Source organism: Alosa pseudoharengus, unplaced genomic scaffold (assembly GCF_046254945.1).
Source record: "Alosa pseudoharengus isolate Yale_2024_CS ecotype anadromous, Long Island Sound unplaced genomic scaffold, YU_APseudo_1.1 YU_APseudo_1.1_scf_4, whole genome shotgun sequence".
Taxonomy (NCBI): domain Eukaryota; kingdom Metazoa; phylum Chordata; class Actinopteri; order Clupeiformes; family Clupeidae; genus Alosa; species Alosa pseudoharengus.
Genome location: NW_027468774.1, coordinates 39,041,749 through 39,183,899, shown reverse-complemented (window position 1 = coordinate 39,183,899; position 142,151 = coordinate 39,041,749). Strand labels below are relative to the sequence as shown.

The following is a 142,151-nucleotide window of genomic DNA, read 5'->3' as shown; positions in this document are numbered from 1 at the left end:
CTTAAACAAAAACTAACCAATTTGGAAAAGTCTGGAATTTTTGTATGGGAAAAGCACAAGCACCCTACAACCATTTTATTGAATAGTCCTCCTTCCTCCAAGTGAGAGTGTAAATGCTAAAGAGGCACTTAGTGGAATCAAGAGAAGAGGCCTGAAAACGAGGGAGCGCTGTGGCGCAACTGGTTACAGCTCCAGTACCATATTCGGATCCATGGAGACACGGGTCCCGGCCCGGGTCATTTCCTGATCTCACCCCAACTCTCTCTCCCACTTGCTTCCTGTCTCTCTCTACGCTGTCCTATCATTAAGCATTAAAGCCCCAAATATATATAAAGAAAGGGTTAAGCGGAGTAATCAAGGATCTTTTATATATATCGGAACTCCCCCTATTACCGTCGGCCCCGTATTTCCGCCGGCATGCGTGCATGTGTCACTTAATATCCATTTCTATACAAACCAAGACGGCGGATTCCTAAAGAAACGCAAGCACCCACACCATAGGTGTATCTAAATTAGCCATATACCAAAAAATGACATTTTACCATGACCATTTTTCGAACAAAAGTGGTGATAATTGGGAGTGTTACGATAAATGACCAATCGACAACCAAGCCTATTTAGCACTACACAACATGACGTGGGTTATTACAACAATGCACAATTGGCAGCAGTCTCAACACGCGGCGTGTTGTACCTGGGATCCCTAAAGGCCCTGCTAAACGTTAAGTGCATTACCAGCAGCGGTGGGCAGCATTTATGATACATGTATTTAAAATACAAATTTCAAATACAAATGTATTGGGTTGAAGAAAATGTCTCCGTATTTTTTATTAAAATATTTTATAGGTATGTATTTTTGTATTTTAAAAATACTGCCAAATATTTTTGGTAAAAACAATACTTTTGGTGATGTGATGACATCATACAGTGCAAAACAATGAACGTGGCCTCTGACTGGGGCTGACTTAGTAATTTGCCCAGGCTTGTTGTGATCAGAATATTGTGATTCAGAAAGATTATCCAGTGCAAGATGAGTAACATGTAGCTTACTCACACACACACACACACAATACACTCCCTCTCTCACACAAACCCACTCACTCAACCTTACCTTACGTTCTCACCCACACGTATAAGTTTGCCTGTTTTTGGTAGATCTTTGGAACAACTTTGACTGTGATGTGTATGTGTCCTCTGATGATACACAAAGCTGATGATACACATCAGCAGTCTTCCTGAGTTGCTGTTCTGGCATGGTCACTTTGATATTGGCCAACTTATTTTTCTTGAGAACTTTAATCAGTAGGCAAATTAACATGATCATCCGATCAGAAGACATGCCCTGCTCATGAAGTTGCCTCATGTATCACCTAAAGCAGTATTAAGCATCCTGGGCATGCACTGACAATGTCAGAGACTTCATTCTCCATATTATATGTCAGTGTACCATGAGCTTGATGTTGTTATTTTAAGGTAATAGAACTACATTGGGTTATATTCATTCATACATTCTGTGGCTCTCAATAGGTTCAGTGGTTAGTTTTTGGGCTCTCAATAGGTTTAGTGCTTAGTTTGTAAGTTCAGCTGTGACTTTTAAAAAAATATTTTTTGGGCTTTTATGCCTTTAATGCAACAGGATAGTGGAGAGTGACAGGAAGTGAGAGGGAGAAAGAGTCGTGGAGGGATCCTTAAGGACCACGGGGCGGGAATCGAACCCGGGTCGCCGGCGTACAGTGCAGGTGCCCCAGCCAGTTGCGCCATGGCTGGGGCCCAGCTGTGACTTTTTGAGTACATCTCTGATACAGTATTTAGGCTATGATGTAACAGGCAGGTCAGCTGTTGATCTGTTGATTGTTTGCAGATGGCATGTCTTGTAGGCAGAGAAAAGCTGTTGCTCTCAAACACTGTCCACTTAATCAACACTTGAGTCCGTGTACTGACGAAGGAATAGATTAAATGGACAGATATGGAAAGTTTGCAAACTGATTTCATGCTCCTTTTAAGAAGTATTTTTAGTATATTGAAAATACAAAAATACAGTATTTTATTTTGATACATGGTGTGGCTACTCTATTTTGTAGTTTATTTTCATGCACTTAAAATTAGGGTATTTGATACTTTAAAATACATTTTGATGTATTTTTGCCCAGCCCTGATCACCGGTAGCCTGAATGCCCAACAAAAGAACCAAAACAGCATGCACCAAAACTCTTGACCCTAGATTTGACCATCAGTGAAAATGTTTTTAGGTTTTTGGACACCAGAGGGCAGTGGGGTATGAATGTGCCTGGTCTAAGAAGCACAGAAGTTGTACCAGTACAGTTGTACTACCGTGGCTAATTTGACTCTTTAACTTGGGCGTAGGCTGATGAAGGCATAAATTCCATGCAGATTGGTTGGCCATACGTTTGTGCCCCACAGCGTTCAACAGCATGTTTGTAACCGTGTGGGACTGAACGTTGGTAGTTGAAACTCCTTGAACTGAGCTGTGGTATAAAAATGCCTGATCTGGATTGTCAGATGGGCTTTCAGTTGAGACATGCCTAAGCTCCTGACATCAGAGTGAATCTGAGGGGGGAAAGTGTGCCATGTTTACACACCGCCTGCAGGAGGAGAGGGAGCACAGAGCGTGGGTGGTCACTCTGATAACACACGTGTAACCTGATCTGCACACTGGTGCCCACGCAAGCTGGCCAGCTGGAGTAGTGGTCTCTCATGTAGGACTTATCTATGTCTCTCTCTCTCTCTCTCTCTGCCTTGGTCTCTCTCTCCTCCTTTCCCACTCTTTCCTACCATCTTCCTCTCCCTCCCTCACTTTTCTCGCTCCAGTTCCCATGACCTAATCTGTATGTCATCTGAAGGGATAGTCGCCGGGCCGGCCGTTAGGACTCTCTTGTGGGATTCAATCTCAACGGCGGCTCCTGGCCCGTGGCTCCTCCCGACTCACTCCAAAGAGAGCCACCACTGGCCCCCCCACACACACACACACATTTATACTGCACGTACGCACAGTCATTAAAAGCAAAATCTGCCATTTTGGCAAAATGTTGTTGATATTTGAGATTTCAAACTGCAACTGTCGCTTCCGAGACAATGCTGATTGGCCACTTGGTCTCCCATTCACAATGCCAGGACTGTGTGAATACCAGCGTTTTTGTGAGAGTACACGATGAATGGACAGCTTGAGAATTGTCCAGAGGAATTAATTTGACAAAAAGTATGGGATTAGAATCGCAGACTGTCGCCTTGAACATCACAGCACATTGCACGTCGCTCATTCGCAACTTATATTATATTACACACACTCAACACTGGCCACTTCATTCATTCACTCCAACGTGTCCACTCTTTCCCCTGTGTCTAACTGTCTCTGTCTGTGTGTGTTTCTCTCTCCCTCCCGCTCGCTTACACACTTACACACACACACACATTGTGGAGGCCGCTCTGGGTAGTTTGGCACTGGAGGGGCTGTTCATCCGTCCCGTTACAGAGAAGGAGAGAAAAGGGGAGGGTGAGGGAGAGAGGGAGAGGGTGAGTGGGAGAGAAACTGATGCAATCGCTGTGTAACAGCGCAGCAACGCAGCAACTTTGGCAGTTTATATTATTTGTTCAGTATACTGTGTGTGTTTGGTAATAGGATAGCAGTTCAATAAATACTACAAAGTCAAAACAAAACTTTGTGAAGCTCTTGTTACAGGTTGTGGGTGAACAGAAATAGCAAACAGATATTTAGAAGAAATCTCTGGTTAGATTATATATCTCGGTTTCGGTTTCACGTAGACTTATTCAAGACACAGAGAGCACTGACTTGGCACTGGTGCGCTTGAAACTCAAATCAAGGGACTGTTCTGCTGCCTCTCTGTCCATGGAATAATCCCTTTTTTCATAACAGAGAGAAACAAGAAAACAGCCCTGAGGTTTAAAAAAGCCCTTGCTGCTGTACTTGCTTAGCAGTAACCAGATAGTGAGGTCCTGGACCCGTATCCTCAAAGCAATTACACACAACAGCCATGACCTACCGTCCGCGAGTGGTGATTTGTTGAGAGTGAGCAACTCAGTCAGCATTTCCTGGTGGGCCAGCTTCCTCTTCCACTGAACGGCCACGAAAACATCTTTCCACTGTGCGGTACAGAATATCTGAAGTGTATCTTACATGAAGCTCTCTAGCCCAGGGCCGTAGTCACCATAGACATTGAGGGGGACGTTTCCCCACAATATTCAAATATGACCAAAATGTCCCCCCCCCCCCCCCCCCCCCAATATTCGGACATAGAAAAATAAAGAAAGAATAAAGCGCTATACTAGGCCTACAGGAAACCAACACGTATCTGAAATGTAATCAAACGTAAATAACGCACAAATTAGTGACCTATGGTTCCAGAGTAGCCTACACCCCTGAGTGGTTTGTCCTGGTGATTTTCCGTTTTTCGTTAGTGGCGTGCGCTATCAAAAGCTTCCATTTACTGCACCCTACTGCGGTGAGGTAGGGCTGTCAACAATATCGCAAAAGCTACCGGTAAAATTTTCACAAAACTTCTTGGAAAGGTGTAGCACAGGCTAAGGAAATCCCATACATGTTTGGAGCCGATCAGACTGAAAGGGAACATTTTCCATATTGTAGCCTATTCTCGCAATGATAGCGAAAGTGAAACGTTTTGTTTTAAATGATGAATTTGTGCAAGCCTGTGTCATTTCTTTCACATCTTTCAACATAAATAATGCATTCATATGCTAGTAGTAATGCCAGAAATTACCATGTATAGGCCTCTTAGAAATGATTGTTGCATCTTGCATATTATTTAGATGCGCACTCAATCGCGCATCCATGCAGGCAAAACGTGATCAAATGTGGTGACGTTTACAATACGTGATAGCCTACAGTTAGTGAATCGCGGACAATAACCAAAGAAAGGAATTTGCACCTCCATTCACCAATTAAAGGCTGTAGTAGGCCTAGTGTTTCTACATGTTGGCACAAAACGTCATTTCTGTCAGAAGCCAGTCTATAATGCATACAGGGGTAACATGAGGTGAGTCAGACAGAAGAGGGGCCTGTCTTAGTAGCCTATTCCTGAATCCTGTCCCTTTCAAACTACGTTAAAATTGTGTGATTAGCCGCCAGCATAATAAAATCTAAATTAAAAGACAAAATCTTATTAGGCTCCAAACCTATGAGTCTAAGGCTTCAGGTGTAAGTAATAAGTCAAAGAACCACATTCTGTGTAATATAGAGGTTATCATAAGATATTTAGGATGGACCAGTGAAGTTGCTTCTTCTCCACCCTTCTCTTTTCACAAAACTCACGGGGGGGGGGCATAGGCTAGTGTCCGTCAAATGTTTGGAATAACCTAATTGACTGACCTAACTAACGACTTGTTTGTGATTTTTAATAATATTTTTGCATGGTAGGAAATGTATTGAAATTCTGTTTGGGGGTCCCTCAGACCCCACCACAGATTTGGTCCCCCCCAATGTTGACATCATGACTACGGCCTTGCTCTAGCCAGTCGGTCAAGCTTAGCTGTTGTGGAGCAGGGTCACGGTCGGAAAGTATGCTTTTTTTTTAGGAGAACGCATGGGAGTGTGGTGTGTGTTATGTGTGAGACCTCAGTGACTCAAGTGTTTGAGAGTCATGGGATGTGAGTGGAACCAAGCGTGTCTGGAAGAGCTGGAAAGCCACTTATGCTCCACAAGCATCCCAAACACACACACACACACACACACCTTCAGGCTTATGTTCACAAAGAGAGAGAGAGAGAGAGAGAGAGAGAGAGACACACACACACACATACCCACACACACACACACACACACACATACATGTACACACACACACCCTCAGGCTCATGTTGACAACGAGACACACAGCACATGCTGGGGCACCCAAGGGGAAAATGTTGAGATCCTCTTTTTGTAAACTTTACACACGCACACACAGACTGAAGCCTTGGGAAGTGTGATACTGATATTTATTTTTAAGGTGGGGGTGGGTTAGGGGGGGTTGAGTGTGAATGAGATTGAGCTGTGTTTGGCAGGACAAAAATAGACCTGCTGTGATAAATAGAGGGTGTGAGGGTCAAAGAAACACTACTGCAAATCTCCTTTAGAATTTATTTCTCTCTGTCTCTCTCCTTCTGCGTGTTTTCCTTTTCTTTTGCCATTGCTTAAAGTAAACACTGTTTTCCGATGCTGTAAATACAGTGACCGCATGAGAATATACCACGTAACCATGAGAAGGAGAGCATACACACTGATGTAGGTCATGCTGTTTTGAGTGTGCCCATTTCTCCAGTTGCTTGTTGGGGGTCAACAGGTTTATGCGACAGAAGGCCAGGTGGCTGTGTTTGCGTGTTTGGTCTTCTTCTTGCGTTTGACACCTGCGTCCATCCAGCCGAGATTGTTTGTTTTGAAAACCTTAGTGTGTGTGTGTGTGTGTGTGTGTGGTGTGGGTGTTTGTATGGGCGTCTTCCTGTCCAGCTCTTTATTTGAAGGAGCGGGCGGTTTGGCTGTCCTGCTGTGACACCTCTTCTCCCAGCTGTCCGTCTGTGGTCTTTGCATGAGCTTACATCCACTGTTTGCTTACATGCAAATCCTAAAGATGGAAGGCTGTAATCTTTCCTTCTAAAGAAACTTGTCTGTCTAGCTTAGTCCTCGTCTGTCACCTTTTTTGTCCTCTTTTAGTCCTCGTCTGTCAGCTTTTTTTTTTTGTCTTTTGGAAGAGTTATTCTGGCTGCTCATTCTGCCCGTGGGGGCTGGATGAAAACACAAAAGACTTCAGTGTCCAGTGCAGTGGTCTGCTGGTCAGTGTACACTAGCCCAGAGAATAGAGGCCCTGGTCAGGCTGGAGTTTGGACGGCTTTGCGTTGGAGGAGGGTCAGAGAGGGACATTCTCCGCAGTCGTGCGTGAAGGCACAGGGTGGGTGCAGGTCAACAGAAGCACAGAGTTGTTACTGTGGAAGCAGACTTCTCTCTCTCTTTCTCTCTCTGTTTGTGTGTGTGTGTGTGTATGTGTGTGTGTGTGTGTGTGTGTGTGTGTGTGTGTGTGTGTCGGTGAATACATGTCTGTTTTCGTGAGACGGAATGTGTTACACCCTCGATGAGAGGCTCAATAAGCACATGTTAAGTTTTATAGGGTCAACGCCTTTACTGATGTCATGGGCTGCACTGTAATTGCTTCTCTGAGCTTTTTCCAGGGTTGGCCCCAGATGCTCCTTTACCTCAGCCGGTCAGCTTGTCGTGTAGGTACACCTCTGTGGGATCCATGAGCCTGCCAGCTGTTTTACTGGACACTATTTCTGGACACATGGCCTTTGACCATTGGAGGGGGGTGCACTGGCTTGACCTGCTGATCCAGCTGATCGATAGTGTGTTGAGTAGTTGATCAATCTGGGCAGCTGTGGCCTGAGCTAATTATGCCTGAGGGGAAGATGCCTCTGGACACCAGAAGTTAGGTCACTCGGATATGCATGACCACCAGAAACACAGACAGTGATTGTGTTTGGGAATGACTGAGGCCAAAGAGGAAGTCACTGCTCCGTCTGTGTATGTGCATTGTGTAATATATGGATGGGTGTTAGTGAGCACTTCTCAGTGTAAAGGCATCCGTGTGCTTGTCCGTGAGTGGCTCGACTGGGCTGTCTGTGTCTGTGCGTGCGTGTGTGTATCTCTTTAAGACGAGAGGGAGGGGGTGGAGGGAGGAGGACGGAGTTTAGTCTCGGAGTTCTGCTCTCTTTTTTTAAAACTCAAATTCCTCTCTCAAGAGTTTGGCATTTCCTCCGAGCACAGTCAGAAAGCCGCTCTCTCGCTCTCTCTCTATCTCTCTCTCTCTCTCTCACACACACAGACTCTCTCCCTCCCTCTCTCTATCTCAGTCGTGTGTTCTCAAAGGGCCCGCCACTCCAAAGGGGGGGATTTTCAAACATCCCGACGCGTCTCTGGACTTCTAGTTGGACTGCATCACCCAGCTGTGGAGAGACTACAGCGCGAACTTTCACCTCACCCCCCCCTCCGACACGAGGAAAGGACAACTGGAAAAGAGGGAAGCAAAGACAAACAGAGGAGGAAGAAAAAGAAGAGGAGGAAGAAAAAAAGAGAGAAAATTTAAAAGAACTGCTTCAACACTGGGCACTTATCAACACGGAGTGGACAGAGGAGAAGAGAAACAGTCTGGCTTGTTCACCGCTGGCAGCTCTTGGTCATAGTCAGGATGGGCTAGCCTGCTCGGACTACTCACCATACTCCCACTCACAGCCTGGTTGGAAGGACCTGCGTGTCTGTGTGTGAGTGTGTGTGTGTGTGTGTGTGTGTGTGTGTGTGTGTGTGTGTGTGTGTGTGTGTGTGTGTAGGGGAGGATGAGTGTTTACACGCTGAACCTTCGTGTGTTCTGGCCTCTGCTCAGCTGCGTGTTGGTGGTCCTACTGCTGCTTCATCACCTCACCCTCCGGAACGTACCGGACACCTCAGTGGGCGATGGCTGCCAGGACCCCCAGGCCCTCCTCCTCGGGCCCTTGTCGCTGCTCAAGTACGTGCTGGCGTTGGCCCTCTGCTACTTCTTCTTCCGGCACTGCGCCCGCGGGCCCGAGGGCGGCGGGGGGAGGAGGGGTCTGGGCCGGACGCTGCTCCTGGAGGGCCACGGACGTGCCCGGCGCGAGCTGCTGGAGGAGTACTACGAGCGCGAGGTGCGCCTCTCGCCCCACGTCCTGGGCCACAGCAAGGCGCACGTGGCCAAGCTGGTCAGCGAGCTGGTGAGGGTGGGCCGCAGCGACGGGCCCCCGGAATCTTCCCTGGCATTTCGCGGCGATCACGTGCAGATCGGGAGCTCGTACGAGGAGCACAAGGTGGGCTCGCCGGACTGCTTCGACATCCTTGTGCCGCTGCGGCTTCCTCGCGGGCTCACTCTGGACCCGGTGGTGTTCGCCGAGCGCCCCGACGGGCCGCCGATGGTCGCTCTGGAGACGCCGCGGCGCTCGGACTGGACGCGGCGGCACCGGGCGTTCGCTGAGGGCTTCCTGCGCGTGCACGCGCCAGCTGGCGTCCAGCGCCTCAGCCCGGATTGCGTGCTGCGCTGGTTCTACCCGGCCGCCCAGCGCTGCCTGGCCACGGTGCGCTACCCTTTCGAGCAGCGCTGCGCCCTGAGCCTGTCGCTTGGCGAGGACCAGCGCGTGCAGCTCCGCCTGACGCCGCGCTCCGACTACGTCTGCTGCCACATCTCCATGGGCGTGCGGCTCATCCCCGCGCTCCCCCTGGGCGACTCGGCCTTCCTGGTCCCCACGTCGGACCCGCGCCACCCGGGCAAGGACCTGTGGGCCGTCTACTTCCCCAAGCAGGAGCAGCGTCTGCTGGGTCTCCTGAAGGGACGTCTCCCCGCCGGCTCCTGCCACCTCAAGGTCCTCCAGCTGGCCAAGGAGGTGCGGGATTTAGGGGGTCAGACGCTGGACAACCAGGCCCGCGCCGAGTGGAAAGGGGCGCTGTCCTCCTACGCCCTAAAAACCGCCTGGCTGCGGCTGCTCTTCAGCACGCCCGCCGAGGCCTGGGAAGACCGCCACCTGGTGGACCGTCTAGAGGACCTGCTGAGGAGCCTGAGGGAGAGCCTGCAGAACTGCACCCTGAGGCACCTGTTCCTCGGGGGCGACGTGGGCCTGCTCCCCGAGTCCGTGGCAATGCCCAAGCTGCTGAAGGATACGCCGCTGGCCAACCTGTGGGAGGGGGTAAGCGCGGCCTCCCTGGAGCTGGTGGCGGCGCGGCTGTCCTACACCTGGGCGCACCTGCACCGGCTTATCCGACTGGGGCGGCCCCAGAGAAGCAGTCTAGGCAGGGGTCTGCACTGCAAACACATAGAGGCCGAGTGAGGAGCCTCTACAACACCACTCCCAATGAATCTAACAGCAATATCTATTACCCAGGGTCCAGGGACTGGCTCCTTACTTCAGGGCAATTATTCTATGTTCAGACTTATGTTTGCAGACATTTATAATGCCAAACAATGATCTCATTAAGTGATAATGTTGATTTTGTTTTTTGCACTGGTAGATACAACCATTATGTTTTATGGAATATTTATCAGCAAACACAGGTGCCTTATATATCATTAAAGAAACAGTCCATTTGGAAAAAGTCTGTAAAATTCATATGATGAAAGTGTTTTAGCATAGACATATTGCTGTGTTTTTATACAGTTACATAGAAAAAAAAATATTTTAGTTGTTTATTTTTATATACCTACCTTGCATGTTAAAGGGCATTATGCCATTTAAATGTGCAAGTTCTTTACCACCGATTTACCACAGATTTAACATGCAAGTACATGACAAGTGTGATTCTTGTGTGTTTTCTACAGACCTTTTCCATTTGGGAGGGAACAGCCCTATATTTCTTTTGGGGTTCCAAACCAAAGGTTCAAAAATGATGATCGTTCTGCTGATCAAAGATTGTCTTGAATGTATAGATGCACAAAGTAAGCTTCCCAGGTACAGCAGAGGAGTCAGTACCTGCCACTTTTTCTTATGTCGCAATATGCATGTTGTTACAGTATGTAGCAGTTGTTTTTGTACTGTACCTTATTTATCTTGGTGATCAGGGCAAACTAATTACAGGATACATTCCAGCTTTGTTGATATAATTGCTGTTTGCATTTGGGAAACATGAAGGAATACACAAAAGCCATGCTCTTTTTAATCAGCTGTTTCAGGCACAAGATAATACATTTCAGCGGAAGTAGCCTGAATGGTACTGTTAAAGCAGAATGATTTAGTTGGTAATTAGTGGTAGCTGCTTAGGGCCTTTCTGTTAAACAAGGGGTCCCTATGCAGCTGGAAGACTGGGGTTCAAAGGTCAGCATAGTGTTTCTATATGTGCAAGAATGTGTTTCTCTCTCTCTCTTTCCCATACACACACACACACACACACACACACACCTGAAGACAGATTTACTCACAGTCTCACAGTCCCCATGATGTCATGGTTCCTGCCCATTATGTGTGTATTGTTCGTGGGCAGAGAGACACAGGAAAACAACTCCCCTTGGTCTAAACACCACCATGACTCAGATGGTCCCAACTCACCTCTGAGTCTGCCATGGTGTAGGGGCGATGATAGCCTATGAATTGTGAGTGTGTGTGTGTGTGTGTGTGTGTGTGTGTGTGTGTGTGTAGAGGAAAGGCTCTCACTAGGTTAGCTCCTTTATACTGTAGAGAAATTGTGGAAGATTAGTAGTGTAATCAAATGAGAAATGAAGCCATGGCCTTTGTGTGAATATTGTGTCTACTTGAATATGCTGTGTACTTGTGTAACATTTAAATAGGCTTCAGCAACTGTCTTATTTTCTGCTCTCATGCAGTCACACAAACCCCCTTATAGTTTTTGAGGTGAGGGTGAAACTTCCTTTCACAACCTGTGTGTGTGTGTGTGTGTGTGTGTGTGTGTGTGTGTGTGTGTGTGTGTGTGTGTGTGTGTGTGTGTGTGTGTGTGTGTGTGTGTGTGTGTGTGTGTGTGTGTGTGTGTGTGTGTGGGCACAGCAGCCCAGAGAGACATGGTAAGCACATTCATGGTTAACCGTTTACTGGCATGGTTGTGAAAGCTAGACCCGTATCACTTCAGATGCGTTCAGATTGATATATGTGGTGACTTCTGTCCCTTCGGTCCATGCAGCAGTGTGGCTCAGTGTGGTATTGTGCTTTATGTAATCCTAACATCTGTGTGCACGTGTGTGTCTGTCACTCCACCAAGACGCACCTCACGCAGCAGGCGCTCAAGTTTCCATGACAACCGCAGACCTCGTCCCGGAGTCATTTGCCCCTTGTGATTGGTCGGGTGGCTGGTTTGTTGGACGGAGAGGGGAGGTTGATTGCATTGCTGTTCCCACTGGCTTCGCCAGGCAAACACAGGCTTATAGATCTGTCGCTGCTGCTCCTATGTGTGTGTGTGTGTGTGTGTGTGTGTGTGTGTGTGTGTGTATGTGTGTGTGTGTGTGAGAGAGAGAGAATACTGGGTGATTCTGGTGATTGTGCAGTCAGTTTGTGGCTGTGTGTATTTCTGTATGATATCTGTATTCTTTGTGGCATCTGTTTCACATTACCACCACCACCACCAGTGCATGTGTGTGTGTGTGTGTGTGTGTGTGTGTGTGTGTGTGTGTGTGTGTGTGTGTGTGTGTGTGTGTGTGTGTGTGTGTGTGTAATTTATTGCATTATATATCCCTGTGTCTATGGAGTGTTTCTGTTTATGTGTGTTGTATGTGCACCAGCATGTTTGGGGGATGTGTCATTTCTAGTGAATGCCAGACCTTCCCATATGTGACACACACACACACACACAATCTACCCATGCCTGTCTGAACCTGTAGATTTAGATCCAGACAATAAGCACATTTCCAGATAACCTCCAACTATGGGGCAAATTTGTTTGAAGGGCTTTTGCTCTTTAGGGAATAGATTGTTTCCCAGTTGTTGGCACCACTGTTTGACCATACTGCCACATTGTTCGGAACTGCATGGTTGCATGGTCTAAAAGCAGAAGAGAAAATCAAATGCGGAACCCCAGAATGTTACATCCTGTGCAAAAGAAGATGCTTTAGATTTATAAAACAGTCACGATCATATGGGTTTGAATGTATATTTATATTATTACAGGTAAAAAAGCCTTAAGTAAACTACATACTGTACTTGATGTACAGAGAATCAGAAGAGGACCTATGTATATATATAATTGTGTACTTTTCTGCCCATATGTGACTTGAAATAAATTGATTGTATTTTTAATTAGTGTTTGGTGCATCCTTTATATATCTTATTTCATGAAATAGTTTAGTTGCTTTGGACAAAAGTAACTACTGAATACCTTAGGTCTGACTGTATATACATTATACAACTGTATCAATCAATACTGTTTACCCTATCAGGAAAAGTGTAAATTGCAAAAGATCTATCCAAAGAGAAGGTGAATCAGTCACAGGCACGAAACTAGTTCAAAATAAATAAAGAATGTAAACAAACATGATCAACATTTCTACAGTTGCACCAGTGATCCCGAACTGCTTTTCATCAGTGCATGAAGTGCGTTCAGAGATGGGATGTTTTGAGTTATGTGGCAATAGCACTCTACTGAGGCCTGAAACATCTACTGCTGCAGCTCAGAGCATCTGCGGCAGTCTTTCAAATACGGAACAGGAAGTGTACCATATGGTAAGTCAGCCACATGGCAGGAAGTAAGCCTGTTCTGCTCTCTCTGTCTCTCTCTCTCTCTTCTTCTCCTCTTTACATGACATTCTCCTCTGACATATAACTCTATACACAATGTCTCGTCCAGCTATGTGGAGTTCATTTGTATTGTGGTATAAACCATGGTGTATTTATAACTGTACAGACGTGCTGTTTTCTTGCTAAGGATCTGTCTAAGCAGTGGCCAAACCCTGGGCTGTCTTGTATTTGTGTAGATGCGTTTGTGTGGATCACAGTGCCTCAGGTCAAGACTACACTCACAGAAACTACTGTCGTGTTCTTCACAAGCACCACTTTTTTCACCCACATGCTTGGCAGAGCCCTCAGTGGTTTTAGAGCCATGCACAAATGAGAATTTCATAGCCACACAGCAATGAGATTACCACCAGGGGGCGATATTAGACCTTCACTGGAATCTCATTTGCACATTTGCCTTCAGAATGTTATCCATCACACCTTATTACGGCTTATTACCATTGTTATCACTGTTCTCCAGATTACATTATATTTTAAATTCAATTTGTTTTTCCAAATATGGTCTATTTTGAGGTCATTGCAACTTTCAAAAGATGCAATACTCTTATTTATTCTTCCAGGTGACCTGCTGTGTGTGCTGTACATCCAGTAATACTGATGGGGAATAGTAATGGGGGCCGAGGTGCAAAGAGTGGCCCATGTCAACATTTGGACTGGTGGTGTAGGGGGTGATGAAGGCAACAACAGAATGTGTGTGCTGACACCACTTCAGGTCATGGACTCCTTTACATGGAAACTTACTTTTACGTTTCTTGTCCTCCTCCCACAGCGATTGTGTAGCCCCTTGATGATTAGCTAGTGTGCTCTCTCTCTCTCTCTCTCTCTCTCTCTTTCTTTTTCTTAAACCCTATCTCTCTCCTCTACCTCCTACACACACACTCTCTCTTTCCACTTCTCTTCTCTTTCTCATTGATTCTTCTACTACCCCATTTGTCCTTCCCTATGTGCACCATAGCATGTGTGTGAGAGAGAAAGTGTCTGCACTTGTCGCTGACTGTGTGTTTCTATCAATGCCACAATGTGCCCTCCTTCTCTGTATGAGTGCCTGCCTCTCTCTCCATCCCTGTCCCTTCCCTCCCCCACTTCTCTCTCTCTCTCTCTCTCTCTCTCTGTTCCCTCTCTTCCCTGAGTACTCCAGGCACACAGGTGGCCTCGTGGACCCTGACTCAGCTCGTAGACGCCCTGCATAACATGTTGCCGTGGCAGCAATTACTCTCCCCACCTGCCGCCAAGCCGCCATACCCACCCACCTCTCCTCCTCCTCCTCTTCCAGCATGCACCCACCCACCCCCACCTGCCCATCCCCCCACTGCTGCCCGTCTCTGCCTCCATCTCGGAGAGCGATGGAACAACAAGTGGCCGTATGGTCGCCAGTCAGGTGTCTGCTGCTTCTGCTGCTGTTGTGAAGCGACTGACTGACTGCGGAGCGGGGAGACTAGGGAAGCGGAGAAGAGGAAGAGAGAGGAAAGAGAGAGGAAAGAGAGAGGAAGAGAGAGGCACGCATGACAGATCTGATACCCATCAGTGTTTCATTGAAACCTGGATGACTCACCAGGCTCTGATAGGAACACAGGACACAAGGCGGGGTGGTGGGGGGGGGAGGAGAGAGATAGAGAGGAGGAGAGGGTTGTCATATACTCAGGGGGAAAAGAGCGTGCATCTTGCGTGTCATTTGTGGATAGTGGGCCAGACAGAAGAGAGAGAGAGAGAGAGAGAGGGAGAGAGAGAGAGAGAGAGACTAAGCTTTTGGGTGGGTGGGGTTGAAGATGGAGGGAAGGAGGGAGATTAACAGATAGAGAGGAAGGGAGTGAGAGAGAGAGAGTAAGTGAGTGAGGGAGTGAGGGAGGAAGTGAGTGAGTGAGAGAGGTTTGTTGTATTGTTGTTGTTGAATGTGGCTGTTTTAATTTGGGAGAGGAAGTCAGTCTTCCCCTTTGGAATGGATTTTCCTCGGAGGGTTGGGACGAAGAGCAGCCTGGGGAACAGCTAAACCACTCACTCCCGTCACGTCTGAGAGGCATCCTCTTCCTCTCTCTTTCTTCCCATCCCTCTTTCTCTCTTTCTCTCTGTTCCCTCATTTTCTCCCCTTCTCCTGTTGTTCTGGATGAGACTGAAGTGGTGGCTGTAGAAGAGGTGGCATGAAGCTCTGCATGGACGCTGAGAGGATGGGAAGAAACTAAGGAAGGATGGCTTACACACAGGTAAGCCCCGCTCACTGTTTTTACACTAGAACCTGCCTAGCACACACACAGACACACACACAGTCTGTAAAACAACACAGACAAAATGTGTCAGTGCGAGTGGATATTGGGGTACTGAGGACCTATTTTAGTGTTTGCAATTCTGACCTAGCTCATATTCCTTTTTCCTTGCTAACATTGTTGTTCCATAGTTCAAGGCCATAGATGGAAAAATGTTTGTTTTATTAGGTCTCTTAATGAGCTGTCACTGCTTTCAAAAGCAATGGATATTCATCTCAGTCATCTCAGTTCCAAACTGATGTCTATTCTATTCCAACGTCCATACTATTCAGAGGTTTATTAAATGATTTCTTTTTAGCACATCTTTTCAACCATCTGTTGCATTGTATGCAAATAACTGACAACCAGACTATGCACTGACTGAAAACCATTCAATTGGTAAATCCTATAGTATATAGGCTACCACGCATTAAATTGCTCACTGCTCGCGGCGCTATCCACTGCTCTCTCGTGCCATATATTAGAGTGTGCTTTGATGAAACCTGTTCCTGTGACTACTCACAGGGCTATTCAACAGGTGTAGGATTACAAACAAACCTTTGTGACTGAAGGAGAAAGAGATCATTAGCTAATAGAGAATAATTCAATTCTGGATGTTTTTCTTATCAGATTTGTATTGGCGTTATGAATAAGAAAGCTTTCAGAGCTTGTCTCTGAACCTGCACAGAAAACCTCAGGACCATTTTCATTTATTTTATCAAGGATTGTGTATCCTACTTCTATTTTCCAACGGTGTAAAGTGGGTACATTCCCTAAGAATAGACACAATCTAATAAGGATAATGTGTTTGAGGTGTTCGAGTTATTTGAGGTATATACACTGAGTTTTTGACTTATAAGTGTGTGTTTCTTGGAAAGGCTTGAAAGCAGATATAAATTATGAATGCAAGTCAGTGCATGTGTGTGTGTATGCCTTTTGTGCCAGCCTGTGTATTTGTACGAGATTTTAACAGTGTATATACACATGTTTGAGTGTGAGTAGTGTGCATATGTGTGTGTATAATTGTTTATATGAGTATGTTAGACAGCAATTGTTAAATGTGTGTGTGTGTGTGTGTGTGTGTGTGTGTGTGTGTGTGTGGACTATAAATGTGGTTGCGTTGGCCATGTGCTCTGCTGGGCTTTGGTTGGTGACCCTGGTGCGTCATCGTGCCACACAGCCCAGACACAGTAGAGCTACTGGAGGGTGGTGGTGGTGGGGGGACCGGAGGGCGGCGCTCATATCACTGTTGCCGTGGATACAGCCACAGCTAATTGCAAAGAAAACATCGAGACTGGTGATGAGATGAGGAGCACAGAGGCCAGAGCTTGTGTAGCACACACACACACATACACACACACACACACACACACACACACACACACATACAGAGACACACTTCTATCTTTCTATCTCTCTGTCTCTCTTTCACATACAGAAACAGTTTCTCTTTCTCTCAATCTCTCTCTCTCTTCAACACACAAGCAGACTCATTGCGTTTTTGTCGCTTTTGTGTATACCTCGTCTCTGTCCCTCATACACAGACAGAAATGCATCCACATTTAAGGCTCACATCAGCACACAACATTAACTGGTGAAACACAACATGGGTGTTAGATGGTGCTGTTTTTCAATTCACACACATTGGATGGAGGGGGGCATGATACAGTAAAAGACCTGACAGGATATGGCTGCAGAAGAAACAGCTCACATATAATGTCACTGACTTTTGTCAACACAGGATCAGACTCTAGGTAGATTGGGTTTATGGGGTCAGTTTTGCGTGTGTCTTCTTTTAATATCAACATTTTATACATGCGCACGTGTGTGTGTGTGTGTGTGTGTGTGTGTGGTGTGTGTGTGTGGTGTGTGTGTGTGTGTGTATTTACCATGATCAACAACATTCCGATGTCAGCCTGTAGAGGTGAGAACATAGCCCAATGGGAGTTCACCTGTCACACCAGAGATCATCTCATTAAAAAAAAACAGGATGGAATACAAAGGCAAGGCAAAAAGCCATAACTACCACAAAATACCATAACTGTAAAAGTGCATTATGTCTTGGATATTATGCACAGGCAAGGCAAAAAGCCATAACTACCACAAAATACCATAACTGTAAAAGTGCATTATGTCTTGGATATTTCAGTCAAAGCAATACCAAATGATGTTGATCTATTAGCTATATACCACACACACTTCACCACTTTGTGAATTGTTGCTCTAACAAGACACAATGTATTTATATTAAACAAGACTTATAGGCTACTGTTGAAGTTTTTCACCATTGCTTCACAGGAAATGACATTTTCCAGCACTAAGATGAACATTTTGTAGCCTATGTGGTAGGCTACCACAAATAAATGATTTGATAAACGTATGCTTTTACTAGCTGTATGATTGTAGGCTACTCTGGCCTTTCTGTGTGTTTTCCTCAAACTAAACTTGAATGGTTTCTGTTGCCCTCCTATTGCCTACCCGTGATCCTTTGCTGCTATGCACCGGTGAAAAGGGCAGTTGGAACCCATCAATGAGGTATGTGACTTTTTTAGTAATTTTTGTGCATAATGCAGATTTCATGGATAGTTTACTATCATATTCATCTGCAGAATGACGTTTATGCTGGCACACATGCCATGGTCCAAAATAGTATAGGCCTATTCAGCGCAGACAAATTGCTAAATATCCACCTCTGTTTGCTTCAATCAAAATATTGGTGTTCATACTTTGGCCTGTTTGTCAAGTTGTTCAGTCTTATTTGTCATATTCTACCCACACACAGTCTGAAACGATCATCTCCACTGCATGAGTCCACCAATCCGTGGCAACACATTTTTCTCTCTTCCCGTTCCGAGCGTCTTTCACCTCTTGCCTCCTCTCCTCCTGTGTCCTCAACCCATTATTGGGACGGACCAGTTTATAAAGTCCGAACCACGCTGATATTTTCATCAGGGGGCAGGAAGGTTTGTGTGGTTTTGAGGGCAACCACGTCACCTCTCGCCGTGTCCCCCCTCCCCTTGTCTGATTGAAGTCTCTCAGGCGTAAAAACAAGTTTATGTACATGGCTGTAAGGTTCTCGCGGATTCCGTCAGGCTCATCGTCACGACCATCCATTCTGCATCCGAAAATGTGTTTGTCGTTTGAATTATTTATGTTCCCTAATCAGCAGGGTATACAATTGCCTCAGAATAAGTTTAGTTTTCCTTTTTGTGATGGCCTCTAAAAATGCAAAGGCTCGGTTAAATATTTGAATGAATATCCGTGAGATGTTTGGACGTGTGCCTCAGCGAGCAGTGTCGTGTATGAAGGGATAGGCCTATGTAGGCACAGTTGGTGGTGTTGACGCACAGCAGATGAGTCACACAGTTTACTACTCGCTCACTCTGGAGGCCATGGTCCGGGTCTGCCATTTCTTCTGCATCAGTTGAGCCTAATGCATTTTTAAACACGCTGAAGGTATTGTTGGAGATCGTTCTTGCTTTCATAAGGTCATTTACAGAAATACTTTCATGTGCAAGGAATGCTGAACGATCTCATATATTGAAACCGGTCATAGTCCCTTACGAGAAAGAATTTTGTTCTGCTAGTAGTAGGCTAATAGCCTACTAAAATATTTCTATAATAGCCTAATTCTATAGTAGCCTAGTGTATAATAATTCTATGATATACTGTTGTACTGCCGCTATAATAGACCTGTCCTTGCCCTCTGTAGTGCTTCTAATCTAGTATGTCCAAAACATACTGTAATAAATGTGGGTTTTCTTTGTCTTGCAATTAAATTGCCTTAAATACCAGAGCCTGCAAATGAACACAACCAGTTGTTTGGGCAAATATAACAATCTTTATTAATTCATATCACATTCATTCTAATTTAAAATGTGCAGGGGGTTCACGGAAGCAGAGGCAGTAAATAGCAGCTGAGTAACCAGCTTCATTAAATGAGCTCACTCATTAAAGGTGTACGCTAAATCACACACTGAGTTCCACACGCCACTGGCACACACATCACCCAGGCACTGCAGACTATTTGATCACTCCACTCTGAGAATTACACACGCACCCGCAACCGCTTAAGAGAAGTTACGATCATTCTGCATACACAGCTACCCCACTAACCCCGTTATCATCCCCCCCAATGCACTCCTAAGAACACACACACACACACACACACAAGCGCGCGCGCACACACACACACACACACACACAAGCGCGTGCGCGCGCACACACACACACACACACACACACACACACACCGGCGACACCCCCTCCTGGGGTCTGTGTTTGTGCGCTGAATTTCCGAGTCCAAATGGGGAGCTGGACAGCGCAGACGTGGAGGACGTATCGGCTCACCCCACGCCGCGGAACACCAGGCAGCAGACAGACGCGGCTCCCCACTCTACTAAGGCCCCGGTCCTGGCTACATACAGGAGGCAGCAAACCTCCCCTCTTAACTCAGGAAGCGAATAACCCGGCTAGGCTACCTGTCTTCGTCGCCGGCAATCCTAAATGACTGCGAACGACACCCTCCCGCACCCAAGAGTGTCGAACCGCAACCGTCAGGTGATCTCCCCTCTCGCTTCCCCCCTTCCTCTTTTGTCAGTTCCGTTTCAGGTAACCCCCATCAGCCTCACCTGTTGCAGTTCATTCAATTAGTCCAAATTCAGTCCCAGCTGATTAACAATCCCCACAGTCCCACAATTCAATCACATCACAATACTATAACATTGCTATAACACAAACTGACCGTGGTAAAGTTGGTTTTATATTGGACGTTGGATATTCGACAGATTCGAAAAATCTATTTAGCACTGACTATGAGGGTCGAGTTTGTGTCAAACCAACTTCAATGTGTTTGAACAAGGCCTGCCTATATTACACAAAGCTTCTTTTGTCCAAAAACCCATGTTTTGATTTTATGAATTTTTTATGCTGATAAAAGATTTCAATCTATTATGCGGCTTCACCTTTTGACTTACCCATACTAAAACACATCTCCTGAACTCGGCTTACTGCCCTTTCTAGTACACAAAGCTCCTTTTTCCCTAAAACCTACTCTTTGATTTCATACAATTTTTAATGTTAAATGTTTCAAATCTATTATGCGGCTTGCCCTTTTGACCTACCCATGTCAAAACTCATCTGGTGAACTCGGATTACTGCTCTATATACACAAAGCTTCTTTTTCCCAAAAACCCATTCTTTGATTTTTATAAATATTTTTAATGTAAAAAAAATGCTTTAAATGCTTTAAATCTATTATGCGGCTTGACCTTTTCACCTACCCATGTCAAAACACATCTGTTGCACTCAGCTAACTGCCCTTCATAGTGCACAAAGCTTATTTTTTCTAAAAACTCACTCTTTGATTTTATATTAATATTTTACTATTCAAAAATGCTATAAATCTATTATGCGGCTTGACCTTTTGACCTACCCATGTCAAAACACATCTATTGCACTCAGGTAACTGCCCTACATATTACACAAAGCTTTTTTTTTTTTTAAACTCATTCTTTGATTTTATATACATTTTTTACTATTCAAAACTTCTATAAATCTACTATGCAGCTTGACCTTTTTACCTACCCATGTTAAAACACATCTGTTACACTCAGCTAACTGCCCTTCATAATACACAAAGCTTCTTTTTTCTAAAAACTCCCTCTTTGATTTTATATAATTTTTTTACTGTAAAATGCTATACATTTATTATGTGCCTTCCCCTTTCGACCTACTCATGTCAAAAAACATCTGCTGCACTCAGCTAACTGCCCTTCATAGAACACAAAGCTTCTTTTTTCCAAAAACTCCCTCTTTGATTTTATATTAATATTTTACTATTCAAAAATGCTATAAATCTATTATGCGGCTTGACCTTTTGACCTACTGTGATGGACACGGCCACACATGGTAACACAAGCCCTCACTTTACAAATGCACATTATTAGTTTCTTTTGGTAAATCATGAATTTGCTGCACATTTTATTGTTTGCAGTCACATGTGCTATTCTATTCAAATAACTCACTCAACACTTTGTTTCATTTATTTACTTTATTAGTTTTGCACTTTAGCCTTACATTGTTTAATATGGGTGCACACATTTTAACACTGTAAGGTTATATAAGTTGTTTGTTACTAATCATATATGTTTCTTTTGTCTTGAGTTACCTGGGCTGAGCGTTGGGGGCGTTTCCTTCCTGGTTGGGCAAAGGCGTGGCTGAGGGCTGAGAGGACCTAAGTCTGGGTGCCGACCTATTAGACCGTACCACGTCTGCCATGTGCCCGAGGGGGGAATTTGGCCTTAGTTACTTTGCTCTGTGTTATGATTTAAGTCTATGTGTTTAGTGTATCCCCTGTTTGTGTTCTTTGGTTTGGCCAAGCCGATATATATGTTCCCTTTTGTTTCATTGTGTCAGGTTAGTTTTTTGTTTAGTCTACGTCATGTCAGTTGTGTCTTTAGTGCCATTATACCTTTGGTTGACCTCTTTTATAGGCCTAATTATCAGTTTGTGGACTTTGTCAGTTTTGATCATTTTTTGGGTAATAAAACCCTCCATTTTGAACTAAACCTCCTTGTGTCCTCATGCCTCACTGATCGGTCCCCTTACAATTGGTGGCAGCGGTGGGATCTTCCAGTGACGGACACATGTTTTTTTTCTTTAAAACTCCCCCAACACAAGAAAGATGAATCGTGGTGGAAGGACAAGAACAAAAGAACAAGAAACAAGTACAAGCCAAGCGGCCCAGGAAAAGTCAGCAGATGGCGATGTGGGAAGACCTGGAGAACCGGGACTGGATGAGACCGACGATGGAGGAAGTGAGCCAACCCTTGCAGACCTGGCAGCCATTCTCCGTGCGCACATGGGGCAGCAGGAGGCCCGAGACGAGAAGCAGAGGGAAACCGCTGCAAGGCAAGAGCAAAGGTTTAAAGCACTTCAACACCAGTTTCAGATGCTGCAGTTAGAGGTACAAGCTCGAACATCTCCATTGCCAGATCCTCTAACAACAGACTTTGATCCAGACCTTGAGGCTCCTCCCAGCAGACCTCACTCACAAGCTCAGGTGGAGCCCATGGTCATCACTGATGCAAGTAAGACTGCAGCAGGTCAGGTTCATCCACGTCATGGGCCTAAACTGGAAAAATTAACTGAAAATGATGATATTGAACATTTTCTTATTACATTCGAACGTATTGCTGTAGCTTGCCGTTGGCCAAAAGTAGATTGGGTTTTTCACCTGATGCCTTTATTAACGGGGAAAGCTAGAAGTGCTTATGTGCATATGGACATTGATGACTCCCTTGAATATGACAAAGTTAAGACTGCTATTCTCTCCAAATATGACATTAACCCTGAGACCTATAGGCAGAGATTCCGCTCCCTAGAGGTGAATCCTGATGAAAGCCCCAAGGAGCTGTACGTGAGGCTTAAGGAGCTCTATGGAAAGTGGATACAGCCAAAAGGTAAAACGATTCATGATGTTGGTGAAGTGATCATATTGGAGCAATATTTGAGAATGGTGTCCCCTGAGCTTCAGGTCTGGATCAAAGAGCACGACCCTGCTTCAGCAATGGAGGCTGCTAAGCTGGCGGATGTCTTTGTGGCAGCGCGAAAGAAGGGGCAGCCATGGAGCCACAATTCATGGAAGACAACAAGAGACAGCCGTAAAACCATCCCGCAGCACTACCTGAAGCCAGAGGCCAGTGGGGGTAAGCCGGTCATTGGGGAGAGTCGATTCATGCCCAAGCCACAAAAGCCAGCCGGTAAGATACCCATCTGTTATTTATGCGGAGTAGAAGGCCACACCAAGCCTATGTGTCCTAAAAACACAGCAAAGTCCAACAATATGTGTGTTGTGCCACGACCTGGTGTGGATTCAGTTCACATTAACGATCAAGATGCCAAGATGATCTATGTTGAAGTAAATGGGACTGCTCTTAGAGCCTTAATTGATACTGGGAGTGGACAGACGCTTGTACACAGGAAATTTGTGCCGCCTTATATTGTCAGTACCAAAGATGCTGTGCCCATTTGTTGTGTGCATGGAGACGAGAAGTGTTATTCCACAGCCGAGATGTACATTAAAGTTGAAGATCAAACCTATCTGTTGAATGTTGTGGTTGCTGATAATTTGCCCTACCCTGTCGTACTAGGCCGTGACCTCCCAGTGTTGCTGGATCTGTTGGAGCCAGACAAGAACCTGAAATGTTGTGCTGCCGTCACTAGAGGACAAGCTAAGAAGTCGAACGAGCACCAGGAGATTCACAGCACCCTGCCATTTTACAACTATGAGTTGGAGACAAAACCCGGGAAGTCTCGTAAGACTCGTAGGCAGAGAAGACGGGAAAAATTTCTTCATACTGTTGTGAAAGTTCCAACTAATGCTGAACCTGAGTCACCTCTAGGATTTCAGATGCCAGTCGATATCATTGACATGCAGAAAGCTGATAATTCTTTAGCCCCTCTGTTTCAGAATGCCAGGGAGAAGGAACAAGGAGCTGATCTGGATGGGAACAAGGCGTACATACTCCAGAAGGGTATCCTCTATCGCCAGCAGGGGTCAGTGTTGCAGCTTGTGGTCCCCCAAGCAGCTAGAGACATCGTATTGCAGCTGGGGCATGCAGTTCCCTGGGCAGGCCACCTAGGTAGACACAAGACCACAGCTCGCATTAAGCGTCATTTTCACTGGCCCAGTCTGTACAGAGATGTTGCCCAGTTCTGCAAAAGTTGTCCAGAATGTCAAATAACATCTGCTAACCTACCATCCAGAGCCCCGCTCCAACCACTCCCCATTATTAGTACACCATTTGAACGCCTAGGAATGGATATCGTCGGTCCCGTAGAGAAAAGCAAAGCCGGGAACCGTTACATGCTAGTCATAACAGACTATGCGACCAAATACCCAGAAGTTTACCCATTGAAGTCTATAAAAGCAAGATCGGTTGCCTTTTGTCTGGTACAGTTCTTCTCTAGAATGGGTTTTCCACAAGAAATTCTCACTGACCAGGGAACTAACTTCATGTCAACTCTCTTAAAGCAGGTCTATCAATTGCTGGGAATCAGAAGCCTGAGAACAACGCCATACCACCCACAAACCGACGGGCTGACAGAACGCTTCAATAAGACCCTGAAGCAGATGCTGAGGAAGTTCGTCAGCAGCAGTGGTACAGATTGGGACCTCTGGTTGCCATATCTCTTGTTCGCATACCGTGAAGTCCCCCAGGCCTCAACGGGTTTCTCTCCGTTCGAACTCCTCTATGGACATGAAGTCCGAGGGCCTTTGTCTTTGTTAAGGGAGATCTGGGAGGGTGACCAGGGGAGAGAGAAGGCTGTTAATGTTGTGTCCTATGTTGTACAGATGCGGGAGCGTTTGCAGAAGATGAGTGAGCTTGCCCAAGCACATATGGCGGCGGCCCAGCAGCAACAGAAGGGTTGGTATGACCAGAAGGCCCGCCAAAGATCCTTCAGCCCTGGCCAGAAGGTGTTGGTGCTTCTTCCAAGCAGTGACAGCAAGCTGCTAGCGAGATGGCAAGGCCCATTCGAAGTGCAGAAGAAACTTGGGCCAGCTACATATCAGATCTCGACTCCAGGTCAGTCACGCCATAGTAGGGTGTTGCACGTAAACCTCCTAAAGGAGTGGGTGCAGCGACCTGAAAAGAGCCCAGATGTAATGCTGGTTAGAAGTATACTGGAAGAAGAGGAGGTAGATGAACAGTACTTACCCCCTGCTGGTGATCCGGTGAACTTCAATCTTAGCCACCTCTCAGAGGGTCAACAGCTCCAGGTGAGGGCGATCTGCAGTCCTGAGGTGTTCCGGGAGAGTCCAGGGAGGACTGATCTTGTTGTCCATGATATCGTTCTTAAAGAAGGTGCTTCTCCAAAACGTCTCAGTTACAGGATCCCAGAACGCCTGCTGACGGCACTGAAGGGGGAGGTGGATGTCATGCTCTCCCAGGGCGTCATAGAGCCTTCCAGAAGTGAATGGTGCAACCCTGTAGTCCTTGTGCCGAAAAAAGACGGCAGCATAAGATTCTGCATCGACTTCAGGTATCTCAACTCTGTTTCCCAATTCGATTCTTATCCGACACCAAGGATTGATGACCTGTTAGAACGTTTAGGAAAAGCAAAATTCTTAACTACCATTGATCTCTGTAAGGGTTACTGGCAGGTCCCTCTGACTCAGCGGTCCCGGGACCTAACAGCTTTCCGGACTCCGTTGGGGCTGTTTCAGTTCACTGTACTACCATTTGGGCTCCATGGGGCCGCAGCCAGTTTTCAGAGGCTAATGGACCAGGTGCTCTGGGATTTTTCTGATTTCGCAGCGGCATATTTGGATGATATAGTCCTTCACAGTGATAGCTGGGACCAGCACCTGGAACATCTGAGCCTTGTCCTGGGTCGTCTCCGCTCTGCTGGGCTGACTGTCAATCCATCCAAGTGCGTCTTTGCGGCATCCGAGACGGAGTACCTGGGCCATACAGTGGGGAATGGAGCAATACGACCACAGGTCAGCAAGGTCCAAGCCATAGGGTCATGTCCTTTACCACAGACAAGGAAGCAGCTCCGCTCTTTTCTTGGTATGGCTGGCTTCTACCACCGCTTCATCCCTCAGTTCTCCACCAGGGCAGCGCTCCTCACCGACATGACTGGGACCCGGAACCCAAATCAGATCCAATGGACGGAGGAAGCGGTGGCAGCGTTTCATGATCTCCGCCAGTCACTGAGTGAGCAGCCAGTTTTGTTTAGTCCTGACTTCAATGATGCATTTATCTTGCAGACTGATGCTTCCGACAGGGGCTTGGGAGCCGTGCTTCTCCAGGGGCCCCCGGAGGACCGCCATCCAATCGCTTACATAAGTAGGAAGTTGTTTCCCCGCGAAGTCCGGTACTCAACAATAGAAAAGGAGGCGCTGGCTATTAAGTGGGCCCTTGATTCTTTCCGCTATTATCTCCTGGGTAGAGAGTTCACGTTGGAGACAGATCATAAGGCGCTCCAGTGGATGGAGAAGATGAAGGATGCCAATGGAAGAATCACCCGATGGTACCTGGCTCTCCAACCGTTCCGCTTCAGCGTCCAGTACATCCCAGGCAAAGAGAACCTGACAGCTGACTACCTCTCTCGCAGTACCAGCGAGAGTCCTGAAGGGGGGGGGTGTGTGATGGACACGGCCACACATGGTAACACAAGCCCTCACTTTACAAATGCACATTATTAGTTTCTTTTGGTAAATCATGAATTTGCTGCACATTTTATTGTTTGCAGTCACATGTGCTATTCTATTCAAATAACTCACTCAACACTTTGTTTCATTTATTTACTTTATTAGTTTTGCACTTTAGCCTTACATTGTTTAATATGGGTGCACACATTTTAACACTGTAAGGTTATATAAGTTGTTTGTTACTAATCATATATGTTTCTTTTGTCTTGAGTTACCTGGGCTGAGCGTTGGGGGCGTTTCCTTCCTGGTTGGGCAAAGGCGTGGCTGAGGGCTGAGAGGACCTAAGTCTGGGTGCCGACCTATTAGACCGTACCACGTCTGCCATGTGCCCGAGGGGGGAATTTGGCCTTAGTTACTTTGCTCTGTGTTATGATTTAAGTCTATGTGTTTAGTGTATCCCCTGTTTGTGTTCTTTGGTTTGGCCAAGCCGATATATATGTTCCCTTTTGTTTCATTGTGTCAGGTTAGTTTTTTGTTTAGTCTACGTCATGTCAGTTGTGTCTTTAGTGCCATTATACCTTTGGTTGACCTCTTTTATAGGCCTAATTATCAGTTTGTGGACTTTGTCAGTTTTGATCATTTTTTGGGTAATAAAACCCTCCATTTTGAACTAAACCTCCTTGTGTCCTCATGCCTCACTGATCGGTCCCCTTACACCTACCCATGTCAAAACACATCGATTGCACTCAGGTTACTGCCCTACATAGTACAGAAAGCTTATTTTTTTAAAAACTCATTCTTTGATTTTATATAAATTTTTTAATATTCAAAAATGCTATAAATCTATTATGCGACTTCCACTTTCGACCTAGCCATGTTAAAACACATCTCTTGCACTCAGCTAACTGTCCTTCATAGTACAAAAAGCTTATTTTTTCCAAAAACTCCCTCTTTGATTTTATATTAATATTTTACTATTCAAAAATGCTATAAATCTATTTTGCGGCTTGACCTTTTGACCTACCCATGTCAAAACACATCTATTGCACTCAGGTTACTGCCCTACATAGTACAGAAAGCTTATTTTTTTAAAAACTCCCTCTTTGATTTTATATACATTTTTTAATATTCAAAAATGCTATAAATCTATTATGCGACTTCCAATTTCGACCTAGCCATGTTAAAACACATCTCTTGCACTCAGCTAACTGTCCTTCATAGTACACAAAACTTCTTTTTTCCAAAAACTCCCTCTTTGATTTTATATAATTTTTTTTACTGTAAAAAAGTTTTTGGAAAAAAGAAGCTTTGTGTACTTTGAAGGGCAGTTAGCTGAGTTAGATGAGTGCAGCAGATGTGTTTTGAGATGGGTGGGTCAAAAGGGGATGGCACATAATAGATTTATAAAAAAAAATTACAGTAAAAAAAATTATATAAAATCAAAGAGGGAGTTTTTGGAAAAAATAAGCTTTGTGTACTGTGTAGGGCAGTTACCTCAGTGCAATAGATGTGTTTTGACATGGGTCGGTCAAAAGGTTAAGCCGCATAATACATTTATAGCGTTTTTTGACAGTAAAACATTTATATAAAATCAAAGAGGGAGTTTTTGGAAAAAAGAAGGTTTGTGTACTATGTTGGGCAGTTAGATGAGTGCAGCAGATGTGTTTTGAGATGGGTGGGTCAAAAGGGGAAGGCACATAATACATTTATAACATTTTTTTATAGTAAAAAAAGTTATATAAAATCAAAGAGGGAGTTTTTGGAAAAAAGAAGCTTTGTGTACTATGAAGGGCAGTTAGCTGAGTGTAACAGATGTGTTTTAAAGGAATTATCCGGAGTAAAATGCACTTTAGATCGATTTACGGATGATTGGGGGTACACACGTTGAGTTGACATCAAAATCATGTCATTCGGATGTGTTTTGAGAAAGTTCATTGTACCGTTTTCAGTCACACAACTCGTAGCCTGGAAGTGAGCAGGGCATTTCAATTTCGCCCCTACAAAACGCTATGAGTAGAGGGTCCCTAAAGCCAAACCGAAGTATCCCGAGGTCTTTATGTGGTCGAATAGAGAGTCCAGAATGAATTTCATCAAGCCAGTACCTTTCCGGAAATGTTGCCATCTTTGCTGTAGGAGTCTTATTGCTGAGTGTGTTGTAACACGCTCTGGAAATTCACAATTTCGTCGCCGTTTAAAAAAAAAAAAAAACATAGTCCAGTCCATACAACTTAATTTCAATTTTGAAAGAAATACTGGACTATGTTTTTTTTTTTTTTTAAACGGCGACGAAATTGTGAATTTCCAGAGCATGTTACAACACACCCAGCAATAATACTCCTACAGCAAAGATGGCAACATTTCCGGAAAGGTACTGGCTTGATGAAATTCATTCTGGACTCTCTATTCGACCACATAAAGACCTCGGGATACTTCGGTTTGGCTTTAGGGACCCTCTACTCACTACCACGTAAGTGTTATGTTGTTTGGAACTGTAGAAGAGGTATAAAAATAGCGTTTTGTAGCGGCGAAATTGAAATGCCCTGCTCACTTCCAGGCTACGAGTTGTGTGGCTGAAAACGGTACAATCGAACTTTCTCAAAACACATCCGAATGACATGATTTTGATGTCAACTCAACGTATGTACCCCCAATCATCCGTAAATCGATCTAAAGTGCATTTTACTCCGGATAATTCCTTTAACATGGGTAGGTCGAAAGTGGAAGTCGCAAAATAGATTTATAGCATTTTTGAATAGTAAAATATTAATATAAAATCAAAGAATGAGTTTTTGAAAAACAGAAGCTTTGTGTACTATGTAGATATTTATGCATTATAGATTTAAAGCATTTAAAGCATTTTTTTACATTAAAAAATATTTATAAAATCAAAGAATGGGTTTTGGGGAAAAATAAGCTTTGTGTACTATATAGAGCAGTAATCCAAGTTCACCAGATGTGTTTTGACATGGGTAGCTTATTACGTTGGATATTCGACACATTCGAAAAATCTATTTAGCACTGACTACGATGGTCGAGTTTGTGTCAAACCAACTTTAATGTGTTTAAACAAGGTCTGCCTACACAAAGCTTCTTTTGTCCAAAAACCCATGTTTTGATTTTATGAATTTTTTATGCTGATAAAAGATTTCAATCTATTGTGCGGCTTCACCTTTTGACTTACCCATACTAAAACACATCTCCTGAACTCGGCTTACTGCCCTTTCTAGGACACAAAGCTTCTTTTTCCCTAAAACCTGCTCTTTGATTTTATACAATTTTTAATGTTAAATGTTTCAAATCTATTATGCGGCTTGCCTTTTTGACCTACCCATGTCAAAACACATCTGGTGAACTTGGATTACTGCTCTATATAGTACACAAAGCTTATTTTTCCCCAAAACCCATTCTTTGATTTTATAAATATTTTTTAATGTAAAAAAATGCTTTAAATGCTTTAAATCTATAATGCGGCTTGACCTTTTGACCTACCCATGTCAAAACACATCTGTTGCACTCAGCTAACTGCCCTACATAGTACACAAAGCTTCTGTTTTCAAAATCAAAAAATCAAAACATGGGTTTTTGGACAAAAGAAGCTTTGTGTAGGTAGACCTTGTTTAAACACATTAAAGTTGGTTTGACACAAACTCGACCATCGTAGTCAGTGCTAAATAGATTTTTCCAATGTGTCGAATATCCAACGTCCAATATAAAACCAACTTTACCACGGTCACAAACCGTGTGGTCCCTATCTGGACATAGATAGAGATGTAAAACAACGCGAGTCGAGTTGTTTTCTACGGAGCCCAGGAGGTGTCATTGCAAGATATTTTTGTGTAGGCCTATCGAGAGAATGTGCGCTCATTTAACAATTAATGAGAGTCCCAAAGTACTATAAAATTCCTATCTATAGTTCTATGTTACGGGTGTTCTTATGGTCCTCACTAACTGTAACTCTGCACCCCTCTCTCCTTGTGTTGTTTTAGGGGGTCCTGTCCAGGCTGACTGACCTGCTGCTCTGCCGCTGGTCCTGCCAGTCATGTTGGCAGTGGTGCTGGGAGTGCAGCTGCTGCCAGTCCAGTGATGAGGAAGTGGAGATCCTTGGACCCTTCCCAGCACAGACCCCCTCCTGGCTGTGAGTATCCTGTCCTCACTGGGAGATGACGATCATGTAGCCTACATAAAGTATTCCTTCAAAGAAATTACTGCCATAATTATGTTATTTATCACTTTTACACATACTTGTGGAGATTCTGCTTAGCAATATAGACCAGTCCACTAAATTTAATTTCTCAAAGCGTGTAAGGGTTCTTGACAGTTTAGTTAAAATTCTGCCAAAAGTCACAGGCAATTGTTAAGTTATGTCTACATTAAGAATTTATCAGGTACTTATTGACATATAACATCTTATGGTATATCGTTTCAAGTTATAACATTCATGACCTACTCTAAAGTTAGTGAAAACCAAATTTTTTTTTTACTTAAACATCTCTTCTTTTAACAGCTTACTTTTTACTGAAATACAACATTGCACCACATGTAACGGTCCAGTGGTACTGGTAACTCTACCATTACTAGTCTAGTTGGGTCTTGAAAATATTATTTCAAAATGACACAGAAACAATTATTATTATATTAAATTATATTATTATTAACAATTATTTGTGTGAATATAATGTATGTAACAAATACATATGCTACTAAAGATAAAACTAAATGTTTTAGATCCACTAGTAGAACCTGTCGCTCTTTAGATCCACTAGTATAGAACCTGTCGCTCTTCATTCAAAAGGAGTCAGAGTCAATATTATCGTCAGTCAGGAAAATGGTTCATACTCTGAAGTTACTGCCTGTACAAAATCGGTAAGATATATACAGTTTTCAACATATGCAAAAGTACACATTTTACTTCTACTATGCATTCCAATTAATGTCCTTGTACAAGTATCAAATTATCACTTGATGGTCTTTTGGGCCCCCACGTCACCTTCCAGCCAACGCTGCCTTGAAATCCATGGTGGGGACCCTAAAGAGTAAAGACCATATAGATCCAAATTATCCTAGGTGTGTAAGCAGCTCCCTCTGTTGGTTGCTCAGTTACACCTGCTGGGGAGAATAGAATTTCTATTGTCTGTTTGAAATCCAGATGACACAAATCTATGGTATGTGGCCATTGTGATATGGCATATGAGTGTGTCAACGTCTGTGTGTGTGTGTGTGTGTGTGGTGGGGCAGGCACAGAAGGGGAGTATTTGAGAATACACACACACATAGAGTATGAGTATGTGTTGGTACTTTCTTGTGAATCATTCACATATATGTCAACGTGTCAATGTGTGTGTGTGTGTGTGTGCTTATACCTTGTGCATATGAATGTGTGTGTGTGTGTGTGTGTGTGTGTGTGTCTACTCTGAATGTGAGTCTTTAATCACTACCATCAGGCTTCAGCTGCGCATACTCAAGAGTCTAATGAGACACTTTTCACACTGAGCTGACCGCTGCCAAGAACTTGCCATGATGATGGAACCACTAAGTTTGTTTGTTTGTTTCTTTGTGTGTGTTTGTGAGAGAGAGAGAGAGACAGCAATTTAGACAGCAATGCCCGTTCTGATGACGACTGCTGTAGCGTAACCTCAAACAGTTTGTTCAAAACCTCCCTATTTAATGTTACTTCCTCATGAACCTTTGTTCTGGTTTAACACGTTGAGTTTTTAAAAAGCGGTGGGGAGTTGAGCTTGTTTAGCTGCAGTCAAGGCCATCTATTTGAAGAGAGTACACTGGCAAAATCAAAAGGAAGACAGCGAGACAGAGAGGAGAGGATAATGTGTTTGATATGCTGGCTGGAGGGGAAGATCTGAAAGGATCTCACCTCATTACAGCTGTGCTGCCTGGGCTATGAATATCATGCCCAGCCTTTAATGACATCACCCCCGAAACAAAGCAGGTTGGCTGCAAGGGTCAGCCCAAGCACAGAGGCAGGGGGAGATGACCTTATTCCAGCACCACCCACCACACAAACACGGCAGAAAAAAGAGAGGAAAGCAACCTGCGTTGTGGGACAGAATGTCAATCATTTCCCTGCTGTTGCTTATGAACTCTCTCGTGTGGTCATTGAGTTTCGGAATCAGAGAGATGACACGCTACTGGGTCTCTGAGGAGAGTGTGTGGGATTATGTCACGGGGTTTGGCAAACTGAGGTCAGCGATCATGTTCGTCACTGTGTGGTGCATCCAGAGGTTCAGCGGGAGCTGTGGTCAGTCCATGAAGGTCATGTTGTATGTTTAATGGGCAGGGTCAGGGGGCTGCTGAGGACAGAACGGAATTGCAACGGCTTCAATTCGGGGTTGGCGGTGTAACGTGCAGCGGTGGGCACTGTCATCACACCACACCCAACAGGATATTACACAGCTGTGCCACACCAACTTAACACAGACACAACCATAGCTACAGTGTCAACACATACACACACACACACACACACACACACACACACACACACACACACACACACACACACGCACATGCACACGCACACACACACACACACACACACACACACACGGCATCATCATCAAGTCATACTCACGCAGCAGATGCACAGGCACACCCCTCACATAGACACAGACACACACACACACACACACACATACACACACACACACACACACACACACACACACACACACACACACACACACACTCTGACGTAACAGTTATTTCTGAAATCCTTCTGGAATATCCCATTCATGGTCATGCTGAGTTCAAAATGAATGATCAAATAGTTTTTCCACAGTGATTATTTTTCTCTGTGTCCACGCCGTTGGTAATGTGTGCTCTGGTCTATCAGCCCTTGGCATCGGGTCCCTTTCTCTCTCTGTGCCAGTCCTGTCCACCTCCCAAGCCCTCCACTGCTCCCCTGCCTGCACTGGCCATGTGTTTTAGATTCCGAGGTTGCCGTAGCAACTATCTCCCTGTGAGCTGTAGCCATGGACACAAGGGGTCCTTGATGATTCCCAAGGGATGACTGGGAATTAGGCTTCCAGCAAGAAACCCTGGGCAGGCTTCTACCCCATGCTGAGAGAGAAGCAAATAGCTAGAAATAATAAAAAAAGAGCATGAAATAAGATGGCTGAGTTGTACCAGATATTGCGTAATATCAGGCATTAAAGTTAATCAGAATTTAATAAACCCTCCAATTCCCTAGGAATTATTCACGCCCCCTAGAAGTTTTGAGCCAACAGTTTTCATAAGTACTGAAGCTATGTATTTTTATGCATTACATCACAATGTGGACTTTCTCCTCATTTGATGTAGTTGCAACACTTTGTCCTTCTCAAGCTGTTTGTGAAAGTCATTTGTTAGAGCTATTTTAGACAACAACCATCCCCGATATTGATTTGGCTGCTGTAGTTGCAGATAGAGTCATCACATGGAATTAGATTGCCTCACTTGATTATGGGATTGTGAATTTACAGCAACATAAACATGCCCTGTCACTTCTCGAGACTCAAGAGATGTTTTATGGTGGGGAGTGGCTAATCCCCAAATCTAGATTCAGGACATTTCAGCGCCTTTTACATCCACTACACACAGCAAATGTCATTTACTCTGTCTCAAAGTATTTATTCAACAAGTTCATGCCTCACATTCAACCACACATACACGCTGACGGTGGTAGCTTTTGATGAGGCACAATAGAAACAACTGCCATTTCTGTGTAAGGTAGTGGTGTTTGAATGTGTATTAGAATAGACAATAATGCGTAATATATTTTTTATTCCCAATCGATGCTCTTTCCCCTTTCTCTTTATTTTATCGATACATTTATTCATACTTAATCTCAATATAACAAAATGTCTCTTGCTGTTTTTAGTGTCAACGACTGTCATGATGATAAAGATGGGAACAATCACAGCATCATCCAGCGGTCCACTGGCAGCACCATCCACAATAATGGCCACAGTAGCCCCAGTCAGAGGCGATCTAGCACAGAGATCACTCGCTCCACCCTGAGCTTGGCCCGTCAGCTATCAAGTAAGTAAACCCACCCCACCTCAGATCCCCTTCAGAAAACCACGCAGGCTTATCATATCTTTTGTACTTTAAGGCAACATGCTTTTCAGACAACAAAACAAACTGTTAAAGCTGTTCATATCAGTAGGGATGGTTTTATTGCCGTGGTACTTTTTGCACATTTTTGTAAATATTCTGCTGTGAAAAAGCTATTCCATTTCATTCTGTTCTATTTCATACTTAAGTTATGTTGTCTTGTATCCTAGTTAGCACCAGCTTATCTCATTTTGCCAAAGGTTCATCTGGGTATTCCCAGGCTAGTTGTCTTGGCCAAACTGCATTTTAATTGACCTTAAATCATTACTCTCATGAATAGGTTTGGATGCTCGTAGACCCAGCTCTCCCTTGGTGGACGTAAAGCCAATTGAATTCTGGGCCATGGGCCCGAGGAAGGAGGTGGTGCAGCCTCTGCGGAAGCCCCCTCCGCCCGCAGACGACTACTTTCGAAAGCTTGAGCCACGGCTGTACTCCTCCGACTCGTGTGGCGGCGACGATGTGGACTCGCTGACAGACGACGAGATTCTCTTGCGCTACCAACTGGGCATGCTCCACTTCAGCACGCAGTTCGACCTCATCAACGGACACCTGAGTGTGCGCATCATCGAGGCCCGCGACCTCCCGCCGCCGGTCACGTGCGACGGCGCGCGACAGGACATGGCGCACTCCAACCCCTATGTGAAGATGAGCCTGCTGCCCGACCACAAGAACTCTCGGCAGACGGGGGTCAAGCGCAAGACACAGAACCCCGTGTTCGAGGAGCGCTTCACCTTCGAGCTGCCCTTCCTGGAGGCGCAGAGACGCACGCTGTTGCTGTCCGTCGTGGACTTCGACAAATTCTCACGCCACTGCGTCATAGGGAAGGTGGCGCTGCCACTGAACGAGGTGGACCTGGTCAAAGGGGGACACTGGTGGAAGGCACTGGTGCCCAGCTCACAGGTACAGCCACTCCGCTCTTATCAATTCATTTCAATTCATTCCTATTTTATATTCAATTCTATTTATTTTCTATAGTGCCAATAGCAGAGTCCAAATCCCTTTTAAATAACAGGATACCTTGACCAGAACCCAAGTCTTATGGAGGGGGGGGATTCATCTTTCTGAGATTAGTACCATAGAGTACATAGAGTACAATGTCTAAAAGATGAGATGTGATGTGCTGTTTGATGCTGCAGTATGGACAATACCTGTTGATACTGCAATTGTAGTAGAAAGAATGGATCCAGGGTGTGCCCCACTGTTATGCTGATGTTTACAGAGCTTTGCTTGAGCACTATCGTGTAAGCCCCACATCTGTTGTGACAAGTGTGGTTAAAGCTTTGGGGGAAAGAGGCATGTCCCCAATCAAATTTGTTGTAAAGTTCCAACAGCTGTTCACCCATGGGTTTTCAAGGCAGATCTTCTATAGGCTCCCTCCCCATTTGGTAAGGATTTAATGAGATTGTTAGATGAAATCAAGCACCTGTCCTCTAAATCCATTCAATTAGCTCAAAAGCTGAGACGTTTTACTGGGGGTTGACCTCTATGCTCTTAATTGGGTGTTTTTGTCCATCAGCACTGGTGAGAGGATTGATTCAAATAGGGGGAGGCAGTTCTTGTAAAGGCATTGAGTTCACGGAGAGCCAAGTGGTCCAAGCCAAATTCATGCTACTCGATTCCATATGGAGGATTTTTCTTAGCAATACATTTGTTTGTGAATTCCGTAATTATGCCTTTAGGCAAGTTCTATATAGCCAAGTAAACAACTACATCATGGTCTCCCACCAAGCCATGTATGCTTGAAAACAGACCTTCCTGGGAGTCATTTTAAGATGCTGCTTTTCTCCTGCTTTCCTGCTGCTTCTCTCCTGAACAGCTACTTCTTTGTGTAAGATATAGAGAACCCTCTTTGGAACCGTTGAATAGTCTGCACAGAATAATACATGCTGCAACCCAATAATGCAAAATGGAATGGAATAATCTCTTACCACTTAGCCTGAGTCATAGCGCCAGAAGAGACTCTGGCACTCTCTCCTTAGTTGAACTATGCACAGATTAGATTATTTGTTGTGCCACGTGAGAATGAAACAAATGAGAAGTATTCTCCTTTTGTTCTCCAACTGCTCCCTCCGTGCTCAGAATGAGGTGGAGCTGGGTGAGCTGCTGCTGTCTCTGAACTACTTGCCCAGTGCCGGTCGCCTCAATGTTGACATCATTCGTGCCAAGCAGCTACTTCAGACGGACATGTGCCAAGGCTCAGGTAACATCTTCCCATCCCAACAGACCACTGACCTGTGCAGTACACTGCACAATGGTCAATGCAGTCACCATGGTCTTCAATGGGTTTGGACTTATTCTGGTTCTTGTTTTGGTTCTTTTACTTAAAGTTTGGCCCGATCCCATTTCTCATTCTTACCCCTTCCCAAGACATAGGGGTGAGAATATTCCCCATGGAAATGAGACACCACTTTAGTCACATTGAGTGAACATACACTATACACTACATTGTATGTATAAATATATATATATATATATATGCAGTTATTCCACTGCTTGGTTGAATTTCCCATTGTCCTGCGTAATTTAGAACATGCATTATGTGTTCAATATGTTATTTGAACACCTATGAAGTAGATCCATTGTTTTGGCCATATCTCACTTGTATATTAATTTGCCAAACTTGTAAAGTTTAAATGAACTGTCACGTTGGCGTTGCATCCAAGCCTTTAAATACAGACGTTCAGAACATAGCAACATTTAGCATTTAACAGAGGCAGCTTTTATCTAGTTGGATGGCGGTAGGCTAAATAAAATAGCGATATTTCAAAGATAAGGTTAATCAGGGGTAGGCCTACAACGAGGTAGCACCTCGACCGTGCATTATTTTCTGTTAACAGTGTCGTCCATTATCCCTTACATAAATACCAGTAGATGCAAATGTTTATTTCAATTCATTTTTATCTTGGCACCCCAAGCCCAGATATGAATGTTAGTGGCAGGTCTGCCAGTTTAGAACAGTAGAAAATTAGAAAATTAAATTCCTGTGCAGTAGAGGGGGCATTCCTGACCCTGTGGATTTTCTGTGTGCTCTGAGGGTGGAACATTTTGCATTCAAAGGATATCACTCTCATCACACAATTTCAACGCCCAATTTCATCACCCATAATTCTTTAGCTGTCCAGAGTTATGGCCATGCTTTCAAAAGTATTTAACTGATGTTAGGCAATTCAGAATTTGTATTTGTCCAAAGAGTGACATGATGAGACTGATGTTATGAATTTCACAGCAATAAGATTCAAACTAGAGAAACGACAAATCACTTTTGTTAGATCTACCAAACCAGTCTTTTTAAATGTATTATTTTCATATACAGTAGTTCATGATATCCATTATTATTACAAAAAATATAGAAAAGTATATAATTATACAAAAAAATGTTCATATGTATTTTTGGCCATTTATAATAATTGTCCACTGCCCCTCTTCCAGATCCCTTTGTTAAAGTGCAGTTGGTCACTGGCTTGAAGCTGGTGAAAACCAAGAAGACCTCATGCATGAGGGGCACCATCGACCCCTTCTACAATGAGTCCTTCAGCTTCCGAGTTCTCCAAGAGGACCTGAACGAGGTCAGCCTAGTGTTCACAGGTAAGTGATGTCAAGTTTGCATTTGCATTAAAGCTATTTGGTTAAATTATCCCAAAAGGTTCTATTGTACAGAACTACTCTACTGTATTAGTCCTCTTTTTCAGGGGATTTACTGTTGACAAACAATTTTGACTTGTGATTGACTAATATGCACAAAGGTCAAAATCCATCACCAAACTTGTACCCCAAGGATTAGTGACCCACCAAATTCCGACAAACCTGGACTAGCACAGAGGATCGAGGTCTCTGAGGACAGACTCCCTTTACCCAGGCCCTCTGCCTCAGCCAACACATCGCCCTGCCATTAGTTAATTGGACCCCACAAGTGAGAACCATATTTCCATAACAGTTTAAGCCGTCCTGAGGCCCTGGGAAAGCAATACTGAGCCAGGTCGGGATGTTTAGTGACAGAGCCTTTGCGGGGAGACACATTTCTGAAGTCCTCGCAATTAGAGCAATCTCTGTGGCGACCCCAGGGCTGCCACTGCGGTCCTCATTAAGGCTCATTTAAATGCTAGCAGCATTTACTTGATTAGCAGCGCTGCCAGTCAGGCCTGAACAGTGGCCGAGATCAAACTGAGTTACCCAATGCGCCGGCACACGCTGGCATTTAGCGTGTTTGGGGGAAAGGCGAGAGGAGACGCCACATCGCTCTCGCTTGTCACCTGGACGAGCGTGGCTCCTCGGTAATTGCATGGGACCTTATGGTGACCTGAGTTCTTAACCTCACTTGACCTGACCTAAGGTAACCTCACCGCATGCATCTCAGCCACTGACACAGATGCCGTGTGAAACCTCTGCTCAACAGGCAACACAGCTACAAAGCACTGGTGCTGTGTCTTAATGGAAATACCAAGGAGCATGTTTGTGGACGTTTGTAAGGACCATTCATAATTGATTGTTGTAGGAGAAGGTTGAAGGTTGGATGTAAGTAAGCATTTTTGTGGTAAAAATGCAAGAATTTGAGCTAATGTTTGTCACCCCCTGTATGGCTTTAAGTAGCATTTGATATTCCTTAAAATAAGTAGCAATTGATATTCCTTAAAATTCCACTCACCAATTGTAAGTCATCTGTCACAAGCTACAAGAATACTTCAATATTGCTATCCATTTGCATGGGTATATCTGGTATAACCATGGAAGCTGATTTCACTCACTGGGCCTACTGGTCAACTCAGTGTTCTAATTAGTACAGCCAGGCAAGCCACCCAGATTCTCCAGCTTTCTCCCTGAAATGCCTGGTCTCCTCCATAGTCTGTTGCCTCTCTTCACTCCTCTCTCTCTGGACGGCGGACATTCGGGGCCTTCTGCCCACATTTCCTTTCTGAAGTGTCAGACTACAAAGGGCTTCAATCAGAGTGCTGCGCCCTCTCCACAACCCTGCTAGCCCTCAGCAGCTATATTTGTCTCTGTCTGTCTGTCTGTCTCTCTCTCTCTCTCTCTCTCTCTCTCTCTGTCTGTCTGTCTCTCTCCTCACTCAAACCTTTGGATCTCCCTGTTGGTTGCAATTATTCTCACTTCCCCATCACTACATCATTGCTATTTTTCTCTCTGTCTGTTCTTTTACTGCATATCCACCATGCGCCGGCCTCCCACCTTATACTCCCCTTGGTCCTCTGGCTGTTTAACCCTGACACGAGTCTGCCTTATGGGATCCATTATCTGTTAAATCACCCAGCCGGCCCTTTATCTCTCTCTCTCTCTCTCTCTCTCTCTCTCTGTCTCTCTCTCTCTCTCTCTCTCTCTCTCTCTCTCTCTTTCCCCCCATATGTCTCTCTTTGCTCTCTTTCCATTCTGTGTTCCAACAGTAGCTGTGCACCTGTAAAGGTAATGGGGTTTATTAGTGCCATTTTTGGGCTCATCACGCCCTGTCTAGTTCTGAATGGAAACAGACCTCCTCCTGACTGCCCCCCCCCCCCCCCCCACTGAAACCTGGCTCTCATCAGAGCACCCTCACCGTTTGGGTCACGCTCCATTCCTGTCAAGGCTATTTCAGATCAGCAACGAGACAGGAGAGGATGTGACCCAGCACAGACAGGATGCGATCAACAGCGATACTTCATCATCCACAAACGGGGGGTTGTTTGGGGGGAGGATGGGAGGTGTAGTTGTGGAAGTGAGGATGCTGGGCCTATTCAGCTGGCACGAACAAAGACAGTCAAGTCGAGTCGAGGTTGACTCATAGAGGCTCAAAAAGGCCTGGTTTGTCTCAGTTCCCATGAGTGAGGCCTTCATATTTGCTATCCTCCTCATCCCTGTTTTGACCATACTTTATATGGGCAAGTATAAAACCGTGTCCCAGTACACATCTGTGCCTCTGTGAGGATACATAAACTATGAATGAGCTAACTGCTGGGCAAAGACAGAAAGTGGACCCAGCCGGAAGACAACAGCAGAGCCGGCCGGATGATATCAAGGGTTCACTGAACTGTAAGGGTTTTAGCTGAGGCAAGCATGAATTATGAAGAGGCTGCAAACTGCAAGCACAATTTCAGCTTCTGCCTCATACAACATATTTTATACCCGTCAGAATTTGCCCTGAACATCAGATATATTTGGCATACATACCTTTAGCCTTGATTCAGAAAAAATGGGCACAGCAAAAAAGGGTGCTAGAGAACAGAGTCCCAATGTGCTGTGGGTTAGTCAAGTCAAAGCTCATTCGTTTTTTGTTTCACATGAGCATTACCTTTTGGCAGAGCATACCCAGTTCAACACCTGTTTTGTATTGATCGAAATACAAAAAGCCAAATCTTGTGAAGCACACCAATACCTGTGTCACACCGCACTGGTGCTTGGAGCTGCTGGGTGATCTTTTTAACACCACCCCCACCCCCCTCTCTCAGGGAGGCCCAAGGTGAAGCAGTCCTCAGTGCGTCACAGCGGGATAAACCTACGGGTTTGAGTGCCCTAGTTGCCAGGCGACGGCATGATGGCAGCAGTGATGCCAAAGTTGTGAGGTCACCTACTAGAGGTGATGGGGCTTTGCTGGGTTTAGGAGGGATGGGGGTGGATGGTGGAAGACACTTAAAAGGCCTCCCACTCTTGTTGGAGGGATAGAAACAGTCCCCCACCTGCAGGATTTTCCCCATCACACTGCCGCCAGAGTGAATAGAGGAGGGCGGAGGAGGTAAGGTGTCATGAAGGTTAGCAAATCCCCATCCTTATTTACAGGCAACTTGATGAAATTAACAAGGCCTTTATCATCTGACCTTCATCCATTAGCTAAATTGGATTGGGGGAAAGACACAACAAACGGAAAGAACAAAAAATAGACAGTTGGGCTTCTTTTACGGCTTTCTATTTCTCCCGCTATCACTTTCTTTTACTCTCACTCTCTGTTTTAAAGGTCTTGAGCAATTATGGGAATAATAATTTGTGCTGTACTGAAAGAGGGGTGTTCATGGATGGCTTGGCGTGAGACTGGGTCATGTTTGTGGAATTTTTGCTAAGGTCTGCTGAGGACGCTGACTTGATGTCAGCCTCTTCACACTTGCTCCCTCAGCCTTAGTTTTTATTTAGTCCTGTCTGTAACGTATTACTGCAACTTCTTTATGTAGTATTATGTTTAGTTTAGTTCATTTTTTTCCTGAATAACATTGATACGTTTCAGATACTTCATCAAGCTTTTTAATCAACCTTCAATGTCTATAGCTGTTGTCAGTCTGCTGATGATCAGTGGAGCATTGCCTATTTACTTTGGGTCATGCCAGCCCAGTTTTCTGCTGAAGCCAGTTTAAACTCTGTTAAACGCTGTACTTTCAGCATCTTGTACAGATACTGTAAGCTTGGTGTTCCTCTACAACTTCAGAATGCAGCTGGTTGGGACTGTAATTGTCTTTTTTACCTGCTAGTTTTCTCCTAGTTTTGTTAGCACCTCTCCCAATAGCCCTTAAGAAGATTATGTTAAAATTAGTCATTTGTCATTTTCTATCAATCATTTCTCATTCTCTTGCTCTCACCATTACGAAACATTGTTCTCAGACATCTAATGATCATAGTTTGTGTAGTCAAAGTGACTCAGACCATACAACAAGGCAGAATGAAATTGCTTTCCTCCAAGCTCAGTGTCCAAACATAAAAGACAAAAAAGTATGGCTCTCTTTAGTGCCAAAGTTGTGAGGACAGGAGGGGGAAGGTTTGCTCTCGTCATCCACGGCAGGAAGCGAAGATGCTTCTTTGCCCTCTTGACAATGGTGGTGGTGTTTGTCGTCCATGTCAGGTCATCTGTGATGTGCACCTGTAACCTATGTTGTGTTGACTGCGTGGCTCAGCCCTGCACTCGCCCGGACTCAAACCTGCAAACAGCAGCACCTCGGATCGGGAATCGAGCATGCTAGCAATTGAGCTAAAAGCCCAGGCTGCTAGCTCTCTCACTAGCACGGCTCTTAAGGTGTCGAGAGGGAAGGTTTACATAATGTACATGCATGCACAGCTATGTACTAGCTGGCTACCGTTGCACACCCCCAGGTGCTTGGGGCTTGTCACTTACTTCACAGCGCTGGCATGGTTTATAAGGCTTCCTCCTCAAGTCAACAGTGATCTCCTTCATAGCAACGTAACATAGAGAAATACATCTTTAACCTTCCGCTTCTTCCTTCTCCTGTGTCTCTTCTGTCCACCCATCCAGTTTATGGCCACAATGTGAAGAGCAGCAATGACTTTGTGGGCCGCATCGTGATTGGTCAGTTCTCCACGGGTCCTCCAGAGTCCGCACACTGGCGCCGGCTGTTGGAGTCCCAACGCACCCCCGTGGAGCAGTGGCACAGCCTCCGCTCGCGCGCTGAGTGTGACCGCGTCTCTCCCGCCTCGCTCGAGGTCACATGATGATGGTCTGGTCTCGGGATTTGTGGAGAAAGTGTGAAGGAGCAAAGTAATGTCATGTCGAGATAAAATTGTAGATCTTAAATGCCTAAATTCTGAGTGAGTAAGTTTTGAGGATACTGACGTTTACATCCAGAAACCCAGTAGGGAGATGGTGAGACAAGCCCAGCTTGTGAAGAGATAGATGTTTTTAAAAAATTATTTGATTATTTATCTCTTTAAAATGCTTGGATCGCTGCGTCTCACCCAGATGAGCTGCTCTTGTAGGCTTCCATGTCCTCAAGCAATACAATTGGGTATAAATCTGTCAGAAAATGATAGCTAGAGGCCTTCGAATGTTTCCTCTCGGATGATACAGTGTCAGATGCTGCCTGTCCGCATTTTCCTTTTATCACATTGATACAAACAGACATGCACATGTCACACATAACTGCTTAATAATCATTTTATTTTTTTAAAGGTAGATTAAGGACAGCAATGCAAATGTTTCTAAGTATAAAACACAAATGTGGTTTATTTTTTACTGGTGTTCCATCTCATTTAATTTGCGCCAAAGGTTATTTGTTTTGTCTCGACCTAAACTGTTAACGTTGCCGCCTTTTGTTTCTCTGTGATTACAGCCCTGAGCTGAACTTTGTGTTATACATGTGTGTGTACTTTATGTCTGTATATACTGTACGTGTGTGTGTGTGTGTGTGTGTGTGTGTGCGCGTGTGCGTGTGCGTGTGCGTGTGCGTGTGCGCGTGTGCGTGTTCCTCCTTAAAATGTTAGCACTTTCGAATGGTTTGAACACCATATTCAGTATGTATTTAGTGAAAAGTAAAGATTGAAACCCTTTGAGTTAGATCCCCTTTCACATGAAGGAGGGGACATAGTGCTCACATAGTGTTTGAAATGGGCTACTTGCTAGCAAAAGTACTAAAAAGCAATCACTCCCCCCTTTGGCCTATGTCACAAAAGTAGTTGTCTATCCAGAAAACCAGTGTAGTTTGCTTGTGTTTTTCGACTCAAAGTCGCAGCGTCTTGTTTAACTTCTCCTTTCCTCTGGACACACATGTCCATCTTTGGGGGAAAGAGTCTGTTGTGTTTTTATGGGAGCACTGTCAGTTCTGTGTCAGTGTCCATCAGTGTGTTTTAGAAGCATCACGGTCTGTGTTTACCTAAAAGGCTTTTCCCATGTAATCTGTACCATGTGACCTGTACGTGCCTAGTTGTGAATTGTCTCTGATGCAGAATCAATTATATGATTCTGCCAAACTTCAATATTAGTTTAGATGACTAAACAGTGAAACTAAATATATATATAACACAGTGAGAGAAGAAAAATGAAAATGAAAACTGTGCCAGTGAAGATATTTATTTATTTATTTATTTAGATAGATGGTACATATGCATATATACTTATAGAATACTTGCTTAACTACTTACCTCTACAAATATAAAGAATATATATGACTTTTATTGTGTGCAATGGATATAAATTGAACAAATTAATGTTGTTTCAGTTAGATCTTGTAAAGAAATATACTTTATGGACAACCTAAATGAAAAAAGACTAGAGAGAAGCTGATGGAACTTCCTCATTGACTATCATTGACTGTATAAATAGGGGGACAAGTGGAACATGGCAACAACAGCAAGTGGAACATGTCAGTGCAACACTGTAGAGGCAAAACACAAAAGGAGATCATTCCATCCGGAATGCTCTGTCAGAATATATCTTGCTGTCTCACCATACATTAAATGCTGCTGTGCTCTTTGCCATAGTTTTGCTATACATAACATGTGCACAGTTAATTCATTAGCCTCTTTGACTGAGATAGGGACCTACGCTCTTGCATATATAAACTGCAACCCCCATCAACCCTGTCTTCAGAATCAGCAGTATCCCTTTAAATCTATACCAATAGTGTAATGTGTCCACTCCACCAAATCTCTGCTCCAGGAGAGCATATGGACTTTTATTTTTATATACCTTACGGCCATGTCAGATGTGTTGAAGTGGTCCTTGTTAATGCGCTTACATTTTTTTGTCTCTTTGTGTATGTTTATGTGTCTATGTGCGCACACTCTGTGGATATGTTTGATCTGGTTTTTAAATGTATAAATTAAGATTATGGTGGTTGTCCTGATTTGATTTATTTCAGAGCAGTCTTTATTAAAAGATGTATTAACAGATTCAAGGGTGTGATTCATTCCATAAAACATTTTGAAATGTATTATTGTCCTTTTATAATGAAAACAAGATTCTACAATTACTTTCGGTGATGCGTCTGATTTAAAATACTGTTTTATCAAAGAGTTTTGCAACAATGTGTGCTAACAGTTATTTTATGGACAAACATCAGGCTGTCAACAACAAATTGGTCCAAAAATAGCAGTGGGTTGCTTAAGGTAAAATGTAATGAATGTAGCACTGTCTTCTAGCACACTATGACATTAACAATCTCCATTCATCACAGGTCAGCACAGAATTATTCCACATAAACCAGTCAAGATGTTTCCAAATTCAAGTCATGCCAGTTTCGAAAGAACACAATAATTAATTGCACAAACTTTTTGGACCAGAAGAACTGTCTCTCTCCAGCAGTGCTTGTTGGTGGACTAATGTTCTGCACCCACCCACCCCCAAAGGCAGCCCCAGTCACTGATTAGTCACTTAATTGCTTTCTTCAGTGGCACAGGAACAGCTTAACATCGCTGCAGGGGGCAGCACGTCCAGGTCAGGCAGAGCCATGGTACAGAGGCTTGTTTATGTGTGTGTAAGTGGCTAGAAGTGGATGTGTGAGTGAGTGTGTGTGTGTGTGTGTGAACATATGCATTTGTGCCTGTTCACATATGTGTGTGTGCTTCAACCTGTGTGTGTGTGAACCTACAGTATGTAATTTTGTCTGTTTCGTGTATGTGTATGTTTGAACTGCACAAACACAAGTATGAAAGAGTGAGTGAGCGCATGCACACATCAGGCCCGTGCTGAGTTCAGCCCCCATCCTGGAACATCGCTGTTGACATTTCAGAGCTGGCCGTTTCATCACAAAGGAATGCCCATGCAGACGCGTCCACCACCGGGCTCACAGCCATCCTCATCACAGGGTGGAATTCTCTCCTGAGGAGGCTCCGTTAAAGCGTCCCAGCTGAGGGAGGCCGAGCAGGCACGCGGCCCCGTGCCACCACCCAGAGACGAGAAGTCTCTTGCCGTGTGTGGTCACTGGAGCATCCCAGCCCGGGAGAACAGAAAAATGGCTGCCAAGCGCCACAGCCCAGAGCGAAAGTGGTCCCCTGCCACTCTTAAGGTCTGAGCTTCAGCTGGGACATTACCCATCGATATCTCACTTTGTCTCTCTGCCACCAACCAAAACTACTGGGGACAAAACAGGGATTTATAGTATGTGTAGAGGAGAAAAAAAAATGTTTTTTTTTCTTCTGCTTTTAATTTGCATGGTCTCTGAGCCCCCAAAGGTCAAGTGTCAGGCTGTGGCTTAAGGCTGCTTCTGGGGTTTCAGAAGCCTGGCAGTAAAACGCAGACACAAATCCCTGCTGGCTTTGCCTCTCACCTTCCAGGTCAGCGACTGATCAATTTGTGCAGATGGACATAGACAAATAGGCACCCCTCGAAGCTGAAGTTAAATCCACGCCATCCTAAGACAGAGAGTGGATGCGGTTTGCATGTCTTGTATGTGGGGAGTTATAAATGAAAAAAAGTCACAGCCATGACAAGAGTTTATCACATGATTTATGCAAAACTGTGGTAGGTCAGCCTTACACACACACACACACAAACATTTATACATTCATACACAAAAACACAAGCATTTGTATTCATGTCAAACCCACACACACACAAACACAACCTCATAGAAAGTGTCCTCCTTTTCCGAATGGGCCACAGGGGAAGGGGTGGAAACCTCACAGCCGTTCTGCTTCAGCTGCACATGGAGAATGACTTACCTCTTCGTGCATCTCTGTGGTTCCGTTTGTTTTGACTGACAAAATGGGTGGATGAAAGAGGCTGGACGCACTCACACACACACACATGCACACAGACACTCGAAAAAGAGCAGTGACGCCTCCAAGGAATTAGTAAAAACAAAGCAAAAATGGCAACAGTCTTTGTAGCGTAGGGTCAGTGGATAGCAGTTTGCTGGTAGCCCCACATGGGGATTATCTTCCAGCTGAGGGAAGGCAGACTGGGATGACTCAGGAGTCTAAATGCACCCCAGATGGACACGCAGCATGTACGACGGTGTCATTTTCTGGCCCTATGTCCTATGGGGCGCGGTTGGATAGGAGAAGAAGGGCTGGGGGGGGGGGGTAGCAGAGAAGAGATAGATGAGCTGTGAAAGAAAAGGCAGAGACAAAAGCTGCTGTGCCCACAAAGAGAGAGGGGGAGAGCCATAGGGGTAAAGGAGATACCAACAGACAAAGCTAAAGTAAGGTAGTGTGTAGAAAGGAGAGCATGGAGGTTTGTTACAATGAAGAGAAGGAAAAGAAAAGTCTTGTGAGGTCCCAGTGAGGAGCTAGGGTTGGAAGGGAGCCCATAAACAGAAGAGTCCACGTGGAGGGCCTCTCTCAAGTCGGGAGATGCTGAATGAAGAGTTGGACGCTGCAGGAGAGCTGGAGGCCACGGGGGGTAGTCGGGGTTTAGTTATCCAGTGTAGGGATCTTACACACGAAGGGAAAAGCCTTGTCACAGCTGTTGTCATTCCAGGACCTCAGAGCTGACAGAAAATGACAAACAACATGGCAGCGATCATCATTCATACACTGTTGCACAGACTCTGCAGTTGCACTGAAAATAATAATGAAAAACATCTGGCCCTACTTCATATAATGGACAATTACTACATCGAACTCAATTGTGTAAATGGGAAAAGGGAATGGGAAAAGCTATGTTTGATACCCATAAATACATCTTGTAACATCTTGTATTAATATTTCTATTAGTATCTATATCATCTTATTCATCTTATTTTGTTATTTCAATCTAATCATCATTGACCAATATTCTTCTTATTTCATCTGTCTAGTCTATTTCATTCATATTCTTTTCCATTATGTTGGCAAGGTTTACATGTCACTGCTAGCTATACTATTATGGGAGGCTTAATGTACTCATCACCCAACAAAAAAAATCAAAGGCCAGCTATTGTTGTTATGTCTATAAGAGTTCAATATAGCTCGTAGATTTCCCCTCTTGTACAATGACAAAATCTGTAAAACAGTCTAATGTATCTTTAATTCTCTGGCAGTACAATTTCTGTACATTTCTACAGACAATTCCTTTACTCGTATAATGGAAAGCTTCTTAAAGTAACAGGACATGTTGATATTTCCTGAGATTTTAAGGAACTTTCCATTAAAGGAGTGAAGAAATTGTCTGTAAAAATACAAAATGTCGCAAAAATGTAATGGCAGAAAACGGAGGTCATTCTACGCACCACTGTTTTGTCGGTACCAGATCTCCACACAGTCCTCCTCTAGTGGGATCCGGTGGATCCCATCATCCGGTTGGTTCCCATCCCAGTAGCTGTACTCATAGGCTGAACCATCGGTCCACTCCAGGGTGCCCTCCTATGGAAGCAGCCAGCAAGAACAGAGTTATCTCACATATTCTCTGTACACCCACCTCCCGAACACGTCCACCCCACCCCACCACCACCACCACATCCCACCATGACCAATGTAGGGGTCACATGTGCAACATATAATGAGGGGTGAAATCTTCTACCGCGGCTTGTGTTTCTCATTAACTTGACTGTCAAAGAAAAAAACTCAGAGCAGAGCAAAGGAGGATGGAGGCGCAAGAATGCTGACACACTCAGTGGCATTACAGGCTAGTTAGAGCTCGGCCATAAAACAACTTCAAAGCCTTCACTGTCCTTGCCGCTCTCACAGGTAAGGTAGGCATGTGCAATGACAGACCCACACTGATTAGACATGACTGCCTCTGAGTCCACATATCTGCTGCTGGATGTGATTTCTGCTGTGAGATTTTATTGGCCAGCATTCAGGTATTGCACATCAGCCATAATGAGGGCTGAGATGGCATCAGTCAGAGGTCATTAGTGATTTGCCGCTGTTCTACAAACCACCACCGTGCTCACATTTGACATTGGTTATGGAAGAAATTACTCTTTGAGGGTGTGTGCAAGTTTAAATTTGAGCAGATCTAGATGTCCCTGTGGTATGAATTGAGTGTGAGAGGGAAAGAGAGCTGGAATGGGATTTGTAGATCAATGAACTGAGAGATCGTTTGAGGGAGGGATTAGGCAAAAATGAAACAGATGTTTACCTGTCGCCGGTCGTGAAGGCCAATCCAGATGTCTGTAGGGATGCCAGGGATTCGACTGTTCACCAGGTCATACACAAACACGTTCTCCTCCCAGCTGTCAGAAGGGTTTGTAAAGCATTAAAAAAACTTGGAAAATGGAAATGAACCCATTATGTCCTCGGTGGAATTTTAACATTTCCTTTACAGCACTTAAAGTACTAGCAGAGCAAAGCACCAATCAGTTGACATTTTTCAAATCAGTCAAAGCATGTGGCTACAGTGTACGCTTTACTTAACATAGTCTACTATTTTTAGTCTCCAGTCACATACGGGTTAAAACCATTCCTCTGCCTTTATCTCAAGCAGACACACTATGCAATGCTCCAGAGATTCATTTGCTCTTATTTGGTAAAGCCTTTTCCCAAATGTCAATTGCGAGTGATGTAATGTTGCCTTCAATTTGAACACAGAGACATTGGCTGAAAGTATAAGGTGAATGTGTAATGTCTGGAAATTTGCCTCCCAACAGCATTTAATCTCAGCACGCCCACCTGTGTATGGAGGTGAGCTTGGCGGACCGGTAGCCGTTGGAAAACTCAGCACAGTACAGGTCTGCCTCCGCCCAGGTGCGATTGATGGGGAAGAAGCGGTAACAGTTGCCCTCAAACTCGGTCCAGAAGAGGGGGCAAGTAGCAGGCTCGGGGGCATCTGGTAACTGCAGAGGCAAAGCTGGAAGAGGGGCAGTATTTCTGGGGGTAAGGTGGTGGAATGGTGATGACATCACAACTTCCATACATCCTTAAAAGGGACTTTGTGTTATTGCCATGTTGGAATCGCAATGATCGGAATCGATTAATGAGAAGCCTGAGGTGTCCTGGCATGAGTGCAAGTTAGATAGTGCTATGCTGACAGTAATGTTTTTTCATTGTGTAGTCTTCAATTAAAGTCAGTAACTGTTACTAATCTCCTCACATTTTGGTAGACTGAAACTAATGCGACAATGTCTTCTTTATGGTGAAATAACTTCACACAATAACATGCGACACCAGAAGATTACTTTGTGCAACAGAGTAAAGAAGAATTAGATGTGACTTTCACAAATACAACACAAAGCAATTCTTACATCATAGCCTCAGAGGAAAAACACTCAAATCTAACCTATGTGGACCATTCACATTATTATCTATGTCAAGATCGACTCCCATTTTCTGCACTTTTCTTAACTCAAGCCATACTTTCTCTCTGAGCTCTTTGCATATTTCAGATGGTATAAATCTCATAAAACAACACAGCACTCTCCTAGTAACCCTCCAATGCACTCCAGATCCTCCTAAAATCTATTAACTTCAGCAAGTCTGAAAAACAAGCCACAACTTTAAGCCCCCAAAAGCCACATCTTAGGCTATATAGTTGTATTAGAAGTATAACTACAGCAAAAAAAGAGAAAGAAACATAGACAAAAGGTGCATGATTTCAAGATTATTGGCAAATTATGGAGGAATCTCAGTCTGCTGTAATCCCAACTCATTCAAAAGTAAGAGTGAAGACCAGCTCCTCACAGGAGATCTAGTATACAGTAAAGATTCCAGGCCTTCCTGATATGGCACTACTTACCTTGAGTGATCTTGATGTTAGTGGATGGTATAGCCCTCACATGAAAGCCACAAAGTAGCAGAACCAAGCACAGTTCCCAAAAGAGCATTTTCCAAGTGAAAGAGATTGCCAATGGTCCGGTCTGTGTGTGCTTGTGGATGAATGAGAGTGTATGCAGTGCAGTGCAGAGGCTCTGTACGGGTAGAGAGTGTGTACGAGTCTTTGAACCCCTGCCTTTTTGCCAGATTCTTCCTCCTCAGCCTGGTCCAGCTCACTGACTTCACATTTTAAAAGAAGGGGGGGGGGGAGAGAGAGAGAAAGAGACCCACACCCACTAAGCCTGAAGTAAAAAGAAAACCGGACAAGTAAAGAAATAATTTGAGTTCTTTGTCACAAGGTATTTGCAGTAATATGTAATGTAAAATTATTTACATACAACAAAATATTTATTTCATTTTGAAAAAATGGGACAGAAGTTATTTCATTCTGGAGAAACAACAAGTTATTTCGTTTTGGAGAAACATAATAATATTTTTTAAAGGAAAGCATTGTAGTTGTTACTTCTAAGGTTTTATGTGTGTCTCTCTACTCTTTCTCCTTAAGCCTATTGTATATCTTTCCTGTTAGGGAACATACATTTGCAATGTTCAGTAGGAAGGTCCATGTAAGGAAGAGGCATCTTTCAGAGAAGTTATATCAGAGTATCTCGCTTGCCAGGAGGTCTTCAATATGTCATTGAGTCAGAGGTGTTTATTAGAAACAGCTTGCCCTAATGAGGTGAACCTCAGTCACAACCTCTGTCTGCGGACAGTTGGACATTTACGACTGACCTATTTTTGCAACGCTGAATCTGATATATTAAAAACTAATAATCTTGGGAAATGCATGGGAGTTATTTGGTTTGGCTCCATCAGCAATGTATCTCACACGTCATATGCGAGAATCCTGACATACGATACCTTCCCAAAACAGTTGGGATGGAATGCATGACAAACTGCTAAACACCCATCGCAGGACAATTTTGGTCCACGCCAGTATGGGTTGATGTTGAACCGTGCAAGCAAATCTGTTTGTTTACTGTCCAGGCCACCCGAGGGAGAAATGGCCTCACGTGTTCGGCCCCACATCTGTGTACGAGTCCATACAGTGGACTCAGATCGTCTGGCAACAACACACACAGACAGGTTCTGTTATCCGGATCCTCCTGATCAGGCCTGGGCACATCTGGGATTTCGTAATATTGACTGAGCCTGTGTGTGTGTGTGTGTGTGTGTGTGTGTGTGTGTGTTTTTGGGCTCCACAGCCCCAGCTGTGCACGAGTGTGTGCCGGTGCAGGGAGTCCAGATGCCGAGGAGAACTCTTTTTCTCTCGCGTCATCTCAAGTTAATGAGAGAGCTGCTGGAACATTGAGATGTTTTGACCTCAGGCTTGAGTAGATGGGCTCAGGGATATTTGTAAATCAAGGGGCCAAAACAAGTCCCACTATTCTAATTGCAGATGTAGATCTCTCTCATTCGTTTTCTGTCCCTAAATGAACTGCCTCTGTAGTTCTCATCTTTGATCCTTATGGGGGTCATTTCTATTTCTCACTGGACATGCATATCTGACCTCGACCTTTAACGTAAGGAATAACACACTTTAACACACTTTCAGCATAATTCCAGCTATAACCCTTTCACAATTTCATACAAAAGGAATGATCGGTGATGGTGTTGAAGATGGTGAATTGACATTCATATCAACAGCCTTTACGTTATAGTAACTCCACAAATAGCATGCAAATGTATCTATTTATCATAAGAAATGCACAAATGTTACATTTGCCTCCATAGCATGAGTTATGGGCAGCTCTTCCCTGAGATCCTCCTTTCCTTGTCTGTCTTATCTCCACATGCCTGTCTAACGTTTGGTGTTAAAGGTCCAGTTATCTCTGCATAGACTATGTCCTGTCACAGCTGGAAACCATACAGACAGATAGGATTTGATGCCACTTACTGTGAGGGAGACAGATAGGGAACACTGACTCAGATAGCGGGGCTAAATATAGAGGTGGGTGACTGGTAAATGGCAGAGATCTGTGAGTCCCAGCACAGTTAAAAAGAAATGTCTGCAGAGTCAATGAAGTTTTCAAGAGAGACTTGTAATGATCTCAAAATGTGCGTGCAGACAAGCGATTTGCTGTCCAAATGTAATGAATGTGTTTGGTGTGAGTGTGTCAGTGTGTTCATATGAGAGGCAGGATATAAGGACACTACACGACTACACGAGGCACACCGTACATGTGGCTACTGTCTGTTCTTCATCGTGACCAGGGCTAATTTATTTAAACCCGTTAGAGCACTCCTGCAAGCCCACTCGATGTAGAACTATCGATCCCCCTCTCACAGTGGAGCAACGTCGAACAGTTACTTCTCTAAGATTTATAATCATCCACTGTGTGCTGTTAAAAAACTAAGCCCAAAACTGAGTCATTTGTTTGGACTTTTCCAGTGCATCACTGGGTGTACCCAAAAGCCATGCGAGAGTAATGAATATGAGCATGTGTGTCTGCTAAATATACCCACTTTTTTTCAAACATTGACTTAAAGTCAGATGGAGGAAGTGGTCAATAGTTGATGGGTGGACGAGGGATGAAATCACTTGTGAGATTTCCCCAACGTCCAGTGACAGGGTTAACTCAAACAAAAGTTTACTTGCCTACAAATGCTCTCCTCATGACCTGCTTTCTCTTTCTGTTGGCCTAAATACCATATATTAAGTGGTGTAGTCTTGGGAATGTGATGTAGTCTAATTAGCTGTAGTGGGTATACTGTGATGTAGGCCTAGTCTATAGCTAGTGGATATACTGTGGTGAGTCTAATTAGCTGTAGTGGTTATACTGTGCTGTAGTCTATCATCTGTAGTGGGTATACTGTGGTGTAGTCTAGTTAGCTAGTGGATATACTGTGATCAACACTAAATGTTAATACGTCCTTGACTATTTTAAATGGATATACTGAGATGGTGATGCTTTTTAAATGGGGTATACTAAAAGTAATGTGACATCTAAATGTGACATCTAAATCACATGATGTGAGGTGAATGTTTTTCTTCTTTGTCTTTGTTTTCCTCTGTATTTGTAATAGGCCTACACTCTTGCATAAACACTGAAAGGAAGTTTTTGGCCAGCAAAGGTGATCCTTACTAATCATCACACAAATTTCTGTAGGGCTGCCGCGATATTTGGCCTGACGTCCGTGGGAGACAGAAGATGATTGTCATCGCACCCTTCCATGGGTCCGCTGGACCGAGCAGTAATTAAACAGCTGCACACGCCGCTAATGAGGAGAGGGTACGCCGCTACGACTCCAACGTAATTAAGATTTCATCAAGCAATGACCAGTCATTGGCGTATAGGAGAGGAGGCTCGTTTGCCCATGTACAAAGCCCTGTTAATTGATGTTTGTGGAAAAATGGCCAGCTTGCTCACTGTAATTGAGCTCCATTTAAATGAGCAGTTCATTGTGCCCTGGTCTTTGTCGGTCCTCATTTTTCTGCTCATTTAGCAAATGTTATTGTCTTGAACCCAATCGGCTCAGTGCTCTGAGCCACTTTGGTAGAGGGTAATTTGTGACACCAATTTAGCTCACAATGTTTTCACTACAGGACAGGAGCTGCTGAGGTGCCTGGGAAAAAAAGAAATTAAGCCTTTGGATCATATTTGCTAATTGCTTTTAAAACCACCTCCACATCCCAGTAGCACTCATATGAATGAAATGATATGCTCATAACCCTCTACTTGGCAGCAGTGTCTAGTCTACTTAGTGTCCCTGGCATTAAAACATGACATTCTCTCTTTCAGAAGACATCCAATGCCATCTCAACCAAAGATCTTAGAGCGGAGGGCTCTAGAATCTTTGCCCTCAACCTCTCAACTCCTCCACTGTTTATTGTGCTGCTCTGTTGCCTAGCAACTTGATGTGTAAGTTATGTAGAGGCCAAGGTTGGTTAGCTGTGTAAAGCATCCAAATTTATTGAAATGAACAAACTACATACAAACTATATTCACTGAAAGAGATTGTGATTGTAAACTGAAAAGCTTATCATTAAAGAATCATTTTAAAGGGCAGCGTGTAACTAACCATAATCATCCCATAATGTGAACTTATATTACTTAATGTGAAATATTTTAGCTCCATGCTACCATCTTGTGGGTAAAACATGGGACTGCATCCTACATATGGGTGTGGTTCCAGTAGCAAGATGCATTTTACAAACACCACACACACACACACACACACACACACACACACTCAGGCTCTCTCTTTCTCTCTCTCTCTCTCTCTCTCTCTCTCTCTCTCTCTCTCTCTCTCTCTCACACACACACACACACACACAAACACACGCATACATTACCATAACATAGTCACAACAGTGTAACAGCTGCTTCACACAGATCTGACAAATGTATGGGAGATCTTTAAACTGAGTGCAATGCTTCTGTGGCTGTGCTTTTTGTCCCTTTGAGAATAGGCTTCCTAAAATTATGTTTGAGAGGCAGCTGTTAGTGTGATGAACTGGATTTATCAACAGCTTGGAACGTAAAGTGTTCCTTGTGGCAGCACTGCAATGTATGTCAGTGGGAAGGAAGAGAGAGTTATAGTGCTCATCCACTGCCAAGTGTAGAGGCTTAAAAGGGCTTTTACAGGGACCCATTTACTAATGGGGTTGTCAAAGTCCTGGGTCTAGTCTCGGGTCTTGTACCAAAATGTCACTGGAATTCTTGCCATAAAACTGGTTTGCTTCATGCTCCTGGTGGTTTTCACTTTTTTTGAGCCGGAACTCCCCACATTAATCAGGTTGGTGTTCGCGACCACCATCTTGAGTTTAATGTGGCCAACTCCCTAGCAGTGGCTTCTACTTTACCAACTACCGCAGGTGTTATGAATACGTAACAGACAGCGTTATCTTGTTCATTACAACAATTCCTGGCCATAAACAACAATGCACAACCAATGAACATGTTCAACCATAGACTGTACAGTCTGTGTTCAACAGCACAGCCACAAAGTCACTATATTATCATGACAGACTGATTAGCTCCGAAAGGAACTCTCCTAAACGTGCATGCATTGAAACTCACCTAAACCCTCGTCTTGTCGGTGATTGGCTGGAACAGTTTGTCATGTGTTTATGGTCCAGTTTTTGTTGGCACTTTTGGAGCCTGGGCTGTCCACAAAGACCGCGTTTTTATACAGTGTATTCAGGGCACAGGCAGCAAGCGGATGTTAAGATAATGTTTGCTGTATGTGACAAAAAATGTTTTAGCTAGGAAGCGCGTAACATCGATTAGAGCACCTTTAATGGAAATTAAACAAAACAGATAAAAAGTGATGGTTTAATGTATAATTAAAACATGTTAGCAGTCTAGCAACCCCCAGATATTATCTTGCAACCTCCATGGAGGGCCCGACCCAGTCCCCAGATTGAGAACCACTGATGTAGCCAGAGAGAGTTGAAAGTGAAACGGATCTTTGATGTAGCCTTGGCCTAGGGGAGCGCGGGGCACAAAGTAACACTTTTTGGTTATGGCTAAATAATTCTAAAATCATTTGAGTTTCACTAGTTATACTTTTTAAAAAGCAACATACATATCTCTGTTACACATATGCACTGGAAGTGTGTTTGTAGGAGCTACTGTTCTTTTACAATTCCACCGAGAGTGGCGATAGGTGAAATGTTACAACCTGCCCCATATGCGGGGTTAGTTGTAACACTCATCCAAACGGCTGTTTTTAATTAGATTAATTCAATAAATGTATCTGAATGTGTATGATAGAATAGGATCTGACTATTTATGATACATAAGTCATGAACTAACAACAGACGTGTGTCGAAAATTGACTTTATTTTCTATACGGAGAAATAACATGAGAAATATGCGCCAAAGGAAGAAAAGAGTCTAACCAAGGTCAATCCTGCCAAGAAAAGCCCTCAAACCTGAAAACACATGAGGCAAAATGCAAAACATCACAAAAACTAACTAAACTAACACTAATACGCGCATATTTTTGTATTGCAACATCATTGTACAGTATGAGTGGCTTAGTTGTAACAGCGCGTTACAACTAACCCCGCTGGGTCACGTTTGTTATAAGATAAGCTAGCTCCTGCTATGAGTTGGCTACATGTTTCAAAACGGTGTTCATTTTTAGCCTACAAGACGGTTATTAAGATGATAGAAGATTGGAGTCAGTGAGCTGCACCCACAACTCAGTAATGGAAAGACAAGTACCACCTAGACATTTAAGTTGATGTCTTCAAAAGGCGTTTTGCTGCAGATCTACGTGGAAACACGTCCATACTGACTGAAAATTTGTGGAATACCGTCTCATAGTAATGTGATTAACTGACCAATAGCATGCCTCGATCAACCCCCTGCAAACAGGGAAAAAGTCCGTGTTACATTTAACCCCGCGTTACTTTGTGCCCCGCGCTCCCCTACTGAACATCTTCTGAAGCCTCGACGATCACTTCTGTAACAAGCTAGGCCTAGCCTACTCTATCATGAAAGTCAGCAGCACACCCTATGAAATTTGAATATAGACTGATTTCTTTTGTCCCAAGCTCCTGAAACACCTGTGGCCGGTTGCACAAAGCACCTTAAGTTTTTTCCCTTAAGTATGACCCTTAAAACTTAATTTCTCCTTAGGTAAGGGATTTACTTAAGGGTGTTGCACAGAATACTTTAAAATGTCTTAGTTAAGGAGAAATGTCAAGGGATTTACTGCACTGAAAGGGATTTTCAAGAAATTCTATAGTTTCCACGGAGATTGTAGGCCTAAAGCTTAATGATCTTATCATTCATCTTACCTTAATAATATTCGTGGAAATTATCCAGGTAGCAAGTAAAGCATGTTATATACATGAACTGAACAATACTAGTTGGCAAGTTAGAGATGATCCTGACTGTCTTCGGTGTACCAACGTTTTGCCTATCGAACCGAACCGAAGCTCATAGGCTAACAAGACATCCACATGAATTGTTAACGTTAGCCTAGGCTACGTATGCGTAAACCACACAATAACAATATGCTACGGCATTTCTGATAGGCCTATTTGACAGAGGAAGCATATTAACAGAGGTTTTATTTTGAATTGTCAAAAGTAGTTAATAAACTTCATTTATCAGCATCAAGTCAGTTAATAATATGGTTAAGGTAGAGTCAGATGTCCCTTAGGTTTTTCCCCTTAGTTAGACTACTAAGGTCGTTTGTGCAACAGTTTAAGGGATTTCTTACAAGATAAGGACAAACCCTTAAATACTAAGGAAACATGTTAAGGAAACCTTAAGGAGAAAACTTTTGTGCAACCGTTTTTATTTTAAGGGACCCTTAAATCAGATTTTAAGGGAAAAACTTAACTTAAGGTGCTTTGTGCAACCGGCCACTGTCCCTAACGAAATCTCCACTAAGAAACACCTTGATTTGCAAAAATATTAAAAAAACGAATCTATTCCAAAGAGGACAGCAGTTCATAATTTCAACTGCCACCTGCTGCTGTGCTGTGTCTCTCTGTTGCTGTTCCCTCTGCTGTCTCTAGGCAACCACACATCGAAAGCAATGTGATCAGCAGGAGGAGCAAGTCAAGGAAAGAGCCATCGAGGGAGGAGTATTTTGTGATGATATCTTTCAGAATTGAGGGTTAGTGTTCTTGTATAATTTGTCAAAGTCAAAGGGACCTATTGCTACTGCTGACACAATTAACTTGTATGCTGTTGTTATAGCCTAGGCCTACGTCTACGCAGCTCATTTTGTAACGTAGCCTAGGCTAGTGAGTGCTAAAGGCCTAGATAATGTAGGCCTAGTCCTGACTCTCTCTCTCTCTCTCTCTCTCTCTCTCTCTCTCTCTATCTATCTATCTATCTATCTATATATATATATATATATATATATATATATATATGTGTGTGTGTGTGTGTGTGTGTGTGTGTGTGTGTGTGTGTGTGTGTGTGTGTGAGAGTACAAATAAAAGTCAAATAAAAATGCCTGTTACAGCACGAGACGAGGTGGTACTTGTAGTTCAAATAATGCAGTCGTAACTGAATGGTCATAAGCGGCCAGTAGGTGGCACTGGCGAGGCTCCAAAATCTAATGAAATACACGCTCGCTTTCAGGTCCACAGAAATAGAGAGGGGAGTGCGAGGCCGACACCTGGTATTCCCATACATTGCTAGAGCTGTGTGTTAGATTGCTCTTCCAATTTATTAATGGACAAGAATTAAGATAGACAAAAACATAAGTGTGAGCACGACTTTTGCCCGTTGAGTGCGGGTCATGCTGTCCTCGCAAAGGTAATGAGCCGCAAAGCCCTCGGGTCTCGGCTTAGCAGCGCCCACAAACTGCAGCGAAACTGGAATGATTGGCAGCCCAGGTTGGTATCGCGCCACGGGTGAGATGGTCCAAAATAGAACGAGGATTCGACAGGCCTAGCCACAAATACTTGACATAGCTGTTCAGTGATGTTGCTTAACCCACGTGAGAATGATAAGGATATTGCTATCTGTTTAAACCCTTTGCTAACAATCAATGGCTGAAAATTGTGGAACCATATTGTTGGCTGAGGTGTATTTTTTTAATATGCTAAGTTACATTAATTACCCTTAGCTAGCGTGGTAACAGGTAGCGACAACGTTGAATGCTGTGAGCTAACGTTAGCTAGGAAGCTATCGTTGAGTGTGTCCTGACCGTCTATGGTTATGATAAGACGGGAACCTTTGGCTCTGGGTTAACGTTAGTTAGCTTGACGGCTAGGGTTAGCTCGCTGACGCTAATATTGGCCAGCTGTGCTATCACTTCCTAGCTAAACGAAAATCTCACCACTGCATCGTAAGAAAGTGGAAATACCTGGGAACCCTAGTCGCCAGGCTATTGAAATGGAAACATATTTATAGGTGCAATGCCTCACCAGAGGTAAATATTCTGTCACACGAAGTCAGCTATAACTCGCTGTAAACCTTACTGTTGCCCAGTCAGCTACACCTTGTACATTTCCTTGCTACCCAGCCAGCTAGCTACCAAATTCAGTATTCAAGCAAAGCTGATGTTCTCCGTGGGAACATTTACCTAGCAATAGCTAAGTTAGCCATTGATGGCTTGTTATCCTACTTGGCCAACGTAGCTTACTGGGCAAACTTGTGGTCATTATTTTGTCATTGTATGCAATTACTATACCTATACACGCTGGTAAGATACCTTAGCAAGCCACTTGGTTGGTATTCAGAGCAAACCAACGTTAACGTAACTGAGCCATGGCACTGTGGCAGCCAGTGTGGCTAACTAGCTGGTGCGAACCACTTAGCCAGCGCGAACGTTGCTAATGTTTGGAGTTGGTTGACTCTTATATTAGGGTGCAAACTTGCCTTCTACCCCAAATGTGTGGTGGGATTATGTATAGTGTAGAAGTTCAAAGTCGAGACCATGTTGACTACGTCGACGACATGATCATGCATTTGGCATAAACAAACAAGGAAGGTTACTTTGGCTACATTCGCCTTTTAGCATACGTGTTGGGTGTAACCACAAAGGTTTTTTGGCTAGTAAGCTAACGTTGTGAGGCTAATTTATACTCCGTTGTATGTGGACCAGGTCATGCAATGCTTGCTGTCAAGTTTTTAGACAGTGCACAGAACATGTTTGCTTATTGATATCGGATACAAGTATTCGGGCGCAGCTCGGGTTGTCTTGAAACTGCACCCGAAGTGTTTGGGTTTTATCTTGATAGAAACCTGACGTTACCCACTCAGCATGAGTGGTGGGTCCTCGTGTGAGTTGGCCCTCGGTGGGAAAAGTTCGAAAAGTTGTCAATGTCCTACATGTTTGAGACCAAAACATAATATTCTGAAATTGTTTTGACCGTAGCCTGAACTGTGAAGACAGTCACATAAGCATATAATTGAGTGTATAAAATGTGCTTTCAAACTTTTAGAAGTTTTTTTCCTTGAATGGGCAAAGGCAAGTCACAGACCACAGGCCTGCATACCCAGAACACACAGGTATCAGACAGAGGTTAAGTCCATAAAATGAATCTGTATGTTCTTTCAGAACAGCGTACATTTTGAGCTTTCTCATCAGTCTTTAATTATGAATAGACTGAGCCAACAAGGAAAGCATACATCAGATAAAGACTGTGAACGAGATGTGAGCAGACAGAAAGGGAAAAAAGACATAGAAAGTAAGTCAGAAGGTATACTGAGACTGTAAAGAGGCAGTTAAGGTATACAGGGAGAGAGGCTGAGTCCATCATCTAATTACCATGAATAATGTTAGTCAGCCTGTGTGAAATTGACTCAATCTATGTTGCACATTTGGTGACTTTTTTTGCTGTATACGTTACCATTAGGTGGGTTTGGGCTTGTGACTGTTGTGCCCAGTTTGGCCTTATTGAAATTTTTCACCTTAATATTTGTGATTGAGAAAATAAGAACCTTATCCCATCTGAAAGTTCAGCTTTTAGTCTTTCCAGGGCATGCTGTTTGCTGCATCTTTCTTGTTATTGATAAACTGTGAACTTTGTCCTGATTGACTTGCGTGATCTGGCCCACAGACTCTGAGACCTCAGTGTGTCATCTCCACTGAAAGACGGGTACATTTGAGCTGTTCACCTTGCCAGTGATTTAATGTAAAGAGGTTGGATCCTCATTTTTGTAATTTATAATTGGAATATGTTGGTTATCTCAATTGAGAACACTGGTTATTAGAATAGTAGTGCAAAATTTACTTTGCCCTAGAGGGTGGACCATAACCAAATGAACACAAGTGTAAATGTATTGTAATTGGACCAATCCATTGACTGGATTGCATGTGTTTGAAAGAGGGAGCAAGACAAGTCAACTTCTGTAACTGTAAGTGATAATAAATGATAGTGATCAAAGGTTAGGTTTAATGTTTTATAGAACTGAGCTCTATAGAACTAGGCAAGAACCCATGAGATTATTTTGACAACTTGTTAGAGGGCATAATTGAATCGTCATTCAGGGGGCAGAATCAGTGACGGCATAAATTCCAGCCCTAGGTGAGGGTAGCCAGGTTACTTTAGTGGTGTTTCAGAGGTGTTCAGGTATGCGTGCCTAACTGCTGGCTTTGCGTGCTGTTTCAGAGGTGACAGCGTGTCCGCTTGCCAGGACGGCGTGAAGTACAGTGTTTCACGAGACCACGGTCCTGCCCCAGCCGCTCTTTTTGACACTTTGCCCTCCGACCGGCCTGGCACCCCTCCGCTGCACAATGATGCCTACGCAGACGCCCACGCTCTCGAGGAAGGAGGTAGGTCACCCCACTGTGTGCTCACCACAGTTTTCAGCCCTTCATGACCTTGTAGTGGTCAGCTGTTGTCTGTTGTCCATTTATGCTCCCCAGCTTTGGCATTCACCATGGCCTCTGTCAAATTTGTTTAGATGCCCTTTGATTGGTCACAATCTTTTGAATGACCTCCTGTTGAATTCCTCTTGTGTGCTTGTGGAGGATTGGTGGTGGCTAGCTGGGCGTGTTGCATTCAAGTTTTGGACAGAACAGAAACTGAAAGTAAGCTGAATAAAGTATCTGAAGTGGGAAAGCATCTGCAAGGAAAGCCCCGGTGATTCCTCCACTGTAGTTAAGGCTTTTCATTTCCTGGTAATTCATGTTGTGAATTAAAACTTTTGGCCACAGTGTGTATGGGAATCAGGAAATATGCCCTAGAAGTTACTTGAAGGATTTCACAATACCAGTTTAACAGGAAATGATATCTGGTGCTGTGTTGGTGTGCATTGTTGATGTCTCTTCACTGTACTACTTCTATGTTACATTTTTTTTCAGAGATATTATCTGGTTGTGGTAATGTTTCGCTGCAGCTTTGTAAAATGAATGAATACAGGGTTCCCACAGGTCATGGAATTTCTGGAATATCATGGAATTTTGGAAAGTCTATTCCAGACATGGAAAGTCAGGGATTTTTATAATTCATGGAATATCAGCAAATGTTGTTGTAGCAATTTAACATCTACTTGCCAAAATACATTAATACAAATATTTCCACAGAGAGCTAGCTTTAGTCCTTGCTAAAGTCATTGGTTGGTGTATTGTACCATTCATTACAATTTTTGTTTTTTTTTCATCAGGGAAGTGTCATGGAATTTTACATTTGACTTCGGGTGGGAACCCTGTGAATAGCCTTATTTTCAGACACACTTATGATGCCATTGTGATCTGTCAAGTTTTCTGAATTAAAAGACTTTCAATAGAAAAGGTCCTGAAATGTGTAAAATTCACTGTGGTGTTTGCAGGTGGATATGACGTTGATGGAGGTCTCTGTGAAACTACTTATGGTTGGAAGTCGCTGGGGCAAGAGTTGAGGATCAATGATGTGACAGCGGATTTACCCAGTTTTCAGCATGGAAACCGTGCTTTAGCTACAAAGGACATGAGGAAATCACAGGGTAGGTGGGAAAAGCCATCAAGCCACTTGATTCAAGTAGAGTAATTACTGGCTATGCAGTGCTCTCTTAGGGTGCTGTGTGCCTGGAAGATATCTTGTCACCTTTCCAAAACAGGAACACCTTAACAGTGAATTGCAATTTGAATTGCTCTTAGATGTAGACAACAGAGGTGAGTTCAAATCAGCAACATAGGCGAAGGTTGTCGAACAGTTTTCCGTTTGCCTTGAGTTTTTGGCAAACAATCGCAAACAGTCTGCAGAGGTAGTTCTCTGCGAACATAGAGTGGAACTGGACGTGAGCTTGATGAAGGTAACAGTGCAATAACCGTTACAATGGAATGTTAACACCAAATTGTTCAAATTTAACTGTTTGAAGAAAACATGTTTTTGCCAAATTTGAACGCACCTCTAGTTTACATGTATTTTCACACGACAGAATGGACAGTGCTTCCCAGACCACCAACGAATTAATCAGATGTTTTGAAAGCATTGTGTTTTGTATGTATTGTAAAGATGTAGCACGATAAGCCTACCTTGGCTGAACCCAGATGACTGTGAGCGCTTTTGAATTTGCTCAGCAGATCCATCTGGCATTGCTCCCATACAAGCCGTTTCCGAATCACCAGGAACCACTGTACCACGTACGGTGTCCTGCCTGAAAGCCCCTTTTTAATTTAATTTCACTGCTGGTCAGAAATGAATCAAGGGTCCCCAGACCCATTCTCAATCTAAGTTCAGAATCAATGTGCTGTTAACCAGGTTACAATAAGCTTCTTATCTGAAATGTTGTAGATTCTTTAAAATAATACCTTAGACTGCTTGTTTGTCCTTTGCTCAGTCTCGTGTCTTGACCTGTGTCCATGCCCCATCCCCACACCCCTCAGACCGACCGATGGCTCACTCGGATGAGTCCCGCCTGGCCAACCTCCTGCGGAGGGTCTCCCGGGAAGACGACAGGGACCGCAGGCTGGCCACCCTTAAACAGATGAAGGATCTCATCATGCACTCGGAAAACAAAGTGGTGAGACACGACCCTTCTCAACACTCCTCTACTGCTCCTTAACGTGTGCTCTCTGGGCCAGTTTCATCAAGCCTTACTACAAGCCTATCCATTGACGTTCTCTCTTAGTATGGGAAGCTGTGTGTGTGTGGTGTGTTTTAAACAGAAAAGGCTGAGAGTTTAGGTCCCCATCAGCAGTGAACCATATTGCTTGCTTTTCATGGAAACCTAGAGGATACCCCTCTACATGGGAAAGGGCTGTGTTTCTGTATTCTCCCCATATCCTGGGCTCAATCTGTTATGCATGAAGTAAGCAACTTTTGAACCTGATAGATTTGCGTGGCTGCAGAATTTTAACGAAGGATTAATGTGTGTGTGTGTGTGTGCATGTGTGCACGTGCCCTTGGCAGTTTCAAATTGAGGTTAGGCTTGGTTGACTTGATGAAGGGTTGTTATACTTGGTGTCATGTGGCTAGATCTGTTGGAATTGTAAATGTCTCCTGTCCTCTGCACCATTATGTGTGTGTGTGTGTGTGTGCCTGTGTGTGTGTTTGTGTTATCAAAGACTTTTCTCTACCCCTATTGTCCCAGGTCCTTGTGAAGCAGCTCGATACTATCTTGAGCACCCTGAATGACATTTTGAATGAGAGGTAAGTAAGGTCATGGAGTCCAAACTCCTACCACTGTACACAGTCTCTGCCCTTCCCTGCCCAGCTTGGAGGCTGTATTGAAGCCTAAAGGGCCATTCACACCAAGAACGGTAACTATAACCATAACGATAAAAGTGTCCACACTGACAAACGATAAGCAAAGTCTCTCCTTGTGTTAAAGAATGTGATGGCTAAAATGTGATGGGTTCTGATTGACTATTAGCTTTTTATTGTTATCAAAATCGCTCTGAAAGTGATCCCCAACGATATCGCTCTTCATGTTATCGTTATAGTTTGTGTGAACGTCGTCATTCATATTAACTAGAACGATATTTGTTTATAGTTATTGTTCTTGGTGTGAACGGCACTTAACTCCCCTGACGCTCCTCACCCTGCCTGACGGTGCTGTATCTTCCCCCTGCCTCCTGTGTCCCTGCAGCAGTAAGCTCCTGCAGGAGCTGCGTCAGGAGGCAGCCGGGTGCCTGGGCCTGCTCTGTGCCGCGCTCAGCTACGAGGCCGAGAGGATCTTCAAGTGGATCTTCCTCAAGTTCAGCGCCTCCACCAAGGACGAGGTCAAGCTCCTTTACCTTGTGGCCACCTACAAGGCCCTGGAGATGGTGGGGGAGAAGAAGGCTTTCTCGCCAGTCATGCAGGTAGTGCGTCCACAGCCCCAGTGTGGGACTTGAGCTGGCTGGAGGCTGTTCATGCAGTTTGTTTTGCATATTACAGCCACAGATACTGATATGGCTAAATATTCATGTCATGAATATTTATATCGGCCCGTTTTTGACATACTATCTGAATAAACCACCACTGAATTGGTCACTGGTTGCGCTTATGAGACTTAAAAATGTCACACCTACACTTTGTGACTTCATCATTTATTCATAAACGAGAGATCTGCCAGCCAGTGTAATCTCAAAACTGGACTCGTTGCTCACTGAATATGCAACGAGTGAAATGTATTCATCCGCCGTTCACCTTCCTGATAAATAAATGCATGTAGCTGCGATAATGTTTGTACTGATGGCCGTGTTGTGTTTGTGTTCTGTTGGTCTCACCGCCCCAGCTGGTGATGAGCAGCCTGCAGTCCATCCTGGAGAACTTGGACACCCCAGAGCTGCTGTGTCAGAGCGTCAAGTGCATTCTGCTGGTGGCGCGTTGCTACCCGCACATCTTCAGCACCAACTTCAGGGTGAGGAGCACAACCGGCCTTTTCTCCCCTAGTGTTGTTGATGTGTGGCTCTCTTTTTAGTCTCTGTCTCTGTGTGCGTGCGAAGTGCGTGCGTGACCACACAAAACAAGCTCTGTTTAAAGGACCAGCATGTAGGAAATGATGGAAAATAAATGGTAACCATTCTAAAAATGATCACCTTATGTTGTCAGAGAGTAAGGAAACACGATGAATTGAAGTAATGCCTTATTTGACAACATTACTATAACCCATGAAAGAAAATTAGTTACGGGGCGGAATCTCTTGGAATTTTCGTTTATGTTTTGAACTATTAATTCTAGAATAGCGTATTAATAATGGGCTGGCATGTCCACCTATTTGTGTTGCCAAATTAGCAAAGGCCAACTGTCAACTTGCTGTCAGTTGTAGTCATGAACGCCTACGAGAGGCAGGCAAATTTCCAAAATTAAAACAAGAAACAAATTAAGTGGACATCGGAGGAGCTTACTGAGATGGCGATGTCTTCGTCAAATGAAGAATATCAAGTCTGACGCAGAGATGGCCATATTTCACCACGACAGGTAGCCTAGGCTAAACTTCATCTGCATTGCTAACTTCAGCTAAATATGTTACGTTGGTTAGAGAGGTATTTTTTTGTTTTCACTGTTTCCGTAATGTGTAGCTGGGTCGTGGTTGGAGAAACGTTAAAGCAGCTGCAGGTCAAATAATGTTAGCTAAGTCTTCATTACATCTGGCAACCCAGAAGAGGCTCGCGTCTGGTAGTCTTTTTTTTTTTTTTGTGATTAACTTTTTATTAGGTTTTTAGTAAACACAAAGACAAAACAAAAAACAAACAAACAAACAAAACCGTCATCCTCATAACATGAAGTCAGGGAATAGTGGCCAAAGGGAGGGGGGGGGGGGGGGGGGGTCATCTAGTGGGGCAGTAACCAAAGAAAATTGTTTCAAGGAGGCGTCTGGTAGTCTTGAGAACATTCACCAGTGTTTTGATTTTGGCCTACAGAACGTTTGGTAACAATCCTACAAATCGCTCCTTTAATAGCAATGTTCAGTTTTTATATATATATATATATATATTTTTTATTTTTATTTATTTATTTATTTATTTATTTATTGGGCATGTATGCTCCCTTAAAGGATAATTCTGATATTTAGCACTTTGAGTCCCTTTTCTGGTTTGTTTTGGATGAACTAGAGTGGTGGACACAGACATTTTGAAGATGGGTCCTGTCTCCAAGTTTTGAATCTCCTTTGACTGCTTCAGAGTGGCTGGCTGTGGGCATGCACAAACATGTCCTTAAAACAACACTTAACGTTCGTTTTAAAAGCTGTGCAACTCACAGAGTGGTTTCTGTGTCCACCACTCTAGGTCATTCAAAACAAACCAGAAAAGGGACTCCAAGTGCTAAATACCAGTATTATACTTTAAAGTTGCTGAAAGGAGTTACTCTTTTGGACTGGTGCTGGAATGGGTTTATATACAGACTGACAGCCATCAAGTTGTGGCTTTTAGAAAGAGCAAAAAAAAATCCTCTTCTCTCATGGGCTCCATTATCAGTGTTTTTAAAAGTTTAGTCCAGTTGAACTGTAATAGCCCAGACCCTTTGGAGGAAAGATAAATCCCTGCTGGCTACTTGCGTGCAGCACACTGAAACAAGAGACGGTGGGCTGGTGCGGTAGTTTAGTCTGGCGCAAGTAACCAAGATCTGCTAACATCACTTCCAGCAGCTTTGAATCTCAACTTCAGAGTGAGCAAGAAATTCCCTGGTGCTGAGCTCTGCTCTGCGCTGTGTGTTTGTCGGAGGGGAAAAAAAATCTCTGCTTGCAAAACAAGGTTCGTTTCAAGCAAGAAACCCCCCTGGACTCATCACGCTGTGTGTGTGTGTGAGCGAGGGAGAGTCTGTTGGTCTGTGGTTGTTTACATGAGCGCAAAGCCAAGCTGATTGCTAACAGCTTCTGACTGTGTGTTTTTGTGTTTCCCAAAGGACACCGTGGACATCTTGGTTGGCTGGCATATTGATCACACACAGAAGCAGTCGCTCACCCAGCAGGTGTCCGGTAAGGAGGAAGCCGTGTGTGTGTGTGTGTGTGTGTGTGTGTGTGTGTGTGTGTGTGTGGAAGCTGCTTTAGTGGAGTTAAGAGAAGTCGTATCCATAACTTGTTAAAATGTGTGGTTCTGTCAGGCTGGCTACAGAGTCTGGAGCAGTTCTGGGTGGCAGACTTGGCTTTCTCCACCACTTTATTGGGACAGTTTTTAGAAGATATGGAGGCCTATGCAGAGGTATGGAACAGACTGCTCTTTAGAGGAGTGAGTAAAATGTTCTCCCGTGTTTATTGTTTTTGCATTTGAACAATTTATGATGGATCCATGGCCTTTCACCAAAACTAAATTTGTTGATAGCCAAGGAAGAGGTGATCTGTTATTTAGATAATTGTTATCCTTAGATAATTGCCATCTTTATAGATAATTGATACATTTCATTAAATGTTTGCTTCTTGTTACCTCTCTTTCATCCTAGCACTGTAGAAGTCTTTGAGCAAAGGAAAACACAAAATATATACACGTATAATGTACATGGGGCTAGAGAGATTACCTTTAGAGATACCTCTGACTGTCCACCCAGTCAGTCTCTTCCTCTTACGAGTCTCTCCCCTCCCTCCTCCACCCCTGTAGGACCTGGGTCATGTGATTTCAGGGGAGGCGGTGGATGAGGACATCCCCCCTCCGACCGTCTCCTTGCCCAAGCTGGCCGCCCTGCTGCGGGTCTTCAGCACAGTGGTGCGCAGCATCGGGGAGAGGTTCAACCCCACACGCGGACCGCCCATCACCGAGGCCTACGTCACTGATGTAAGCACCTCCGTGCTTCTCAGAAGCCAGTGTGTTGTCGATTAGGCCTGCTCCACAAAACAGCCCGTGAAGTCATAAGCCGGAGTTTGTTTTATTGCTTTGCTTCCTTTGTGGGTTTTCTAAGATATCCAATGCCTCCAAATGATAACACAATTGAGTTACCGCTAACCCTCCTCACCTTCCCTCTTCACGTTCCAGGTGTTGAACCGCGTTCTAGCCTGCGTGACCACGGCCAGACAGGTGTTCTTCTCGGAGGCGGTCCTGACGGCAGGGAACGAGTGTGTGTGTGTGCTGCTGCTGAACCTGGACTCGAGCAGCACGCTGACTGATACGGTCATCGCGTACGGCCTGGAGCAGCTGGAGAGTTGCCAGGGCTGCGGCCCTGAGTACAGCATGGCTGTGCTCAACCTGCTCACACTGGTGAGGGGGGAGAGGGAAACGGGTATACGCTAGAACGCACACGCGAGCGCGCATTACTCGCACAACCTGCTAACACTGGTGAGGGGGGAGAGGGAAACGGGTATACGCTAGAACGCACACACACACATGCGCACACACACATAACTCGCACAAGTTGTTCACTGGTGGGGGGGGGGGGGAGGGAAACGGGTATACTCTAGAACACACGCACGCATACACGCATTACTCGCACAACCTGCTCACGCTGGAACGGATATACGCCAGAGGGTGACAATTTTTAGCTTCTACCTAATTTGTTTAGACCCTTTGCAGGTGCAGTTGACAGCTTGCAACATTTTACCACAAAGTTGATGTTATAACTCACTTTAGTGTCCCTGTCAATCGATGCAGAATAGACAAGTTCCATTTCAATAGAGATTGAGTCTTGAGATAAGTGCAGCGTTTTCTTGTGGATATTACGGCACAGCTTACTATTTTGTAGAACATTAACGGCACTTATCGTTTTTAACTCTGTTAAAGCCAGATTGCATTACACGTTAACAACGCGTTATCGAGTTTAACTTTTGACAGCCCTGATTTGCATCACACACACCTTACACTACTCATAAATTGCAAGCGCACCCACATTTCACACGCCACACATGCGACAACATGAGAAGCGCGCACACCAGGAATGGAAATTAACCACCCGCCCCCCGGCAAATGCAGGTAGTTTTGTGCGCTGGCGGGTGAATTTGGTGAACTTACCAGCCACTGTGGCGGGTAGAGCTAGCGTACCACAAATAGTCAGATCCGGTCTAATTTTCATACTTATTGACGGTTAAAAATAAGAAAGTGTCTGTAGGGATCATGTAGCCTAACGTTACCAGCCTATAAGGGTAAATCGCGCTGATTTGAAGTTCTACAACTCGTAGTGAGCCGCCACCGCAGTATAGCCTATAGGCACTGGTGCAGCGCTTCACTTTCACTTCACTACCATTAAGAAACTGTCACTATGCTTTCATGTGCCACTGCTAGATTATTTCAGGATGACTGCATAGACATAAATCTAATGAGATCTGTGGATCTGCGTTATATCTTCACAGGCTAATATTCTCACGTAGTTCTCTTTTGAATTGGCCCGTAGGCCTAGGTATTTTAATCCGGCCCGCGACACGCTGCTATTTAGACCTATGAGGCAGACAGACGGACATCTCCACACCCATTCGTCACCCACTTTTCATTCAAAGAAATTACAAACCGTATCAGAATAAACGGCAGAACTTACCGAACGCAAAGGTGTAAAGCATTCCCTTATACAAGTTATAGCCGTTCCCGAGTAATCCGGTTTTGAAATTGAAGCAAATGTCTACACTGTCTCCAGCGTTGGGCTTTTGTCATATATGATGAGGCCAAATACAAAATAAATGTTAACAATATCGCCTAGATAACTGTACAACCAGAGTTTTTCCAATGTAGTTTCACAAAATGCTAAGCATGCATATTGCGTTTCTTAAAGCTGAGCTGTGCTTAAATTGTTCAGTGCATGATTTCATTACGGGCCAAATAGAAAATAAATGCTAAATGTTAAATATAGCCTTGATACCTGTAAATATTTAAATCAGATGATGTACACTATAGTTAGATCAAGTAGAGAGTTGGATTATATGAGCTCCAGAACTCACAAACAGAGTCTTAAAGGAGCCACACCACTGTTATGACAAGACACTATAGCATATGAATGTGGTTCTGTTGACCTTTAGTTTTGTTGCTACTGTGCTTGGAGGACAGGTTTAGGGCAAAACTCAGCACATTTTAGTCATATTGCAATAATGCCGATTACCGTGATCATTTTGGGTAGCCTACTATAATCATGATATCACATTTTCATGCTGTTTCTCTAGTGGCTGGTAAAAAAAGTTGAGTGGCTGGTAGATTTTGGAATCCACCAGCCACAGTGGCAGGTAGAAAAAATATTTAATTTCCCATCCTTGGCGCACACACACACACACACTCACTCACTCACTCACTCACTAATCGTACAAGCACACTTCATACTACACACACTTCATACTACACACACACACACACACACACTTCATACTACACACACACTTCATACACACACACACAGATAGGGGAGTTAGAGATGAAGGTTAGTTGCTGGGCTGAGTGTGTCAGGTGCCTGGAGTATTTTGTGGTGCGGCCACCAGCTGAGAAGAGTGTGAAAGGTTAACCTAACAGATAACAGATGGCCGTGACCTTTTTGCAGATTGTCGACCAGATCAACACGAAGCTGCCGGCCGCTTTTGTGGAGAAGCTGCTGGCTCCCAACTCCCAGCTCCTCGAGCTGCGCTTCCACCGGGAGAAGGAGGTAAATAAACCAGCCGCCCTCACCACAGTACGCACACACACACACACACACACACACACACACACACACACACACACACACACACACACACACACACTGCCAGATATAGGAGGTACCACTGGTGACATATTGAGCTTGGAGAGTACCATCACAAATGGCAGTGATGACACCCTTAATCTGAATGTCCATAATGCAGCATAGTAGTAATGCACTCAAAAAAAATAGATGTCGGTGTAATTCTATTCTAATTCATGGTTTAATTTTGTAATGACAAAGTAGACTCGCTCCTCTTTAGGCATGACATTTCTGCCTGACTGCGCTGTGAACTGCATTTGTATTTTAACAGAAAAAATGAAATGGGCATGTAGACACTAGGGCAGTCTCTTAATTACTTTTTTTTTACGTGCGAATATGTGAAGGTAAAATGTTAGGGTGGGATGACTTCTTACCCTGGGTTTGTGTCTTCAGGTCATGTCGGCCGCCCTTGGTGTTTACCAGGCGTTGCTGAGCCTGAAGAACATCCCCATCCTGGAGGCGGCCTACAAGCTGGTGCTGGGGGAGATGGGCTGCGCCCTGAACAGCCTCCTGGCGCCGCTGGCTCTGCCCCCGGCCTGCCCCAGCATCCAGCATCCAGTCTTCAGCCAGCCCCCTCTCCTGCTCTCCCCTGACCGCGCAGAGTTCATCCTCATCTTCAACCTCAGCGCCCTCACCACCATCGGAAACACCAAGAACTCACTCATCGGGGTGAGTGCTCACTGGGCACCGAAAAATTAGAGACCTGAGGCCGGTTTCACAAAGAAAGATTCCGACTATCGTTTAGATATTAGGGGTGTAACGGTACACAGAAGTCACGGTTCGGTTCATACCTCGGTTCGGACATCACGGTTCGGTACGAGTTCGGTACAATGGAGGGAAAAGCAAAACAAAAATGCAGAAAGCATTTTTTTTATTGTGCAGGTCTCAGGCTGTACCACCTAGTGTCATACAGTCTCTTCCCTGAGCTATCTGCAACAGCCTGAAGTGTGTAAGATGTAGGCTAAACAGTACAATAAGTACCCAGACTCCATCTGTAACTTGTAAACAAAATAAGACAATCAGCTATAAAACTGAAAATAGGCCTACAGCATCTCTTATTTCTGAAAGTGCAAATTACATAGAAAAATTATTTTTAAAAATCCACTTAAGCAAGACCTTCAACATCTGTGTTTAGTTGTATATGGAAGGGTCTACAATTTGCCTCAATATTTTTCATTGTGTGTAAAGTAATAATCTAGCCTACTAACTGTGAAAATATCACAATATTTTGCCTTTTTTTTAAAAACGAAATTGCTCCTTTCATTTCATAAACAGACTACAACTAGAAGTCACGTGACTTTGCCCTTTGACGTTAACTCACCGTACTAGCATGGTTTGTTTATTAGCCTGGTTAGCGTTGTCACTTTATTTTACTGTCTATGCACTTAACACTACCAGCTCCTCATGTGAGAAGTTACAAGTTACCCCAACATAAAGGTAATTACCACGCGATTTACATAGCTTTCTGTCATTACGAAATCATTTAATTATTTTAAGCCATAGGTTTTGGCCCTATTTGTATGTGTATCCAAAGGCTGCTGAAGCGCAGGGGAAGTTTTTTTCCCCTCGTTTCAGTGATTGGTAGCCTACATCATCTGGGTGATGGCTTCGAATATGTGTAGCATTTATTCCACTCACATACCCAATAACTGCTGAACAACGCTGACACACAGTTTCATCTTATCCACCACTCTTTCGCCTGTACTAACGTTACTGTAACTGAAGTTCTCAAACTTGCGATCTTAAATAGACCAGCGGATCCTCTAACTCTTGTGGGTCTAACCTTAGTGCTGCTAATGACTGACGGACTCGACTGACGACCTGACAAAAAAAAACATAGGCGCCAATCAGAGCTTCAGAGCTAAGGCGAGGCTACAGATTAGCGTTAGGTGTCGCTAAAGAACTCCCGTAACTCTCGCTACTTAACAGTAATTGCGCATGACATTAATTAATCCGCACACGAGTTTTATGTATTTTTATACCGTGTATTCTCCGTGTAAATTCATGCACCGAACCGTGACGCCCGTACCGTTTCGTTTCAATACGAATACATGAACCGTTACACCCCTATTAGATATAGTTAATTGTCAGCCTTCAGGCAGACATCAATATTCATTCTTTGCCCAAAGCTGTTTAGTTTAGACGATGGTACAATTCTGGATAAAGTAGGACCTTTTCTTTTCAAAGGGAAAAGATGCCTGCTGAGTAAAGCAAGGCAGTAAGATGACAAACAGACTCTGGCGGAAGCTGAATATTATAATTGGACAATATTCTGTCTTCAAATTTGTTTGACTGACAGTTGTATCGTGTGAACACAGCACCCTAACGGGTTTTATCTATTTACTAGGGGATATTGAGTCAGGGAAAGACTTGAGATGCAGACAGAGTTGACTGAGTGGTTCAGCCTGTGTCATAGGTTGTCACGGTTCTATAAGATGAAATTTGTGTCTCGCTTTCATTCTTGGTTTTATAGCCGTTGCACCACAATTATCGTTCACACTGCAGCACTTTTCTTTTTTTTTTTTTTTTTTTACACTCTGATAGTATATTTTTACTACCATATTTCTCTTGAGACTCAATCAGGACGATGCAAGATCAGGATCCAGGCTTTATTCTTTTCAATGAGGGCCAGTGCCCCTCAAGGGAGAAAAGTACATGTTTGTGTCAGCCCATCATGGATTTCACCAGATTCTCAATATTCTCTTCTAAAGACTACCGGAAGAGCTGGCCTTTTATGCTCAATTTGCAAGGGTGTGGTTCACGTGGTGATCATAGGTACAACGTCCTCTGATTGGCTCTCTCTTCCTGCCGTTTCCCACCCACACACACCCACTTACTATTTAACATATTAGGAAGGCTCCTCAGGTAGAAATGTTATACAGGATGTTCTAAACATTCTTACACTTAATTCATTGTACTCCTTGTACTGAGACTATAAAAATGATACCAAACATGAATACATTTACAGTTAATGACACAAACATAGAATTCAGCTAAAGTTTAACCCAGGTCTTTGTTTAACCCAAAGAGGAGATTGTGGACAGATGGCAGGACCAGTGGGGAGCATTTCACACCTACATCTGCATTGAATAGATCAAAGGGAGAAAGAGAATACCCTCTCAATGTAAATGTGGCTAAGCCCATCAAGTCTGGGGCAAGAAACAGTCATATAAATTTATTTCCTTCAACTCCCACACTCCCAGACCAACATTTCTTGCATATTAATGTGTGTGTGTGTGTGTGTGTCCGTGTGTCCGTCCTGGGTAGATGTGGGCTCTCTCTCCCACTGTGTTTGCCCTGCTCAGTCAGAACCTGCTGCTGGTCCACTCTGAGCTAGCAGTCCACCACCCCACCATCCAGTACTCTGTGCTCTACACCCTCTACTCCCACTGCACAAGGTAAGCACATGGCTTCAAACCACTGCACCGTACAGTCTCACATGTTTCCGTTTAGCCGCTATTATAGACCTGTACTGTGATACACGATTTGAAGATGGCTGTTTATTGTCAGTGCATACAGTTATGTTTTTGTAGTTGGCAATTAATATGTTTTATACTTACATTACTATTTACTTACTCTCTCTCTCTCTCTCTCTCTCTCTCTCTCTCTCTCTCTCTCTCTCTCTCTCTCTCTCTCTCTCTCTCTCTCTCTCTCTCTCTCTCTCTCTCTCTCTCTCTCTCTCTCTCTCTCTCTCTCTCTCTCTCTCTCTCTCTCTCTCTCTCACAGACATGATCACTTTATCTCCAGCAGCCTTAGCTCCTCCTCTCCCTCGCTGTTCGACGGCGCAGTCATCAGCACAGTCACCACGGCAACCAAGAAGCATTTCAGCACGCTGCTTAGTCTGCTGGGCATGTTGCTAAGCAAAGACCACCTGAACCCAGAGGCCAGGTAGCACCAATCACAGTGCTTGCGCATCACTTGCTTGTCAACCCCCCTGAACTTACTTCTCAGAAGCCATTAGGTTGATTCGACTTCATGTAGCCGCCTGCAGCCGCCTTAAGCTGACTGCATAACGTGAGTATTTCTGAGATTCTGATACGGTTTCAAACCGGAACTGTGCATACGTCATGGTTAAAAGCGTATCAAAATTACAGAAATAATCACGTTATGCAGTCAGCTTAAGATGTGTTGGCGTGAGTCATTATGTGTCATGTGTTGGGCTCTGCTATTAATTGAGCTAAAAGGTTAAACTGATCCATCAATTGAAATTTCCAACCCTTACAAGATCGAATAATAAGACTCCCTCACATTCAGTTGGTGGTATAGGGGGTGTGTGTAAAATCATTTTATTTCCACCAATTGTTTACTCTTAGTCCATAGCAACAATCTCTCTCTCTCTCTCTCTCTCTCTCTCTCTCTCTCTCTCTCTCTCTCTCTCTCTCTCTCTCTCTCTCTCTCTCTCTCTCTCTCTCTCTCTCTCTCTCTCTCTCTCTCTCTCTCTCTCTCTCTCTCTCTCTCTGTGTCTCTCTCTCGTCCGATACAGGAAGCTTCTTCTCACCTGGTCTCTGGAGATGTCGCTAATGATGAAGAAATCGGACACATACTCCCCCCTCTTTGCCCTCCCCTCTTTTCACAAATTCTGCAAAGGTCTACTGGCAAATGGTGAGGAGTGTTATGTTAATTAGTGCTGTGCCTAGCCATTCTGTTTGAAAGAGTCTCGCCTCTGCCTAGATTTTAAATTGTGTTCAGATCCGTTAGAAGGATAGAAAATGCTTCAAGTTATTGAGTAAGGAGCTAAATCCTTTACCGTCTGAACGCAATAATGACACTAGGGACTTAATTATTAATCGTAGTGTTAATACAAGTTTAAATGGATTGTCTTGCCTGTGCATTGATGTCTGTTTCTTATGACTCTTTGTAGCTCTGAATGAAGATCCAGCAATATGCCTTCAGACCTGCAACAGTCTGCAGGTCCTCTCCTCATCCCTCTCCCCCGAGTTGTTGCAAAGGTGAACAAACTCATTCTTCCTCATGGTTTCACTTCTCGCACTGTGCTTCTGTGCTTTTTCTGCTAACACAGAAATGTACATCTTGATATACCTGCATATATGCTGCCTGTTACGAGTTCGTTTCCTATGTTTCTCTTTTTTTTTTCACTTTTACTTTAAAGTTACTGAATTATGAATTTGTCCTATGGTGGGGTTTTAATGGTATGTCGTTGTGGTTGGTCAGGTGTGTGGACGTGTGCCGTGTCCAGCTGGTCCATTCGGCCGTGCGAGTCCGTCAGGCGTTTGGAAAGCTGCTGAGGTCCATCCCTCTGGCTGTGGCCCTGAGGTGAGCCCACGGAACACTGCCCTTTTCTCATTAAAAACCCCCCACCACTTGTTCACCGTCCGTGGCATCTCTCCGACGGCCTCATTCTGGTTTTGTGCTGGAGAGTAATTAGTGTTGCTTCTGTTCTCTGCGCGCTCTCTCTCTCCCCCGGCAGCAACCAGCACCATGTGGAGATCCAGGAGATCTCTCTGGCCATCCGCCGACACATGAGCAAGGCGCCCAGCAACACCTTCCACCCACAGGACTTCTCCGACGTCATCAGCTTCATCCTCTACGGCACCGTGCATCGCGGCGGGTGAGTGGGATGGAGGCCACGTGCAGACGTTCTCGCACACACATGCGCGCACACACACACACACACACACACAGGGCCATCACACGTGATCTTAAAAGGCCTAATGGAAATCTTTGTGTAACTTCAGTAAAAGATTACCTCTGTGTATGTAGTAACTTTGTGTTGTACAATGTACATTTGTGCGTGTGTATGTGCACACTTAAAGGAACCATATGTAAGATTGTGGCCAAAACTGGTACTTCAATCACTTTCAAATTACTGTAGAGCGGTGTTTCCCCTCCTCCTCCTCCAAGGTTGCCAACCCGGATGCCAAAACACTACTGACTATGTAATTAGTAGATAGGTAGAGGGTGGCGCATAAGGCCAAAACACAACATCAACATCAGTTGAGGGCTGCAACTTCACTTTTTAAATGCCAATATCCTGGCTGGACTACTGTTGTCAGTGATCTAATTATTTGAAATGAACATGATTTCTTAATGTCTAGTGACATATCAGGGCCATTTTATGATTAATTGAAATACATTTCTTACATATGGTTCCTTTAAATATATACACATAAATACATGTAATCTATGATTGTTGTGTTTGTGTGCTGCAGTAAGGAGCCGTGGCTGGAGCGTCTGTACCACAGCTGCCAGCGCGTGGAGAAGCGCGAGTCCCAGTGTGTGCCGCGGGCCCTGCTGAAGGCCGAGGCCGTGCTGTGGCAGTGGGCCGTGTGGGAGGCCGCCCAGTTCACGGTGCTCTCCAAGCTCCGCACCCCGCTGGGCCGAGCACAGGACACCTTCCAGACCATCGAGGGTGAGGCGGCAGGGGGGTGCGGTCACGGGCGAGGCTGCAGGGGGGTGCGGTCACGGGCGAGGCTGCAGGGGGGTGCGGTCACGGGCGAGGCTGCAGGGGGGTGCGGTCACGGGCGAGGCTGCAGGGGGGTGCGGTCAAGGGCGAGGCTGCAGGGGGGTGCGGTCACGGGCGAGGAGGCAGGGGGGTGCGGTCACAGGTGGCAGCTGGTGTGGGAGCAGACCCACCCCTGGCCGATTTGTTGAGTTTTGTTGAGGAGAATGAAGCTGAGGGCCTCTTCTACAGGGTTATGAGGTTTACTGCTTATTCAAAGTTAACTTGCCCAGGATAGTCGCTAAACCACACGTCCTAAAATCTCTGTGGCGTGGGGTTTGACTTAATGAGAATCTATTTTTCTGTCTTTTTCATAGGGATTTCATATGCAAGGATTGTTAAAGTTCCAGTATGTAGGAAATAATGGAAAATAAACTGTAACCATTCCAAAAATGATCACCATGTTGTCAGAGAGTGAGGAAACACGATGAATTGAATAATGGCTTATTTGACAACATTACTCTAACCCGTGAAACCCCGTAAAACCCATGAAAAAAAATCAGTTACGGGGCGGAATCTCTTGGAATTTTCGTTTATGTTTTGAACGATTAATTCTAGAATAGCGTGTTAATAATGGGCTAGCGCGTCCTCCTATTTGGGTTGCCAAATTAGCAAAGGCCAACTGTCAACAGCTGTCAGTTGTAGTCATGAACGCCTACAAGAGGCAGGCAAATTTCCAAAATTAAAACAAGAAACAAATTAAGTGGACATCGGAGGAGCTTCCTGAGATGGTGACGTCTTCGTCAAACTAAGAATATCAAGTCTGACGCAGAGCTGGCCATATTTCTCCACAACAGGTAGCCTATGCTAAACTTCTAAAATCTGCATCGCTAACTTCAGCTAAATATGTTACGTTGGTTAGAGAGGTATTTTTTGTTTTCACTGTTTCCGTAATGTGTAGCTGGGTCATGGTTGGAGAAATGTTAAAGCAGCTGCAGGTCAACTAACGTTAGCTAAGTCTTCATTACATCTGGCAACCCAGAAGAGGCTCGCGTCTAGTAGTCTTGAGAACGTTCACCAGTGTTTTGATTTTGGCCTACAGAACGTTCGTTAACAATCCTACAAATCGCACCTTTAAGCAACAATACATCAATACAATGTATCCTTTGTAGTAGTAACTACTGTGTAGTAACTAGTTCACTCTTTTTTTTTTTTTTTTTTTTTTTATTATTGTATTGAGTTGGCTTATAGGTTTCATGTATTTGTCTGGTTGAATTTGTTCTCTGATGCAGTGGGAAAACCATTCAGCGCACACATCTCCTTCCAACCTGTCCACCATATGCTCATGTTTAGCCTCATGTCTGTTGATGCTTTATGTGGCCCTGTTAGCAATACAAAGAGCCTCCACAAACAACTGTCTGTCAGCAGCCTACATGTGCAGCAGATGAGAGTGTGTACAGTTTTAAGGCCCATCATGTTCGTCTCTCTGTGTTGAGTTGAATCAGCTGTGTATACATATCCGTCAGCTGTATGTGCATATGTAGAGAATATATGCTCCGTCCACAAGACCTTGAAAATATATAGGTCTTATGCATAGCCATCTGCATAGAACAAAGGGTCAGGGACCATCTTTCATAGTCTCTGCTCCGTGTACACCCACCACCTAAGTGGAAGTATTTAAGAATGTGCATGGACTGTGTTGTCCACAAAGAAATTTCTGTCGAATGAGTAGCATCAAAACAAGTGGCTCAACTTGACTGACTGAATGCTGTTGTCAGCTGTTTTAATTTAAAGTGGGTTGTTTTATTTTCAAAAAGAAAGTTGTACCTCATTCAAGGCAGAACACTTCTAGCAGACACAGACTGAAACAATTTTGAGCAATAAGAGTTTGAAATTGGCTAAGTTTAACACACATTTGTTCTCACACACCGAACTTCTGACATTGCTTCTCTGTTTACCAATGAGATTACTGCATGCTGGATGGTGCACTGGTTTCACAAAAGAGTGCATCATTTCTCAGATATCGCTCCACTGTGGTTGTGTAGCCTCCTGAGAGCTGGCCGGCCCACAATTCCCACTCGCTTTTCTCTGCCACAGCTGTGTGTGTGTGTGTGTGTGTGTGTGTGTGTGTGTGTTTCTGATCTGATCTGGTGTTGTCCTCCATCCTACTCAGGGATGATTCGCAGCCTGGCGGCGCACAGTCTGAACTCGGAGCAGGAGCTGAGCCAGTGGAGCGCAGCCGAGAGCGACGAGGGTCACCACACCAACCAGCTGCGCCTGGCCCTGCTGCTGCAGTTCCTGGAGAACCTCGAGAAGCTCATGTACAACGCCTACGAGGGCTGTGCCAACGCTCTCACCGCGCCACCCAAGGTCAGTGCACCTCTGAACGCCATTCCTGTCTGAACCTGTGGTTCTTCTCGTACTGAGCAGAATTACCTTTGGCCAAATTAAAACACTTAAGTGAATGCTGCTTGGTGTTGGAAAGTTGTTAAAAGACAGAGGGTGGTGCCCCTGAGCAAGGCACTTAACACTTTGAATGCCACGCTGTTTTCGGAAGCTTTGGCTCAGTGCCAGCAATCTAGATCATTGTTGACTATTTTTGTAGAGCCCCAGCGTATTCTATGTTATAGCTATGGACACACATTATGGCTCGTTTGAAAGGTGAGACTTTAAGCTCTGTGGGTACAAACAGTTTATTTCTACATGCCTCTGTTCCTGAGAAATCCCAAGCTAAACAGTGGCTAGTTTTCATCAAAATCCCTGTATTTTTCTAGAAATGGAGATATACATGCAGCGTCTTTTATGAAATATGCACTGTTTGAGCCTGTCACTTTTCTGACACTTACATTTCGGTCAAAGGACTTGTTTAAGATAAATATAGTATCGGTAACGTCTGTGTCGCTATCACCGACATATTCGGCACTCTGGCAAGGATGTGCTCTTTTGCAAACGCGACTCGGCCCATCACCCACTCCGCTCGGCCCGGTCCGTGGTGGAGATTGAACTCCCTCCTCAGCACGGTGATCAGTTAGGCCTACTCTTTCTAATGTTTTTGACATGGCCTGTGGTGCCTTAACGAGACCTGGCGAGACTACCACCTAGTGATAATAAATGGCCACGGAAATAAATGGCCTGAATTTGACCTGACGTGCATGCGTCACTGATTCCACCCAAAGTGGCAACCAGCTGAGTTATGATAAAATGTCCACGTTTTCGTGAGTTTTCGATCGTCATCTATTTCAGTTCTGTTCATGATAGAGTTCTCAAAGTCACAAATAAGGTGTGTTAGAGTGTCTATTTTCGTAATAATAGAAATATTAGTTTCTAGTTAGTATCCAGTTTATCCTGGATAAAAGTGTGTGCTAATGTAATCTAATAACTGGAGTAGGACAAGCTCAGTACAAAGAAACTACTAGATACTAGAAAATACCCATGATACCCTGACATTAAAAATGGTAACACAAAGTAAGGCAATGCAAGGCTTCCTTCAGAAACAGCCCTTGTTATAACCTCTCTGTACACTTGTCTGTAAGGACCCTATCCACAAAGTGTAAGGCTATTTTGAGCCTCGTCAGTAGTTTGTAAATAGTGATTTATTTTGACATGGCTGTATGCCAGCTGCTACAGGCTATAAACCATTTTGTTGCTAATGCAAACAACAGTCTGGCTCAAAGCTCCTCCGATTAACGTAATTTTGCTCCCAAAAGAAAGTTTGAACTTGTTAATCATCCATAAATACACACCAGGCTGTTTTGACTGGGTCTTTCCTTTAAGCATGGCATCATATCGAAGTCATCATTTTGGTGTCATGACATTAGTACAGAGGTTAACTGGCTCAGCAGCCATATCCATGTGGGAAGTCTCACTTTTGTCTCTTTTGCAGGGCATTCGGACGTTCTTTTACACCAACAGACAGACGTGTCAGGATTGGCTGACTCGAATCCGCATGGCGCTGATGCGCGTGGGGCTGATGTCGGGCCAGCCGGCCGTCACTGTTCGTCACGGCTTCGATCTGCTCGCCGAGATCAAGAACAGCAGTGCACAGGTGACGCCTTGCCTGTTCACCATTACAGTTCTCCATATAAAACTGAAATGTGTCTGTTAGATAAGTCTGTTTGCATCTTTTGCAGTGCATGGTGCCCTAAATCATTTTGGGCCTCTGTCTCACACACACCCTCTTCCACCCCCCCTGCTTTGCCCCCTTTCCCCATCTGCACTGACTAGTATCATGGTATAATCAATAATGTGTCTGTGTGCTGTGTAGGGTCCGGAGGTGGAGGTTCCCCTGATGATGCTGGTGGAGGCCCTATGTGAGCTGCGCTGCCCAGAGGCCATACAGGGCCTGGCCGCCTGGAGCCTGGCCAACACGGGCAAGAGCCTGGGCTGGGTCGGCTCTGTGGCCCTGCAGGCCGAGGGCAGGTGAGCAGCCAATCCCCAGATAATGCAGTTTCAATTTTTTTTCCCTTGTTGCTTTGGATAAAAACATCTGCTAAGTATCAGTAACCTTTATTTCTGTTATCGGATTGGGGACGTTGGATTTGGTATCAGAGGTTGTGAACGCTCTCCTTGTTGTCCAGGTTTGAGAAGGCGGCCCTGGAGTATCAGGAGCAGCTGTGTGCGGTGACGGGCATGGACTGCTCCATCAAGGGCTTCGACCACTCGCTGCTCAAGCTGGCCAACTCCAACAGCAGCAGCAGCACAGCCAGCCCCAAGCACAGCAGCAGTGGTGAGCAACCGCACATGCCGGCCCACTACAGGCCACAACACCACAAAGCTGTGCACCACACAGCATCACAGCACTGCACTGTGCAGAATAAAAAGAAACCCTTATACTGATCATTTCCAGCACCCTCTGTATTACTAGGTTGACTAGATAGCCCAGTTAGCAAACATGGTGCCGAAATGGTCCAGAAATGTTTCACACCAAAAGGGATCTATGAACTTGAACTGTGGGTTAAATAAGTAAGGGATAATGTATAGAACGCCGGTCATTATTGGGAAAATAAGTCCCGACAGGGCGAACCGGACCCCGACGCGCAGCAGAGGGGTCTTGTTCCGCCCTGAAGGGACTTATTTTCCCAATAATGACCGGCGTTCTATACATTATCCCGCTTATTACAAGGCTACTTGCCAAAACGAAACAATAAACTCCCCACAATGTGACTCTTTAGCCTACATAGCCTAGGCTATAGCCTATTTGTTACCGTTTCATCGTGGCTTTTGGTGAGAAACAAATAGTTCGACAACAGCACACGCTGAACTTGAATCAAACATTCTTTAAAACACAGCTGATCAACCGTCTGCTTTCACTTTTGAATGAAGTTCCAGTCGTTGCGTAGTGATATGAAAGACGTGAAATAGAAGCACAAAGCCCATTTACCTTGACAGCGGTCTGTTATACTTAGCAACGGTCTGTTATTGAGAATTAGCAGACCGCCGAACGTTGGGAAGGCCCATTCAAGTGAATGGAGCATTCTTCAGCATTATGAAGAGCCGTGTAATAAGGCTTCAGATTTAGGCACAGTGTGTAGTTTTAGTATTTGCAGCTGACGTTGTCTCCAGAGTTATTTATAATGCTTGGTGTGACCTTTGCCCCGTCCCAGGAGACGGCAGGAAGACCGTGTTGCTGAAGTCGAGCGATTGCTCCTCCGAGGTGGTGAACTTCCTGGCCAACAAGGCGTGTGAGTGCTACGTGTCCCTGAGCGACTGGGCCTCCGTGCAAGAGTGGCAGGCCAGCATGCACACCCTCAAGAAGAACAGCAGCAACAGCGCCACCGTCAACCTCAAGACCGACTTCAACTACATACGGTGTGTGTGTGTGTGTGTGTGTGTGTGTGTGTGTGTGAGATAAGGGGGAGAGGAGCTAAGAACATAACTAAGAGTTCCTGAGTTTTCGATTGCCCAGTGAATGTATTAACATGTGCTAATTTCTGTTTTCAATTTAATTTCCAGCGGAAGCTTAAAATAAAGTGTTTTTGGTCTATGATTGTGCTTTGCAGGGGTCAGGTGACAATATTTGTTTTTGTGTATGTGTTTGTCCAGAGCTCTGACCAGGTTTGAAGATGGAGATTTCCCAGAATGCCGTACACAGCTGGAGCTTTTGCCTGGGGAAGACTATGGCTTGCTGAACTCCAGCACCAAAGACAAACTAGGTACTGCATACAATTGTTTATGTACTATAGACTATGTACACACTATTCCGTTTTCGTTTTAAAACGGCATTTAAAAGCTTATAAGATCTCCATCCAGACACAAATGAGTAATGGAGAAACATCAGACTGACGGGGCCCAATCAGGAAGGGAACATGGGGTTTCTACATCATCGTATTTAGATGTTTGAGGATTTCGCTGTCCACATTAAAACGTAACGCTGATGAAAAGGGGGAAGACGGCAGTTTCAAATCGATCCGTCGCAGGAGCTTGAAAACCCTAGAGTAGTGTGGATGAGGGGCATACCTAGCGAAATTGTTCCAGATTCAAACAAAAACGGTATAGTGTGGATATAACCAGTCTCTGCTGCTGTTTTTACTGCAGAGTATTTGCCTACCAGTGATCTAATTTATGCAGTTTATCCAACAGTGGTCTCTGAGGAGTCCAACATTAGCAGTGCATTAGTACCATTTAGCTACTTGGGCTACAGAACCATCCTTAAATCCCAATGTGCTAATGAAACTTTAATCATCCAAAACCAAGAATCTTACTTAAATCCACTAAACATATTTCTTTAGAGCCATACACTAAATATATGACTTTAGAGTAGGGTTGCAAAATTCCGGGAATTTTCAAAGTTGGAAACTTTCCATAGGAATTAACGGGAATATATGGGAATTAACAGGAATAAATGGGAATAAACTGGGAATTTTTAATATGGCAAGTTAGTCTATAACAGGGAACTTAAATGTAGTGGACAAAACCCCATCTTGACCATAATATTAGTTAAAACAACCTGATTTAATGCAATTTCAGTTGATTTTCTACCCTGCACATCAGTCAATCACATTCACACAGCAATCAGCATAGGCTAGACATAAAGGAAACCTATGGTGCGTTCATGTGCATGGGAAAAAAAGGTTTCAACCAATCGGATTTTGTTGAGTGGTGTGGTGTATCTTGGGCAGTGTTGCTAGTTTAGCAAGCTAGTAAACAATAGGCAGACAAAGGGATTCCCGCTAGCATGCTAGCTAGCTTTGTATGCTAAGCTAAGCGTAAATACGAACATACAAATCATATTGCTTATTACGAAACAAAATGTTAATGTTTGTATATGAAACAGTTTGTATGAATTACCCAAAATTCCCAGTTAATTCCCGTAAATTCCAAATAATTCCCATAATTTCCTTTAATTCCATTAAAGTTTCCAATTTGGAATATTTCCAAAATTTCCCAGCTTAACTTCCCATGGTAAGTTTCCGGAAAGTTACCGAAAATGTTCCGCCCCTTTGCAGCCCTACTTTAGAGCAATATTGGTTTGACGTCTACGTTTTACTTTTGTTTTTCCTGTGTGTTTTTTCTTATTTTAATACACTAAATATATGTCTTTAGAGCAATATCGGTTTGACAACTACGTTTTTCTTTCGTTTTTCGTGTGTGTATGTGTCCGTGCGCGTAACAGACTTGAAGCGGCTGCTGCCTGCGGTGCTGAGCCCGGACCCGTCGGAGCTGCAGAAGGCCATCGAGGTGCAGCTGCTGAGGAGTGCAGTGGGAGCCATCACCTCCACCAATCACGAGCAGGACCAGAAGATCGGCCCCTCGTCCGAGTGAGTCCTGGCCAGTGCACAGCCCCGTTGGCTGCCCTCAGGAGTTTAACCAGAACATATCTGTGGATGCAGCCTGTGTCTAGATTTCTAACCTGACACATCTGTGTTTTATGTTTTATTGGCTTATTTCTTTAGTATTTTTCTGTAGTTGCTCATTTCCCCCCCATCTCCCATAACTTTCTTGTCTTTAACCTTTGGTTGTCTCCTTCTGCGTGTGTGTCTGCGTGTGTGTGCGTGCGTGTGTGTGTGTGTGTGTGTCCTCTTGGTCTCCCAGTCTGGTAAAGTACCTGAAGCAGACGGGCCGTATCTCTCTGGGTGCCCTGCGTCTGTCCACCCTGACGCTCTCCGGCTCCCTGCCCACCATGGGCACCATGCAGCTGCACTGTGCCAACGCCCTGGAGGGCTCCCTCACCAACCAGCTCCCCGCTGAGGTAACACCTGGGCCAGTTACATCTGTGGGTCTCTGTGGGCCAGTGTTCTCTCAAAGCCTTATTCCCAAATGCACCAGACTGCAGTGGACTGTCAAAAAGTGAAACTGATGCACAGTTATGCTTCAGTCATGCATCAAGTCATTATTTCCTGCTGGGGGTGGGGGGGGGGGGGGGGGGGGAGTTTGTATAGTCTGTACAAGGAGCACGGTCAGTAAGAAACAAGACATTTGTGTAGAATGTGTTTACTCCTTTGCTGTTTAAATGGTGTTCAAGTTATAGATCTCTCTCTCTCTCTCTCTGTCTGTCTCTCTCTCTCTCGGTTGTCTGTCTGTCTGTCTGTCTCTCTCTCGCGCTCTCTCTCTCTCTCTCTGCAGGACTGTCTGATCCCTCTGTTCAGTGAGGCCCTGAGCACATGTAAGCAGCAGGATGTGCAACCCTGGCTGCACGCACTCAGATACACCACATTCCAGAGGCAGCTCTACCTCAAGCAGAAAGGTATGGCAGGGAGTGTGTGTGTGCACATCTGTTTCTGTATGTTCTGTGGGTGTTTGTTTTGGATGCAAAGAATGTGATAGTTTGTAAAATAAGGTTTTGTTGGTGGCATTTCTTTGTATCAATGTGTGTGTGTATTTGGGATTGAGGTTACAGGTCTGTCTTTTCTAATCTGACGTCCTTTCCCTCGTTTTCTTTGTGTGTAAATGTGTTCGTGTATTTGCATTTCAGTGTGTAGGCTTATCTTCTCAAATCTGGTGTGTGTGTGTGTGTGTGTGTGTGTGTCCCTCATCCACATAAACACACACTCCTCTTCCCCAGGCTCCTCAGCTCCAGTGGACTCTCACCTGATGGAGTTGTGTGTGACAGCGGTGAAGTTCGCCCGTAAGCAGGGCAACATCGCCCTGGCCTCACGGTTGCTGGGTCAGTGCTGTGAGCCTCCGGCCGAGCAGCCCGAGGGAGGGGACCTGGTGCACAGCTTCAGGATGCTCTCGCTGGACGGCCCCGTCAAGGAGAAGTGGGGGCCCGAGCTGGAGATCGAGAGGGCCAAGGTGCTCTTCACTGCAGGTCAGGATTATCTACTCTCACTGGGCTTAGGGTTCTCACCCATATTGTGCTCTTAAATGTGTAATGGTGAAGCTTTGTGGTGGTTGGCCAGAGAGCTGTTTTTTTTTTTTTTGGTGGTTGTTTGAATTCGGCTGTTAGTTTCCATAGTGACCATTTGAGATAGGATTTTCCATCTGCCTTAACCCATGTTAGTGTTAGGTACAGAGGCAGTAAAACTGATATGATGTGTGATTCTCTGCATAATTATGACCGCCACGCAGCGAAGCGGCGTTCATATAGGTTTAGTCAGATTTTTTTTTTTTTTTCTTTTTCTTTTTTTTTTTCTTTTTCGCATGCCCAAATTTCCGTCAATGATTCCCGGGACACTGAAAGACCGGGGTACACGAAACTTGGTGGGCATGTAACCCCATATGGATAGCATGGAACCATCGTTGATCTGTAGCCCCCCCGCTGGACTGGTCCCCCCGAAAGGAGGGTAGGGCAGACACAGTTTTCTGTGAATATCTTGAAAACCGTAGGGTTTAGGAGGACCATTTTTTTTTTCTATGTTGATCTCAAGGGGCCATGTCAACCCATTCCATAACCACTCATTTCATGTATAGCGCCACCTAGTTAAACACAAAAAAGTAAAAATGAGGTGTTGTAATTGAAGGTATCTGTGACCTAACATAGTCAAAACTGCATGAAATCGGAAGTGTCGGATCATTAGGACACCATCTGTATGCACGCCAAGTTTTGTGGAATTCCGTTCATGGGGGGCCACACAATAAATTAATTTATGTTACTATACACCAACTGGCCTGTAGGTGGCCGGAGACAGTTTTCTGTGAATATCTCGAGAACCGTAGGGCCTAGGAGGTCCACCTTTTTTATGTATGTTGGTCTTAAGGGGGCATGTCAACCTATCCCATTACCACTTATTTCATGTATAGCGCCACCTAGTTAAAAATTAAAAAGCAAAAAATTAGGTGTTTTCATCACAATATCTCTGGCTGACAAGGTCAAAACTGCACGAAATTAAAAGTGTAGGATCATTATGACACCCTCCAAATGCATGCCAAGTTTTGTGTACTTTCGTTCATGGGGGGCCTTACAATAAAATAATTTATGTGTACATTTAGTGACGTACACCAACAAGGATTCCCGGTACACTGAAAGACCGGGGTACACAAAACTTGGTGGACATGTACCCCCACATGGATAGCATGGAACCGTCATTTTTCGTTTTGATCTTGTGCTGGACTGGGCGGCGGTTATATTTTGTACCGCTCTGCGATACATCTAGTGTTATTATAAATACTCGTCTACTTGCTCTTCACTTTAACATAAGATATAACATAGGTAGATAGAAAGGAAGGAAGAAAAGAAAGAGACATTGTAGCATAACTTAATTTGAACTAAGAGTCAAATATGATAATGATAATATGATATCAGTGTTTCCCATACATTGACTAATTTGTGTCTCTGGGTGCCCTGCACAATATCAAAATTGACCACCACACAATGATTTTCTATGTTGTACTTTTGAAATGGGATGAAATCCTGTAGAATAGAATACTGTTAGAATACTGTTGGCTTGTCGAGGCTAGCACACTATATTACAGTATTACAGCTACTTATCGTGCAAGGCAAGTATAACTATAGGTTATTCATTTATTGACTCCGACACTCCGACTTCCACTCCCCCCCGCCCCCCCCCCCCTGTCACCAACCACCAACCACCACAAATACAATTCAATTCTGTGGGAAACATTGGATATTGTAAGACTAATTTGATGCATGTGATGGTAATTTGTACTGTTTGGTTGACTGCAGGTCAGTCGACAGGGGCGATGGAGATGCTGAGCTCATGCGCGCTGTCCTACTGCCGCTCAGGGAAGTGCGAGCGTGCCGCCTGCCGCTCAGTGCTGACGCTGTGCAAGTGGCTGCTGGCCGACTGGAAGGACCTGACGCTGCAGCTCAAGCAGGTGGTGAAGCGGAGCACCGCCGGCGCCCAGCCCAGCCTCTCGCCCCTCGGACGCAACATCGCCGCCCTGCTGGAGCTGCCGCTGGAGGAGCAGGGGGTGCCTCGCATCACCAACGAGATCACCGGTACGGACACCTAGTGTCGGGGGTGAAAAAGGCCTCATCAGTGGCCTATTGCTATTCGATTAAACTAAACTTCATTTTTATTTATGTAGCGCTATTAATTAAGAATCAGCCTTGGTTTAAGAGGGTGGTAACTTCTGAAATGCCATTCTGCTGTTCTACTTCTACTGCATACAACGTCAGATAAGTGGTCCCATCATGCTAACGTTATTAGTCTAAAGTGTCTTTTTTTTTTTTTTTTCTTGCCCTGTAGTGAGTGTTGGAGTGGGAGAGCCTGACTTTGTCCTGGGCCAGCTTTACCAGCTGTCCACCTCCCAGGCTCCTGATGTGGCCAAGTCCTGGGCTGCTCTGGCCAGCTGGGCCTACCGCTGGGGCAGGAAGGTGGTGGACAACGCCAGGTGAGGATCTGACCATCTGCACCGTTAATCTCCAAAACAGTTAGATCTCCACCTATACTTTTTGCTTTTGTGTGCCTTGATGATCAAACAAGCAAGTGTTGGGCTTAGTTAGTAGCAGTAGTGTCGGTAATGGTCATGTGGAGAGTGAGCCTAGTGACTGGGCCGTAGGCGCACCACAAGCCTCCATGAGCTCTGCATGGACTTAAGGATGAGTTGCAGCTTGCTACGGTTACTGCCCCTCTAAAGCTGAGGTGCGTTCAAATTCGCAAACATAGGCAAACGTTTGCAAACAGGTTTATGTTTGTCTTGAGTTTTTGGCAATTGTTTACAAAACGGTCTGAGTAGGTAGTTCTCCACAAACATACAGTGGAGCTGGACGAAGTGCTACCGTTACAATCGAATGTTTACACCAAATCGTTCAAATTGAACTGTTCAGAGAAAACGTGTTCGCCACGCACCTCAGGTGTCCACTCCTCTGCTTGGCTCATTATCCGAGTCTCTGCTTTCATTTGCAGTCAAGGCGAAGGAGTGCCACTGCTCTCAGGTGAGAAGAAGGAGATCGAGGAGCTGATCCCCTCGGGCACCAGTGACGAGGACAAGGACACCATCTTCAGCATCCTGGGCCAGGCCATGTGTCGCCCTGCAGGAATTCAGGTGAGAAGAAAGACACTTGCCGTGACCTAGAGAGGGATAAGGTGTTTCCACAACATCAACTATTCTCAGGTCTATTTTTATGGGTGGAAAGTGTTTGGAATTTGGAAAATCTGTTAATATCGTATGTTAATATGTGTGTGTGTGTGTGTGTGTGTGTGTAGGATGAGGACATGGCCCTGCAGAATGAGGAGGACGATGAGGATGACATGGTGGATGTGATCTGGAGGCAGCTGCTGGCCTCGTGCCCGTGGCTGTCGGAGGTGGAGGAGAGCGTGACTGAGGGCCTGATCCGTGTGTGGAGGACCGTGGTGGACCGCATCTTCAGCCTGTACCGTGTCTCCTGCCATGCTTACTTCACCTTCCTCAAGCTCAACGCTGGACAGGTCAGACATTTAGCCAACCAGCGCTGTTGTAATTCTAAATGAGTTGGGACTCATAAAGTTTTGAGTAGTCCTCTGGTACCTTGTGGTGCATGTCTTCAGTGGCGTTGGACGATAGATAGATATATGTAATGGCAGACTATGGACTGATCCAATGTAATGACTAATATGACTTATTAATATTTCTATCAAGACACGCATGTCAGGCACAAGCCAGTCTCTTAATGTCCAACCCTATTTATTGTACTCGTGTCGCTTAGTATGAAATGGCCAGTCTTTTCAAATGGCTAATTTTGGACTCCTCTCTCAGGTGCCGATTGACGAGGACGATCCCAAGCTGCTGCTGAGCAACCAGACCAGCAAGCAAAGCAACGACGACGTGATCGTCATGGCAACGCTGCGCCTGCTGCGGCTACTGGTGAAACACGCAGGAGAGCTGCGAGAAGAACTGGAGCTAGGACTCGCATCCACCCCCACCGCCCCCTGGAGAGGTAACACACACACACACACACACACACACACACACACACACACACCGTCCCCTGGAGAGGTAAAGCACGGCTGACGCACACCAACGGCCGAAATGCCTGAACTCCCACTGCACAACCAGAGAAGCTCACATCAGACACCACTGCTCCCTGTCTGATGTCCCCTCACCTGGTCCTTGTCATGACTGCTTGACACTGAATGGCTTTTTGAGGGTGGGTGTGTTTTCCGATATGGTTGCTCTATCTGGTTTTACTAAACCAACACAACAGCAGCCAGCACCCAGCACTGCTTATCTTGTCATCACTGTTTAATAGGCTTTCTGTGTAACCAAATGGAAATGTTGACAGTAAGTGGTTGGTATCTTGGATATTCCTCCTGGCCACGTTGCATCATTTGAGAGTTGATAACCATGATGTTACTCCTGCCACTTTGTTAGGATATTTGAACCTTGGCTACTGTCTGAATGTGGCAGGGATTTGCGCAACAACTCAGTGCTAATGCGCATGCCACTTAGGACGCATACTGGCAGGATAAAAATCATCGACACTTATAAACTCCAATTCAAATAATATTGTGATACTATTGTAATAAAAGTGACTCGACTAGTGACTTTATTATTTATTAGCTATTCCAGCTGTCATGGCCATTATTGCCCATTAAAGGTTGTATCAGCGATACAGGATACGTCACTTCTGTTGATGTTCAAACAAAACGGAGAGCTAGCTCGCTACTACCTCCCCCTCCCACCCATGCAATTGAAACTCTTCTAAACGCGCACCTCGTTGGTTATTGGTTGAAACCCTTTATTTTGCCTTTGAGTGGTTGCCAACCCTTGCTGGTAGCAATTGTTTTTGTGTACAGATCTCAGAGCCTAGGCTGCCTACAGAGACGCGTTTTTTTGACGGCCTGTTTATGGGGCAGGCAGCTAGCGGATCGTTAGGAAAGATTAGGTGAATGTGATCGTTTATGTTTGGGCCTTTTTGGGCCTGAAATCGCTGACCTTTAATGTCCCTTTGTGTTCGTCCCCAGGCATCATCCCCCAGCTGTTCTCTCGGCTCAACCACCCGGAGGCCTACATCCGCCAGAGCATCTGCAGCTTGCTGTGCCGCGTGGCCCAGGACTCCCCCCACCTCATCCTCTACCCCGCCATCGTGGGCTCCATCTCCCTGGGCGGCGAGGCCCAGGCCGCAGGTAGGAGATGCAGCGTAATCGCCTTGCAGATAGAGGAGGTTCTCACAGGCTGTAGCCTCAGAACTTTCCTTAACCAGGTAGACCAGTTCTGTCTGCCTAAAGAGCTGCTGTTGCTGCTGTATGTTTAATAGTCTTTTAGTATATGGTAATTGTCTGTGTTTGTGACCATCTTCCCCATTCTTGTAGTAGTGTGATAAGAGAGTAGTTAGGATGCTGCCATCGAGTGTAATTAGTTTCACATTTTTGTGCCAATTAAGTTAAAAGCATTGCATTTGTTAATTTCTTTGTTGTTTATTTTGACTGTAGGCTACTTCCATACAGATTCTCATTCACTCAGATGTACAACCCTTGCACCGTAAACTAAAGTGTAAATTAACATCATATTTAATCAGGGTGATGAAACTTTTCTTGGCAAACCCTCAAACTCAGCTGTTCATTTACATATTAGAATTTCCTGTAGCTGTTTCTTACAGCAACAACTAATCAGTGGAAATTGGTGTCACAAAATTAGCATTTGCACAGAATTATCCCTCAAGTATCTAGTCGTAATATAGAGGAAAGCTTCACAGAGTAGCCTAGTACACATAGAGAAACGCATGGATAAACATGTTGTTGTGACGTTGCAGTGTAAATTGATTCATTTGCGTTCCACTCATGCTTATGCCTTTCTTGCGGTGTAAATTCCCACAAAGTCTTTGGATATTGAGGCAGCTTTTCCTTGACTGTCCAGGTAACAAGCTGCCCTCGGCCTTGCCCACCTTCCTGGGTAACATCCAGGGCGAGGGTCTGTGTGGCGGCGGCAGTGAAGCGGGCAGCCCGCCAGCCTCCCAGGAGAGCGGCCGCGGCGAGGAGCTGGTGCTCTGCTCCAGCGAGGACCAGGCCATGATGCAGGACTGCTACAGCAAGATCGTGGACAAGCTGTCCTCCGCCAATCCCACCATGGTGCTGCAGGTACGGAGTCCAATGCAGAGACTGCCACAGCTGTTTTTTAGAGTGTTTTTCTTGCATATGGGTTTTCTTAGCTAACCCCACCAGGATGGTGCAGGTACAGTCACAGAGACTTCCACAGCCTGATATGTTAAGATGAGGCCTTCCCTTAGCCGTCGTGTGGAATGTTTTCTGTCTGCACGCATCATGGGTGGAAACCCAAGATAAATATTAAGAAGTTTTATGTGCCAGTGAGCTGGCTGGGGACAAGATATTTGGCTCTGAGCGTGTGGGGTTTGGTCTGCCAGCTCAGTGGAAAGTGCTTGTTAGCCTGATGTGGCTGACAAGGACATAGCAGCAGCCTGACAGGCTGATCTTCATTAATGTTGAAAGGCTCTGCTTATTAAAGGGAAGGATACCAGGAATAGACTCTATATTCTGCCAGATCCTAATAATTGAGAGAAATTAGCTGAAATGCTTACTCATTGATGTGGATTATGGAGACGGACAATAAATCTATGTGAACCCTCTGTGTGCGTGTGCGTGTGTGCGTGTGCGTGTGCGTGTAGGTTCAGATGCTGGTGGGGGAGCTTCGGCGGGTGACGCTGCTCTGGGATGAGCTGTGGCTCGGTGTGCTTCAGCAGCAACACATGCATGTGCTGCGCCGCATCCAGCAGCTGGAGGACGAGGTCAAGAGGGTGCAGAACAACAACACGCTGCGCAAGTAAGCCACCTCATATCATGGAGCTCTTTCCAGATCCTTATCTCCATCTGGTCATTCCAGATGTATACTTTATCACCAACACACTGCAAGTTAGTCACCCCACATCATCATTGTATTCCTATTGTATACCTAGAGTGTACCCCCCTAAATATTGTATATTATTACACGGCTCTTCACAAGGCAAGTAGAACGCTCCATTGACTTGAATGGGATTTCCCAAAGTTCTAGCGGTCATTATTTCTGAGAAAAGGACCTCTGAAAAAATTAATGACCGCTGTCAATGGCAACGGAGTTTGTGCTTCTAAATCAGGCATTTCATTGAAGGACTGGAACCTCAACCGTCTGCTTTCACTTTTGAATGATCAGCTGTGTTTTAAAGAATGTTTGATTCAAGTTCAGCGTGTGTTGCGAACTATTTGTTTCTCAGCAAATGCTACGATGTACGGTAACAAATAGGCTAGGCTATGTAGGCTAAAGTCATATCGTGGGGAGTCATCCTAAAGTCATATCGACCGGTTCGCCCTGTCGGGACTTATTTTCCCAATATCCGGCGTGATGTTTGTTAGAGATTTGGTATCATTCATGTAGTCCCACCCTTTGCAAACTGTGGGCAGTGTTGAACAATGGGAGTTCTCCCTGTGTGTGTGTGTGTGTGTGTGTGTGTGTGTGTGTGGCTGCAGAGACGAGAAGGTGGCCATCATGCGTGAGAAGCACTCAGCCCTGATGCGGCCGGTGGTCTTTGCCCTGGAGCACGTGCGCAGCATTACAGCGGCAGCGGCCGAGACACCGCACGAAACCTGGTTCCAGGAGACGTACGGCGAGGCCATCAACAGCGCCCTGGAGCGTCTGCGCTGCCCGCAGAACCCTGCCAACCCAGCCAGCAGCTGGGCGCCCTTCAAACAGGTCAGTGGGCCCACCCAAACCTCTGTATGTATGTATGTGTGTAACTTTGTCTGTTATAGACATTTCCTTGCACTCACACATTTGACGTAGTGTAAACATTCAAATGTAGTTTGCGGCTCACTGTGCGAAATAAATGGAGGAAGTAAAAACACATTTTGCATTTGCCAGCTTAATGCGGTGGGTTGTATTTGTTTTGTATCATAACCTTTTTGCAGTGGTCACTTCACACAGTTGAATGCAGTAAGAGAGCCTCCTACTGGTTTGAACTATCATACATTAGTAACTGCTTTTTTCCATCTATTCTGCCATGATAGGCCAGAAATGAGTCATCCCAAGCAGATAAAAACAAGGCTTATTAAAATGTCAGAAAAGTTGAAGTGTTTGAAAGCAACTAATTAGATTAGCTGTTGAGGTTGTATTTGGCTTGTTTTTTGGCTTGTTTGATTTATTGGGGGTATTCCTCATTGATGCAATGGGATTAGATGTCTAGTACTCATTTAAAAACTTAGTCACAGCTTTTCTCCAACCTAGCTCTACTACACTATCTTCACTGTAGGGAGATGTTTAGGCTTGCAGAAAATGAACAGCTTTCTCATGGCTTTCACTAATTTTTGCAACGTGCTTTTTACTGCATATTTGGCTGGTGTATCTCTGATGTTACTGGCAGCAGAATATCCTCGTAAACTCCTGTCTTCCAGGTTGTGCTGGCGCTTAGCCTTGCCCTTCTTATTAAAGGATGTCTGGCTGCTTGTAGGTTTCTGTTTGTATAATGTCCCCTTATGTGACCTGCCTGTATTTTTGTCCCGGTCAGATCATGCTGAGTCTCCAGCAGCGGGCCCAGAAGCGTGCCAGCTACCTGCTACGTCTGGACGAGATCAGCCCACGCCTGGCATCCATGGCCAGCACCGAGATGGCGCTACCCGGAGAGGTGTCGGCCACCGACGCCCTCACCATCCAGAGCGTGGGCAACACCATCACCATCCTGCCCACCAAGACCAAGCCCAAGAAGCTCTACTTCCTGGGCTCGGACGGAAAGAACTATCCCTACCTGTTCAAAGGTATGGCTGCCTGGGTATCTCCATTAGTCAGCATGTATGTTTCTGTAATTTCTGCGTATCAGATGTGAACAAGAAAACATGTGCTTTTTAAATAAGGATAGACATCTCCGCAATGAAATAAGATATCAGGCTGAGGTTCTTGTTTGATAATCATAAGACATAGGGGACTGTTTGGACAAAAAATGTTTGAACCAATATGGAATGACCCATATTGAAGCTGTCTGCACCCTTGATATGTAATTATTTACCTATTGCTTGCCTACTTATTTATTTAGAAATACTTATTTGTTTATGACCCAAAGCAGCCCTCTTCATGCCAGTCCTCTCTGTAATTCTGTCCGCTTTCCTCCCCCATGTGTCCAGGCCTGGAGGACTTGCACCTGGACGAGCGCATCATGCAGTTCCTGTCCATCGTCAACACCATGTTCACCAAGGTGAACCAGCAGGAGAGCCCGCGCTTCCACGCTCGCCACTACTCCGTCACGCCCCTGGGCACGCGCTCAGGCCTCATCCAGTGGGTGGACGGCGCCACGCCACTCTTTGGCCTCTACAAGCGCTGGCAGCAGAGAGAGGCCGTCCTTCAGTCACAGAAGGTTAGGGTGCACTCATGCAGTGATGGAAGACACACACACACACACACACACACACACACACACACACACACACACACGTAGGCATGCATGTACTTAGTGAAGCGTAGTTAGTCGAGGGGTAGGGGATAGTAAGCCTGAATTAATCTACTGAAATTTGAAGTGTAACTTCAATAGGTTTAACTATGCATGCATGGAGAGTGAGAGGCTGTGTTTCATATTCAAGAATTTGAGGTTTCAAATGCATGCATAACAGGCACTGCACACATTGTGGAGCCATTTACTTTTATTTGATATGATGCATAATTCATGCCACTGCTAATGAGTAATCAGTACCTGTCTCTACGGTCCTTATGAAGAAATGGATTTGACTGTATGAACAGTCAGCCTTCACTTTCCATGTTCCAAAAATAGAAAAATGAGGATTTGGGGAAATTGGCCATTCATTTACTTGCCAACCCCCTCCTTTTTTTGGAAAGATAAGTGTTGATGCATTGCTCCTCTCTCATTAGTGACTGTCCTGGCTCTTTCTCATCTCCCTCCTCCTCCTCCTCCTCCTCCTCCTCCTCCTTAGACTTGATTTAGATTTAGCGTTATTTAGTATAATATGTATTTTAGTATATTCTTTATCTTCTACTGTCCTTATTGCTTAGTTGTGTTTTTTTATATTATATACTTTTAATTACTTTTTCTGCTGTTAGTGAATGTTGTGTGTGATGTCTGTATGCTACTGAGACCTTGAATTTCCCCTTGGGGATCAATAAAGTATCTCCTATCTATCTATCTATCTATCTATCTAATCTATCCTCTTCCTCCTCCTCCTCCTCTTCCCATCAGGCTCAGGACTCCTTCCAGCAGCCGCAGAACCTCCCTATGGTGCCGCGCCCCAGCGAGCTCTACTACAGCAAGATCGGCCCGGCCCTAAAGGCGGTGGGCCTCAGTCTGGACGTCTCGCGCCGCGACTGGCCCATCAGCGTCATGAGGGACGTGCTGAAGGAGCTGATGGAGGCCACTCCGCCCAACCTGCTGGCCAAGGAGCTGTGGTGCTCATGCACCACCCCCAGCGAGTGGTGGAGGATCACGCAGGTCAGTGCAGGGCAGGGCAGGAGAGACTGAGGTGCTGTACGGGAGAACAAGAGTGATGAAATTTACTCTGCAATGCAAAATATCCAGGAATGAAATGCATAGAATATGTAAATATTATCCCTGCTCCCTCCCTACTGGATATATTTTATGTAATAGAATTTTGTTGGGTATATTATGTGTGTGTGTGTGTGTGTGTGTGTGTGTCTATATAATAGAATATGTAAATTATCCTCTCCCTCCCCCACTACTGGGTATATTGCTTTTAGAATAAGAACATACAGGATACCCAGTACTGAGATGAGAAAATTCTGTCTCTTTTATATTCAAGTGTTACTCTGATTAACTGTTATCCCTCCCACAGTCCTATGCGAGGTCCACTGCAGTCATGTCAATGGTTGGCTATATCATTGGACTGGGGGACAGACATCTGGACAACGTGCTGATAGACATGACTACAGGAGAGGTGGTGCACATTGACTACAACGTCTGCTTTGAGAAGGGTTAGTTCTTTTTATTACATTTAAGTGATATTTTTTTCATGTTATTGTTCAGATATTGCGATCATGTATTTAAATATTCATGGCCACAATGTAAAACATGATTCTCTGATTGTGTGCCGTAATTGTGTGTTTTGTGTTCACAGGGAAGAGTCTGAGAGTTCCCGAGAAGGTTCCGTTCCGCATGACTCACAATATCGAAACTGCTCTGGGCGTGACCGGGGTGGAGGGCATCTTCAGACTATCGTGTGAACAGGTATGCACAAGTGGAACTCATTTGGCTGCCTCTGGAACATGTTGTGCCAGATTTCACATTTAGGGAACTTAGATGCAGCTCATGAAACTATAATCCACAGCTCTCCCAGGCCGAGTACCTCTCCGAGTACACTGCAGGGATTTCAGTTCCTCCTTTACACTGAGCTGTAACACCGCAAGCCAGCCATTCTTCTTGGGCACTCAAACCACAAATTAAGTTGAAATAAGTTCAATAATTTAACAAACTGTTAAAGAGCGGTTTCACCACTGGGCAGCTTGTAATGTCTGTGATCTAGTACAGCGATAGAAGGGGCTCATGTGAAACTAATGTGGAAAAGCAGCCATTGCATAGACCGTTCAGTCATCCTCTTCCAACTAAAACTTTTCGGTATAGCACAGGGCCAAGGCTATGGAAATATGGCCTTTTTGATGTTGTTCCCAATAAAACTTGTTCACTAAAAACATTTTTGGAGTAAAAGGAGCCTCAGAGGACCTGTGAGTCTTCCCATCGCCCACCACTCTGTGTCCACTTCTCTGACTCTCTGCCTCGTGTGCCCCAGGTGGTCCAGATGATGCGTAGAGGCCGCGAGACCCTGCTCACCCTGCTGGAGGCGTTCGTGTACGACCCGCTGGTGGACTGGACGGCCGGCGGCGAGGTGGGCTTCGCGGGGGCCGTGTACGGAGGAGGCGGCCAGCAGGCCGAAAGCAAGCAGAGCAAGAGGGAGATGGAGCGAGACATCACCCGCAGCCTGTTCTCCTCGCGCGTGGCCGAGATCAAGGTGAGGAGACCGTGGGCTGCCAGTCCACGCTTAGCTATAGACCCGCACGGGTCCAAAGACTGTACCGATTATGCAGTAAATGTTTAGTTAGAGAAACGATTCAAAAACTGTGATTTGGTAGATGATGTGACCTACTGTACGATTTTCATACAGAATATGGCAAATTTAGGACATAATAGTGTAATAGTTTTGATTCCATATTGATTTGATACAAACAGTATTGACATACGTTTGAGTAAACTGTTGGCAAAGTGTGTCGTCGACTGTCTGTGAGCCCATGTGTTGGTGTGTGTGTGCTGCAGGTGAACTGGTTTAAGAACCGTGAGGAGATGCTGGTGGCGCTGCCGCAGGTGGAGGTGGCGGTGGAGGAGTACCTGACCCTGCAGGAGCAGCTCACCCAGGGCGAGCAGCAGCAGGCCAAGCTGCTGGAGGAGATGGACTTCCTGGACGGGGCTGAGAGCCGGCCTGACCACCTCATCCACACGCTGGAGCACAGGTGAGCAAGAGATGCCTGTGATGATGAAGAGTAGATTGTGGAGGAGCTCTAACTACATACATTTTATCTTTGGTGATGTGCTCCAGATAGCCATTGTTCATGCTTTTGTATGTTTTTGTGCCTTTTTGGAAGCAATTTGGAGTTTAGCTTATTTATGTCATTCATCAAAATTGTTGTTCATACACTACCGTTCAAAAGTTTGGAGTCACTTAGAAATGTCCTTGTTTTCATCATTAATGTTGTAAATGACTCTTGTAGAAAGACGTGGCTGATCTTTAATGCAATATCTATATAAGTATAGAGATGCCCATTATCGACAACCATTCATCCAATGTTCCAAAGGCACATTCTGATTACTAATCTGATATAATTTTAAAAGGCTAACTGAGAAAACATTGGAGAACCATTTTGAAATGATGTAAGCACATAATATAATCTGAAAACTGCTGCCCTGATTAAAAAAAAACAATGCAACTGACCTCAGCTGGTATTCTGTCTATAATGGAATGGAATGGAAATTTCTTAGTGACCCCAAACTTTTGAAACCGGCAGTGTAGTTTCCATAATTCATAGTCTTGCGGCAGGCTAGTTAACCTCCAGCTCTCCCCTTCTCAGGTACTCTGAGCACACCCAGCTGCAATCCAGGCAGCGGACTGTGCAAGACGCCATCCAGGGGAAGCTGTCTGACCTGGACCAGTGGATCTCCCAGTACCAGGCCGCCTTCGCCAGCCTAGAGGCCACTCAGCTTGCCACCCTGCTGCAGGAGATTAGCAGCCCCATAGACCTGGGTAAATACACCTCCAACTCATTTAGCATTAGCCCCATAGACCTGGGTAAATACACCTCCAACTCATTTAGCATTAGCCCCATAGACCTGGGTAAATACACCTCCAACTCATTTAGCATTAGCCCCATAGACCTGGGTAAATACACCTCCAACTCATTTAGCAATAGCCCCATAGACCTGGGTAAATACACCTCCAACTCATTTAGCATTAGCCCCATAGACCTGGGTAAATACACCTCCAACTAGGGCTGGGATAAACGATTATTTTTTAAACGATTAATCTAGCGCTTATTTTTTCGATGCATCGATTAATCTAACGATTCATTTTTTTTTAGTCCGATTCGATTATCTCCCCATTAATTCACTAATAGCAACTTATACATCTGAATGAAAAAACATGAATTCTTTAACATTGCAATATATGTTTATTGCTCTTAAGATTCCAAAATAAAAGACTGAAGTGCAAGTAACTACAAGTGCAAAGTAATGCATTCTTAGTCAGAGGTAGCATCATGGGCGTAGATTTAGGGTGGGACGCTAAGGACTAGTCCTAATCAAAATTTTAAGATGACAAAATTGTCCCCACCCATATTTTAGTGAACTTATTTGTGCTGCTGATCATTCCGACAGCCAGCACGACAGTACAAGAAACGTCATTTGATTGGCTGAAAAACCGAGGGGGAGGGGGAAGGGTTATCTGACACGCACGCTACACGCATGGAGAGTGTCCATGCACAGGCTACTTTGCATTCAAGCGAGCAGGTGTCAACGACAACAGTAAGTTACCAGGGCTGTCTGCCAATACATACCCCATAAAAGGCCAAAGTAAAACATTTTGATATTCCCTTTGCCCTTCAGCATGTACATGTTTGCCCCTTTTTGTGGTTTGTAGATCAGCTATGCCACACAAGAAGAAGAAGGGGGACATACAAAGCTTTTTCATTATGCAGAGTCTAAGTAGGCAAACTAGCCAACTGGCAAAATTCGGTTTTTACTGTGTAAAATAACATTAGCTGTTAGGATTACCCAGGATATTGTCACAGCTAAACCTAGCTTCTGTAATCTTTCAACCAAAGTTAGGAGTCATGTTGAATATGGGTGTGCCGCACGGCCATCGCATAGGCTAAAGCAGTGTTTTTCAACCACTGTGCCGGGGCACACTAGTGTGCCGTGAGAGATCATCAGGTGTGCCGCAGAAAATTACCCAAATGTCACTCACTGGTCCAGAAAAGCAACTGTTGCATCAAAGAATTTATAACCACATGCTTTCATTGATTGTATGATTGCACTATTTGTGGTATGCAGGCATTGTACAACGGGGCCCCATATCCAGTATTCACAGAATCATCACATATCCAGTTCATAACAACAATTAAATTAGATAGGCCTATAGTCACCTACAAATGAAACAGAGGGCGCTTATTTTATTGAGCGGGTCTTGCATAGAAGCCATAATAAGACCATATCTGTGTATTATTTGAAATTTTAGGCTATGATATGTTTATTTTTTCTTCACACAGGATGTTAGTGTGCCGTGGGACATTTTAAGTGTCAAAGGTGTGCCGTGGCACAGAAAAGGTTGAAAAACACTGGGCTAAAGCACAGAATAGAAGTCACTGGGCTGCCAATCTTGCCGTGTATTTGTGAATGTAGTCTGCACAATGCAAAGAAATAAAACATAAACTAGGTGCATTTCCATAGAAATGAACATTGCGAGACACCAGATATTTCTACCATGATCTCATCCCATAAAGCTTTTCTTTGACTTGTTAGTTTTTTGAACATTTATTTTGAACATTAGTTTCGCGGATATAACAGGTTTTTGAAAACAACAAAAACAGAAAGGAGGAGTTATCTGAAAGAAGTTATTTCAGATGGGCAAGAAAGGTAACATTAAAAGTAAAAAGTACTTAAAAGTAATACAATAGTAGTGTAATGCCTTACAATTCAGATACAGTAATATTATAATGTAACAGATTACTTTGACTCTGTCTTATTAGACATTCTCTGACTAGCCTCAAAACGCAGCCAGCGCGCATTATGGACGCGTCATGGGAGACCCTGAAATGACTGTTTGCACAACAAATTAGGAGTAAAGTAAGTGGAGGTAACTCCTGTTCCTCACTGATTGTGGTTCCTGATGTCTGTTCAAAGGATATTTTCCCAAGTATTAATAGCTCAGGCTACTTCAGCCAATCGGTTAAACAGTTTGCTAATCAATAAACAAAGCCTAGTTCACGTGTTGATTTAGACCTACAATAAAACCAATCTCTAAAATAGACACTGCATTCTAAGTTTTTTATTGTAACTTAAAAATAGCTTTATGGATTTTTTTTTCTAATTAGATCTACATTTACGTTTTTAATTATATGGTGCAGCCTCTGAAGAATTATTCTTGCGAGTAGCATATTTCATTACGCGATCACGTCCATTTTGAGAGCCCTGATATACAGTAGCCTAGCTAGCGTATTTACATTTACAGGTCATTTGCGTTCCACCTGTAATATGAGCCCCTCGTACTGGGTTGATGCCGCCGAAAAATCTCAGGCACACCTTAATTATAATTTCTGGCTACGCCCTTAAAGTAGCCTATTTATTTTGTTTGTTTTAATTAGCCTAGTCGCCTGCTGTAGTTTTAGTGGTCACCTTGCTATTTTAAAGTTGTATCAGGTAGCTTAGTTGACTTTACATTCTCCTATGTGGGCCTAACACTTCAGCTATTTGGAACAGAAGAACACACCAGAATAGGCCTGTTTAGTAAGTAGGATTTGATGGCCGCATTCCTACACTTATAAAATGCAATTCAATGTAGAAGTAATCTAAGTATTCAGAATACGTTACTCAGATTGAGTAACGGAACAGAATACGTTACAAATTACATTTTTGGGCATGTATTCTGTAACGGAATACGTTTTGAAAGTAACCCTCCCAACACTGGGTACAGGCACCAGCAAATACATCTTCCCCAGGGATGAGGGGAAGAATTTAGCAACTATTTCCCTTAAACTGGTATGGGAAGACCGCTTAACTTCCATATGATCCAAATTGATACTATTGAACATGTTGCCAAAAACTACATGGTCTTTGTGGTGATGGACTCCCTGAAGGTGCTTTGCAAAAAACGCATGTAACAGTGACATGTATTCAAGGTTTCAATTTCTCCATTGTGTGCTTCTGCAGTTCATTACATAAGCACATTTCTCCCCACCTCCACATGTTGATTACCTTATCTGCTCCGCTGCTGTGATAAGTGATGCTTGCATGCAGTCCTTAGCGTTATGTTATTATACTAATCTGCTGATAGTCGCCTGCTGAGACACTGCTGAGACAAATGACAGACCCTGGGAGTCCCCAGTTCCTCTCTCTCCACACAAGTAATTTGTACTCATTTTCACTCAAGTGGATCAGCTTTGTTTACCAGCCCCTAAACAGTCTCACCAACACCGTGTGTGCTCGTCTTTAGCCCTCTTCTCTATTGGATACTTTAAGAATGGTGTTTTAAATCAGGTTTCAATAAAAGTTTGTGTCCTCCAGACTAATTCTATTACTTCTACGACTGATGTTTAAGGTTTTTGACGTGGTATCGTTTCAGTATTGATACCGAGATACTCAGGCAGAGTATTGTACCAAAGTCATAGTTCTGGTGTCGTGACCACACTATCGCCCTTTCCAGGCCCCCCCAGCTACGTGCCAGCGACGGCCTTCCTCCAGAACGCGGGCCAGGCGCACCTGATCAGCCAGTGCGAGCAGCTGGAGGCCGAGGTGGGGGTGCTGCTGCAGCAGCGGCGGCTGGTGCTGCGGGGCTGTCTGGAGCACCTGCACAGCTACGCCACCGTGGCGCTGCTGTACCCGCGCGCCGTCCTGCACCGGCACCGCACCCACGCCTGGAAACAGTGGCTCGAGGAGACCCTGAGGGACATGACTGTCGAGCACTGCCAGGGCATATACCACCAGTGAGTGTTTTACGCACACACGCACACACACACACACACACACACACACACACACAGACAGCCAGTTGTGTGGGTGTGTTGGAGTGTATTGTTTGGGTGTAAGAATTAGTCGGTTTTTCATTTTTGTTAGTATCCTAGAGGGATGGAGGAGGTGAATGTGATGCAGCTGTTCTAACTGTGTATATATAGAGAAATGGCACTAAGCTGAGGTACCACAGATGGATTTTGGAATACCTAATCCTCCCCTAACTGACTCTAATACCAGTAGTTATTAGAGGAATTACTACAGGGATTTCAGCAGAGTGGTGTGCAGATCAAGTAAAGCAGAAAATGGGAATACTCCCCAAACTAATCACTAGAAGTAATGGTATGCTGTCTAAGGTTTGCAGAGTCAAGTATGTCTGCAAAATGCGATACAAATTGCTTTAATTGTTTGGTATTTATTTATTTATTTCTTTGTTTATTTCTTTGTTTTATTTATTTAGATGTTTTGATGGAAATTCTGATTGATGGAGTGCTTAGGAGCAGTGATAAAGACTTGAATGTCCATAAATGTCCCCTCTGTGTCCCCAACCCTCTCAGGTACGAGATGCAGTTCTCTCCCCAGCCCCCTCCGGCCACCTGCCAGTTCCTGTCAGGCGTGGAGTTGGCCTTGCAGCACCACGCCGCCGACACCAACACGCGGCTGCTGCGGCAGGCCGAGCGGCTCAAGGCGGAGGGCACTGGCGTGGCCGCCTGCGAGGAGCAGCTGCAGGAGATCGAGCGCTGCATCGCCGCCTTCCTGCGCGAGAACGCCGAGCCCGGCGCCTACAGCATGGCCGGCATCATCCTCTCGGCGCTCTGTGCTCTCACCAGGTGGGACTGAGATTATTAACATAGAACATCTTATGACCTTGTAGAACATCTTATGACATAGAACATCTTAACAAGCTCTGAGTAGTCGGTCAGTACTTGCAGTTCGTCGTTTTTCATGCTTTTAAAAAAATTGTTTGAATTCAGCAGTAATAAAAGCATTTACAAAAATATTTGCTCATATTAGTCAGAAAGTTGAAAGTAGTTGGAAAGGCTTGGTTTGCATTTCTTATTTCACGGAAATGGAGTGTTACTGAGTGAGTAAATCCATTAGTTTAACTGATTTTAAGTTCAGAAGGTCTCGTCTTTCCCCCTAAATGACTGGCTGCCCCTTCCCCTCAGGCGCAACCTGGTGATGGAGGGTGCGGCGTCGAGTGCCGGGGAGCAGCTGGTGGAGCTGACGTCTCGCGACGGCGCCTGGTTCCTGGAGGAGCTGTGCAGCATGAGTGGCAACATCACCTGCCTCCTGCAGCTGCTGCAGCAGTGCCAGCTGCCCTCGCACGACCTGGACCTGCCCAACCCCGCCGACACTGCCCAGACCGTCTACCTGGCCAACGGTGTCTACACCTGCCTGCAGGTACGCCTGCCTCACCAGACTTAGTTCCACAGCTGCTATGACCCACTCAGAGTGATCTTAGATGAGATGTATGACGGAGTTGTTTGAAGTAAAACTGTAAAGTTAATGAGCCAAGCTCACAGGGTATCTATGATTCATGTTATCTGCACAAGTGCAAGGTTATAGTTAGGGTCATATTTACTTTCTAGTGCCATCTTGCGAATAAATGTGAATTCAAAATTTCTTCACTCTTTTTATTTTTTTTATTTTGTGATCAGTATAATTTGTCACACATAGACCTAGACAAATTTTTTTTATTTTTGTATTAACTCTTGTATTTGAAGTCCTCAAAGGTAAGTGTACCTGTGCCTCTGACTGGCAGAAGATGTGTGTTCATACATTGACTCTGCTTTGGCTGTCTGGTCCTCCACAGGAGCTGAACACCAACTTCCGTCAGATCATCTTCCCTGAGGCGCTGCGCTGCATGCTGAAGGGCGAGAGCACGCTGGAGGCCATGCTGTCCGAGCTGGACACCCTGATCGAGCAGTGTGCCGACGGGGTCTCCTTGCAGGGGCTGGCCGAGGGCCTGCAGGCCCACCTGCGCAACACTGCCATGGGCCTGGAGGAGGACACCGACTCGCATTACTTGGACATCACCAGGTGTGGGGGGCGTGCTAGTTTTTTGTGCTAGTTTGATTGTATTGTATTTAATGTGACCAGTCTTATCCATGTGTAAGATTGATACAACAGGAAAGCCTTACTGTTCCCATAGACTCATGTGACTGCATGTTTGTTTCACTACTTGGCTTGTCATTATGATGAGCCAATTTAAGTGTGTCAGTTCTGATAGACTACACTGAGCACCTGAGAATAAGAAAGGGATCACACTGGCCAGCGGCAAGTGGCAGGTTTCTATTGTTTTCTTTTGTTCGGCAACAGAACAGTGGCAGCACTAGCGTAACACTAGTGTGGAACAAGCTGAGCGTTGAACTTGGTTCAACTTTCAGAGCACAACGCGAGAGCATTCAATTGTCAGTTAATGCAATCCGTTTGTGTTACTTAGGAATGAGAGAGAACTTATTATGGTCTGAGCGCTGTGTTACGCTTGCCACTGGCCAGTGTGATCCCCGCCTAACCGAGACAGAAGCAGAGATGATGCATTTAATTGTAGTAATCATCTTGCTGCAATTACACTTCTCCACACTTAAGAATGGCTGAGAAACTCTTATATAACTCGTGTGTGTAGGATGCTGAGGCTGCAGTACTCGGAATTGATTCAACCCCGCAGCATGGAGAGCTCTGTGCAGGACACGCCCAAGATGAGCGCAGGCCAGATGCTGCTGGTGGCCTTCGACGGCATGTTTGCCCAGCTGGAGACGGCCTTTGGGCTGCTAGTGGAGAAGGTAACGCACCTGTGTTTGCCTTTCTGGTCCGATAATAGTGGCGATAATAGGGTGCCCTTATCAGGGTGCCCACTGTCTCATTTGTTACTGTTTTCCTTACACTTCACATTTTCCTTACATGTCCCTTTTGCTTCTGCCAAATTTACTGTTTACTTGTGCTATAGCAGTTTTAGCACTGCGCTTCATCCCACCATTGGTTGATTGAAGTTTTTAAGGCCAAGACATGTTCACTGCAGGGTGTGCATTGAGACCCGGACTCTCCTCTGACCTAGTACTCTTTCTCTCTCTCTCTGAAGCTGAACTCGATGGACGTGCCGGCCGCCTGGCGAAAGGTGGATGTGATCCGCGAGGCGCGGGCTGCTCAGGTGCACTTCTTTGACTGCGAGCAGAACCGGCAGGTGCTGGAGGAGATCTTCTTCCTCAAGAGGCTGCAGACCATCCGCGATTTCTTCCGCCTTTGTGGCTCCTTCTCTCAGACACTGTCTGGTAAGAGAACGGTCCTTCCTTCTCTAGAGGATGTGTTCCTACTTTGTAAGGGAAAAATGCATGAAATATTGCATATGGTACTCATATTAAGATCCTGAAGCGTATGCATCATTCTCCTATTCCATTTGCCTTTGTCTTTCTCACACACACTAATCTCCCTCCCCTCCCCCTCCTCAGGCACCTGCCCTCCTCCCACGGACGAGCCTCCTCCCTCCAACGGGCCTGTGTCCCTGGTGAAGCCTCTGTACCGCGGATCGGCCGTGGTGAGCGAGGACCAGATGATGCGTCCCATCAAGGCCTTCACGGCCGACTTTGTGCGCCAGATGCTGATCGGCCTGCCCACGCAGGCGCTGGGCCTGGCCCTCTGCAGTGCCATCAGCGCGCTGGGCATGGACCTCATCGCCCAGGTGGAAGCCAAGGACTTTGGCGCGGAGGGCAAGGTGTCGCTGGACGAGCTGTGCAAGAAGGCGGTGGAGCAGGGCGTGCAGGCGGGCCGTCTGACCCAGCTGCTGCTGAACCGGGCCACGGTGCTGGCCAGTTCCTTCGACTCGTCCTGGAAGAAGCTGGACCTGGTGCGCAGGCTGGAGGTCAGCATCGATGCCTGCAAGGTTAGCCTGCAGAGGTCGCAGCTGCACAACGCCATGTTCCAGGTGAGTGGAATCAAGTTGTGCCACTAACTAATACGTTCACTGTGTGTTTGAAGCAGGCATACATGGAAGCAGTAATCTAATCTAAATTGCTTCCACTATTGCTTTTAAAGCCTTCCCTGTATTTTTTGTGTGAATGTCTTTGAATGATTTATTACACAACACTATGCATTTTGTCATTCCATGCTTAGAACCATGCTTAGAACCATACATACTATTATTAAGTTGTGAAGTGTTAATGCTCATATATTGCAGCCGTTTTGGTCGACTCGACATCTGTCTGTTGGGTGTTAAACATATTCCATAAAACATATCATATCATCATTACCACTGCACTGTTATCGTTCCTGGAATTCTTCTGAGTCAGCTATTAGTCAGTCAGCCCCTTTATGTCATTACTCCCAGTGCTTTCCAGGAGTTAGTGTTGTCAACAAATCTGGTGTTAAGCTGCATCTGGTGATAGTGGTTGCCTACCCCTCTGTTATCTTGGTATGCGAGTACTCTGGACTCCAAAAACTATCTATTCAATATCTTTGAAGACTCCAGTGCTTTGATTCTTTGAGTCCTCACCTGTGGTATTCTGCCATACTGTATTTATCGTATGTTTGATTTAAAATATTTATCGTTTTGATTTTCCATGACTTTGATCATGTATCCTACAGACCTGTGGAAAGCAGTTTCCTGAAGTTCTCAGCCTTACATTAGGTTAGTCCTGACCGACTGGTTTGTGTGTTTGTTACAGTGGCAGCATGAAGACGTGTTGGGAACGCGCAGCCAGCCCTTGACCGTGAGCCCCCCTCCCCGCTCCATCATCCTCAGCAACATGAAGAAGAAGCTCTACAAGCTCAGTCAGGACGAGGCGGCCATCGCCAGCGTTCAGGTCTGTATTATTCTGCTGATGGATTGTGTACATCTGGCTGGAGAATGAAGAATTGGACTCCGATGGTCCGTGGTTTAGATGCATTCCTCACTTCTTATTCCAAAAAAAAGCTTGTCACATCAACTCCTGCCCAGGAACTGCAGATGTAGTTCACCCCTTGAAATATAATCTCGTTTGGTCATACACTTTACAATTGTCCCTGTAAAATGAACACAACGTAAACCTCTCTATCTGTTCCTGTGCCATGCAGGAGAAGCTAGCTGCACTAGAGGGCAGCATCGAGCAACGTCTGAAGTGGGCCGGCGGTGCCAACCCGGCGCTGGCACCCGTGCTGCAGGACTTTGAGGTGACCATCGGCGAGCGGCGCGCACTGGTGCTGAAGGAGAGCCAGCGCAGCAGCCAGGTCACCTTCCTGTGCAGCACCATCCTGAACTTCGAGGGCCTGCGCACGCGCACCCCCGAGGCGCTCAGCATGGACGCCGCGCTCTTCGAGCTGCTCAAGCGCTGCCAGGCCACCTGCACCTACGCCGCCCAGTTCAGCTCCTCCGTCTCCCCGCTGGAGCTGCAGCTGCTGCAGAGGCTGGTCAGTCACACAGCTCATTCAACGACTCATGGCATTCACAATATGTCAAAAAAAATCTTTCTGAAAAGTCCTTGGTTTGCAATAGTATTAGTTGCTCAATTTATTCTCCGTCTGCAGTAATGGGATCAGAGGGATCACTAACTATTCATAAAGATAAAGAAAAATTAAAAGGATTTAATCTAGAGTGAGCATGAGGGTGGGTTCAATATTATTAGCTGCGTTCATAATTGATCTGAATTATTGTGTTTATAGGAGCAAGTACTAAGAGTCATTGCCCTAGGTTGTATCTTGAAACTTGAAAATCTGCTGTGTAATCCCAGTTTAATAGAACTTGACAAATTAACTTTTCAGACTTGCCTGTCAAGACACATGGAGTATTTTCATTGAACTGGTTGTTGGTTTCATTGGTTGTGTTATATCCAGAAAAGCTTAGTGTCCTTGTAGAGTGATGAGATATACTTGTTGGTCAGGTTTTTCTTGAATGATTGTGTAATTCCTTGAGTCATGGGATTTTTCCATGTGGCGTTTCCCATTGCTCTTACTAATCCAGTTAACTAACCAACGGTGGCTTTGTGTCTGCTGTCTGCAGAGCCCCACCCTGGATCTGTCCATCGGCAGTGCTGACTGGCTTGCGTACGCCCAGAAGCAGCTGTCTCAGGAGCTGGCCAGTCAGAGGGCCGTGCAGGAGGAGCGAGATCAGCAATTGGACGTGGTCACGGAGACACTTCAGATGCTGGTCGACACCATTAAGGGCATCCTGTCCAATCACAACCGCCAGCTGGCTGATGTCAAACACCTGCTTCGTGCCATGGCAAAGGTAGAGTACGGGGCTCAGGGTCAGATATCACCGAATCTCTTGAATTGTAACGCACAGGCAGCAGGCTTCGCTTAGAATAGTGATGAGATGCCCTCTTTGTTTTGTTTGTCCCTGTCTCTGTAACAGCGTTTCTCAAAAGTGCTATTCAAGAAGTGAAATCATTTAAATGATAGATTTCCTACACAAAATTGTTCTCCAATGCTTTTGGGAAATGCAGTCAAAGTTAGGGCTGGAGCTACTCCAGACTTCAGATGCTCATTGCTGGCATCTTTGTCTTTGTCAGGACGAGGAGAACGCGCTGGCAGAGGGAGATGAAGTGGTGTACGAGGGCAGCGTGAGGCAGTTCCTGACTGAGTACAAGGCGTGGCAGGACAACCTGCAGATCGTGCTGTTCACGGTGGTGCAGGCCATGGGCCAGCCGCGCAACCAGGAGCAGGGGGACCTTCTGCAGGAGATCCCCGCCACACTCAAGGAGCTCAAAGTGCAGAGCCAGAGGTGGGTGTACACACACACACACACACACACACACACACACACACATCCCCTTCTGCAAGCAGCGCAGCACTGAGCTCTGTTACCTCATCTTTCCTGATGCCCTCTGACTTGCGTACACTATGCATATGGATATGACCTACAAAGATGATGCTTTAAAATGATTGCTGGAGTGGTTGTGAATCAGTGATGACATCAGCATGACTGTGACTGCACATCACCTCGCCTGTGTGTAGAGTTATAGCAACATGTATTTTGGGGTCCTTACTATACCATAATGTTGTGCTACAGTTCTGGCAATCAGATAAGTTTGACAAAAAAAAAGATTCAACATTGATTCTTAATTTGACCAAATGTTAGTGCATGTAATATTTACATTGTCTTGCATTTCTATGCTGCTGTGAGCTACAGTGCACACTCTTGAGTGACCTTTAGTCTAACACATGATATTTTCTGTGGTTTAGCATCTACAATGGGTTGGTTGGGTTTGCCTCTCCTCTGGTGACTGATAGAAGTGACTGCCCGAGCCCCACTTCCAATGCCCAGACCAGCTTTGCTGCAGGTTGGTGCCCTGATTTCTAACTTCTCTCTTGGATCTGTGATGCCAACCACTCGGTGGTGTATTGTGTGTTATATTTGCATTTTTTTGTTTCTGTGGATGATGGCGGTTAATGTGCCCCTTCTGCTCCCACAGCAGTGCGCTGCAGCGGTGTGAAGACGCAGCCAGACGGAATGTCCCAGAATGCTCGGAAGGCCCTCCCCCGTAACCTGGGCACCCCTGCCGACACGCCGCCCAGCACCCTCCTCATCACCAGCAAAGGCCTCGCACCCAGCCCCAAGCGAGCTGTTCGCGACCCCAAGACGGGCAAAGGTAAAGCGGGGAACCCCTTGTGCTCGTGCCGGGGTATCTGTAGCTGTGTGTGACATCTTCACACTCTCAGTATACTGTATAGTGCAGTATATAGTGAATAACCTTTGTGTAGTTATTCCTTACATAGTGCACAATGTAGTGAAATAGTGGAGATTTCAAACATAGCCTGGCTGTGGTACAACACGGTCACTGGATATTGATTGGTGTTAACTTTGTGTGTACTTGTGCCCTATAGCTGTGCAGGAGAGGAACTCTTATGCTGTCAGTGTGTGGAAGAGAGTGAAGGCCAAATTGGAGGGTAGAGATGTTGACCCCAATAGGAGGATGAGTGTGACCGAACAGGTAAGAGGCAACCTGCACCTGTTGGACCCAGATTTTGGAAAATGTTTGTCATTTGTCACACATTCCTGTGCTCCTATATGTTCATGAGTTGTTCGATGCTGATGTCTATCCTGTTCACCAGGTGGACTACGTCATCAAAGAGGCTACGCATGTGGACAACTTGGCCCAGCTGTACGAAGGGTGGACCGCCTGGGTGTGAACGGGGACGCCAAGCAGATCACTTTGGTCCAGCGAGGAAAGAAGAGTACAAATCCACCAGAGTCCACGGGGTCTGGGGCCACAGAGCCACAGTGCACCATGCGGGGGAAAACAGGGGGAGGGGTGGGTGTGGAGACCCTCCCAAGGGGCCCCATCATGGGGAAACCCCCACCCCCTCAAGCCCTCCAGTAGCACACAGCTCAGCTGCACCCTGGCGATTCAGCACACTACCACGACAAGGGTCTGCTCCCCTCCCGTCTCCTCCAGGTGTATCAGGAGCTCATCGGGACGGGGGGAGGGAAGGGGGAATTGGTAAAAAGGGGGGGGGGGGGCCTGCTATGGTTATGGTGGCCAGCTTGGAACTACCCCCCCCCCCTCGCCCCCTGCAACCAAAAAAACAAACAAACAAAAAATTAATAAAACAAAAAAGGAGGACAAAATGAAAACAGATGTCAACTCATCAAAGCAAAAATAAATGGAAATTGAAAGGGGTTTGTTACAGGGAATTGGCAGGGGGGTAATGGGAATCGCTCAACACCCCCTGTCCTCCTCAGAGCCTAGTCCTGGCGGGTGTTAAACCCCTCAGGTCTGTGGACTACATTAATGAAGATGAGAGAGGGGAAGAGTTGTATTCCTCCAGAGCCTTACTGAAGAGCCTGTCCTTGGCTTCTCTGCTTTGAGTCGTGCAGCGATTTTTTTATTTTATTTTTTTTTTTCCCCAGTCCAGCGGTGGTCAGGCGTTGATGTGTCAGCGAGCAGGAGGGAAGACGGAGATCGGTTGATTAAGGGGCATCGGGAAGCCAAGCAACACCACTCAACTCCAGTAGGCCTGAAGTTCACCTGAAAGTACAAAAGATTCCCTTAGCTTTGACTGCTTCATTATTTTTTTTTCTCCTCTCGAACGTTTCCTGAAATACACAAATAAACCTTTTTTTGTTTTACCCAACACTTCTTAAATGTATCTCACAGTTTTCACTATTAAAAAATTACAAACGTGGAGATGGGGATTGCAGAAAAAAAATACTATCATGTGTTTATTGAAATTTGAAGTTTGAAGAAATGTACAATGCTTCAAGTTTAAAAAGATCCACTTGTCTGTTTTCTTCAATTGATTCTGAATGAGCTAGTGAGAGAAGTGTTGCAGGATGCTGAGGCCAAGAAGACTGAAGAATCTGAGGATATGTGTGTAAAAATGTGTTTACTTATTAATATGCATCTCTAGTATTTGTTGTGTGTAGTGGCTAGATACTTTCTCCCTGTCCTTTCTTTCCATTTGATAAATGGCAGATCGTTTGGTTGTGCCAATAGAAATGTGTCTTGCTGGATGCAACTTTTCCTGTTAAGCTTGCTTTTTATTAACCTTGACTTAGTTTTACATTTTTTAGTGGGAGAAAAGAGTAAACAAGTAGTGATGTGTGGTGATGGTATAAAATGTTGATTCTTAAAGATTTTATTCAGTTTTTGTTTGCCAAATAAACATGAATCTAAACATATTTGTTGTATTTTGTCATACGAGTAGTACTTAGAGTAGTACTTAGCGACATTTAGTGATGAGGAAATGATTCATTCAAGTCTAGGCAGTTCATATCAGTAATTCCCCCACCCCAGAATATAACTTTATTAAAGACAATCAGTTGTGTGTATGATGTACATAGATCGTGATTGCATAGATTTTGGAGTGTTTTGCAGTCTTGCAAAGACTTTTTTTATTGGCTATATTGATATTGTTTTGAAAGGGTTATTTTATGAAAGACTTGCTTAGATAAGCCTACATTTTGGAATCTATAATTCACACCCCACAGCAGAAATAAATTGTGTAGCCTATATAATTTAACATAGCTCGGCCTACCAGAGACAAGGTGATATGCAAAGGAATGAGAAATAACGTTTATTTTTCAGTAATATCTATACAATATGTGTGGTGTAGTAGGTTATTTTAATGTTAACAAACATCACAATTGTGCCTCAACTACACTTCCCATAGAGCATTGCGCTTTGTCTGGTGTCCTGTTTGGCATAAAAACATCCTGCCGTTAACGGTCATTGCTTTTCGAATCGACGGAGCAGAGTGGTGGGAGCTGTGTGCAGTGACAGTGCAACTGAAGTGGACAGGATTTGCATTGAAGACATTGGACCACATAGGTGTACGCTATGGCAGAAGGCGACAACAAAAGTGCAAATCTTCTTGTAAGTAACGTTACTTTGTATAATTGAAAGCTAACGGTATTCAACGTTATAATTGCAAGTGTGTATTTGCGCGACGTTAGCTAACAGAACAGCGTTTAACTCATCTTAACGTCTTTAACGTTATGTTGAAGTTTATTTTCGTAATATATGTTCCTTAGACAATTGTGTATTCATGGCTGTGTGTTGGTACGTGTTAATATTATGAGTAGACTACCCTAATATTAACGTAATGTTGTGCCATTAAGTTAGCACTCTAACGTTAACCTTATTTACCATCGCTAACGTTAGCTGGCTAACGTTAGCTTGCTAGCCAACTTTTATCGAAAGACCGACTCAATCCGTTTACTAGCTATTCCAGGTAGGTTAAGTTAGCCTACTTAACGCCGAGCTAGTTAACGTTATGGCCCAGGCGTTTCTTTGACTGGAGGACTGCGGTGTAGTAAACTAACTTGCCGTGCAATTAATAACGTTAACGTTACTAGCTAGCCATTATCGAACAATACCGTTGGGTGGTTTGCTGTAGAAATGTGTCATGCACGCCAACCACGGTAATCTACATAATTAGCTAGATAACGACATATGACGTTTATTAGCTAAACAAGGTGATTAATATCGAGAGTGCCATGTTGAAATAGCTCAGGACGCTTACTTATCTTATTACAACTTCGTCTGTTTAGCTTGCTAGTTTAATTCACCTAACGTTACTGCGAGACAGCCATCTACGTCGAAATAAAAATGCTAAGGCCTCCCATTTTATTAGTGTGGTGTTCGCTAGCATTAAATAGCTAACTTGACAAGTCGTCGCTGTCATCGTTAGCGGCTCTTGAGGACACAGACCTCAGACACATGTAACTCACGTAGTTTCATTAGCTAGTTTGACTAATGATAGCCTGGCGTTTGACAGTTGAGTACAGTGGATCTGTGTCCTTTTTGTTTAATTAACTGGTTAGCTCTGCCCAGGGTAGCTTTGTCTTGGTATTTGACCTCTGAAATGCTAAACTGTTGACATCTCATTTGTTAGTAGGCAGTCCAAATGTCTGCTATTCTAGAGTTATTGATATGTCATCGATGGTAAAGCCGTCTTAGAGTATAACGTTATTTTGTGCAAAAGCTAGACATTTGGCCAAGTTTTTTTTGTTAATACAATGATTCATTGTTTCTCAGAACTGTTACACAACCGAACTTGCAGGGTATCTAGCTATATAATCCACGAATGTTTTCCTTTGGAGACTTTGGCGTCACGGTTCTCTTTGCCTTATAAACAATTTTTTTCACTAAATGTATGCAATTGAATTATGTCTATCACGTGTTAAAGTGTGTTTTATTGTGGTTCTTTATTTCCTTTAATGTGTCTGAATGTGGCACATTTGAAACCCACGTATCTGCGCTGAAGTTAAACTATGCACTGCACGGAAACCACCATCCTCTTCGCACAGGAAACCCTATCTGTGTTTTTAATAGGAGGCATGATAATGTTGCTCAGGCGACCTCAAGAAAGTGAGCTCTGCAATTATAGCACTACTATCACAGCCAAAGAGAAACATCCTAAACAAAACAATTTAAACATAAATGACTAACATCACTCTCAGAAAAAGGCCAAGAAACGAGTGCTCATTTAAAATGTGTTAAAGTGTTTGTGTACATCCTCTGACCTTACAGGCTCAGGAGACTGCTCAGCTTGAAGAGCAGTTGCAGGGATGGGGGGAGGTGATCTTGGCAGGGGACCAGGTCCTGCGCTGGGAGAAGCCATGGTTCCCTGGAGTTCTGATCGGTGTCACCACTGTCATCTTCACGTGAGTTCACACACAGTCCTGCATAGGTGCACCGTCACTTCTGGCAATGTTGACGAGGTTTGATATTAGCTTTTTAAAATGTGGATACTTACCAGCCATTGAGAGACAAATGATCAAATTAATCAGCCATTCAATATTAAATCATTATTTTGTGTCTGATGGGTGTCCCCATTGTCCTCTTCATGCGAGTTCATAGGTACACACTTTTGACGCTGCTAAAAAGCATTATCAGGGCGTTGACTCATGATCCCAGTAAGACGCCTACAGCTCAAAGGGCTTTTGAACCAGGAGTCTTCCCTGTACTCATACATGATGTCACATGTCTTGACCTTTCACCTAGACTGTTAGGAAAGCCATCAGCATTCAGAGGCTGAGTTGGCAGAATTCAGTGCAAGTGTGACATGTATTGAATGCTCCCTCTGTCTATGCTGATGGCTTTCAGTGTGGTCTTGCTCTTTCAGATAAGTCATCAGGTTACATTAGTCAGATGCCTCCAAGGCAACTCCTAGAGTTAGAAATTGCAATATGTAGTCAATGTAAAGATCTGAGTTCTTGAGAGAATGATTTATCAAGATGTGCTATGGACAAAGGGTGGCATTGGGTTCATTTAAAGCTGCTACTCAGCTGTGAGGGCTATAGATCAGGTTTTCATTTTCCTTTGGTCAACTTTGTCTTCATCTATTATGCATTGAGGTACAGCACAAATTCTGTAGTCAGACATAGCACACGTACACACACTCCTGTAGCTTTGTGGTTTGGATCACTTAATCATGCTTCTTGATGTGTCCTGGCTTCACCTCTGGTGTGAGCTTCATCTGATATGGGCTTGATGTCCCCTCTCTTCTCTCCCACTGGCAGGCTGATCTACTACTTGGACCCCTCTGTGCTGACCGGACTGTCCTGCACAGTGATGATCATGTGCCTGGCGGACTATCTGGTGCCCACACTTGCTCCAAGAGTCTTCGGCTCCAACAAGTGGTGAGTGGTCTTGCAGTGAGGGAGAGATCACACATCAATCAGGTGCAGAAATACCTGCAGATACATTTGAGGAGACTCGAAACATGGCTAAAATGTGCAGAATGTCAGGTGCATGGTTTCACTTCTTTGAGTGTGGTGTTCTAAAGATGTATAGAAACAACTGTCTAACCTTTAACCGAGTGAACGGCAAAGCATGTCTGAACAAATATTTCCTCATCTGGCCAGAAACAGGATCAGACAAATGTGACCAGTTACCAGACCAGTTTGGAAACTGCCTTTTTGATCTAGACACCCCCCACCCCCCACCCTGTTGAGCCAGACCCCCACCCTTGTGTCTCCCCATGCAGTTCAGCTGACCTGGTCAGCCCTGTGGTCACTTCAGTTCCATTTCCCCCTCTGTCTCTATGGCCCACCCTGCTGCTAGAGCACCAGGCTGTATTGGGTGACAGACAGCAGTTGGTACTGTGTGTCTGGTGTCAGGGCCCAGCCCAGCCTCACACCCTGACTCAGCAGCAATGCGCTCAGCAGTGCTGGTCTTCCCCCTCCCCCATAGTCGCACAGCAGCAAGACTGAACAAGGTCTCTGAGCTGTCCACTCCTCACGCCCATGAGAAGGACCCGCTCAGCTTATTTTAGAGCGTGGCAGAATTATTTTTTTTGCCCTTGAGCCGTGTGTGGCTGGGGTTGCATTTAGTGTCCTTTTATTAGAAGTGGTGCCTAAGCACAGTCCCACCCCCACCCTATCAGGGCTCTCAGCTAGCAGCCCCTAGCCTGTGGGCATTAGGCTTATCAAGCCAGTTACATTGGTGACTAGTTACTGGTGTACTGTGTTTGTTCAGGAGGACCCAAGCTTGTACATCATGAGATTATGCCTTTGTTTATGAATATCCCATATTACAGCAGTACAAAAGTTATCAGTTTTAAGTGCACTGCTTGCCAAATTTGATATGTTGATTAGTTGTATGATCAATTTGTATGCATAACAGATGTGTAGTTACTTGTACCTACAACAAGCAATTCATTAGTGTCTCTCTTGGAGTCTAGCATGTAAGTTTGCGCTGAGGTTGTACTTCTTGTCTCTGCTTGTGTAATCAATATGTGGCCTTAAGTACTGAATGAAGTGTCTGTGTTCTCATGTGTCCCCAGGACGACGGAGCAGCAACAGCGCTTCCACGAGATCTGCAGCAACCTGGTGAAGACACAGCGTCGTGTCCTTGGCTGGTGGAAGCGCCTCTTTGCCCTCAAGGAAGAAAAGCCCAAGATGGTAGCCAGACGTCTGCTCCTGCACAAACGTCTCCATTCATATGCCTAGTCTCAATCAGCCCATCAGATTTCATTTTGATGCCCTTTTACAGTTTATTGAGTGGTTGACATTTGATGAGCCTTCTGTAGATCGGTCCTTAGTGCTGGTGCCAACCCCTTTCCCTTTCTGTTCATTAGTGTGTAAATGAGCAGAATGACTTTCATTTCGCCCTAATTCCCTCCAGTATTCAAATAATGATAATGACCATTTCGCATACAATTTAATTTTCGAGACAAATCGGCCCCAATTTGTGTAATGAGATTTTCCCTTTCCCCCCTCGGTTGTGCAAATAGTCAGCTGATGAGGCTTACGTGCAAGAACCCACTACGGGAATAGGGCTGTGATTCACATGATAGAATCCTTGTGTTCCTCAGAGTGGTTCCTGTTTTGTTTTTACTGTGATGTAACGTTCATCTGTTTGTCTTCCCTCTCTAGTACTTCCTGTCTGTCATTAGTAGCCTGGTGGCAGTGGCATGGATCGGACAGCAAGTCCACAACCTTTTCCTCACTTATCTGATCGGTGAGTTAGAGTTGTGTGTGTGTGTGTTATGATTATTTGCTGCATGTGAATGTTTGACAGACCAATGGGTCATGCAGATGAAGCTGCATATTTGAGTTATAATGCTTGTTTGTTAAACATCGACCTTGCATGACTTTCTTATCGCTCTCTCTCCCCGTAAGCCTGAAAAAATGAAAGCTAATGGCATTCTTGGAATAGTTGTTCCTTCTCCCTCTGTGAAAAGCCATTGGTTTCTCTAGGCCTATGACTGATGCCGAGCAAATTTTCTAACCCCATGGTCAGACGGAATGGGTTTAGCAAATCTTGTCGTTTGGCTCAGGCGCACACGGAGTCGTATGAAATAATGTGCCTAGTCCTGCTACTGCAAGTCACAGGTTTGGGTGTTTCTGTGTGGGGACTGGCGAGAGATAGAGGTGTTAACCTTAACTTCCTGGTCTGGTCTTCGCTGGAACTACCAATAGTGTTGATGCTGTGAAGTGAAAGAAATGGGCAGGAAAAAAACGGGTCACTCTAATGAGGACATGAAAGGAGGTCACTGTTAAGAGTCCAAAAATACAGCACTTACCTCATTGGAGCTCCAGTGGGAGATATCGGTACCTCTGTTGGATATCTTGGTGTGACTGTGTGCACAAAGTAAATTTGAAACCTTGTCCGCAAGCATTCGTAAGTGTGTACACTGTGTTGGCTTGACGTTACAACACCACAACCAACTATGCAAACTGTTTGTTTGATTTTGTGTGCTGGCTGGGCTATGCAGGAGGGAGAGATGCCAAAGAAGGGACTGCCGTCTCTGAAATAACCAAATGTAAAATGTGTTTAAAAAGCTAAACGTGTGTCTCTGAAGCTGGGCCATGGTTCAGACTATTATTATTTTCGTAATGGTAAACTGCAAAACCGTGCTGATGTGTTGCTTACCATGGTAAGAAATAATCCATACCACCACAGCCCTGTAATTGTTTGTTCCCTGTGATGGGACTTGGAAGACTTAGGGGCCGTTTACACGAAACCGCCGGGTGAATTTTCTCTTACTGCTTTCACACCTTTAACGACACCGGCAAGAAAAAACCTCGCGTGTACACACAGGTGTAACTGGCTAAATGTGCTGTAGTGCATATGCCAGACCAGTCGAGGGCGCCGCTGTGCAGAAGCTTCATGATAATTTCGCGTGAATCGCGTAGAAGAAAACATTGTTGAAACAGTTTGTTAAGCCAGAGAATGTCTAAGGGCTCTGGTTAAGCAGTCGCATGAAATAAGGAGACTACAGACAATTCGGTTTTCAATTCAACTGTTAAACTAATAAAGTTCATTTTCAAGGTATGTGACTGCTATGTGAAATTTCAGCACCACTGGAGAAAACACTAACATGCAGTAAGCTAATGTTTAACTAAGTTAAGCTAACGTGTGCTTCTAACTTAGCCACTAAAGGCTGATAGGCTACATTGTGCACATAAATCATGACTGGAAAGAAAAACATTTTGATATGATAAATAAATGGTTTGGTTTGTTTTGACAAGACAAGCAGCATGTCGGGTCGAGTGCCGTGGCTAATGTTGACAGGTGGGGCTATGTCGTCATAAAGTTGCCGGCTTCGCACCTACAGGCGTCTACACGGCGAAAGTTAGCCGGCGGTTTCAAAAGTTCCCACTTCGGAAGCAGGTTTCAAAAGCTAAGTTTCAGTCTCCTAAACTGCCGGCGTCGTGTACACGCAAGGCGTAACCGTTAACAAAACCTCACCGGTTTCACTAAAACCGGCGTTGTGTAAAAAGGCACCTTAATCCGTTAACCAGTGTTGTGCCAGTTCACAGCTTTTCTGAACTAGTTCAAGTTCAGTTCATACATGCTCAAAGTGAACAGTTCAATTTTAATTCTGAACTAGTTCAAAGTTCAGTTCATTTTACTTTTTCGTGAGATATTCAAATAAATACTTTTTTTCACACTACGAGCTAGAAATCACTATACGTTCTTTGAAGCTGCTGCTAGACATTTGCTCATGACACTGCAATTGTGGGTTTCTTACCAGGTGATGAAACTTGCAGCAGTACAGACAAGGTAGACCAGTTCTATACTTAGTGCAATGAAATCCAGCGCTCTCGTCGTTGCCTGCATACTGGCTTCCGCACAATGTTACCCGTGATGAATTGCAGCAGAGCGGGGTAGGCATAGCAACGCCCAGCCCTCCGCGCTCTTGTCGTTGCCTGCTACGCGGCGTTGCTATGCCTACCCCGCTCTGCTGCAATTATCATGGGTAACGTTGTGCGGAAGCCAGTATGCTATTCCACTATTCTCAGCCGGACACTACGTTGCCCGCAATGCATTGCGCACACAATGTCAAAACCATTTCTGTCTGGTGATACATGATTTAAGCGGCACCAGCGAGAATACAGGAGGGAGGAACTTTCTCTCGTTGCGTTTCAAAAGAGAAAACAGATGTCACTCAGTTTTCGATGGAAAACAAATTCCAACGTTCATTTACAGTGATGTCTGCCGTTCATGACTCATAATGTGAACTAATTCACGTTCAAGTTCTTTATTAAAAAATGTGTTGCGTTCAGTTCAACGTTCACGAAAAAATGAGCGTGTTCAATGAACGCGTTCTTTTGAACTCGTTCACGCTAGGGCTGGGACAACGTGTCGACGTAATCGATGACGTCGACGCAAAATATGCGCGTCGATTCGTCAAGCATAACGTGTGCTTAATATTTTTAATTTTACACCTTCAGAGTTTTCCATACGTTGACTAATCTGTGGCTGGGCGCCACAAAATCAAAACCGGCCAGCACACATTGATGTTCTATGTTGTAGGCCTACTATTTAAATTAAAGATAAGATAAAATAATTTCATTGAGCTGCACTTTTTACTCACGCAGCCTTTCCTCGCCCCGCACGCTCTCTCTCGTAACGAGCCCGCTGCTCCTCCTCTGCATGTGCATTTAACAAAATATTCACGATTGTTGTTGCCACATAGAAGCACTGCATAGAACACAGTGGGCTACATTGCTATTAAATCCGTTTAACATCGTGACCATGCTGCGCAAATTTGTTCAAAACTGCTGCATTAAAGTTAAAGTAAACTCTGCTAAGGTCTTATCACAACATAGTACATTGAGGAGACTAAACTAAGTTAAGTTACAGTATACAATCAAGCAGTATCTCAAAGCTAACGTTAGAATGTTTGGATGTCAAGTTTAGCATGCTTACTTACAGCTGCTTGTATTTCGTTACTCATGCAGGGCTCATTTTATTGACTCTGAATGTTTGCAAAATCCAGATGTAAATGGAAAGGTGTTTTCCAAGACTCAAACGTGCTTGTCCCAAGGAGAAGTACGAACCGTTATTTGAACTTACTACTTTATGAATTGCATCCATACATCAGCAGCCTTTTAACTGTGTTAATGTTAATTGCAAGGATTCCCTCACAACGTCTTAAAGTGACAGGCACTCAATTAGACCTACACTACTGAACTTTATTGAATGCTACCTCTGACTAAGAATGCATTACTTTGCACTTGTATAGTCTTTTATTTTGGAATCTTAAGAGCAATAAACATATATTGCAATGTTAAAGAATTCATGTTTAATTCATTCAGATATGTAAATTAACATGTATAAGTTACTATTAGTCAATTAATGAGGAGATAATCGAATCGAATTTGAATCGGACTGAAAAGATGAATCGTTAGATTAATCGATGCATCGAAAAAATAATCGCTAGATTAATCGTTTAAAAAATAATCATTTATCCCAGCACTAGTTCACGCACAACACTGCCGTTAACCAATGTGTCAAACTGACCAACAAGCCACTGATCATAGACAAATTAAAGTTTTGTTTGTCAGGATCAGGGTCTGAAAGAAGTCGCTTCTGGTTGAACTTTCTGTCCCTTTAAGAGGACACGTTGGAGCTTATCAAGACTTAATTTACTCTTAAAGTGTAAACAAGGTGTAAGATAATCCTCTGTGGCATTGCATGAGATGGCCACTTGTTTTGAAAATGTCTCGGGTAAAAACAAGGACTGCATTTAACCACAGATGCCAAAACTACATGGGGTAAATCTAATTGGTCCCCATGTAGTTTGCCATGGTTCTGCTACAAGAAAACAGAGCCCGTAGGAGAGGCTGAAATTGGACTGGTGAAAGTGGCTCTTAAACTGTCCTTAAAGGGTTTAACTGCAGCTCTTACAGCTCCTACACACAGCTGCGTGCGTTGCGTTGCTGGAGACTCATCCCATTCACTTTACATGGGCTCACGTCATCCGTTGCCGAACTGAATTGTGGGTCCGTTGCGTCGCGTTTCTCCCGCCGCTCGCGTTGAGAAGTTCAGCTGTTGCTGCACCGACAGACGACACCCGGCCAATCAAGCCAATTGACTGACAGCACCAACCAATCAAATTACAGTTATACTTCAAGTCATTTGCATAGCTACCGTCGGGAACACCTACTGGCATGCGTTGACTGAACCAGAGACTTTCTAATGTGGAGACACAGCACTCAAAAAATACTCCATAGAAATGCATGGGGCTAGTTTGTCACGCCAATATGGCCGTTGTCTACACATATCCCACCCCTTCCTCGGCAAAACGTCGACACGCCAATCATATGGTGTGTTGTGAAGACATCGTGCCAATCATGTGTTGTGATCTCGCCGCTGGAGCAAGATTGGTGTCGTGAAGCCTTGCGCACGCGCAGTTCGACCCAAAGACTGTGCCCGATGAGTGCCCATAAAACGTTGATATATGGCCGCCAAGTGGAGGGACTTGCCTAAAAGGACTTTGACTGAACGCAACTGTGTGTAGGAGCCGTTAGAGGCTTGATTGTGAAGCCAGTAGAGAGAAGCGCTTCAGGGCATGCCACTTGTTTCTCAGCCATGTCTCGGCAGTCAGACTTAATCAGATTTTCTCCTGCAGGCAGTCACTCTTTATATACCTATAATACAATATACCTATAATACAATCACTCACACCTGTGTGCCTCTCCTCATGGTCTCATACACACCTCTTCTCTTGCCACACAGCTCAACTCTCCTTGCCTTAATTTTACGATTGCGTGCATTGGTTTGACTGTTTATGCTCTGGTGAGGTTTCTTGAAAAGTAACAAAGACTGCACATATGTCCTTCTGAAATGACCTGTGTGAAATGTGTATTCTGTCTCTTCCTAGTGAGTTTCCTGTTTCTCCTGCCTGGTCTCAACCAACATGGAATCATCTCCAAGTACGCCGGCATGGCTAAGAGGGAGATCAACAAACTGCTGAAACAAAAGGAGAAGAAGAATGAGTAATGAAAGTTGACAGTGCCAGAGGAAAGAGTTTCTGAAAGTTGAAGCTGAATAAGCGACGCCGCGCTCCCCCACCCTACGTATCCGCTCAGATTAAGACCAATTCGAAAGCTCTCTACCAGAGCCTGGCTGCATCCACAGTCCGGCTCTAGTCTTCTGGTGGGTTGTGCTGACTGAGGATTTGCACATGCATGCAGCCATCACATTGGGTTTCTGTTTGCTGCCTGCTGTCCCACCCCTTCTCTAAATAGTTCAGATCACGTCTTGTGTTAGGCACAATTATTTGGTTTTACAATATTGGTCTTTTTGAAATCTGTGTGAATTTTATCCTTTTTGTTTTCTTTTTCGTCATGCTTTTTTTTTTTTTTTTTTTTTTCAAAGCCATTCCCATTTCTTAAAGCATGGAAGGCAACTACCTAGAGCAGTATAGAACCTTGAACAGAATATGCCTAGATGACCCTTTAAAAAGACGTGCTTTTTTTTAAAACCATGGACAGTAGCCTTCGCTTCGTCTTCTGGATGGCTATGAAACAGATCTTCTGTCTACCTAGTAAGGTTGACTGCAATAGTTGCCTGTTATTGTTTTTTTTTTTTTTTTTAAATAATTGCACTGAAAACTAGATGAAACTGGAGTTCAAAGCTGTCCATGTGTGGTGTGGGTGGTGTGTTTAAGAGTTCACTGCTGTACTGTTCACTGTTTGGGTCTCGCCTGGGATCCCAATGAAGCTTCTGCAATGCTCACTTGTTCAGGTCACCAATGTAAATATGTTACCTGTTACCTTTTGTCTCCTATGTCTTATCTATGTTTTACCTCATTCAAATTTTCATCTTTCCTTTCTCTCTCTCCTCTCCTTTATTTATCTTTTATTTTCTTTTTGAGGACTATGAAATTAATAAAAGTCTGGTTTAAGAATGGAGAACTAGAGTTTGATTTATTTGTGTACACTATCCTAGCATACAGTGTAATCGGTGTTACCTTGGCCTTTTGGCAAATTCTGGGAACATTCTGTAAAACTGGCAATCATATTACACACTGATTGAATCATTTTGACAAAAGAACTGACTCCATACAAACACATGACCGATTAATCACCCAGCACATACTGGCACATGAGTTTGGGGTTTTAACACTTGTTTCTTCAATGCAGTTAGGGCCCATTCCCATGCTGGTGTTGTATCTTTATTGTTATGAGTCTGATGTCTCTACTTTGGTATGAACCAATCAGTGAACTTCAGGATCCCATACACTGCTGATTCCCCATACCACGTCAGGCCTTTGTTGGCACTCCAATTGGCTGTTGCAGTTCACCCTTCAGTGGACCTGAGTTATCAGTACAGTCTGAGGGCGCTGCTGTCTGTCTCCCAGTGCCGCTGTGCCTGCAGGGAATCGTCTCTGGCAGTCTTAGGTTTTCCTGGGCCTGCAGGTCTCTTGTCCTCTCCTGGAGAAACCAAACAATTATCATTCGCTGGCCATACTGCACTTCGTGCAACCAGGACTATAGTCACCTCATCACTATGGCTAGCCCCCCCCCCCAAGGATGCATTTTAGGCCTATTATGTAGCCTAGAAATCTAGACGCACCCTAGCGGCAGCAAATTACATTTGCTTCCAGGGCTACCTATTATGTTGAGAGTGACTGAATCTGGACATGTTTTGTATTCTGTTGAAGTCAAATGTCTCACACAAAAATCCAGTGCATGTCTGTGTGTGGCTAAATGCTGTAACTTGGCAAATATCACCACTGAGAAAAGAATGCCGTGACCAGGATGTGTGTCATGGTTATGACATGATGAACAAGCTGTGAAGGAGACTTAAGTGCTCCCACTATAACCGCTCAAACTATAAACATCTACAGGTATGTGTGTGAGAGAGGGAGAAGGGAATCTAAGTGTTTGTTAATAAGAGGAGCAGTGGTGCACCTGTGAGAATGTCATGACTGTGCCAGGAAATGGGATGACCCATTGGGGAGACTCCATGGCCGATGCTCAAACTGGGGTTCTGATGGCTGTCACGGTAACTGCTCCTGAACAGGGTCGACCCAGTGGGGTTGGTGACCTCTTTCATAGCCAAGCCTTCATGACTGCGGGTCCAATTCCTATTCCTACTGCTGTGCAGAACGTTGTGCTGTATAGTGGAGGGATACTACAAATAGTTCTAACACCAGCAAGTAAAGCTACTGAATACAAGTTACCAGTATACTCTATTATTCCAGGCTCTCCATAACATATTTTGTTTGTTTGTTGTTTTGCTTTTTATGCCTGTGTATGGCTAGTACTCTGGCTTTAAACCTCTTCCAGATCTTAATCTTGAAATCTGCCTTGAAGTTACTGAGAGTTTTCTCCTCAGTCAGCATGATAAAATCAGAGTCTACATGGCTCTGATGGCTCTGTATACAATCAGGTACATACTGCCATCTACTGCCTATGCATCGTAACTACAGTAATGCGCGATACAAAAAATACCACTGTAAACACACACAACAAAAAACATGACTTAAACATGACCCTCGAAGCAATGCAGCAAAATATTACACAGTACAATTAAATAGCTTAATGTGTTAATGTAAAATCATGAGATAGTACAGCTCAGACCGGAATGATGTCCTTAGGAGAGTGGACGTCCCTGCTATGTGTTGCTGTGTAAGTAGTTAATGCATTGCTGAGGTCCAACTTGCTGTCATGCTGGGAGGGAAACTGTGGATCTCTGAGGAAAAATATCAGCGGCTGTCCTCTGGAGTCTCGCCCACTGTAGCTCTAGAGTTGACAAAAAGGAGCACGGTTAAGAAACGTACAGTTCATATAATAGTATACATCATATTTAATTTATGAAAGAAACTACCTCTAATCTTCTTGTGTCTTGGCTTGATTTGATTATGTGACAACTGGGAAAACGACTGTGTGCACAGTAAACATGTTACCATTTTCTCACCTCAGCCATGACTGTGGTATAATTCGTGTCTGTTGAGTCTGTTAGTGTGAGGGTGCTTTCATGCATGGGACGAACCGCTGGTCTCCGAGAGGATGGCCTAGGGTTGGCGGTTGGTTCTTGTTGCAAGTGGGCCATTTCTTGCCTAGAGGTCGTGGACAAGTTATCCAAAGTTACTCTACTGCCATGTCACCACCGCTGGAGGCTAGCTAGTAGACATGTAGCCTATCATCTATCGGACAAGAACCCGCACAAAAACGCTCAGGTGGGAAGTTGGACTATGACACGTATTGTTACGTACATAATATGATAACTTGAGTTCATATCTACGGTACATATCAGTTACACTTAACTCTTGATTATCTTACAGTTTCATTTAGAAATCCGGTTATCTCAACGGATAACTCTTACCCTCATAGAGTAGAATAATGTTGTTATGGTTACAGTACACAATTTCCCATGCCTTGAACCATTACAGATTGACAACCTTTTTGAATGACTAATTGAATTCATATTTTGTTCTATATTCGTAGTGGTAGCTTAGATGATTTGGCATATGTTGTGTATATATGTTGATGTTTATGTAATATTTATATGAAGTTTTCGCTACAATACACATTACACATACACAGATCACGTAAAAAAATCACACGAGATCCATATAGCTCAAACAGTTTTAACAGCACAGATGTCTATAGTATATTATTCCCTATGTGGGTGTTTTTATCTTTTGCTTATTTATTGAAGCTGATTTGAATGGCTGCTCTGGCTGCAGTGCGCATAACAGAACAGGTTCGTTCGCGCGAGAGTTCATATTTCCCAAATCGCACCGCGAATTTCCTTTCCTTCCTCTTTCCGCCATATTGCAGAACCGGTAAGGCAAATCTGTTCTACCATCCTCCTAAAATCTATGTAATATCTATGCCATCCGTCTTACTTCTGTCTGTGCTTGGACTGAAAATAATTAACAAACATCTAAAACCCCCAATATTAATTCGATTTACTTGGATTGACCCTCCCGTCCCTAAGTAATTGTCCGAGAACTTCTGCCTACAAGCCTAAGCACAGTACCCTGTGTACGGGTGGTATGTGCTCGTGCTATGGTTTGACTGATATTCGCAACGTGTTTAGCTTGCTACCACTCTGAAATATAGACTCCAGTGATTTTGGCGTGAATGGTTGTTTATATACCAATTAAAATTATGTTGTAGTAATTAGCCTGGCAAGTCAACTAGCTAACTGAATGAGTCGCTCCTCAGTAACGTTGAACTAAAGCTATAACCATCATTAGCTATCTGGCTAACACAAACGCTAACTCAGCCAGTATGGTCATTGTAACTCAACTAAATCTGGCGCTCATTTAGTTTCTTGAACATATTTATTACCGGTCCGGTGGGTATTCGGTACAATAAGTCGCTGGCATTGAGTAGTCTGTATATCATGTTTTAACAACCATTAAGCTAGTCTCTACGCTTGTTGACATTTTGTGGATACAGTGTAGCCTTTTAGGCCCGGGTAGGCTACCTTGAACTCTACGGTTGTTTTCTGTCCGTGGGGCACCCAGTGTGGACATCTTATACCGTTAACAGTTGTAATCTTTCTCTGCAGGCATCATGGTGCGTATGAACGTACTCGCAGATGCGCTGAAAAGCATCAACAATGCAGAGAAACGTGGGAAACGCCAGGTTCTCCTCAGACCCTGTTCCAAAGTCATAGTGCGCTTCCTCACCGTCATGATGAAGCATGGTGAGTCCCTTTGAATTATCACCTGTAGGGCCATTGTACACTTGCCACGATTGTCTGTTATTTTACAAGCTGCAAACTCGTCTGCATGAAACTGCATTAATATGTTCCTGGTTGTCAGTTGATGGCATGAAGTTGCTGAATTTCTTTGTAGTTGTATTCTACTCCTCTTGAAGTTAGTGGACATGCATATTAATATTTAAATGACCTTTGTTCATGATTTCAGGTTACATTGGCGAGTTTGAGATCATTGATGATCACAGAGCTGGCAAGATCGTAGTGAACCTCACAGGCAGGTTGAACAAGGTAAGGCATTATTGTAGTGTTTTAACAGGTTGTCTGTTAGTGTTCACTAGAAATGCAAGTATGTTTGAGAATATGACAGTGGCTCAGGAGGTACAGGAGTTGTTGGGCGTGACACCTCCTGACCCTGTTGTAGTGTAGTGCAGGAAACTGAGACTACGTTTACACGAAGCAGGGTATTTTCCTAAACGAATATCTGGCCATCTACGTTTGCAAATAAAACTGCATTTACACAAGACCGTTTTTTTTTTTTTTTAAATGTGTTTACACGAACCCGTGTACATACATGCTGTCATGAGCACGCCAAACCACAGTGGCAGTCTAATGATAAGCTCAAGCTCACATTAACCAATCAGAATCCTGAAAAGTTGCCCGAGCCACCGGAAATGGAAGTGTACTCTCTTCTTCGGAGCTGAATTTGCAAATGCAAACAGACAAAAAGGGTCTGCACCAACATAAACGCGATGGCTATTCTGAGCGCATCCATGATCACCTCAGCCCCAAAATGTGAAGTCGCACGTGAGAACATGTAAATGTAAACATTGGTCGCACATTTGGTGTACTTCTGTCGCATACTGTGACGTTGGCTGCCCAAAACTCCGTTTACCACAGTTTACAACCAAACGCATAAACGAAGTTTTCCAAAAAAAACACTTTGGCCGGAGTGTTTTTGGATAACCGTTTTATGGGGCGAATTCTCCGTTTGCGTCTAAATGAAAGGCTCAAACGTAGGGAAATGTCTTCGTTTATAAAAATACACATGCTCGTGTTAACAGGGTCTGAAACTCAAACTGCTCCTGATGTGCAGGTTGGTGCCTTGCATGGCAGCCTCTGCCATAGGTGAATGGGTTAATGTGAGGCATGAAATTGTAATGTGCTTTGAGTGCTCAGAGGAGTAGAAAAGTAGCCTGGTCTTGCCCTAGTTTGGGAGACGATAATTCACTAATGTTTCCCTCAGGCAAGAAAAATGTCAGGCCAATTAACGAGAGGGGAAGACTAAACCGAAACTTATTGTGGTAAACAGTAGCAGAAACACCTGCAAACATAATTTTTTTTTTTTAAAAACGCTGTTGGAAAAATGCAGAAATGTATTTACAGCAAAGTTAGACCCACATACATTGTTTCCTGAATGTTAATGCTGTTTAATGTTATTGTGAAGTTTAGGCGAAGTAGGAAGTAACGTTAGGAATCCCTGATCAATGGGATTGATGAGACTTTAGAAAAGTGCTTTATGAAGGCAGTCCATTTTCCTGTTAATAAAGCACATCTAAAATATGGCAACACTCAATGGCACAATTAGATTTTTCAGATATTGTGCATATGAAGTGAATGCATTGTCAGGGATTATGTTAATGAATGTGATATTGCGTAAGCAGTTACCTCCATTTCTTGGCGCACATGTGGTTATTCAGTACTCATGTGTGTAATGTACGGAGGGAGAGCAATGCCAGTGCTATGTCTTCGGTGCCAGCATGTTCATCGTCTGCTGGTTCTATCCTCAATCACTGGGACATCCACACAGTTTCCAGCAGCCAGTCTGCTGAAACCACAAAATCTTGTGGTCATGTTTTTAGGACGTTTAGTTTTGCTCATTTCTTGGTTGATATATGCTGTTTATGCTCCCTCTGATCTCCACTTTTAAAATGCCTATGTTGCAGTGTGGTGTCATTAGCCCGCGATTTGATGTCCAGCTGAAGGATTTGGAAAAGTGGCAGAACAACCTGCTGCCCTCAAGACAGTTTGGGTGAGTGTTTGATAAGCTTTATGGCGGCCAATCTTACTTGCACTACATCCACGCTATTCAGTTTTCACTTTTGTTGCATTTTCACCTCTCACCAATGCTACTCCTGAAACATATTCATTTGAAATCTCTGGCTTTGTGCACAGCGAATTAGAACAATGACGTATGATCCCATGGTCCCTTCTTGATTGGACCTTGCCTGTCTGTTTCTTGACCCTCCATGACCCACTTAGACTTCCACTATTAAATTCTACAAAATTCTGTATTTTACAAAGAAGTAAATGGGCATATGATATGCGCTTCAGGTGCCCCCCCCCCCTGCTGTTTACAGGTGTTCAGTACAGACATATTTGGAAATTACAAATGTGCATGTGAACACAGAACGTTTTTAAAACTAAAACAGTAGTGTGGATGTATCCTTAATTTCTGTTATGATAATGAGCTTCAGTTCACCTGAGTGACTTGGAAGATGCTTTTGATTTGTGAGACGGTAGTGCTTAACCTGAAACACTAGAGAGAAGTTCAGTGGATATTCCAGGGGTCATATGGTGTGTTCAAGACAAAGAAGAATGGTACATGAATGCCACTGAACTTAGAAGTTAGTGGCAAAGAAGTTATTCCTGACTTCATTAAGATGTGTTACTGGCCATTCTGACCTACCTTTAGATGTGTTGAGTTGACTATAAATGGATATAAATGTTTTGTATGTAAAGGTGTTCTAAGCGATGCCGGGTCACTTACTGTAAACATCACCTAACCAACCGCTAGCTGTCTTGTGTCCTGAATACACTGTATAAAAAAGAGATCTCTGTGGACAGCCCAGGCCAAAAAACAACCTGGGCAAACCTAGCCCATAAAAACATAAACTGTTCCAGCAAATCAGACGAGATGCGCGTTTAGGAGAGTTTCAATTGCACGGGAGCAGCATGGGAGGGAGGGGGAGGAAGTAGCGAGCTAGCGCTCTGTTTTGTTTGAAAGTCAACAGAAGTGACGTTACCCACCATCTCTTATAGCGCCTTTAATTGGACCTTGCCTTTTTATAAGACGAGTAGTCAGCCCAACTCTTGAGTGGTCATTGCACTCCTCACTGTTTTTGAAGTCAGCTGCCAGTAATCTGCAGCGGTGCTAGGGAGTAGGCGCATGTAGCTATGTAGAACAAGCCTAGATGGAAAGCATTCAATGTGAAAGTCCTTTGGGAGTAGATGAGTAGATAGATGGGTAGATAGATAGATAGATAGATAGATAGATACCTTATTGATCCCCAAGGGGAAATTCAAGAGTGACATCCTCATTCAAGAGAATGGCACTTAATAGTTTATGATGACTGTCAGTGGCTTCACATCTGCACTTCATTAGAAACGAGTAATGATTGGTGAAGGCATGCTGTGGCTGTGTGTAAGTATAATGGTTGGTTAACTTTTCAGAGAAGCCTGGGTATGCTGGGTGAGAGCACAATAGAGTTTTTGGTTCTATCAAGGTTAATATAGGCAACTATGCAGAAACATTTCATAGGGGTGTTAATTTTGAGAGAAACTCTGGAACTTTTTAGTTTTGAACCGGGATATTTGGATTCTGTTTAGGTGTCTGAAAGCCCTCTGATGTTGACTACTCAGAGATGAAACAGTCTGGTTTGTTCTGTCTGTCTTGGGAGACTTCATCTCTCCTAGACCTTTGCCAAAGGGTTACCCTGTGAAAGGGATGTGAATCTCTATGCTTGCTGACTTATGGGATGCTGGTAGCCCTGTCTACAATCAGTTGTTTGTGACCTCAGGCAGTACATTTGCTCTGGAAAATGGCACATTCTTGCCCATGGTGCATTTGATGTAGCCGTAGGTGGCATTGCGTTAGCTTTGAGCAAACCTGTCTGGACTGTTGGTTGGTGATCTGGTGGCATCTTTCACAGTGTTTTGTTGATGAGTGTGGGTTGCTGAGCCGAAGGTGTGGAATGTCCCTGATGCGAGGGTCCAGTTCAGCTTTTTTAGATGGCCTTTGTGTGTTTGGGTGTTTTTATGCTAGTCTGACACACAGGTGTGAGTTGGTGAGGAATCAGTGTCCGGGTCCCTGCACTAGATGGCAGACGATGCTCTTGGAATAATGGCCTGTATGCCAGTGGAGCAGCAGTGAATAGGGAGCTTGACCATTTAGTACGTTATAATCTAGATCTAGTCACTTATTAGTCTTGAGGTGAGAATGTATGGATTTTTTTTTCCAAGGGGAAAAGTAATTCTTTTTTTCCACAATTAGTAGAAGTCGTTTTTTTTTTTTTTTCATTTTCCCACAATTAGGTTTTTCCATATATTGTGCATATGAAGTGAATGTATTGGCAGTAATAAATGAGTGATATTGCGTAAGCAGTTACCTCCATTTCTTGGCGCACATGTGGTTATTCAGTACTCATGTGTGTAATGTACGGAGGGAGAGCAATGCCAGTGCTATGTCTTCGGTGCCAGCATGTTCATCGTCTGCTGGTTCTATCCTCAATCACTGGGACATCCACACAGTTCCCGCCAGCCAGTCTGCTGACATCACAAGAACTTGTGGTCATGTTTTAAGGACGTTTAGTTCTGCTCGTCTGCAGGGTGGTGTTGGTTCTGGTGTATTCATGTGAAGTTATTGTTTCGCTGTTGGTCTTTCTAACCCAACCATCATTTCTCTCTGCAGGTTCATTGTGTTGACAACCTCAGCTGGCATCATGGACCATGAAGAGGCCAGACGAAAACACACGGGAGGGAAAATCCTCGGCTTCTTTTTCTAACCATGTAATGACAGTGAAAAATAAAGCCCATTTCAGTGGACCCACGTCTGTCTGGCCTTCCTGATTCACGTCACACACTCACACACACTCACCCTTTAGAGACTCTAGTCTCCCTTCTCCCCATTTACTCTCTGGGCAGTCTGTGTGGGTTTTTAATTTGTTCAAGCAAAGAAAGGCCTACTAACAAAAAGGATTCAGCACTCTTTTGCTCACACTGGCCTATGTCCAACAACAACAAAAAACATTAAATTGGAGAGCTCAGTAGTGAGGCTAATTTTGCTTGGAAAGGTGGAATGGTTGTCAGGAGGGACTGCCAGGGGATGTGCAGAGGTGGCTGCTTAGGAGGCTACTAAGGCCAGACGCTCAACCTGAGGCATGAATATTTAAACGTGGCCCTCCCAAATCATAAACACCGCAACTGTGAAGCTCTAATTAAGCCCGACGCTGGCAAGGTGCTGGAGTGCCGCTCGAAAAGCGGCAATTAAAATCCTAGTAGTTGTAAAATCCATTCAGTCGGACAATGGCTTTAATTAAAGCCGGTCTGTGTATGTGAGAATGGATTGCCTCCTAGAGGAATGGGCTTTGACTGATTGACGATTCAGCGGAAGTGAACGAGCAACTTCAGCTATAAGTGTACTGCACTATGTTTGTGTGTGTTGGTAGCGTTCAGTTTTACTTTGCAGCCTGTAGGTGGGATGTTTTATTTCTAAGACAGCTAGACCTTGTAGTCTCAACAGATCAGGAAATTCCATTCTACTCGATATATAGGGCTTAAAGTTCTCAGGCATGGACTAAAAATACTTTATTACATAGTGTCTGAAAATTGGTGATTACTTCAGACACAATTTTTTTTTATTTGTAAACAGCAGCTCAGATATTTATTGTTCACAAGTACAAGTTCACATAGGACATGTTCCTCCGAATATTGGTGGTATATCAAAGATTACCATTACACAATAACTATCTGAGCTGAATTAGAATTAGAATACCTTCGTGGTCACTATGTGCAATGAAAATAAAGGCATTCTAATTCAGCTCAGATATTTATTGTGTAATGGTAATCTTTGATATACCACCAATATTCGGAGGAACATGTCCTATGTGAACTTGACAAACGTAAGTTTCAGATGTATAACTACTGTTGGCCTGTAGTTCAACTTGTAGAAGAAAGTATCAAAGACCTTGAAGTTGATAAAGATGGAGTAGCCATCTGTACATATTTTACATGCACATGATGGTTCTGTGAAAAGTAAGTGAATAATTGCCCTACTCTTCAATTGATAGAATAGAGACAGATGCACACACTTACTTTCTCACTCATGCCACCAGTCACCAAAAGTACGAGCAGATGTCTTGATTTTATTTACAAGATTGCATGTTGCACTTTAAGTTAACACACTGGGTGGCTTGGTGCTCTCTTAATGTTGCATACTCTGCTATCAAAAGAAACACCTTTAGGGTGCACTGTGGCGTAACAGGTAATATAGCACCCATACCCATGCACCGCTGTTGCCGTTAAGATATGTGAAAAAGATTTGTACATTTTCACCTCGGGGGGGGGGTGGGGGGGGAGAGAGAGCTTTCACATAATGTTTCTGAACTTGTAGAGCTTCTTTTCTTACTTCTGTCTGCCAGGAAGATCCTTCTAAATCTCAGCTGAGTGGAATATAGACATCGAAATAACAGGTCAGCTCTTATAGGAAGTGATGCAGAGACTTTGTATGTGTTGGCTCCTGAACTGCTTCGTAAGCAAGATATTTTAACCTCACTGTGGCTTGGAAAGATGTATTTGGGAGTGTTGAATCTTTTTTTCCAACTCTGTGTAATGCCATTTTGTAAGTGCAATGAGAAGGCTGAAGTCATCGCTGCTGTAGCTGTACGCAGGTGCGATGACCTGGAGCTGGAATATTCCATGTCCTGGCCACTATTCTTGGCGGCAGAGCTCCCATATGAATGTCTTGTGTTACAGTTACCTCGTCATAGTTGAGTTAATGGGGTGCGTTTTCCACCTCATTCTCTGGAAAAGTTATCTGGTATGTGTGTAGGTCCATATCTTACTATCGTCTCTCATGGATTTTCCAGCTCTGAGTGGTGGTGCATACCTGGCTGGCCTTAGCAGTGCCTCAGTATAGTCACATAGCTGAGGTGGGATGGAAGCCCCTTTCACGCTGAGGGGCAGAGGCATTTGATGGACATTTCTAATGCTAATGGTCCAGTTCATCGGTGAGTGAACACACAGCAGGCCCCTTTCGTCTCGCGGTCACCTAAAGCAGGGGCGCCGCTAGGGTTGTATTCCATAGTACGCACCATACGTACCCGACCTTATTTACAAAATGTGCGCTTTTGGTAAATGTAGGCTAGCCTAACATGTAGGCCTCTCCTTATTGAGTCTAAGAAAAACCTTTACATAAATTGGAACAGAAAGCCCCTCTTAGTTTGTGATGTCTGTATGCTACTGAGATCCCCTGAATTTCCCCTTGGGGATCAATAAAGTATCTTATCTATCTATCTATCTATCTATCTATCTATCTATCTAGTCACGTCAACTTACCCATGTCATCCCTTATCAATAGCCTTCCGCATGAAGCGTCTAACTTTTACAACACTGGCTGCAGGCTACGTGGGCTATAGGGGTGTTTCAAGCTTTTTAAAAGTTATGGGATGAGGGAGATTTCTCCCTCGGGAATTTTTTTTAAATTCTGGTTGCTAAACACACTATTTAAACGCAGTTTGGGAAAGACAGGAATACCTTTACAGAGCAGGGGCTCTGGCTCAAATTAGGTAAACACCTTATGGGCATCAACTTCACTGCCCAACCCGTGAAAAAGGGAAAGAAAAAAATAAATAAACCACGTTTATGTCGCGATTTGCGATAGAGAAAAACACAGTTATTGTAACCTACTAACAATAACGATTTGCTCACAACACTCTAAATACATTGCACTGCTGTTTTGGTTGTCCCAAACTTAGATGATAAGCCTACGCAGGCAAGGATTTTTAACACCCGCACCAACCCGACTCGTCATGACGCGCCTTAGCCCCAAAAAGGTTGAGAACCTCTGCTCTACGCATTAACTGAATTCTTGTTCCAAACAGTGCTTTAAAAAAAAAAAAAATAAAAATAAGCCTACAAAGCAAACAATTCAACATTTTAAACATGTGTAGACGGTGACCGTAGAGGAATCTCTCACTGCTGTCAGTGTCAGCATCACAGCTAAGAACAGTGCGTCTTTTAATGTTACGGTTAAACGCCTGAAACATATTAAGCTGCTGCTGTTGTTTTCTTTTCATGACTGAATGATTTAGGCTATAATTGAATGGAACGTTGTGTTTTTAAGCGTCAGAATTGACCCATGCAAAGCCACACCACACAGGCCAAGGCATGACAATGCTAAGTTTTCATATTTTATAGTCTATGGTTTCCATGCACACCATATTCCGGTTTTATTCGGAATAATTCCAATATTCAGATTGCACGAGTCAATAAATATAGGCTAGTTGTCACACAAGTTTTTTTTTTTTTTTTTATTGTTGTAGGCTAATATTGAATGATTTCATAAATAAAGCTGTGAAAAAATTGTAAGCACAGTGCGTACAAGATTACGCCTGCCGGCGCCACTGACCTAAAGGATCCATTTTCAAAGGACAAATGACATGGAGGGCATGGGAGTGATTCTCCATGCATAGTTGTGTGTGTCTGTAGGACCCTGGTATTCTGATGGTGTGTGTTTGTGCTGGAGAGATGTTTGACGTGTCTCCCCAGTCAGGGGTTAGCCTATGTCCTGTGGAGGCAGTAGGCCTCTGGAGGGCCTCACTTGCCCACCTCGAACTGAAGCTTTTTGTGTGTGCTGGGAAGGATGTTGCGGAGATGTAGTCTGAGCACTATAGACTACTAGCCTGGGAAACCCAGACGAACTTCCGGCAAATTTGGGATTTGCTCTGCAGGTCCTTATCTCAAATACAATTGTATTGAGAAGGGTCTGGTGTCAACCAGGCTAATAGACTACAAGTAGACTTTATGTTTGTCCAAGGAATCATCTAAATGATGCAGGCAGGCATGCAAATGTTAAAAAAGGTACATGTTTGCATCCCAGCCTTTCTTATGTACTAAAAGTACAAACATGTTCTTTAATACAATGTTTAAGTCCAAGACACTCACAAGCATTTAAATTAATGGTTGTGTTATTTTTATGATTTAAATTGATCACAAAAGAGGTGGAAGGCGTCTGTCATTCATATCAACATATAAAGCAACTAAATGCCGAAACCACAGTTGGCCACAGAAGTACCAGTGATACACTTCCTGTTCTATTCTCTACCACAGGGTGTAACCTGAATCAGTGCAAGACCACACTGCAAGACACAAAAGTCGCTCTATAGAAAAGAGCAGGAGGCCAACATAATCGTTTCTCTCACAGCAGTTTTCACTCTCTCTAATACAAACACACACACACACACACAGTTATTCTTACTCTCACTCCCACACCTTTTCCTGTGGAGAGACCCCTCCAGCCCTCGACATCTGTGTCCCCAATCTTCACATCCCGCTTGGTCTTTCCGCCATGGCAACACTGCGCATGCTGGCTTCCAGGAGGAACGGATGGAACGCCTGCCAGAGAAGTCAGACACCCCTAGCTCTTTCTCCATCTTTCTCTCTCTCCCTCTCCCCCTCTCTCTCCAGAGTGTTGACTTGGTCTTTCCGGAGCTCTCTCCTCTCCCCACGGACAGCTTTTGATGTCAGTGTGCGGCGGGGAGAAATGGCGCCGCGCTGGAACTGCTGCTGTAACAGGTGCAGCGCCTCGCATCGCCTTCCTCCTCCTCCTCGTGCACAGCTTTACATACACACAGCAGCCCCAGGCCTGTATTCATGCTGGCTTGGCTTTCATCCTGCCATCACACAAGTGATCCAATTACGATGGAGAAAGATGGCTGAGGCCCCTTCCTATTCAAGATGTTAGCGATGAAGATATGGAGGCAATTAGATTTTTTCTCCTTGGGTGTATCTGTTACATTGGTGATTTATTAACAGGCAGTTACGGATGATGATGTGGTGGAAATGGGGTCAGGATGTGGCCTTGTGTCTAATTTGGAAATGTTATTACATCGCATGAGGCTATCACAGGTTGGTGGGTCCATGTGGTGATGAGAACATTCGTTCAAGATTGAAATTTTAATAGGGAGCGCATTTGTCAGTCACCGGAACAAAACAGACATTAGAATAGAGCAAAATAAACCAGTCACCCGATCGAGTTGCGCTCGTACTTATTTATTTAGTTTCACTAGGAGCTGTATTATCAGGCAGGAAATAGAATATGTCCTTTTTCCCCCCACACAACAAAAGTGCCACTAAAGAGCAGATGGCTGCATAAATGGGCGCAATGCTATTTCTTCGGGGGTCTCAGAAGCGCACAATATGATGATGGCGCGCATTTCAGCGGTTTCCATTAAGTCTAGCCATCCCCGCTTCCTCTGGGCTCTAAATAATAACTTTTCTATCAAGTGCGAGGCCGAGGAAGTGGACTATAACATCAGCTTGGAGCCGCCGAGCGCAGTCAGGGCTCCGGCCGTTTGCTCGTGCTGCCTAAGTGCTTATTTAATGAGTCTGGTGTCAGTGTGTTTCGGGGACCAGCAGATGTGTGTGTGGGTGGGTGTGGGGGGGGGGGGGGAGGTGATGGGGCATTAACCGTCGTTTGCTCACTAGCTCACTCCACGGTTCCCTGAGAGGTGCCTCCGCTGCTCTGCGGGGCTACTAGACTGCAAATGCTGCGCTGCTGTGCTCCGTCGTATAGCTACCCCCCCTTCCCCTCCGGCGTTCGTCCGGTGCCTGTTACCACGGCACCCCAGTGCTGCCGACAGTCAGCTGCCCGGGCATGTCCATAACCCAGTTAGGAGAAAATTATCCTTGATGCCACGTGTTTAGTGATAAGGCCTGACCTGAATTGCGTTGGTCCCTCAGTTAAACCCATCACTGACTTGTATTGGAGCTGACGGGGCTTACCAACCAGTTCCGCTCATGTTCTGAGAAGATGATGAGTAACATATGCTGCTACATGAGGATGCAGAATATCGTGTCTCACCTCTTGACCTCTCCCCTTGTGAGATAAATCAAAGCAATTTGGCACAGTGGCGTTCAGGTCAGACTCAGACGTATCATTCATTTTCGGCGTCCAGAGCAGTCACCCCCCCCCCCCCAAACCACTTCACTCTTCCATGCCCCTTGCAGGATAAGCCGCCGGTTTGGCGGCTGCCGATGCCAACTCCTGGCCGAGTGACTTGAATCCGCCCGACGGAGGGCACTGTGAGGACAGCAGGCGTGGGCCCGGTGCCCGTTACGGTGCCATATTAGTGGCATTAGAGCGGTACGGTGGGGGAGGAGGGGGAGGGGTGGAGGCGCGGCCAGGCCAGGCCATGTGTCGGCGCGTGGCTGATGAGTCAATTAGTGGGCTGACAGCAGGGGGCAGGCTGTCCTGCTGCTGCAGCAGACCGGGGCCTGGGAGGAGGGGACCTACAAACACATACGCACGCACACACACATGCGCTGGCCTAATCATCTGCATTACTGATGAACACTCCTGTGCTGTGTCTGTGTGGTCTGTGGTGTGTGTGTGTGTGTGTGTGTGAGAGAGTGTGTGTGTGAGGCCAGAGAGCTGAGGCCAGTGCACACACATGCTTACACACATGCTCATATGTTACACAGGCATGCATTTTGATATGGTCCTCCTGAATCACAAACATATGTATTTGTCTACAGAGAGCTTCAAGTTACTGATTAGTGAGATTGATCAATCACACACACACACACACACACACAGACACACACATTTTGGTCTGCTTTCTAAGCCACATAACACTTTCACTCTCAGACACACTTTCACTCACACACACACTCACACTCACGCACTCAGGCACAAAAAAACAAAAACACTTTATGCGGCTCCACAGGAGAGGGACAAAACTCTGATGTGAGAGTGAAATGGGAGAGGGAGTGACAGAGGTGGAGAGAGAAGCCTGCTGTTTGAGGAGGCTGTCTGCCAGTCTGCGGCCTGCTGGAGCCCAGGTGACATCCAGGTAGGCCGGCCGGCGGAGAACAGACCGTCCTCTGTGGAGATCAGCGCACCGGCGGGCCACACCGCAGACCCGTGCTAAAGGTTACACTGTCAGCAGCCTCGGAGCAGCAGGTCCCCGCGCACCGCCGCTGAAATGAACACTGAATTCATTTGAATAATTTAACACACACACCTACTCAGAAAGTTTACACACAGACACACACACACACACACACTGCCAAAGCCATTCTCTCTCCTCCTACAACATCTGTTTATCCTAGTTCTCTAAAGGTAAACAAAAGAAGTACATATAAAGTTCAGTTTATATGATGACTTAACGTGAACTTACCACACTGAATGAAACATGGTTTCTCTCTTTTTTAAAACAGCTCTAATCCCAGTTGTGTGAAAACATTTCTTTCTGAGGGTAGACCACATTCCCTGCTTATCTGCCAGACCCCTTAATTACCTGTGGTCCCGGAGTATTACCACTTCACATTTTTTCCAATGGACTGACTTGGTAGGCAATAATAGGC

At 44.6% G+C, this 142,151-nt stretch overlaps 7 protein-coding genes and 2 non-coding genes across 11 annotated transcripts; 7 read left to right on the top strand and 2 right to left on the bottom strand.

The window, feature by feature from the left end:
- Positions 1–7,737: 7,737 nt before the first annotated feature.
- On the top strand, positions 7,738–12,750 carry itpripl2 (ITPRIP like 2). Its single transcript, XM_076266227.1, has one exon. It carries the CDS (start codon positions 8,353–8,355, stop codon positions 9,847–9,849), a length of 1,497 nt encoding a protein of 498 aa, XP_076122342.1. The 5' UTR covers positions 7,738–8,352; the 3' UTR covers positions 9,850–12,750.
- A 17,752-nt stretch (positions 12,751–30,502) lies between these two features.
- Positions 30,503–43,170, top strand: syt17 (synaptotagmin XVII). Its single transcript, XM_076266734.1, has 7 exons — positions 30,503–30,538; positions 30,636–30,784; positions 34,523–34,683; positions 35,039–35,658; positions 36,838–36,958; positions 38,188–38,343; positions 42,974–43,170. Exons 1-7 carry the CDS (start codon positions 30,503–30,505, stop codon positions 43,168–43,170), a joined length of 1,440 nt encoding a protein of 479 aa, XP_076122849.1.
- Positions 43,171–47,552: 4,382 nt separating this feature from the next.
- clec19a (C-type lectin domain containing 19A) lies at positions 47,553–51,287 on the bottom strand. The gene is made up of 5 exons (XM_076266226.1): positions 51,053–51,287; positions 49,990–50,167; positions 49,460–49,553; positions 48,606–48,738; positions 47,553–47,885 (listed from the first exon to the last, which is right to left on the bottom strand). The coding sequence occupies exons 1-5, from the start codon at positions 51,138–51,140 to the stop codon at positions 47,809–47,811; spliced, it is 570 nt and encodes a 189-aa protein (XP_076122341.1). The 5' UTR covers positions 51,141–51,287; the 3' UTR covers positions 47,553–47,808.
- Positions 51,288–59,187: 7,900 nt separating this feature from the next.
- Positions 59,188–114,544, top strand: smg1 (SMG1 nonsense mediated mRNA decay associated PI3K related kinase). 3 transcript variants are annotated; one of them, XM_076266224.1, is made up of 62 exons: positions 59,188–59,443; positions 62,168–62,331; positions 63,330–63,482; positions 64,366–64,502; positions 65,073–65,131; positions 65,571–65,784; positions 66,201–66,326; positions 68,312–68,384; positions 68,510–68,607; positions 69,001–69,174; positions 69,373–69,594; positions 71,846–71,947; positions 72,416–72,691; positions 75,290–75,420; positions 75,749–75,910; positions 76,506–76,624; positions 76,884–76,971; positions 77,195–77,296; positions 77,451–77,591; positions 78,193–78,392; positions 80,596–80,792; positions 82,306–82,467; positions 82,687–82,841; positions 83,000–83,148; positions 84,026–84,230; positions 84,465–84,574; positions 86,035–86,179; positions 86,454–86,610; positions 86,985–87,105; positions 87,424–87,669; positions 89,485–89,760; positions 90,011–90,155; positions 90,671–90,809; positions 90,971–91,192; positions 91,500–91,680; positions 92,708–92,869; positions 93,600–93,820; positions 94,366–94,520; positions 95,201–95,423; positions 96,235–96,481; positions 96,845–97,074; positions 97,909–98,157; positions 98,519–98,657; positions 98,801–98,910; positions 99,470–99,688; positions 99,991–100,184; positions 100,800–100,972; positions 104,645–104,924; positions 105,507–105,779; positions 106,119–106,353; positions 106,766–106,992; positions 107,579–107,735; positions 108,032–108,221; positions 108,399–108,871; positions 109,611–109,748; positions 109,999–110,331; positions 110,921–111,148; positions 111,432–111,643; positions 112,105–112,202; positions 112,335–112,511; positions 112,747–112,853; positions 112,975–114,544. In XM_076266224.1, the coding sequence occupies exons 1-62, from the start codon at positions 59,367–59,369 to the stop codon at positions 113,050–113,052; spliced, it is 10,956 nt and encodes a 3,651-aa protein (XP_076122339.1). In that variant the 5' UTR covers positions 59,188–59,366; the 3' UTR covers positions 113,053–114,544. The 3 variants fall into 3 exon arrangements, with proteins under 3 accessions (XP_076122339.1, XP_076122338.1, XP_076122340.1); XM_076266223.1 differs by having other exon boundaries at positions 68,510–68,634; XM_076266225.1 differs by lacking the exon at positions 59,188–59,443 and adding an exon at positions 59,510–59,982 and having other exon boundaries at positions 68,510–68,634.
- Positions 114,545–115,102: 558 nt separating this feature from the next.
- arl6ip1 (ARL6 interacting reticulophagy regulator 1) lies at positions 115,103–126,022 on the top strand. The gene is made up of 6 exons (XM_076266222.1): positions 115,103–115,238; positions 116,898–117,031; positions 117,890–118,009; positions 119,155–119,272; positions 119,747–119,831; positions 124,987–126,022. Exons 1-6 carry the CDS (start codon positions 115,203–115,205, stop codon positions 125,103–125,105), a joined length of 612 nt encoding a protein of 203 aa, XP_076122337.1. The 5' UTR covers positions 115,103–115,202; the 3' UTR covers positions 125,106–126,022.
- A 57-nt stretch (positions 126,023–126,079) lies between these two features.
- LOC143103280 (uncharacterized) lies at positions 126,080–128,280 on the bottom strand. Its single transcript, XM_076267095.1, has 4 exons — positions 128,031–128,280; positions 127,694–127,855; positions 127,022–127,226; positions 126,080–126,541 (listed from the first exon to the last, which is right to left on the bottom strand). Exons 1-4 carry the CDS (start codon positions 128,163–128,165, stop codon positions 126,432–126,434), a joined length of 612 nt encoding a protein of 203 aa, XP_076123210.1. The 5' UTR covers positions 128,166–128,280; the 3' UTR covers positions 126,080–126,431.
- A 556-nt stretch (positions 128,281–128,836) lies between these two features.
- rps15a (ribosomal protein S15a) lies at positions 128,837–134,609 on the top strand. The gene is made up of 5 exons (XM_076266220.1): positions 128,837–128,901; positions 129,636–129,773; positions 129,997–130,076; positions 131,732–131,817; positions 134,476–134,609. Exons 2-5 carry the CDS (start codon positions 129,641–129,643, stop codon positions 134,567–134,569), a joined length of 393 nt encoding a protein of 130 aa, XP_076122335.1. The 5' UTR covers positions 128,837–128,901; positions 129,636–129,640; the 3' UTR covers positions 134,570–134,609.
- LOC143103369 (small nucleolar RNA SNORA57) lies at positions 131,453–131,589 on the top strand. Its single transcript, XR_012982787.1, has one exon. It is a non-coding gene; the product is annotated as a small nucleolar RNA SNORA57 (small nucleolar RNA).
- Positions 134,173–134,309, top strand: LOC143103368 (small nucleolar RNA SNORA57). Its single transcript, XR_012982786.1, has one exon. It is a non-coding gene; the product is annotated as a small nucleolar RNA SNORA57 (small nucleolar RNA).
- Positions 134,610–142,151: the final 7,542 nt, after the last annotated feature.

Excerpts from the sequence above, each read along its gene's own strand:
- itpripl2 (XM_076266227.1), top strand. The coding sequence starts at position 8,353 with ATGAGTGTTTACACGCTGAACCTTCGTGTGTTCTGGCCTCTGCTCAGC.
- syt17 (XM_076266734.1), top strand. The coding sequence starts at position 30,503 with ATGTGCGCTCATTTAACAATTAATGAGAGTCCCAAA. Across the intron at positions 30,785-34,522 it reads GCACAGACCCCCTCCTGGCT|TGTCAACGACTGTCATGATG; the intron begins GTGAGTATCCTG and ends TGCTGTTTTTAG. Across the intron at positions 34,684-35,038 it reads CTTGGCCCGTCAGCTATCAA|GTTTGGATGCTCGTAGACCC; the intron begins GTAAGTAAACCC and ends TCTCATGAATAG.
- clec19a (XM_076266226.1), bottom strand. The coding sequence starts at position 51,140 with ATGCTCTTTTGGGAACTGTGCTTGGTTCTGCTACTTTGTGGCTTTCAT. Across the intron at positions 49,554-49,989 it reads AAGCTCACCTCCATACACAG|CTGGGAGGAGAACGTGTTTG; the intron begins GTGGGCGTGCTG and ends CCCTTCTGACAG. Across the intron at positions 48,739-49,459 it reads GCCTTCACGACCGGCGACAG|GAGGGCACCCTGGAGTGGAC; the intron begins GTAAACATCTGT and ends CTGCTTCCATAG.
- smg1 (XM_076266223.1), top strand. The coding sequence starts at position 59,367 with ATGAGCCGCAAAGCCCTCGGGTCTCGGCTTAGCAGCGCCCACAAACTG. Across the intron at positions 83,149-84,025 it reads CCCCAAGCACAGCAGCAGTG|GAGACGGCAGGAAGACCGTG; the intron begins GTGAGCAACCGC and ends GCCCCGTCCCAG. Across the intron at positions 92,870-93,599 it reads CGGCGAGGCCCAGGCCGCAG|GTAACAAGCTGCCCTCGGCC; the intron begins GTAGGAGATGCA and ends TTGACTGTCCAG.
- arl6ip1 (XM_076266222.1), top strand. The coding sequence starts at position 115,203 with ATGGCAGAAGGCGACAACAAAAGTGCAAATCTTCTT. Across the intron at positions 119,273-119,746 it reads AGGAAGAAAAGCCCAAGATG|TACTTCCTGTCTGTCATTAG; the intron begins GTAGCCAGACGT and ends TTCCCTCTCTAG. Across the intron at positions 119,832-124,986 it reads TTTCCTCACTTATCTGATCG|TGAGTTTCCTGTTTCTCCTG; the intron begins GTGAGTTAGAGT and ends GTCTCTTCCTAG.
- LOC143103280 (XM_076267095.1), bottom strand. The coding sequence starts at position 128,165 with ATGGCCCACTTGCAACAAGAACCAACCGCCAACCCTAGGCCATCCTCT. Across the intron at positions 127,856-128,030 it reads ATACCACAGTCATGGCTGAG|AGCTACAGTGGGCGAGACTC; the intron begins GTGAGAAAATGG and ends TGTCAACTCTAG. Across the intron at positions 127,227-127,693 it reads CTCCTAAGGACATCATTCCG|CACAACGTTCTGCACAGCAG; the intron begins GTCTGAGCTGTA and ends TCCACTATACAG.
- rps15a (XM_076266220.1), top strand. The coding sequence starts at position 129,641 with ATGGTGCGTATGAACGTACTCGCAGATGCGCTGAAAAGCATCAACAAT. Across the intron at positions 130,077-131,731 it reads TCACAGGCAGGTTGAACAAG|TGTGGTGTCATTAGCCCGCG; the intron begins GTAAGGCATTAT and ends CCTATGTTGCAG. Across the intron at positions 131,818-134,475 it reads CTGCCCTCAAGACAGTTTGG|GTTCATTGTGTTGACAACCT; the intron begins GTGAGTGTTTGA and ends TTCTCTCTGCAG.